The sequence below is a fragment of the Alosa alosa genome, chromosome 10 (assembly GCF_017589495.1).
Source record: "Alosa alosa isolate M-15738 ecotype Scorff River chromosome 10, AALO_Geno_1.1, whole genome shotgun sequence".
Classification (NCBI taxonomy): Eukaryota; Metazoa; Chordata; class Actinopteri; order Clupeiformes; family Clupeidae; genus Alosa; species Alosa alosa.
In genome coordinates, this window is record NC_063198.1 from 29,115,299 (window position 1) to 29,223,749 (window position 108,451).

Here is a 108,451-nt window from a genome sequence, read left to right on the forward strand (position 1 = left end):
ACCAAGCAGGATAACATCTATTTCTGACATTTCAGAGGTCGGTTAACTGCGTTTACTTGTGTTTAGCCTCCACTACATCCCTGATCACCTATGTATGTGGGAATTGGCTGATTTGCTCTTGAAAACACTACTTTTGTTTACATACCCCGACTAGTCTTGCAGAAATAGCATGCCTGACACGCCTAGCAACAGTGACATGGCGCAACATCTCTAGCAGCGTCACCTCGCGTGGGGGCTTTTTAGCTTCATTCAAAAACATTCTCAAGAACAGATGAAAACATGAGGCCCCTCCTCCCTTGAAGTATGCCCCAGATGCTGTTCCACCAAATGTCTCATTTGAGTGGCTTTGCCCATTTACATGTTCAGACACCCTAACCACAGTCATGTAGAGGGTGGAGGCGCCCAACCCTCCCAGGGCCAAGCTAAACATAAAAAGAAAAAAGCAGGACAACAGAGATCAGTGTTTAAATTTGGCATGACATTTACTATTTTATTGCATTATTGTATACATTATACTAATGTTATGTAATTTAAATCTTCGAGCCACAACTTTACTATTTGAATGTTGCTGGTAGAAATATAATCATTAAAGTCAAGCTATTGTGGCAACAGTAGGAATTATTCAAAAACTTGTTTGTTTAAAGGGGTGCGCACACTGGCGCCGACATGAGAGCGGTGCACTCCGCTTTCGTCATTCGATTACTTAGATCCCATTATTCTCAATACAACCTCGCACACCAGCATCAAACTCTGAGGCCACTTCCTTGTATGTCTATTTTTGTTGGCACCACTCAAGAAAATCCATGTCGGTGCCAATGTATGCACACCTTGTGTAGCAGAATCACAACCTTAATTGATAGATAGATAGATAGATAGATAGATAGATAGATAGATACTTTATTGATCCTCAAGGGGAAATTCAAGGGTCTCAGTAGCATACAGACATAACACACAACATGCACTTACAGCAGAAATGGTAAATATAAGTATAAGTATAAACATATAACTCCACTGTACAATAAGACAGTAGAAGATGAGACAGATAAGAAAACTAACAAAACTAAATACTAAATACACTATATAAGTTAAATTAAGAAAGTCCAATGTGCTTGAGGGTGATCAAGGATAAGACGCTTGTAGTGACAGGGCCAGGACTGGTGAGGTGCTAAAAGGAGTGAGTGTCATGGTGAAGATGCAAACAGTAGTCCAACCATAGTCCTTAGTTATGTGTGCCTGGCAAGGTGCTCAAGAGAGTGAGTGTCATGGTGAAGGTGCAAAAAGTAGTCCAACATTAGTCCAACAGTGCAACAGTGCAAGAGTAAGGTCTAGAGACCAGCATAAATAATATAGACAAATAGGAGAGTAAAGTGTAATGTAGACAAGGTAAAATAAAAGACTATTTCAGTGCAAGAACAGGTTGAGGTAATAGGGTTATAGCCATTCATTCATTCAGTATTGTATCGGAAGCCTGACCGCAGCCATTGATCATTGATCATTGATCATGTGTGCTAATATAGCATGAAAAACAGTGTAGCAGTAAAACAGTAGTGAAAACATTAGGCTGTGTACAATAGTAAAACAGTAGTAAGCAGTAGTGGGCAGTCAGTACTCAAAAAACATGGACATGGAGAGGGTGGAGAGGCAGACAGACTAAGCAGAGAAGTCTATCTCTCCTCTTCCCTTTAGTGAGGCATTGAACAGTTCAATGGCCCTAGGAACAAATGACTTCCTCAGCCTTTCAGTTGTGCATGGCAGTGAGCGAAGTCTCCAGCTGATCAAGCTCTTTTGGTTTTTGATAGTGCTGTAGAGCGGATGGCATTCATTGTCCAAGATGTTGATCAGTTTGTTTAGGGTCCTTTTGTCAGATATTGAAGTGATGCACTCCAGTTCAGCTCCCACTACAGAGCCATATCCTCCACAGCATACCACTGCATAGAAGAGGGCGCTGGCCACAACAGACTGATAGAACATCCTGAGGAGCTTGCTGCACACATTGAAGGACCGCAGCCTCCTCAGGAAGTATAGCCTGCTCTGTCCTTGTAGAGTGCATCAGTGTTGGCTGACCAGTCCAGTTTATTGTCCAGGTGGAGACCCAGATACTTGTAGGTGCTTACCACCTCCACATTGACCCCATCAATGGAGACTGGTAGCAGAGCGGGCTTAGACCTTCGGAAATCCACCACCATCTCCTTGGTCTTTGAAGTGTTAAGTTGAAGGTGATTGAGTTTGCACCACTGCACAAAGTCCTCCACCAGGCTCCTGTACTCCTCGTCTTGCTCGTCCCTGATACACCCCACAATTGCAGTATCATCAGAAAACTTCTGCATGTGGCATGACTCGGTGTTGTAGCAGAAGTCACATGTGTACAGGGTGAACAGGACTGGAGAGAGCACAGTTCCCTGTGGCGCTCCGGTGCTGCTGATCAGTGTCAGAGAGGCAGTTCTTCAGTCTGACGAACTGTGGTCGCTCGGTCAGGTAATCTGTAATCCAGGTTACCAGGTGAGCGTCCACACCCATCTGCATGAGCTTGTCTCCCAGTCTTAGGGGTTGGATGGTGTTAAAAGCACTTGAGAAATCAAAGAACATGATTCTTACAGCACTTTTCCCCTTGTCTAGGTGAGAATGTGTCCTGTGTAGAAGATAAGTGATGGCATCGTCCACGCCCACTTTCTCCTGGTATGCAAACTGTAAAGGGTCTAGTGCATGGCGTACCTGGGGTCTGAGCATACCTAAGACCAGCTGCTCCATTGTTTTCATCACGTGATGTTAGAGCGACAGGCCTGAAGTCATTAAGCTCGCTGGGGTGTGGTTTCTTGGGAACGGGGTGAGACATGAGACGCTCCCCTTAGTTCAGCAGCACAGGCCTTGAGCAGCCTTGGACACAGTCTGTCAGGCCCGGCTGCCTTACGAGGATGGAGTTTTCTTAAAAGTTAACTTACTTGGTCCGCTGAAATGATGGGGGTGAGGGGAGTGGAGGGTGAGGAGGAGGAGGGGTGCTTCTGTGAGGGTTGTCTTGTGGCTAGAGACAGATGGCCATTGGCTGAAGCCATTGTTGTCGCACTGCTCATGGTCACCATGTGGGGGAGAGGTGCGATAGCCTGATCAGCAGTGATGATGGAGGGGGGGGAGGGAGGGGAGGGGGGCAGCATCTGAGGTCTGTGTGTCTGATGGCTGTTGACTGAGGTCGTTGTCACCTCTTTGTTCGTGGTAGCCATGTGGGGGAGGGGTGCAATATCCAGTGATGGTGGGGGTGAGTGTTGCACTGGTACTGAGGTGGGGTGAGGGCTGGGGGATGGGCAATCGAACCTGTTGTAAAAGTGGTTTAGCTGGTTCGCCATGTCCAGGTCTCCCTCCACAGAGCTGCTGCTCTTCTTAAAGCCAGTGATAGATTTCATACAGTCCCACACCTCCTTCATGTTGTTGTCTTGCAGCTTCTGTTCCATTTTCCTTCTGTAGTCCTCCTTAGCCTCTTTCAGCTTAATCTTGAGTTCCCCCTGTACTCGCCTCAGCTCTGCCATGTCCCCCTCCTTAAACGCCATCTTTTTCCTATTGAGAAGGGTCTTGAGAAGGGAAGGTCATTAGTAACACCTGGGCCTGTCAAATATATTTCATGTCAAAATGGCTGCTGTGAAAAAGGTCCATTAAGGCACTGGCAGAATTGTAAAAGGTAGTGATACTATGGTAATGACCCACTATTGATTGACCCATTGATACCTGATACAATCATTTACATGTTCAGACACCATAATGGCCCACTATTGATGGGTAGATTGACCCCTCTAGTGATAGATAATATGTTAAATTTAAACAACAGTCATTTCTTACAATACTTTCTTCATGATGCAAAGATTTTGGTCATTGGTTCCTCTTTATTATTTGTCACATATTTGAGCTAGACCAAGCAGAAATGTATAGTATAGTATATGTACTTTTTGATCCCGTGAGGGAAATTTGGTCTCTGCATTTAACCCAATCGGTGAATTAGTGAAACACAAACAGCACACAGTGAGGTAAAGCACACACTAATCCCTGCGCAGTGAGCTGCCTGCTTCAACGGCGGCGCTTGGGGAGCAGTGAGGGGTTAGGTGCCTTGCTCAAGGGAACTTCTGGTCGGGGCTTGAACCGGCAACCCGACGGTTACAAGTCCAGAGTGCTAACCAGTGGGCCACGGCTGCCCTGTTGTTCTCTGAAATGTTCTCATCACTCATAGTCGTTCCTCTTTTCTCACGCCATATACAGTACTGTAGTCTGCACAGTAAGCAAACAGTCCCTTGATCATTCATCTATAGGTCATCGTGTAAAGGAACTGTTATGTGATGAAAGTAATGATGAAAAGACAGATGGCATTGTTATTGAGGTAGAATAGCATTATGTAAAAATTGGATTAAATGTTAAATAATGTAAATAATACATACATACATATAAACAATTATGATGTACCATGTCTTGTCTGCAGAGACAGTTTATCTGTATGTAAAATATAAGGCCAGATTTGGTACAAATCATTTTATAAGACTGAAATTAGACTTAACAGACAATTCTCATTCTTTCCCATGCAAATGTGGAGGTTATTTTGCCATGACTGTGAATGCTGCTCTAGTATATAACCCAACAACCCTGTTTCCCACAGAGCATGTGCAGTTGAGGACATTATCTGTCATTATCCAATTTAAGGGTAATGAAGGCACAGCAGTTACGGTATTTCAAAATATTTACTAAAACTTGGGAGTGTTAACCTCTTAATGTCGTTAACTCCATCAAAAGTGATAAAGTGATAGAAAAGTCAATTTTTAAATCAGTACCTTAAGATTAAAGTTCACTTTATTTGTCATTTCTCTACTCACGTACACAGAAGAAACAAAATATTGTTTCTCGTCAGTTTCAGGCAGTGCGTTTAAAAAGACAGTAATAAATAGGTACTTAGAAACTAACAAACTCACAGACACACACACACACACTCATTTCCTGCTAGCACACTCACACACAACAAAGTGCAATGCTTGTGAAGTGCTTGGGGGTTTTTTAAGTTCAGTATGGAGTCAGTAGATCTTGTATGTATGTGTGTGTGTGTGTGTGTGTGTGCATGCATGTGCTTGTTTATGGGGAGGGGGCGCAGTCCGTTCACAAGCCTAACTGCTTGATGGAATGTTCAACATCCTGCTGGTCTTCCAGCTGATGTTTCGGTACCTCTTCCTGGCATGAAAGAAAAGACATGTGAGGGGTGGTTGAGGTCCTTGATGATGGCAGTGGTTCTATGGACACAGCGCTGGTGGTAGATCTCCCCCAGGATGGGGAAGGGGAAACACACAATCTTGCTTGCTGTCTTCACTATCCTGGGGCACGTTTCCCAAAACCATAGTTGCTAACTAAGTTGTTGGTTGCAATGCTATTTCCCATTGCCAACCAACTAAGTTGCTAACAGGTTAGCAACTGGTTTTAGGAAACTGTTCAGATGATGCCCCTGTTCAGATGATTTTTCTCCTGTGCACTACAGCCCCCAAACCAGGAAGTGAAGCCGTAGCTCAGGACACCTTCGATGGTGCCCCTGTAGAATGTGTGGTGAGATGAGTAGTATTGTATAGACCAGAGCCATATAAAGGTAGAGTTGCGACAACTCCATTGACGCTAATGTTCCATTTTTTTTCCAACAATGGCAGCTAATGGAAGCCTCAAATAGTTCCTGGAAGTTAACAATAAATAATAGCCTAGCAGCAGTGCAGTTACAGCAGTATAGACTGTTTGTAGCCAACATTTCAGACTCAGATTTACATTCCTTTGCCGAATAATAATAATAATAACAGTAGTTGAGACACTTTTTGCCCACCCAAAATCAAACAAAAAATAGATACTGAAAAGAAGTGATTTTCCACACAATATTCCACATGCCATTTCCTTAGCTTGTAGACTAAAATATTATAAATCAATAATACCCATAAGTAGTTTATATTTTCCACAATTGGCTCAAAACATAAGGTGCATTTTTTGTCTTGACTGTGTCTCAACTGTACCCTATAGAGTACAGTTGAGACACCTACCTGCAGTTGAGACACCCATCTTTAATTATGTATAGTTAACTAACCATTAGTTGGAAAGTTGAATAAATAAAACATAGCAATTGCAAAGTGTTTGTAGTTCAAATTCATTCATTTTATTTAAATTAGCGTTGGTTAAAAGGAATACATCATGAACAAAATGTGACACAGGAACAGATAGCGAACAGTAGCCTACAAATGGAATGTTCAAGTAGCCTAACACAATCCAATGTGTGTCTCAATTGTCCCCCGCTGACCACCTCACACATTTCTCTAGATTTTGCAACGACCTTACATGACACAATGTCATAAAATATGCCAGTTTTTAGGACACAGAATAATGTTTGTAATGATACCAGTTACGTTTAACAGTAACATAAGTGTAATGAGCTATTCATTGTCGAAGGTGCATGGTGAAGTGAAATTCTTACTTTGGAAAAAAAACATTGCCGATATCCTTAGATGGGAGATACCTAGATGCGCAATGCTCATCTAGGCTATGGATTTAAGTGGCTTAAAGGAACCATATGTAAGATTGTGGCCAAAACTGGTACTGCAATCAGTTTCAAATTACTGTAGAGCGGCGTATCCCTTCCCCCTCCCCGCTGACTCGAGATTGCCAACCCGGATGGCGAAACACTACTGACTTTGTGATTACTAGATAGGTGGAGGGTAGTGCGTCAGGCCAAAACACAACATGACATGACAAAACACAACATCAACATCAGTTGAGGGCTGCAACTTCACTTTTTAAATGACAATATTTTGGCCAGACTACTGTTGTCAGTGATATAAGTATTTGAAATGAACATGATTTCTTAATGTCTAGTGACATATCAGGGCCATTTTATGATTAATTGAAATACATTTCTTACATACGGTTCCTTTAAAGGCAGCAAAAGTGGGATATAGTGCAACTGCTTCCCCAAAACAATTCCTCCATAACTGTGTATTTAATCGTTTGATATGTGGATAACTTTCAGTGGACTAAATCACAAGGCTAGCTGGTTCGTATGGTGAAGCATATAGCCAACTTCGTTTGCAGCAGTGAAGCTGAGTTTGTTGTTAACACTGTTGGTAACTGTCAGGGAATTTAACCCCAACAAATACAAGAGCCACAACACGTAGTATGGCTTTGCCCACAAACTCCAGTACTAAGAGGAGAGCCTGCTAATGTAAGGAAAAATTCCTCACACCATCAGTCTCTGACTGTCACAGCCACACCAAGCTCTCCATCAACCACGCCCACTCTTGACTCTACTGAAAACACTGCTTCCCGCTCACTCTCCCCTGTCTACTAACAGGCCACACCTGCCCTCGTTGTCCCTTGTTTGTCCTAATTGCCAGCACTATGTAAACCCCTTTGTTTGTTCACTCATTGTCTGGCTTCACACTGAGCTACACGGACTTCAGCTCCTTGCCTCTTGAATCTTGCAGAGAAGAAGCCCACCAGTTAAGTTGACTTTTGTGCTTGCCTTTTGGACATTTGCATTTCTGTGAAATCGTTGGACTCTTGCCTTGTTTCCCTTTGAATTGATCCAGTAACTCCTATGTTTGAAACTACTCCTTCCAAGTGTGTCCTCTGAGAATTGAAGAGTCCTGTTTTCCATTTCTATGTTTGAATTCATGCAAACCAACAAGTAAAATCTCAGAACTTGACTTCTCTGTGCCTTGAGTCTGTGTCTCGTAACAGAAAGCCAGACCAGGCAATGGATCAGCCTACAATCAATCCAACCCCAGACCACTTTCAAAACCAACCACTCACAGCAGCAACAGCTGCTACTCCGCCGCCTCCTCAGCAGATCCTGCAGCCCCAGCAGATCCAGCAGATGCCACAGGCCCAGCAGATGGCTCCAACAGCTCCGGTGATTGCCCACACTTGCATGTGGTGAACCCTACACCTTATTCAGGGGACCCTGAAGGCTGCAAGGGGTTTTTGCTCCAGTGCTCCTTGGCAATAGAGATGCACCCTCACCGGTTCCCAACTGAACGCTCACGCATAGCCTACATCATCTCAATGCTGACTGGCCGTGCCCTCCAGTGGGCAGAAAGCGTATGGAACAACCCCGGAGAGGTCACTATCTCTTGAGAACTTTATCGCTCACTTCAAGGACGTGTTTGGGATTCCAGAGAGGGATTCTACCATCCAGACCAAACTCTACAACCTGAAGCAAGGTAGAAGCTCAATCACACAATATGCACTGCGTTTCCGGATACTAGCTGCATCTAGTGGCTGGAATGAAGCGGCTTTGATAACCACCTTCCACCAAGGGCTAGAACCTTCTCTCCGCCTGCACCTGTCTTCCTATGATGACTCCATTGGATTAGAATGATTCATCCAGCTCGCTATCAGAGTCGCCCATCGCCGTGAGGCCTGCATGCAAGATGCCAATGTGCTAGTACCAACCCCCAACCACATGCCGAAGGGTGATGAACCAGAACCCATGCAGGTGGACACCACAAAGCTCAGTCCCACAGAGCGCAGCCGTCGGATGTCACAAGGACTCTGTCTGTACTGTGGATCAGAAGGACACATCATGCTTCATCCAGAACTACAACATGCTCACTGCCCCATTGACATCCCTCCTTCGTAACAAACCCAAATCCCTGGCTTGGAACTCAGAAGCCACCCAGGCCTTCAATCAACTCAAGACAGCCTTCACCACAGCACCCATCCTCTGCCATCCGAACCATGAGAAATCATTTATGGTGGAAGTTGATGCCTCTACAACTGGAATTGGAGCCATACTGTCCCAGGTTCAAAAGGACTCTCCTCGCCTCCACCCTTGTGCCTACTTCTCCAAGAAGCTCATGGCTGCAGAGCGCAACTATGACATCGGAGATAGAGAGCTGCTCGCCATTAAGCTTGCCTTGGAGGAGTGGCGTCACTGGCTTGAGGGGGCCAAGCATCCCTTCACTGTTCTCACTGACCACAAAAACCTGGAATACCTCTGTCAGGCCAAGAGATTGAATCCCAGACAAGCAAGGTGGGCCCTCTTTTTCACATACTTCCACTTCACAATCACCCATCGCGCCGGTTCCAAAAATGTACGAGCAGATGCCCTTTCCCGTCTCTATAACCCTGAGGAAGAAACCGATCCCCCTGAGCCTGTGCTACCCCCAGAGATCATTGTGAGCCCCGTTCAGTGGGCGATTGATGCCCAGATTCTAGCCGCTGCCGAAACTGACCCTGCTCCATCCAATGCTCCAGCTTCCCATGTCTATGTTCCCAGAAGTCTGCGCACTCCACTCCTTACGGCTGCCCACTCTTCTTTTGGGACTGGACACCCTGGTGCCAATGCCACTCTCTCCCTTCTCCAGAATCGCTATTGGTGGCCTGGAATGGCAAAGGATGTCCGCCAATTCATCGCCCGCTGCTCAGAATGTGCAATGACCAAGACTCCACGCCACTTGCCAGCTGGCAAACTCCTCCCATTACCCATTCCACAAAGGCCCTGGTCACACCTAGGCGTAGATTTTATCACCGATCTCCATCCTTCCAATGGCAACACCTGCGTTCTTGTCATCGTAGACAGGTTCTCTAAGGCCTGCAAGCTGATTCCAATGAAGAGCCTCCCAACAGCAGCAGAAACAGCTGATGCATTATTCACACACGTTTTCCGGAACTTCGGCCTTCCAGAGGATATTGTGTCAGATCGTGGGCCCCTAGTTCATCTCTCGATTCTGGCAGGCCTTCCTGCAGGAAATTGGTCGCTTCCTGCGCACATTCTGCCATGACCGCCAAAACAGCTGGGACCAGTTCCTCCCCTGGGCCGAATATGCACAAAACTCCCTGCGCCAACCCTCCACTGGCCTTACCCCTTTCCAGTGCATGCTCGGTTACCAACCACCACTCTTCCCTTGGTCTGGGGAATCATCCAATGTCCCAGCCGTTGACTCATGGCACCGTGAAAGCGAGAGAGTTTGGAACAAAGCGCACCACCACCTGCAGAGGGCCGTCCGCCGTCAGAAGCAACATGCTGACATCCACAGATCCATTCCGCCTGAGTACGCGGTTGGGCAGAAGGTGTGGCTGTCGACCCGAGACATCCGGATGCATCTCCCCTGTAAAAAGTCAGGGGAGTCTAAGTCCCAGATATATTGGCCCCTTCACTATCACACAGAAGATAAATCCAGTCACCTTCAAGCTGCAGTTGCCTCCTAGTTACGAGATTCATCCAACTTTTCATGTCTCGCTTCTCAAACCCTATCATTCACCTCTCTCTTCTCCCACAGAGCCTGGTGTGATTGCGGATTCTCCACTGCCACTCCTCCTGGACGAGGGTCCCGTCTATGCGGTGAAGACCATCCTTGACTCTCGGCGCCGCAGGGGTCGTCTAGAGTATCTGGTTGACTGGGAAGGTTATGGGCCCGAAGATCAATCGTGGGTCCCCCGAGTTGACATCTTGGACCCCACCATGCTCGCCGACTTCCATAAAACCCATCCCAGCCAACCAGCCCCTCGTGGTAGGGGTTGACCGCGTTGCCGTGGCCCCTCGTCCTTCGGGAGTGCCCCCTGGAGGGTGTAATGTCACAGCCACACCAAGCTCTCCATCAACCACGCCCACTCTTGACTCTACTGAAAACACTGCTTCCCGCTCACTCTCCCCTGTCTACTAACAGGCCACACCTGCCCTCGGTGTCCCTCGTTTGTCCTAATTGCCAGCACTATGTAAACCCCTTTGTTTGCTCACTCATTGTCTGGCTTCACACTGAGCTACACGGACTTCAGCTCCTTGCCTCTTGAATCTTGCAGAGAAGAAGCCCACCAGTTAAGTTGACTTTTGTGCTTGCCTTTTGGACATTTGCATTTCTGTGAAAAAGTTGGACTCTTGCCTTGTTTCCCTTTGAATTGATACAGTAACTCCTGTTTGAAACTACTCCTTCCAAGTGTGTCCTCTGAGAATTGAAGAGTCCTGTTTTCCGTTTCTATGTATGAATTCATGCAAACCAACAAGTAAAATCTCAGAACTTGACTTCTCTGTGCCTTGAGTCTGTCTCGTAACACTGACTCTGCAGCCCAGCTGTGTCTTTTATTGTACACATGCACACACAAAATAGGAAGCAAGACATAGCGACTTTATTGTGACATACTCTATCTCACCCATACACACACACAGACAGGGTGCAGTTCCTGTCTGTCTGGGTGCACACTTGTACTCTCTGTTTTTAGAACTCAGCACAACAACATTTAACTTGAACTCTCTGTTCTTAGAACTCAGCACAACAATATTTCTGCTTACACAAATGGTTATACAATGATAATAATAATTTCCTTACAGTAACGTAAACGTTTCTTCAGTTAGGAGCAGTAGCCTACTGTTTTTTTTATGTTGCATTCATTTTCATTGGCAAAAGCTAGCCTAATATGCATGAAGACATATATATATATATATATATATATATATATATTTTTTTTTTTTTTTTTTTTTTTTTATTATGAATTAACATTGGTACATCAACAAACACAGAACACGTTAAAAAATCACGATGGTACCATGAAAGATTCAACATTACATAGATAAAGACAAAAAAACATGTATGCAATTCAGACGCTAGGGAAGGTTATAAGAGATCACAAAGCTTATCCAAAACAAAATGAACAGGCTACTACTGTAACAGTTTGTATTGCTTTAGGGTTATGACAGAATTTAAGTTGATTAATGTACTGTTTAAGCTCATTCTTATAGGCCATAAAAGAGGGCTTGCTACCAATAAACTTACATTTATGAATGTGAAATTTAGCTAAGAGAATAGATTAGATTAATTATGCATGTGTGTGCATTTTCTTTGGAATCAACTTCTGACAAGCCAAACATTATACATTTCCAAAACAGCACAACATTTTCACCAATATTTTCTGAAATAAAAAATCCTGCCAGAATTTGCGGGTGAAGGGGCAGTGCCAAAATAAATGTACAGAACTTCCGGACAGGTGTGACAGAAGCTACAATTCATATCTAGTTTGTATCTCTTTACAATATACGACTTAGCTGGGTAAATTCTATGAATGAGTTTAAATGAGACTTCCTTAACCTTATTCGTAATACAGTATTTATTAGGAAGAACCCAAACCCTCCTCCACCTAACCCCATCCACAAGCTGATTCCAACACAACATTGCAGAAGGAGCAGCAGCCACATCTCTCATGACTAGAGCTCTCATTAGTCTGCTGACACCAAATTCATTTGACAAACATGCTCTGCCCACTGCAGTGTGTGTTGGAGAGAGTAAGATAATTTTTTCATAACTAATTCTTGGTTGGGACCTAAATAGCATACACACACCAGATATAGATGTGAGGGAGCTGCAGTATAGCATCAGCACGGTCATATTACCCCAGCAGGCACTAGTCCAGTGAAGGATTGTGTAAACCCCATCCCTGAGTTTCCGTAGGAGGTACAGGCGGCGCTGAGCTTTCTTCGCCAGTGATGCAGTGTTGGTGGTCCAGGAGAGGTCTTCACTGATGTGCACCCCCAGGAATTTGGTGCTGCTCACTCTCTCCACCACAGCACCGTCGATGGTCAGTGGCAGGTGTTGGGTGTGACCTCTCCGGAAGTCAACAACAATCTCCTTGGTCTTGCTGACGTTCAGCAGGAGGTTGTTGTCCCTGCACCACGTGGTCAGAAGGTCGACCTCCATCCTGTATTGAGTCTCGTCGCCCTTGGTGATGAGACCCACCAGAGTTGTGTCGTCAGCCAATTTCACTATGTGGTTGTTGCTGTAGGTTGCAGTGCAGTCATGCGTCAGCAGGGTGAAGAGCAGCGGACTGAGCATGCAGCCTTGGGGGGCCCCCGTACTCAGTGTGATGCTGCTTGAGATATTGTTGCCAACACGTACTACTTCAGGCCTCTGACAGAGGAAGTCCAGTAGCCAGTTGCAGAGGTAGGTACTGAGTCCCAGTTTGTCAAGTTTGCAGATGAGTTGTTGTGGTATTATGGAGTTGAATGCAGAACTGAAGTCTATAAACAGCAATCTCACATATGAGTCTCTTTTTTCCAAGTGGGTGAGGGCTGGGTGGAGGGCAGAGCAGATTGCATCCTCTGTGGACCGTTTGGCTCGGTATGCAAACTGGAAGGGGTCCAGGGTGGGGGGGAATGGATTTGATGTGTGACATGACAAGCCGCTCAAAGCACTTCATGATGATGGGTGTCAGTGCCACGGGGCGGTAGTCATTGAAGCAGGATGGAGCAGTTTTCTTCGGCACAGGTATAATGGTGGCAGCTTTGAAACATGATGGGACGATGGCTTGCTTCAGGGAAGTGTTAAAGATGTCTGTGAAGACATCCTTAAGCTCCTCAGCGCAGTCCTTCAGCGCATCGACCTGGGATGTTGTCTGGGCCTGCTGCTTTATTTAAGGTTGATAGCAGCAAGTGTCCTCTTCTCGCTGTCGGCAGAGAGGCACAGGGGCTGCCGTGGTGGTGGAGGGGAGGGGTCTTCTGTGGGCAAGTGCTGTTTTGTGCTTCCAAAGCGAAAAGAAGCCAGGGTTCAGATTGTTGAGCAGAGGGATGTTGCTCACAGCTCTGTGGCGCGGGCTTGTAGTCCGTGAGGGCCTGAATGCCCTGCCATAGGCTTTGTGCATTCCTGCTGTCTTTGAAGTGGGTGGTAATCTTGTGAGTGTATTCCTTTTTTGCTTCCTTGATGCCACGGGACAGGTTGGCTCTCGCTTCCAGTTAGCCCGAGTGATGATGTCTTTTGTGTGGGGCACATCATCCATGCACTTGTGCCATGGTGATGTAAGAGGTTACAGTGTCTGTATACTCCTCTATGTCTGTCTGGTTGTTGTAAGTGGCTGCCTGCTTAAACATTTCCCAGTCTGTTGTGTCAAAGCAGTCTTGAAGAGCATCAGAGGCTCCCTCACTTTTACCACACTTTTACCTGCTTGCGAACCGGTTTGTTTGCTTTCACTCTTTGTCTGTATGCGGGCATTAGCATAACCGTGATATGGTCAGAAAGTCCAATGTGGGGGAGGGGTGGCTTTGTATGCTCCTTTGTGTGTAGTGTAGACCAGGTCCAGGATGTTGTCTCCTCTAGTTGGAAAATCAACATGCTGGTGTAGCTTTGGAAGAACAGTTTTAATATCTGCATGGTTAAAATCTCCAGCGAAGATGGTGAAACCGTCTGGGTGTGCCGTCTGTTGTTCACTGACAGCCTGGTACAGTTCACTAAGAGCCGCGTTCTTATCGCTGTTGTTGTTGGTAGGCGGGATGTATACTGCGACTAGCAGAATCGCAGTAATTTCCCTTGGCAGGTAAAAAGGATGGCACTTTATGATCATAAACTCCACCAGTGGTGAGCAGTGTTTGCATACTACTGCAGTGTCCCGGCACCATTCGTCACGGATGTAAACACAGATTCCTCCTCCTTGTGATTTTCCTCTCTTTACAATGGCCCTGTCTGCTCGATACAGCAGAGTCCGGAATGTTGTCATTTAACCAAGTTTCAGTGAAGACGAGCACACAGCAGTTACTCACTGTCCGGTTCGTTGATCTCAGCAGTCGTATGTAATCCATTTTGTTGTCCAGTGATTGTACATTTGCCAGGAGAATGGATGGTATGGCTGGGCGAGTTGGGTTGGCCGTTAGCCTGGCCCGGACGCCTCCGCGCTTTCCCCTCTTCTGCTTCCTCGCACACCGCTTCCGGACGCTTTCTTTCCGGGAGGAGTAGCAGGCGAGTCCGGGTGTTGTTGTTGCAGGCGGAGTAGTCCGAGTTCCTTTTAGCGTCTCTGTTGCAAAGTCCAGAACGCTGCAAAACTTGCTTTTGCAGATGTCCAGTAGAAACTGCCTGCTGTACTTGTAGTACGACGTAGTAAGATGAGACGAACACGTAAAACATTCGGACAAACACTTTTTAAACGAACAAAACACTGTTCGGTTGGGACAGAGAGAGGTCGCTGCGTGTGCACGCGCCGCCATCTTGGACGTCAAGAGTCCAAGAGTCCATCTTGGACGTCAGTTAACATGGGTGCCAGTTGCCATGTAACACCGGTAACAGTGTCGTTGCACTTTACTGCATTGACTATCAAAGGGTCGCTCACAGTTTGTCGTACCATTTTATTCTTAACCAGTCGTTGTCTTGGGGCCCCTGGCCAGCTCGGGGCCCCAAGCAATGCTTGGTTTGCTTGCCTTCTAGCGACGGGCCTGAATATAGGCCTACATTTAATAAGTGTTTAAAATCAATCTATGGGATTGGGGTTGGTTGGAGCAGCCAAGCTCGTCCAGGGCGGGCACAGATGACTTCCAGGACGGGCCTGGCCCCCCAAAGCCCCCCCATGCCGCCGGGACTGGCTACGCTTGGTTTTGTACAGAAATTAATATTAAGTGACACATACGTAAAAGGGAGAAAAAAAGGTCACCTTCCGATATTTAGCAGGCTATGGTCTGGAATTTAATTTAATATTGTTGTAATGGTTGGGTAACTACACAATTTACATAATAATTACACTGCGTTATAAATATTGTATTGTAAAGGAGTCGACACTATGGGGAGACATAGGTTTAATCCTCGTAACTTGCTCGCATGTCAGTTTAAAGCGTAGACAGTAAAAGATAGGTTTAAAGTTACACACCAGTCGCGCCACTCAACGTCATCAGAACACGACACAATAAACAGTACACAACAACTCAACAGATAAAAGCGCAGGCTGTGACTGCAGCAATACCATACAAGTGAACACGTAATGGCTGGCTGTGAATTACAACGTGGTGCCCCTACACTAGAGGGAGAGCAGATAGCTAACAAACATTCAGAAAAAGTCCTGTTGGCAAATTTGAAGAAAAGTCGGTAAAGGGGCTATTTCACACAATTTGAGGGTGCTGAATTCAAATATTTTGTTTACCAAGCGCAATTTTGAGTTTGAGTTTTAAGCTTGCTAATTAGCATAATTTCCATAATTCACATACTTTTTGGTTTTGCCATCAGATATCATAGGAATTGCAAAAAATAAGGCATTAATATACTCTTTATGTATCAGATATGTTGTGGGGCAGGACAGGAATTACCCCAATGACCCTCAAGTAGCAAATGAAAATAAGCTAAAATTCAAATATAAATTGAAATAATAGCTAAAATTCAGTATAACGTTTAGAAGCAAAATAGATTCCTTGATAATAAATTGATAGAATAGTAGGTGACTGCTCATTTTTCTGTAGAAAGTATTTTGTCACTAACTAGGCTATTATGAACAGTTGTCAGTATTTACAGAGGATTACTGTATTTTTTTTTTACTGTAAACATCTCACTGATGCTCTTTCCTATCATTCAAATCCCAGCCATGCAAAAAAATGGAAGTGTGTGCATGTTTAAGGGTTGCTGAAGAGTGCTATATAGTTTGCATTATTTGCAACAAATTTAGACAAGATATCCTTTATAATGCAACAAAAAGAAACATTCTCCAGTGCATCATTACTGCATATGATGCTGAAAGGGAAGTGGACCTAGGACTCCTCAGCTATGAACTGATTAATGTCCCTGTACTGTACCTATTGCAGATAGCGATGGTTATTTGTGAAGTGGAAATAAGTCATCCTCACTCAAGTGCTGTCTAGCAATGTGGAATGTCCAGTAGTGATCACTGCAAAAACTGCTCATTCAACACTGGTAATAGATGCTCAAGATCTAGTTATGTCTTTAGGGCACCCATCTGACTGCAGCACATTTAAGAAGTATGCAGTAAAGTTTGTAAGAAACTTTTGTATTGTTATTTGGTATTTGTTATGTGGTAGCAAATGATGTTGACTATCAAAGAAATAGACCTAATGTAGGAATGCACACAGATATTGCAACAGATACGCTCAGGCCAATCCAAACTTTTATCATCTGTTGTTCCTCGTTGGTGGAACACACTGCCAGTTCCTACAAGGGCAGGATCATCCCTCTCCATTTTCAAAAAACTCCTGAAGACCCAGCTCTTTAGAGAACATATCCTCTCATAGCACCACTTACAACAAGTCTTGCTGATCCTAGCACTTACCACCCGTCTTGAACTGACACTCAACTGTTTAAAAATAGCACTCACTGATGCACTTATTCTTACTGTACTCTACCGTTTTTAAATTGTCCTAACATTGTTGAGAGAATTGCTTTAAAACTTAACTGTTACCATGTTGTTAGCCAAATGTAATGTAATGTAATGTAATAATGGTGTAGGCCTATCTGATTAAGACCCAGAGTGGTTGAAACGTACTTATTAAATTACACTGGGAGCAAAGAAGACTATCTTCACTTTTTTCCCTTTGCAACTGTCAAAGAAATCCCATAAACACAGGAAGGCCTAGGGTAGCCTACATCAGATGGCCTAAAGACCTTGATCAAGCCTACTTTGGCTATTTAAAGGTAATTTATTGCCAAAACATCACACAATATAAATGAGCTATAACAAACAATAAAGGACTTAATCACACACAAACTACTATTTTACTGACTACAAAAATAATAATTATGTAGGAAGTTTAGAAGTTTGAAACCCAGAATTGACCAAAAGTGCACCAAATTAAACACAAATGACTTAATACACTTGGAGGAGGCCTGCGTCCTTTCCAGATATTTTAGGATTTGGATATCGCTTCAGTATCGAGTATCAAGATATTTATGGCAGGTATTGTATCAAAGTCATAATTTTGGTATCGTGACAACACTATGCCAGAGCCACTCTGTTTTCTAGATGTCGAGGATCGGAGGCTCTACCACCAACAAGTGATGCTGCTCAATGGCATATTAGAAGAGCACATTATCAAGCTCTAGTATGGAGGCAAGCACACATACCAAATCCAGTGTTACTAGAAGTAAAATGTTTTTTACTTGTCGGTTGGTGCTGACGGTAGATGCAGTTCTGCATTAGGCTTATTCCCACTATCTAAGTTCATATGTACTGTAGGATATAAATGCTGATTATGCGGCTTAGAACTCAGAATTGAGCTTGGTAAACAACATATTCAGAATCAGCACCCTCAAATTAGGTAAGGGTGGTTTACCAACTTTTCCTCAAATTTGCCGTCAGAAGTTCTCTTCTGTGAAGCTGCTCTCCAACTACACATGCCCCCCCAAGTTTATCCAGTGAGGTGGGCGCAGTGCTCGGCCAAACTTGCTCTGGTCATCAGGCACTGGGGCCGCAGGAACAGGAAGTTCAGGGTTCGTTGACTGTGGAAGCGCAGTAGATGGAGGACGGCCCCGCCGTGGGGGCTGGGCAACCACCACCGGAGAGTCCAAGTCCAAGTGAGCGGGTTTAAGGCGGTCGGTCCACTGACACCCGGTTCTCGCTTGCCCCCGATTTCGTGGGACAAAAATTTGTCCCCCGTTTCCAGCACCCGGAACAGGTCATCATAGGGTGGACGCAAGGAGCTGCGGTGAGCATCATGACGAATAAACACATATGCCGCGTCCTGCAATCCTGGCAAGAGCTGTGAACGTGGCATGCCGTGCTGAAAGGTGGGCACTGGCGCAAAAACCTGGGCACCATGGATGTGCGCCTACCGCTGCTCACCAGCAGACCATGATGGGTGGGTAACATCAGGCAAGAACTCACCAGGCACCCACAGAGGCTGTCCATAGACCAGCTCGGCCGCGGATAAAGAGAGATCCTCTTTGGGAGCAGCAAGCAGACCCAACATCACCCAAGGCAAACGATCCACCCAGCTGACGTCACGGAGGCTCGCCGGCAAACGCGGCTTTCAGTGAGCGGTGAAAACGCTCACACAGTCCATTGGCTTGCGGGTGATAAGCTGTGGTGCGGTGCACTCGCGCTCTAAGGCTGTTGGCGACGGCCATCCATAATTCCGATGTGAACTGCGAGCTGCGGTCCGATGTGATGTCAGAAGGGACACCGAAACGGGCGACCCACGTGCCTAGGAATGCCCGCGCGACATCTGCAGTGGAGATGGATTGCAGTGGAATGGCCTCAGGCCAACGAGTGGTGCGGTCAACCACGCTGAGCAGGTAAGCAAAACCGTGGGAGGGCGGCAAAGGTCCCACTAGGTCCACATGCACGTGGTCGAAACTTTTCTCAGGGACGTGAAAAGTTTCCAGAGGGGCTTTGGAGTGACGGTGCACCTTGGCCCGCTGACATTCAAGGCAGGCAGCGGCCCAGTCACGGACATCCTTTTTGAGGCCATGCCGAACAAATTTTGCTGCCACCAGCTTCTGTGACGCTCTCCTACCGGGGTGAGAAAGGCCATGAACAGCATCAAAGACCTGCTTGCGCCAACTGCTAGGGACAACACCCCGCCGCTGAAAGGAACGTCCGCCAAACGCAGTCCACTGATGGCAGTCCTGTACGCCTGAACGTCAGCGTCATGGACCTGGTCCGCTGCCATACATTCATAATCCAGTCTGCCACATGATTGTCCTTTTAGTCTGTGACAGTCTGCCACATGATTGTCCTTTCCTGCCACATGACGAATATCCATTGTGAACTCTGAAATAAAAGAAAGCTGACGCAGCTGCTGGGCAGACCATGGCTCCGAAACCTTGGCCGTGACAAAGGTTAAAGGCTTGTGGTCCACAAAGGCAGTGAACGATCGGCCTTCCAGCAGGAAACGGAAGTGTCGTATGGCCAGGAAAAGGCCTAGCAGCTCCCGGTCAAACGTGCTGTACTTCCTCTCCGTTGGGCGCAACTGCCGGCTGAAAAAGGCCAGCGGCTGCCAAGCACCATCAACTAGCTGCTCGTGGACGGCACTTACCGCATAGTCAGAGGCGTCAGTTGTGATGGCAATGGGTGCATCTGAGAATGGGTGGGCAAGCATGGTGGCATTGGCCAAGGCCGCTTTGGTGTCCATGAACGCCTGAGTCCTTTCCCCTGTCCAGTCGATGGTGTGTTTAGCAGCCTTACCCTTAAGTGCCTCGTAGAGGGGACGCATGAGGTGAGCTGCATGTGGAACGAAGCAGTGGTAGTCACCATGCCTAGAAATTCCTGTAGGGCCCTGACCGTGGCTGGTCGGGGAACTGGCCAATGGCCTTCACCTTAGTTGCTAGCGGAGCCGCCCCCTCGGTCGTGACATGGTGGCCAAGGAAGTCAATGGCAGATAAACCGAAATGGCACTTCGCTGTATTGATGATCAGTCCGTTCACAGCCTCCAAGACGGGACCTGGTTTATCCTGTTGAATGTCCAAGTCTGTAGCAGGCAAAACACTTACCTGCGCACCTATGTCACAGAGGAAATGACGTCCGGAAACAGCATCTGTGACGAACAGCAAACCGCCTGTATGGCCGACACTCATTGCTGTAAATGAGCGCCGGCCCTCCCGTTTCCCGATGCTTTGAAACGGCAGGGTGGGCGGCACTTCGTAGCCTTAGGTCCGAAATGAGCATGGTAGAAACACTGGCCTTGCTTCCCCTGCTGTGCTACAGTGACGAGAGCTCCCTCTGGTGGCGATGATTCAGCAGTGCAGTGGTGCACTGCTGCCCTGCAGTGCTGCATGACAGAAAAAAACTTATCTGCCTCTTTAGCCAGGTCGCGGAAGTCCTTGATGTGAGAACCAGCATGTGGTCCATTAGTTCCAATGGTTTTGCGTCACCTAAGCCGCTCAATGAAAGCAAACGGTGGGCACGTTCGGAATCGTTCAGCTCGAAAGTCCCCAGCAAAAGCTCTTTAAGGCAGTCATATTTATCCTCATCCGGAGGATTTTGCAGCAAACTCACCACTCTGACAGCGATTGAGCTACCCAGGGCCGCGACCACATAATAATATTTCGTAGCATCGTCGGTTATCCTTCTGATCGCGAATTGAGCCTCTGCCTGAGCAAACCACACTGCCGCATGTCCTTCCCAAAACTCCGGTAGCTTAAGTGCAACGGCGTTAGTAGTCATGTTGAAAACTCTCAGGATTACCGTCCAAAAAGTCGTCGGGGTCACCAGTGTAAAGGAGTCGACACTATGGGGAGACACGGACACAGCGAATAGGTTTAAAAGCCCGAACTCAGGGAAAACTTTAATCCTCGTAACTTGTTCGCATGTCAGTTTAAAGTAACACACCAGTCGCGCCACTCAACGTCATCAGAACACGACACAATAAACAGTACACAACAACTCAACAGATAAAAGCGCAGGCTGTGACTGCAGCAATACCATACAAGTGAACACGTAATGGCCGGCTGTGAATTATGTACAACGTGGTGCCCCTACAGTATATCAATGCATTTATTGTCTGTCAATTAGCCAAAATTGTGGCTCTGTCTCTCATTGAACAGTAGCTTATTTAATGCATTCTAATCCATTGTCAATCACTTCCGGGAACTTTTTGAAGTTTACATGAACCACGTGACCTTAACGAATTTTGAACACCCATTGTCGCAACTCTACCTATCAAGAGAGTTCCATTATCAGCATCATAGTTGGCCCCACAAGACTTCCTTTTTAACATTCCATATGTTATCTTAATGCAGAGGAAGTAGATTGGGAACCAAATAGAATGTTCAAGCATTGTTTTTGTTTTTATTGTTGAAAGGGTCTATAGTAAAGTGGGGAGACCTGCTTTTCTCAGTCTCCGGAGGCAATGGAGCCGCTGCTGGGCTTTCTTAATGGCTGCTGTGGTATTGATGGTCGAGGATACGAGGATAGTTCATCAGCTAAGTGGAGTCCCAGGAATCTCACACTTCTGACCCTCTCCTCAGCGCTCCCATCCATAAGCAGTGGTGCATGTGGGTGTTTGCTTGCCCTCCTGAAATCTATCACCATCTCCTTGGTCTGGTCCACATTGGGAGGGAGGTTATAGGACCTGCACCAGTCTGTCAGCTGCTTCAACTCCATCCTCTATGCAGACTCGCTGTTGTTGTTGATGAGGCCTATCACGGTCATGTCATCAGCAACATCATTGGGGCAGCTGTGGCCTACTGGTTAGCGCTTCGGACTTGTAACGGAGGGTTGCCGGTTTGAACCCCGACCAGTAGGCTGAAGTGCCCTTGAGCAAGGCACCTAACCCCTCACTGCTCCCCGAGCGCCGCTGTTGTTGAAGGCAGGTCACTGCGCCGGGATTAGTGTGTGCTTCACCTCACTGTGTGCTGAGTGTGTTTCACTAATTCACGGATTGGGATAAATGCAGAGACTAAATTTCCTTCACAGGATCAAAAGAGTATATATACTTATACTATACATCAGCAAACTTAATGATGTGGTAATTGCTGGCCGTGTGGCAGTGCAGTCATGGGTGAGCAGGCTGAAGAGCAAGGGGCTGAGAACGCAGCCTTGGGGGGAGCCCCTGACCACTGTGATGGCACTTGATGTTCTGCTGTTCACCCTGACTATGTGCTGCCGCTGCGTCAGGAAGTTGAGGACCCAGTTGCAGATGTCAGTGTGACACTTGCAGCTTCTCCACCGGCTGCCAAGGGATACTAGTGTTGAAGGCTAGAGCTAAAGTCTATAAAGAGAACCCTGACACAGGTGCTCTTCTGCTCCAGGTGAGACAGCGTGTGATGGAGTGTGCTGGACATAGCATCCTCTGTTGAGCGGTTGGTTTGATAAGCAAACTGGAATGGGTCCAAGTCCGCCGGGAGGCAGTTGTTGATGTGCCGCATGACCAACCATTCAAAGCAGTTCAAAGCATATTGTGGATGTGAGGGCAACGGGATGAAAGTCATTTAGGCAGGTTGGCGTTGGTTTCTTCAGGACAGGAATAATGGTAGCACTTTTGAGGCATGTGGTCAAAAGCGAGATGTTAAAAATGTCTGTAAGAACATCGTTCAGCTGCTCAGCACAGTCTGAACTCGTCCAGGACATCAGCTGTGGGCAGTTGAAGCGGCCCCGCAGCCTCCCGACGGTCGGGTCGGGTTCGACAAATATTTAGAAAAGGGTTGACGTCGGACACTGGGGCGCAGGGCCTTATTATTTGACATCAGTCTGTGGGCAGTTTTGAAGAGTTTGTCCATTCACTGTAGAGTTTGTGGCATTTAGGCATGACCCTGAAATGCCCGACGGTACCGACTACATAAAAAGGTTATGCACATCGAACATATGCACATAAGCACAGTCTTGGGTGACGTTAAAAAAAAGTTGTTAGCCTATCAGGAAATTTTAAGATTAAAATTGCATAGACAGTTGCATACTGTGGTAAAGACGGCTACCGGTAGGCTATAAGGTCGTCTCGTTCAACTGGATGAGGATTTCCTGGAGTTGCCCCAATTAACGTCGATGCGGCATATGGATCAGTGACAGAGGCACTGTAGTTTCAACAACTGTTGCAGTTCATTTTTAAGACTTTTCGTCAATGGTAAGACAAGAATTCTATTTAGGCTATGCTTGCTTGGGCCTCTTGTGTTAATGTGCGCTGTGTGTGACCTGCGTGCGTGCACGCTCATCTGATTCTGTAGACAATTTGTTGTGTGTTCCGTTTAATGGGCTAAAAAGACACGCTATCCACAAACGTGAACGTTTCACTAGCATGGGAGGCATCATCTGCGTCGGGCTCGGGTCGGGTTCGGACATAAAAATGAAAATGCCTGTCGGGTTCGTGTCGGGTTCGAACGCAACTCTGTCGGACGCGGGCCGGGTTCGAACAGAAATTTGCGGCTAATTCACTGGTAGCTTGTGTCTGTGCCTGTGTGGTGTTATTTGCCTCAAAGCACCTGAGTAGTACAGTAGCCTACTATGTTTAAATTCACAGTTCTGTTGTTGTAATTGATCATTCCCTGCAAGTGTTAAACTGATGCTGCCAAGTGCCTGAATCCAAAATATCTTCAGTCAATGTTTATTTGCATAAAACCTTCCGTTTGGTAACTTCCTGGTTCTTTATAAATGTTTAACATGTCCAGTTGTGCCTTTCCAATCTAATAGCTCTCAAAATTGCATATGCTGCTGTGGTATCCAAACTACCATTTCCTCTTTTCAGAGGAGAGTTTGCAAGCATGCATTGTCAAGCCAAATCTGGCCAGGTCTTAATTTGAGTGCACCTTTTGATCAGTGAGGATTGGTCTTTCACCTTCAGACCTCCCTGGCCAAAGGGAAAATATATAAAGGACAGTCGTGCTTGCAGGCTATTCTTTTTGGATTTAAGACAGACGTTAAACTGACAGGTAAGTTGAACATTTAACCCTGGATAAACCTCTCTGATGAGTTAATAATGCACTGCCTCTGGTAACTGTTATGATGAGACTTGCCGTTAACTTTTCCGTCAGGTTAAGTTTCAAGCTCTCCTGAAATATGTAAATATGAAAGACTGTTATCGATGTGCAAACCATATATATGTGCAAACTATATACCAAAAATGTATTTTTCAATGCTTATTGCATAGGCTACACATTTATATTATCCTAGATTTATGTATTTTGTTTGTGTGCATGTGTGTGTGTGTTTGACTGCTGGATAAAATTATGTTTAGATGCTTCAATAGCCGAAGATGTGTGTGTGTTTGTGTATGATGGTGTGTGCTTGCTTCAGTGTAAAAGTTAAGAGCTGCTTTGTCAGTTGTGTTTGCGTGCGTCTACTGAGGACAGAGCTCTGGTGGTTTCCTCCTGTCTGTACGAGCTTAGCACAGCGGTCTGTGGTTGTTCTCTCGACACTGTTTCAGTCTTGTCAGCTTCTAGTTTCTTCACAAGTTGCAAAAGCATTTGACAAAGCAGAGGTAATGACATGTTCACATGAGATCAGGCAGTCATAATTCATTGGAGGACTTTAATTGCAGGTTATAGTATATTTATTTTATCAGCATTTTAGCAATTGTGTGAGTACAATGTCAGTCTTGAATTATTAATTGTGTCTGCTCTTGTATCCTCTTTCTAAAGTCTGATCTCATGATAAGCACAGTTTTGTTAACAAAAGGTGTCCCTGTGTTCATTCAAACAGTCACAATGAAAGTGGCATCTTTTAACGTCAGACGACTGGGTTTGACCAAAATCTCTGATGACAATGTTGTCAGATACCTGATCAAGGTCAGTCATTTCTAATATTTTCAGTGACCCATTGTGAATGAAATTTTGAATACCTTACTTTAATGTACCTCATATGTGATTGTTGGTTGTCAACCTATGCCATATATTAATAGTGTTGACATGACAATTCCTAATCCTTTCCTCATGCTTTTACAGCAGGGGGCATACTAAGTCATAGAGATAGAATGTTCCAATGAAAATATATTGTATTTCTAAAACACACAGATCACCCAAGATCTGCTGTCTTAATTGATTTGCTTTTCTTTTGTAGATTGTGTCCCGCTACAGTATAATCGTGATACTTGAGGTGGTGGACAAATCAGGCAAAGCCATGGAAAAGTTCTTGAGGGAGCTGAACGGTACAAGGTCAGTCACCTATCCCCTGTTGTCTATCCCACAGTCAGCCTGTCCATGAGTGTATCAGAGACAGTTGAGAAATGTTCTAAATGATCTTTGAGTGTGTGATGAATGTGGATGTGAAAAACATGACATTAAGTCTAGAAAATAAATGGAATAATTGTTAAGATGGTCTTTTTTCATTGCTATTGATCATGCATAACTTCTCTTGATTAGAGGTAGCTGTTCTATCATTTTAAAAAAGTTGAACAATTAAATTTGTCGTCTGAGCCAACAAGATACAGGGACACTGGTCATAGTCCGTGATAAGTGTCCTCTAGTGATGCCTGGATGAGTGCCGAACATAACGCATCACAGTTCAAAATTCAAATAGCTTGACTTCCTCTAACCCAACTATTTCAACAATCCCAAAACATACTTAGCTATTATCATGTTAAGATGTACCCAGGACTTGTGTGTAGTGTTGTCCTCATATATGTCATGGGATTAGTAACATTCCACAACCTACAACGCACAAGACCTGCTCATCAGACTGTGGCCTACGAGGCCTAGTGTGCACCCACTGGTTAATAACAGTGTCGGAATTGAATGATGCAGTGCTTCTCACCACTTCACAGCCTCTTATCGAAGGGTATAGCAAACAAACAGACATCTTTACTGATTAATCTGGAGCACACATTCCTAATCACATGCTTTTCTTTCTATTCAGTAGTAGTATAGTATAGTGTAGTGTATATACTCTTTTGATCCCGTGAGGGAAATTTGGTCTCTGCATTTATCCCAATCCGTGAATTAGTGAAACACACTCAGCACACAGTGAGGTGAAGCACACACTAATCCCGACGCAGTGAGCTGCCTGCAATAACAGTAGCGCTCGGGGAGCAGTGAGGGGTTAGGTGCCTTGCTCAAGGGCACTTCAGCTGTGCCTACTGGTCGGGGTTCGAACCGGCAACCCCATCCTGTTACAAGTCCGAAGTGCTAACCAATAGGCCACGGCTGCCCAAAGGCCACAGTCGCCCTTCATGGGGTATTCATGGGTTTCATCAGGTCCCTTTCCACAGGTGTATAAAATCAAGCACCTTGATTATGAACCTGGATTTTTACTACTCTTATAATGTTACTGCTATTACACTGCACATATCTACATGTTGTTCATACTACAAATCTAATCTAATCTAATCTAATCTAAGGAAAGGGACCTGATGAAACCCAGAAATATGCTGTAATAACTGTGACAATGTGTCTGTGTCTGTGTTGTGACAGTGCAAACAAGAAGCACCCTTACACCATGGTGGTGAGCGCCTCCTTGGGCCGCTCGCACTACAAGGAGCAGGTTGTCTGTCTCTACAGGTGGGTCTCTCTCAGATTCAGGTTTGCCGCATACATCTGTGGAGATATGAGAAGTACTGTGTGTGCTTAAGCTGTAATCATGACCACCCAGGTGTCCTATTAAAAACCCCTTAAACCTTCCCCAGTCACAGAAAAGAGAAGTTAGAGTATCAATTTCAGAGCAGCTGTAGATGAGAGGCAGCAACAGCGGCTTTATGCAAAGACCTTAGGTTCAAAAAAAAAAAAAAAACACTTTTTAATAGCCTATATTTTTTGTGTCTAACCATAGACAGGGAAAACTGTTCTCAATACTGACCTGTAATATTCAAATAAATTAGTATAGAGCATTCAGAGTCATACACCTTAGATGCTGGGTGTGATGCAAAATGATGTTAGTGCAGCTCTGGCCCACGGAATAATACATTTAAAAAGCAGCCAGAATCATAATGCCAGAGGCTCTTGTGGCTTAGACAAAACCAGGTTTTTATATTGATGAAATAACTATTTGCATACAGCGATACAGCACTGAACCAGCTAATAATTTGAATAGTTTGCCTAGTCGAGAACTGCCAAATAGCCATGTAAGAACAGGTCTTTTATAGTTGTTCACTTGTCTTGCATATCAGACAGTGTAATAATCTCCCTTTTAACAACATCATGTTTGAATTACTTTGCCTTATGGCCAGTCTTCCAGTATAGGCTGCTTTTGTGTGAGCTGGCATCCTTGTGCCTGCCTGGACTTGCCTGACTTGCCTGCTTCTGGGAGGCCTGTCTATCTGACAGTCAGCTATGATTAAGTATCTGTGTGGAATTTCTCTTGGGCAACCTTATAAGATACAAGTTTCAGAGAAAATGATTAATATTTCTGAACAATAGCTTAAAGGGGAACTTGGCAACTATTTAAACGTAATAAACCCGTTTAGAAATCATTTGGATGGTTAAATGACCTGTTCCGGTGAAAATGGTGATTTCCCCGCTGTGCCTAGCGTCCCCAGGCGGAAAACCAACCTTGCAACATTGAGACTACCGTCCCGGAAAGAGAAGTGAGAAACAAGAAACTCGTTTTAAATCGTGTTTCTTACCTTGTAACATCCACATAGTTCTGCCAAACTTATGCTAACCGTTCGCTAGCTTGTAAACAAATCCATGTGCTTTATCGTTACCTTTTCCCACAGTTTGAAATAGCATAATGCACAATTTCTCCAGCAGAGGGGGAAATCCTGCCAAGTTTCCCTAATGTGAAATTATTCTTGGGGATACTTTAATATGACACTTATGTTATGTTATGAATTATGTTATGTTATGTTGTGTAATTTCCTGAGAAGGAAATTGGACCACAGCAGCCATTTTGACATGAAATATATGACAGGCCCAGGTGTTAACTATGACATTAATTCTGATTCTGCTACACTTAAACTGAACAGAGACTTAAAGGGGTGGTTCAGGATTTTGGACATAGGACCTCATTTCCAAGTAAGCAAGTGTGATATTTATCAGTGGAGACCGTTTTCAACACGTTTCATCCAGTCCTAATTGCAGAGTTTGCAGGTGCTAGGCTAGCGCAAGTCAACGGTATGTGCTAGCCTGCCACTAAAAACAGTCTTACCCACTCCAAAGTACACCCAAGGCAAATACATTATAACGCCAGACTATCGATGTAAATGTCTCTATTGATAGTTTTATTTCTAACATTATCCTATCCTTGCATTTCAACAATCGCATTACATTTTGAGGGACTAGTGTCTTAGCAGCGGCGGAATTATACTTGCTCCAGTTAGTAGTACTGCGCCAAAAAGTAAACAGTAAAGCGCACTCCAATGGGGATACCTAGTAGTAGCCTTGGTAATATCAGTCCGCCGCTGAGATGCAAAATGACTACTACCAACTTCAGGGAACAAAGTATAACTATTGCAACGCGATGCGAGGGTAGTTGTATTTCTTACACTGTTCTATCAACACAGACATTTACATCGATTGTCTGGAATTTGCCTCGAGTGTCCTTTGGAGTAGGTAAGACTGTTTTTAGTGGCAGGCTAGCACATACCGTTGACTTGCGCTAGCCTAGCACCTGCGAACTCTGCAATGAGAACGACTGGATGAAACGTGTTGAAAACGGTCTCCACTGATAAATCTCACACTTGCTTACTTGGAAATGAGGTCCTATGTCCAAAATCCTGAACCACCCCTTTAATCTATTTCGTATGTGCTTGTCCTACTATTAATGTCAAAATGGCTGCTGTGAAAAAGTAGCCTAGAAATCTAGACACGCTGCCAGGGTTAGTCTAGCAACTCTCCGTTGGCTTGTGAGCTCCAGAAATCGAAACTTAATCAGGCCTTTGAAATCGTGTAGAGTCGTTTGGTGGGCTTAACATAATGATTGATGGCAGAGTTGCAACGGTTTGGCTTGAATTCCCTGCTACTTGAAAACAAATATCCTATTGCTTCCTATTACGTGCAGAGGGAATTTGAAAGACAACTGATTATCCCGCCCCTCGGACTGAGCACTGCGAACGGTGAGTGCCCAGACCCTACATTTTAATTTGGGTCTGGCTCGCCAGGCTAGTGAAAAAGGTCTATGGGTCTCCATTACTACGTTAGATCCCTGGCTCAGGGGGAAACAACACGACTACACATCAAGCAAAACTTCAGAGAGGGGGTGACAGAGGGTTGTGGCTGGTTGAGTGGTAGGCATAAACACAGAATGCCCCCAGGTGAGACTTAAGATGATCTGATAATCAGACATGGTTGTGGCTTAAGGTTTACCTTCGCCGCCGGCATAATGCAGGCACCAAGAGACGCGTCGAGATGAGGGGTAAAATATTCTGCCATGAAAACTGTGTGTGTAAAGGCACCTGAGACAGAGGCAAGCAGCAACACCAGGCCACAAATGCCTGTCCCGTTACACACACACTATTAGAAATGACCCCCTGTGTGTGTGTGTGGTAAAGGGACAGATAAACTAGATAAACTATTCAAATTATTAGCTGCTTCAGTGCTGTATCGCTGTATGCAAATAGTTATTTTAGTGTGTGTGTGTGTGTGTGCTGAAGAGAGGATCAAGTGCAGTTGAGGGACACCTACCAGTATGAGGACAACCAGGTGGGCGATGAGGATGCCTTTTCCCGAGAGCCTTTCATTCTGCGCTTCTCATCTCCTCACACAGGTACAATCACAGGTTCTACCGCATCTCTATGGGGCGATCACTCCCTTCTTCCTCAGAAAAGTTGATAAGTGTTTCTAGCTCATTCTGATCAGCAGTTGTTTTTTTTGGGACATTTAATGTCCCAAACCAACACCATACCAATACTAATACTTATACAGTCTATGCAAACTAAATGTACAAACTGATTATATTCCATAGTCAGTTCATCTCTTATTTCATAATCAAATTATAACATCAAAGACGTAATATAAAACATATTGTGAGCATGTTCTGTCCAAGAACTGTGGCTTTAACGGGATGACATTGGTTCTCTCAAAACACACTCACACACACACACTCTGGATAACTTACGGCAATGTCCTGGTCCCATGTCAGTAAATGTTTTCATGCTGGCAGGGTGTAGTGTATGGATGGGGTAATGGCCTGCATGTCTGTCTTTAAGGCTAACAATAACAAGTACAGGGTCTACAAAAGGTCAATAAAAGTTGATTTGCCATTCAGAAATGACTAATTGTCCATTCCTGAACATCATGCAAGAAACTTTTTTTATAGATAATATTTCTAATGTTTTCTGACTTTTATATAGTCAGTCCCGCTAATCTGTGTGGACTAAATGAAAGCCTTGTTTTGCTCGTTATCCCCAGTGCTGCAGGACTTTGTGCTGATCCCCGTTCACACCAAGCCTGATGACTCAGAGAAGGAGCTGGATGAGCTCTATGACGTCTTCCTGCACATGAAGAAGAAGTGGGAGACAGACGTGAGTGAAGAATGAGCTGGATTTGACAAAGTACATCGAATTAGAATTGTTGAAGTAGAACAGTAGAAATCTGTGTGTGTGTGTGTGTGTGTCTCTCACTCTCTCTCTTTTTCAGAATGTCATGATTCTTGGGGACTTCAATGCAGATGGTGCCTATGTGTCCAAGAGGAAAATGAAACGGATCAGAATCCGTAGCGACCCAGATTTCCACTGGCTTATTGGGGATGACGTGGACACAACTGCAAGCACATCAAATGACAACACCTATGACAGGTGTGGTTTAGTAACACAGCCATTACACAAGTAAGGGATAATGTATTGTCTGCCGGTAATTATCAGAAAATAAGTCCCGACAGGGAGAACAGAACCCCGACGCCAAGCAGCGAGGGTTTTGCTTTCACCTGAAGGGACTTATTTTCTGATAATTACCGGGCGGACAATACATTATCCCGCTTTTATTACACGGCTACTTGCCAAAACGAGAAAAGAAACCTAACACAATGAATCTTTAAAAATGATTTTGCTACCGTTTCTTGTCTTCCGCTGACAAAACAAATAGTTCGCCACACAGATAGAACTTGACAGTTTCAGGTGTTGCGAGGCAACGTCTTACTAGCTTACTTTCCCTTTCAATGAAATTCCATTGCAATAAGCGAACGGACGTCTTGCGGAGGGATATGAAAGACGTTAATCAACCCGTTGCCATTGACAGCGGTGATTATATACAGGAGCAGAACGTTGTAACAGCAGACATGGGGGAACAAATACATGTCTCATGACTCGTGTTTACACTCTCATAATGTTTTCATTAGTCTCCAAATATACCACTGAGTCAGGCTTTGCTCAAGTGTACCTGACAAAGAACATACACCAAAGTATTGCTTCTTTTCCTTTTTAATTCTGCAAGCTAAAAGACTACATGTGTAGGACCAACCCTTGCCTCATGTTAGACATATCTTGAAAAAGTATCTTACGGTGCAGATGACAGCCCTGTTTGCTTTGTGTCCCCATATAGGATTGTGGTTTACCAGAAGGACATGCTAGCTGCTGTAGTTCCAGGCTCAGCCAAAGCTTTTAACTTCCACCAGGCCTACAGCCTCTCCGAGGAGATGGTAGCTGCCTGCCCCCACCCCACCCACCCACCCATTATTAAATCAGTTTTTAATAATAATTGACTTGGCTAGTATGAAAAGTTTGTGATGTGTTGCAAGACAATGTATTGCCATTTATTACATCTATCCCAGAAATTAGTCCTCTTACTGATCAAGGTCTAAAAATGCTTGCAATTGGTGAGCTGTGACCTGGTATATATAGCCTAGTTTTTACCTCACTTGAATCAAGTGACATTTTGACATTAAATCAGTTGAGATGATTTGGGAGAATATTTATTTACATAATAGAGACTTGGTCTTTTCTAAAATGGCACTTGAAAGTGTGTTTGTCTGTGTGTCTGCACATGTGTGTGTGTGTGTGTGTGTGTGTGTGCACACGCAGCCAGTCTCACATTGCATTTCTCTCTCTATATGTTGTCAGGCTCTGTCCATCAGTGATCACTATCCAGTGGAGGTGACTCTACGTCCTGCTGCCTCCAAAACCAGGGCCCGCAAGAGGAGAAGGACATAATTACACACACAATATGAGTCAGAAGCACTGCATTTAATCTAAGCCAGTGTTTACTTGACCACTTAACTAATAAAAAAAAATCATTCATCATCATCATCAAAACAGTAGACCTACTTCAACAGTATATTACACAATAGGCCCACTCACTGAACCACCTTACTTGTTGTCTTTGCACCTTGCTTATTATGTCAGAGGATTCATATGATTTAAAGTGGCATAGCTTACATAGGCAGTGTTGCAGAAGAACTGTTTGAATTTACAAACAAGTTGGTTCAATATTGCAAACAATTCATCTATATTATATTTTACCACGTCTGCTCGCGGACCACACTTTGAGAGGCACTGATCTAAGCCAATTCATTGTTTTAAAATGTATGTTTTTTCTGTTATGTCAACTCAGGAATACTGCCATTACAGGGTTCATCTTTAACTTTTTCACAAAGCCTGTAAGTTGTTTTAAGAATGTCAAATGGAACATATGGGATATGTGTGAATTTAAATGCAAAACAAATACATTCTAACCTCCCTGTATTGTTATTCTTATTTGGCTTTCAATGACTAAGTTCAGTTTAAAAGCAGTTTAGCATAACTTTATTCTGGATCTTCGAGTCCCCGTAGGCATGTCTTACAATCCCTGCTTTACCCAGCAGGGGACAGTCTTCCCCTTACTGAAAACTTTTGAAGAAAAACTTGTTTGTAGGACACTGAGATATAGAAATCAAACCTAATTGAGCTGATTTGTCCTAAACATGGGCGGTCAAACAATAATAATAAAAAAAAAAAAAACAATTATAGTTTTGCTTTTGTAGTTATGTGATTAATTGTGATGATTCATTTCTTTCTAATAGTGAAGCATTTAATTATTTAGATTTTGAAAGCACTAATACCATATGGAGAAAATGGTTGAACAGTTTTTAGATCAAAACTGAAATTGACTGTTATGGACTGGTCCTAAACAGTCATGAGCCACATGCATTACAGGTCAGGGTTGTGGTCATTCTATGGTCTGTGGGTAGTTTTATAGTTTCCCATTCTAGCTGAATGCATAGGCTAGTTAGAATTCCAACGCACACCACTCCATCTTAGGCAGTCAACTACTGGTCAAGACAGTTGACGCAAGACCATCTAACCCATGCACTGGAGACCAGGTATATGTACCCAGCTCTCTCACAGAAAATTACTAACTTTTTCTTCAAAATAAGACACACTTACTTAAAGGAGCAGTTAGTGATCGTACTAGATTTCAAACCCATAACATTTTTTGTCACATTCAGCAATCATTTCCTCACAATACGCTAGCTGCCCATACTGTAAAAAATCTGGTCTCTGTAGGCAGCCCAGGCTCCAAAAACTGGAAACAACCAAAGTGGGGGCAGCCTATCCCCCAAACAAAAACTAAACACGGTGTGGAGTTTCTCTAGGAATATTGACGGGAGGGGCGAGCTACCTCTTTAGTGTATTTCATTTGGTCCTTGTTTAAAATGTAATGTACATTGTTCTGGATAAAAGTGTCTGCTAATAAATTTAAATATAGCCTAAGCATAAACATAAACAAACACAACTTCCTGTGCAATTGCTGACTGCACCTTTAAGCAAACATTCATAATGTAAAATTCACAATGTATAGCTGATTTCCATTGAACCTGAGGTAAACAGGTACAGTCATCATCTTCATGGAAACTCTTACACTACTTTAACAATATCACTGTGGAACTGGCAGTGTCATCAATCATCGAAGTAGAATTACTTGCCCAATAAGTCTCTTGTAATTGCTAGATGTCACACACTGAATTAGCCCCTGCTCACTCTTCAAAGACAGTTACCACGTCACTACCAATGGAAACATAGCAGACATTTTTTACATGTTCTTGTTGTGCATTGCATGGCAATTCTATTTTGTTGGACCTTGTATAGCTACATATTATCTGAGAGCATACTATGCTCTTGCATAATAGCGTGTTTAATCAGCATTGTCATGTCTAGTATCCCAAATAAAGTGAGGTGGAAACAGAGAGGTTGGAGGCAGACAGGAACAGAAGAAGGAAGTGCCACATGCATTGGATACCTTTGCAAAACCTGTTCTCAGCTGGTGGCATGCCAGGGAGAATATTATATATTTTATAAGTTTAAAAAGGAGGGGGGCCCTATGCCAGTCTGGTTATTCCTTGGGCCGCGGCACTTGAGCAAGGCACCTAACCCCTCACTGCTGCCCGAGCGCCGCCGTTGTAGCAGGCAGCTCACTGCGCCGGTATTAGTGTGTGCTTCACCTCACTGTGTGTTCACTGTGTGCTGTTTGTGTTAGGTTAAATGCAGAGACCAAATTTCCTTCACGGGATCAAAAAAGTATATACTTATACTTATGAGCATTAAAATCTCCACACCATATTTCTTTATGGCCTCTCTTATTAATACTTCTAATAAAATCATGTGTTATTGCGTTACATATAATAATTAATGACAGTACATTTTTCTTTGTCTCCATTAAAGATTTCAGTAACTACATTTTCATGTTCAGTTACTGTGTTAAAGAAGCCCTATGCAAGTCTGGTTATTCCTTCGCTGTTTCTGGGTTTTCGCCTGATTTGGGCTTGCATTTTTCACGACATAGCTCCCCCTGCAGCTTCGGTAGCAAGTGACTGCTACGCTAAACCCCCACTAGCTAGCGAGCTAGCCATCATGAAACCAAGCTAAACACATACAGGGCTCACAATAAAACGGTCGAGCAAACACATTGTTCAAGAGGCTATCAAACCTCATTACAAAAACGAAGTTCACCCAAGGGTAGGCTGCTTACAATTTCAACAGCAACAAAGCCAAGTCGAGTCCATTTTGCAGTCTTCTTAGAAACGGTTTTATATATATTTTACAATCTGACTACATTTTCAGTGGCCTTGACACAGAAGAGTTGCGGTTTCAACATGGTTTATTTGTTCATGTTCATGTTTTTATGATTTCACAACGTAAGCAGTTGAGCCGTATGTTTCCTTCAGAGAGGACAGAGTAGGAAACCACTAAAAGTGTTGTAATTAGAACCATCATCAATGAGCCTGCGGCCTACAGGGAGTCGCAGGTTAACTACATCTCCCATATTCAGCTGCAGGGTTACGCCACTGGAGAGATAGTGGTATTGTGCATCTGTATCATACCTTCCCAAATACATGATCCGCTCTCCATTCCTAAACATTTTGATTTGCATGAGGTGTGATTGTAGGATATCTGTGGCAGTGAATCTAAAGTAGTAGACTCCCCTGGCTGGAGTTGTGAAGAAGCCTGTTGTGCTGCTGTAGGCCTGTCCAACATTGGTGAAGATTCTAGTATAGACCAAGTTCAACTCTGCATTTCCAGCTGCTATGTTTCCACCTAGAGCTGCTGAGAATGCTACTTTGGGTTGCTCTGAAATCTTGTTCTCCAGATTCACTACATCAGTCTCAGTGGCTGCCAGTCTGCTCTTCATTGCTATCAGCTCTGTCTCTTGTGCTGCATTCACCTTTTCTAGAGCCTCCCCTTTAGTCTCACTGGCCACCAGTCTTTCTTTCATCCCTGCATTCTCCATCTTCAAAGTCTCTACCTCAAACTCCATTTCAGCGGTGGTGTTCTGTAACTCATTCTGCAGAGCTGCCAACTCTCACACATTGAGAGTGAGATTCATTCATTTGATTGGCTTAACACGCTTTTACACCAATCAAATGTGTGAGGGTTGGCAGCTCTGCATTCTGGGTCACTCTCAGCTCCACCACCATGCCTCTGAGTTCCCGGAGCTCTACATAGATGTCCAGCTGGGTAGTGTCTACATCAGCAGCCCTAGTGCTCTGGCTCTCTGTCTGAACTTCAGTCTGGGTGCTCTGAGTCTGAGCTCCACACATGGAGAACAGCAGCACCAGCAGTGAGAAGACAGCCCTCATCTTTAACAATACTCTTACTCTTATATGTTAGTAGTAATGGTAGTTGTTGTAAGAGTTGTGTCTGTGAGTCTGTGAACACTTTTTTTTATACCTTGACATAAACTGAAGTCCAAGGGCACTAATAAAATGTAGACGATTGGGTGTTCTATTTTCCAGGACATATCTGTTTATTCAGTTATCAGTGTTGTGGGAAAGTACAAACCTGTTCCTCATCATGTGGGACAGGGGAACCTTCATGTCTTTAGGTCTCCCCTTCATATTCATCTAGTTTTAGCTGCTGCTTTAAGAACCATTGTTCCCTTTCTTGTTTCAATAGGGGGTGAATATGCACTGTATATTAATGATGAGAATTCCAGATAAACTGATTATTTGATTTGACCAAATATGTTTTTATAATATCGATACTGATTTTTTCCCTTTGCTGTTTCTACTGTTGATAGCCTGTGTACTAATATCACATCCAAATAAGTTGTATCTGTAATTGTGTGAACAAATAATTATTCAGTGTCTGCAATATGTGTGAGACTGTTATCAGACAAAAACACTTGGTCACTTTCTGCAACAGATTCTGTTTTTTCATGTATTTCATTTAATTCATCTATACAATATTCATTACATTTATCCCAGTTTGCTTTCTTAAAACATCATCTATGCTGAGCATACATTTCATCAATCTTAAAATCAATATCTATTTTACATAGTATTGGAAAATGATCACTTCCAATACTGGTGCTATGAGCAACTTCCCATTCGCACCTGCTGGCTATTTTCCTATCAATTAAAGTGAGGTCAATGTATCATTCTTGTAAATATTTATTCTTGTCATTAGCCTACCATTATTCAAGCATACTAGCATCCTGTCATTTATCATTTCTTCTAATTCTTCCCCATTTAAATCTGTATATTTAATTCCCCATAAACATATTGGGCAGCCGCGGCCCACTGGTTAGCACTCTGGACTTGTAACCGGAGGGTTGCCGGTTGCCCCGACCAGTGGGCCGCGGCACTTGAGCAAGGCACCTAACCCCTCACTGCTGCCCGACCGCTGCCGTTGTAGCAGGCAGCTCACTGCGCCGGTATTAGTGTGTGCTTCACCTCACTGTGTGTTCACTGTGTGCTGTTTGTGTTAGGTTAAATGCAGAGACCAAATTTCCTTCACGGGATCAAAAAAAGTATATACTTATACTTATGAGCATTAAAATCTCCACACCATATCCACACCATATTTCTTCTCTTATTAATACTTCTAATAAAATCATGTGTTATTGCGTTACATATAATAATTAAAGGAACCATATTTAAGATTGTGGCCAAAACTGGTACTGCAATCACTTCCAAAATACTGAAGAGCGGTGTATCCCCTCCCCCCTGACTCGAGGTTGCCAACCCTGATGGCGAAACACTACTGACTTCGTGATTAGTATATAGGTGGAGGGTGGCGCATCAGGCCAAAACACAACATGACATGACAAAACACAACATCAACATCAGTTGAGGGATGCAACTTCACTTTTTAAATGACAATATCCTGGCCCGGACTACTGTTGTCAGTGATATAAGTATTTGAAATGAACATGATTTCTTAATGTCTAGTGACATATCAGGGCCATTTTATGATTAATTGAAATATTTTTCTTAAATACGGTTCCTTTAATGACAGTACATTTTTCTTTGTCTCCATTAAAGATTTCAGTAACTACATTTTCATGTTCAGTTACTGTGTTAAAGAAGCCCTATGCAAGTCTGGTTATTCCTTCGCTGTTTCTGGGTTTTCTGATTTGGGCTCGCGATTTTTCACGACATATCTCCCCTGCAGCTTCGTAGCAAGTGACTGCTACGCTAAACCCCCACTAGCTAGCGAAGAAGCCATCGACAAACCAAGCTAAACACATAGGCTACAGGGCTCACAATAAAACAAAACACATTGTTCAAGAGAACAAACCACATTACAAAAATAGGTTCACCCAAGGGTAGGCTACTTACAATTTCAAAAACAAAGCCAAGTCGGAGTCCGCTTTTGCAGTCTTCTTAGAAACACATTGTTCAAGTCACATCTGGATTTCTTCGGTCCAGGACCAGAAAGTTCCGACCCGCTGAAGCACTAGGGGTGTTGAAGAACCAAATCAGAACCATCAGAACGACTCTCAACCTGCATAATTATGACCGCTAGTGAAGCGGTCATATAGGGATTGTCAAAGTTTTTTTTTTCGCCATCTACTTCCTGAATTTTTGGTCAACGATACCGGGACACCTAACCACCGGGCACATGAAATTTGGTGGGTATGTAGCCCCACCAGACTTTTATGGAAAAAATTTTGTTTCGGCCCCCAGGGCCACCCCTGCTGGGGCTCCCTCAACCGCAAAAAGCAGTTTTTCCTAAATAATTACCTGAACCGCGGGTAACTGAGGATGAAGAATCTTTTATGGTATGTTGGTCTCAAGGGCCCACATCAATCTGGCCCATAATCACTCATTTGTGATTTGCACCCTCGAAAAAATGAAAATGCAATATTATTCTGCTTTAATCGCCTCTATCTTCAGTTAAGATGTTCAGAACTGCACCAAATTTTATGTGTATGATTCACCTGGCATTCTCTTGGGGTATGCCAAGTTTCGTAGAATTTTATCCATGGGGGGGTCTAAAAAAAATTAGGTTATGTGTACATTTAGTGACTGTACACTCATTGGCCTGTAGATGGCGGTGCACACATATACACATGCACACACACACACAGGCACCCACACCACAGGCATACATACTATCGGTATTAGAACGGCTGATACATAATTACAAATTCAGTAGGATTAAAATAAAGCCTAAATAAATATTCATCATCATCATCATGGCTGCATTTCCAGTATTGGCGATAAGTAGTCGTTTGTCCACTAGATGGCGATCGCTGCAGTGAGACGTAATTTTGTTGGAAGTTAAAAGTGGGTTGAAAACAATGGACGCTTCCTACAAGGACTGTAGTTTACCGCAGAGAACGTCTAATAAGGATAGGATGATGTTCATATGAAATGTAATTCCCATTTCTTCTTGAAGCCGAAATAAATCTGAGGATGTTTATCGGACATGCTTGGTTTTTATTGCAGGTAACGTTAATGTTATAAAATCAATAAGGACCTTACCATTAGCGTTGGTTGAGTGATGGAGGCCAATTTGATGGATTGCATTTGTAAAAAACTATAAATGCGGTTATACCAAGCAAATTGATAGCAACACTGTAATTGTATCTTTCGACTGTCATTTGTTGCACGTGCTACAAAAATCATTCTGTGCAATGGAAGATTTACCAACTTTACACCGGTCTGATACAGTTTTGCCTATACATCGTTGAGACTGAGACGCCTGTTTATTTTGTTTTAAGTGCGTGCAGGGTGTGAGAGGGGAATCGATGTGCTTTGATTCCAGCTTGGTAGTTGTAGTCTGTGAAATTAAAAAGCACGTGTGTGTGAAGTATCCAAACAATGACACCTTCATTTCATTATGGCTGCTTTAGCAGCACACCTTAAGCTTCTGTGTAGTGGGTCCCATTTAGAAGTGGCTACTTCATTCGCGCTTTCCTTGACTCATGGAGCTGCGTGAATTTTATTACAACTTTTCGCGATATGGCAGTTTAAGTCCGCTTTTGATACTGTAAGGCGAAGCCATTGGTTTCCAAAGGAGATTTTATTTGTGTCGCCAGCATTGCCTATATTTATGTTGTAAATAGGCCTACCTTATAAGCCTACCTGTAGCTTAGGGAAGCTAACAGCTTTCTATTAGGATCTAGTTTGTTAGTTACAGTTTTGTCATAACTCCCTGATGCATTTTTGCATTTAGAATAGCCAGAGCTTGGATATCTCAATCGGAAAATTAAACATTATCGGGTGCCTATGGACTAGGCTGGGTGAACCCAGCCTGATCTGACCGCTATTTATTTTTTGATTTCTTAAAAGATTGAGCTTGGTCTGGTGAAAGCCAGACTAGCCATGGACCTCAGTTACACAATGCAAGGGAACATGAATCAGCCTATATTTGCAAGAACAATAACGGACAACAGCTCTTCAACTTTGGCCCGTTAAAATGTGTACACTCTAAAAAATGTTGGGTTAAAAATAACCCAAATATAACCCAGCCGCTGGTTAACTATTGGACCAACACCACATTGAGTTATCCTAACCCAATGGTCTGGGTACATTATTAAACCCAGCAGATTGGGTATGATTCTAACCCAAAACACTGGGTTATATCAACACAACGTTAGTTAAATTGGCACAATAGACTGGGTAAAGGTAACCAATGTGCTGGGTTATAACTATATAAATGTTGAGTAAAATTCACACAGTATATTGGGTATAGATTCAACCCAAACCACTGGGTTATATCAACAGAACTGCTAGTTAAAATAACCAGTTGTCGGGTTTTCTAAACCCAGTATTTGGGTTGCATTGAGAGAAAATGGGCAACATATAGCCATGCAATGAAATAAAACAGTTCGACATAATTATTTATTTGACAGTTTACTTTATTTTTGAATGGATAGCCTACTCTAAAAGCAGCATCAGCATGTGATAAGTTACTTCCATGAAGACAGCTAGATTCCACGGTCCATTTGGGGTCAGCCCTGTCAATCAAAGAAAGAAAAAAGAGTAAATGAATCACTGCTATTGACAGAACTTTTTAGATCAAGACTTTCACGAACCATGATCAGTGAATGATGTTGACAAACATTAAAAATTCGGAGACAAAAATATTAGCTAACACACTCGGAAACCATGACCACCTCATGGAGTTGTTTAACAGCAGACTGACAAACATACGCTCAGCATTATTAACGCTAGTGGCAGTGATAGTTCTACCGTTAGCTAGCTCATGTTAACACATTCAGTTAGTTAAATTCAAGTTGTCTGTAACGTTAATGTTACCACCAAAACCACCCAGTAAGTTACATGGCTATAATATGAAGCTACCCTGAATGAATTAATATGTTGTTTGGCATGATGATTACCGTGACGTAAAGAGACTACTTCGACTGTATACATTAGCTGACACACATGCTGCACTAACACGAAGCATTTGTTAGAGTTAGAGCTAGCATACCAACCGCCTGCTAACGCTAACCTAGCCAGCTGTTGGTATGCTAATTTTAGTTCTTTGTAAAAGATTGTTGTGTTTCTGTTCAGCAGTTCATACCCAGTCAACACAGAACTATGTTTTTAAGAGTCTGTCTTTGTGTAGATTTAACATTAACATGAGCAGTAATTGTAAGACTGTAAATTAATGTTAGCTAACTTTAGCTGGCTTGAATGTCACAATTCTTAACCTGCTTAGGCTGAACGAAATTGGCAGGCAGAATATCCATTTATATCACGAAGGTATCTCTGGGTGTAGGCTACTTTTAAAATCCGTCTGAATAATAATAATAAAAAAGTTAAAGGCAGATACATACCTTCCAAAATCGCCTGATTTCCACTGCATGTTGAAAGCTGCTGGACTGCATGGACTGTTGAAAGAATAACGATTTTCCCCGAACTCTCAAATAACTATGCAGCTGTGTTAAAGTTACCCTGGTGCTGAGTAGTGTGCTCACGTCAGGTGGGGGAGAGGAGGGGCGCTGTCCTAAACTATCAACCCAACAAGCTGGGTTACAGAAAATAACCCAACATGAGTAAAATCAACCCCACACAATGACCCAACAGTTTTAACTCAGCGTTTGGGTTGAGAAAATAACCCAGCATTTTTTAGAGTGTATGAACAGTCTAGCGACGCATTTCATCAAGGCCCATTTGGACATGTCAGTTATTTGCACCACTGGTTAGATGTAAAACAGCATTTCGTTTCAGACTACTGTTACTTAATTTGTGCATTAACAATAACGTTTCGGTCTGTTACTTAATTTGTGCATTGACAATAAAGTATTACATGAACTAAAGATGACTAAAATCTTATGTAGAAGAAGAAACATTCACAAAAAATCCATCCAAAAATGACCTTTGTTTTTGATAGCTGTTTAAAACGGCATGGAACTGACAAAGATGATTTTGTTTATAAATAAATAAATAAATAAATAAATAAATATTATGCTGATACCTTTTGCTTTTCCCAAATACAATGTAGCCTACAGGTGTAAGTGACCTTTCATCAATCCAATTGCAATGGATGAACTGTGATGAACTGCCCTACTTGTGATTGTTTAGAGATTTTAAAGGTTTTATAACAATGCTACATCTTCTTTGGCTATTCTACAATCTATTCACCTTTTCAGCACCAGTAGGCTACTTTCTGTGCAGCCGCACACACACACACACTCAGGCATGACAAACAAGCATACACAAAAGTTTCAAGAGTGGGGGATGGAGTAAAATATGGAGACAAATTGAAGTGTGATTTATTTTCGCGGAACGGATGTACAGGACTGAGCGGCGGTCATATTTTGTACCGCTACGCGGTACATCTAGTTAAGGTCATTTTTGCTAAAATTGTTGCATAGGGCTTCTTTAACAGCTGTGGTTAACTTGCAGCAATGTCATATGCAAATTAGGTTTGTCACCAGAAGTTCACTGGAAGTTTGCCATTATTGTCTAGGTTTGATGGCAAATCACTGGCAAACACATTTGCCACTAGTGGCAAACTTCTCATTATTGCCTGAACTTTTCTGGAAGTTTGCATCTAGCGGCCATTGGCGAACGTCTGGCAATATTTACTAGTGAACTCATTTATTTCCCACAAATCACCCAACAATTTTGCTGCAAATCTGCTGCAAACATTTCACTTTTGTAAGGGATATGTTTTCTCTTTTAAATAGTGTCTATAGTAACATAGCCCTGTCCATTCCCTTTTCAAACTAATGACATTGAGGATGAATAAATTACAACCGTAACTATAATGATATAAACAAAAATATGTGCACCATTAGTCCAGATATTGTGGCCAAAGGTTTGCCAAAGATTATTGTATTTTTGGACATGCAATAATTGCATGTTTGCTCTGCTAGGTCTATGTGTGGGCAGATTCAATGTGATGATGTAAATAGTATTGAAACCATAACAATTGCACCCTAGACTTTTTAACTGGATATGTCCTTATCTTGTCCTTAACAATGCCATGTTCTCTCTCTCTCTCTCGGCTACTCTAAATGCACAAGAGTGAAAATATTTGAAACATTACCAGTAAAAAGGTATCTTGCAAATTCAGAAATGGACAACTAGCCATTTTTTTTTTATCTGAATCTGAAATCAAGAAAAACTGACTAATCTCTTGAAGGCCCTGTACATTGTGTTTTGCCTTGCTTTCACCAAAAATTTTTGTTTTTTCTTCATGCAATTACTGACACATTTGGCAGAATATTTTTTGTTAACCTTTAAGACAGACATGTAGGGTATTACCCCAGCCACATACCACACACTGCCTGCATGAAAACATTTACTGATGTGGGACATGTCACATGTTAGGATTCGTTAATGTAACCATCAACATAACTAACCCACACATGAACATTTACAGTTGGCCTTGTGTTATTCATTGCATGAAGACAAAACAAACAATTTTGGTGAAAGCAAGTCAATGATGAGCACATGATGAGGCCAACTGGGCAGGGATAGAAGGTGGCATGATTGAATCTTGGGTGCAATTGTTATTAGACACTCTTTTAAAAAGAAAACATAGGCTATATAAACATCCATTTGTTCATGAACTTGGGGCATTTGGTATGGCCTTGTTAACAACTGTTAAGTTTAGTTTGTGACTACATCAGCAAGTGATTGTTCCAGACAGCGGTGAGTGATTGTTATGCTACAATTGCCTATCTTAATATTGGGTGGGACATGTCCCAACGTTCTATTTGGGCCCCAATCTACTTCCTCTGCATTAAGATAACATATGGAATGTTAAAACGGAAGTCTTGTGGGGCCAACTATGATGCTGATAATGGAACTCTCTTGAAAGGGTCCATATTGTGATTATGGCTTTGACAGAGTCTCGCTGTGTGTGTTTCAGGCTTTATTGGATGGTTATTGGTTCAAAGACCCTAACAGAAATGTCAGGTTTTTGGCGAACAGTTGTGGCAAAGTGATATTTTCACATGCAAATTAGGTTTCTGGCAAACAGTTATGGTTAACTTTTGGCAATGTTGCAACAAATTTGCAGCAATGGAATATGCAAATTAGGTTTGTCACCAGAAGTGCCATTATTGGCTAAGTTTGCTGGCAAATCACTGGCGAACACATTTGCCACTAGTGGCAAACTTCTCATTATTGCCAGAACTTTGCTGGAAGTTTTCCTCTAGCGGCCAACATTGGAAAACTTCTGGCAATATTTTCTAGTGAACTCATTTGTTTCCCACAAATCACCCACAATTTTGCTGCAAATCTACCGCAAACATTTTATTTTTGTGAGGGGACTCTCACAGTTAGTCTGAAGAACGAATGTAGCCTAACCTTTACAATTTGAGATATGTGTTTGTGTGTGTGTGTGTGTGTAATTGTGATAGATGATGAGTATGTCCAACCTGTTTCCCCACCTGAGGATTCCTCCTCCCTCCTAATAAGATCAGCCCAATCAGATGCTTTGCCAAGCCCCCCCCCCCTCTCTCACACACACACACACCTGCTCGAGGAGCCCTCTATTCTCCTGCAGATCCTCTCATCCAGCCATCAGCCGCTCCTCATCTCCTCTGCTCTCTCTATCTCTCTGGGAGCCCTGTGTTGTTTGCCTTCTCTGAGTCCATCTTTCTGCCTCCATCCATCCATCTCTCTCTCTCTCTCTCTCTCTCTCTCTCTCTGTCGTTACTGTTACCCCAGTGTCGGAACCATGAGTCTGCGTAAGAAGCGCTTCAGCTCCAGCTCGGTGCGGAGCAGCACTGGGAAGCTGGGGGGCTACGCTGGGACCGGCTTCAGCGGGGCGTCTCTGGGCGCTGCCCCGTCCTCCTACCTGGGCTCTCCCATCAGCTCCGTGTCCGTCAACAAGAACCTGCTGGCCCCTCTCAAACTGGAGCTCGACCCCAACATCCAGGCTGTGCGCAACCTGGAGAAGGAGCAGATCAAGTCCCTCAACAACCGCTTTGCCTCCTTCATTGACAAAGTAAGGCTGTCGCACACACCCTTTACACTCAGACACTGTATGGAACCTTAAGTAACTTTGAATAATACCCTGAAAGATATTATTACAGTACGCATGATTGTCTCTAAATATCTCTAAATAAAATAGGTCATTGTCAATGTACCACCCCCCCTTTGAGAGAAAGAAACTTTTTTAACATTATTATTAGCAAGATCTATTTTTCTTAAGTGCATCCGTGTCTATTTAAAGATGGCTGATGTTGCATGCCATTGCACATCTCATAAACAAGCTGAGCCTGAAAGCCCAAGGCTCACAAAGGTGCTATTGTGCAACTCTCACTACACGTAGTCAAAAGCCTGTCTCTCAACAGGTGTGCAGGCATGTAGGATGTTCAGATGAGTTCAGGATGGAAAATAAACACTCTCTTAATCTGCCACCCTCTTACCACAGTGGGATTTTGTTGTGGTATAGTTTGAAACCCTCAATCTCTTCATTAGAGTGTAGTGTTTGCGACAGTGGGTGATTGACACAGCACAACCAGCAGGGGGCGTCGGTATGGGCTGGGGTCCAGGCTTGGGACCAGGCAGGCACAGGCTGCTGTAGGAGGGGGATCGGTTGACAGCCCGTGCCCCAGTTCTCGGTCCCTTGCGCTGTAACCTGATGAGAGGGCCAGGTCGGTCCCCAGAGCGCCCTGAACAGGGCTTTTGTGTCAGGGCAGGCCTGGGACAATGGCAACCCAATCCGCTGGCCTCCAGCCCCAAGCACAGTCACAGTCTCAGGAGCTCTCATCACAACCAGGCTCCTGTTAGTGCCCTCTCCTCCCTCCCTTCCTGCCCTCCTTCTCTCTCTCTCTATCTCTCTCTCTCTTCTCCTTACTCTATATCTCTCTTTCCCTTTCTTGATTCCCCCCCTTCCCTCTCACTTTCCCACTTTATCTCTCTCTCTCTCTCTCCTCCATCCTCCATCTCTCTCTCTCTCTCTCTCTCTATCCCTCCATTGCTCCCATGCACAACATTGCAGCACACAGCTGATACTGTTTAAAGCCCCCTGGCTTGTACAGGTGGGGAGAGAAAAACATGAGAACGAGAGAGAGACTTAGAGCAAGAGAGAGAGAGAAAGAGATGAAAGACAGAGGGCGCTGTGCTTTTTTCTTTCTTGCTGCTTGTTGTTGCGGTTGATCTTAGAGTGATGCCATGGAGATGTTGCATAAAACTACAAATAAATCTGTCAAATGAATGAATGGAATGCTGGGTGTGTGGTTAACTTTTGCCAATGTTACAACAAATTTGCAGCAATGGAATATGCAAATTAGGTTTGTCACCAGAAGTTTGCCATTATTAGCTAAGTTTGCTGGCAAATCACTGGCAAACACATCCATGCTGGAATGCTTAGACAGGGTCAACAAAGGTGACCTGATTATCACAACATTAGATTATGTTGGACAGATACTGTATATCTCTGTGAGACAGATACACTTTAGATTATATTGGACAGATAGATAAGCAGATAACACAGACTGGTTGGGTGATTTTCGATGCAGATAACATCTTCACCATGCTGAATGCAAACTGTGATCTCTGAGGTAGTTGCTCATTAAAGGTCTCCAAAGGCTTCCAGGCATCACATTCCACTCAATACTGTTGAGTTATTAAAAGATTATCATGAAGTAAGTTACCAAACAGGTCGGAGGGGAAGTCTGTCTCTGATACAATCATTTGGGATGACAGTCAAACACTATTACTGAATTCAACCAAAGATATTTTGCATTTAGATGGATGACACTCTAAACAAGAACCCATAGGGTCTGTCTGAAGTCAGAGTAAAACCAGACTTATGATGACTTCTTCATTCCCCTGTATCAGGCATGGTGGTGCAGTGGTGGTGTGGCTGTTGCTGCTGAAGTCTGTCTTGCTTCAGATTAAAGGGCCTGCCATGTACCAGTCGCTTTGCTCTTACTTTAACTTTATCTACCCTCTCTATCTCTCTATCTAATGCTTTGCTCCTCATTTACATTCATACCTGTCTCACCTTTTCCATCTCCACCTCTTTGTCCCTCAGGTGCGCTACCTGGAGCAGCAGAACAAGATGCTGGAGACCAAGTGGGAGCTGCTGGATGGACAGAGGCCCGAGCGCTCCAACGTTGAGCCCATGTTCGAGGCCTACATGGCCAACCTGCGCCGGCAGCTGGACGTGGTCAACCACGACAAGATCAAGCTGGATGGAGAACTGAGGAACATGCAGAGCCTGGTGGAGGACTTCAAGCACAAGTGGGTGGCCAATCGAACAAACCGGCACTCTATCACTGCAGCCATACACTTAGCTCATAGACATATCCTGTTAAAATGAAAAGGAATTAAGCTATTTGGATTAGAATGTTTTTTTCTCCAATAATTTAATACATATTTAAGTCCCAGTTAGTAAACTGTTGCCCTAAATTCTCCCTTTTGTCCTGGATTTCTTCCTTCTAAAGTGAGTAACCATGAATGTACTTTTACTCTAACATGTAAAGAACTTTTGCCTCAACTTTCCCATTGACACTGAAAGTAAGAGGATACTAAGAGTGCCCTAAGGAGCTGTTCAAATAGGCCCCAAGTAAGAGCCCGCCTACACCCATCCTCTCAGGGCATGAAACTCAGTGGAGGTCCCCTCTGCATGGCTCATTCTCACAGATTCTCAAGCCTGAGGGGGACAGGCATGTAATGTTTTACTGAATGTAAACAGAACTGGCCACACAAGACAAGTCTGCATAAGCCTGGGGGAAGAGAAACCTTTTCCTGAATGTAAAATGGCATGATGGGACTATGTGGTCACACAAGCTTTAATGAATGACCCCTTTTGTTCCCTCTGACATAGGTACGAGGAGGAGATCAACAAGAGGAACAATCTAGAGAACGACTTTGTGATCCTGAAAAAGGTGAGAGAGAGAGAGAGAGAGAACAGTATCTCCTGTGAGCCTAGGAAACAATAACAGCATTACCTCACACAGGCAACAGCCAGGTAAGCATTAGTAAAGGGCATCAGGGGAAAAAAATAAAAAGGGAGAGAAAAAATGGCCACTGAACAGGAACTTAGAGCAAAGAGGAGTGTGAGAGAAGGCCCCACCTCTATACACTCACTTGTAATAGATTTGTCTGCAGGTATCACTTCTCCTCTCACAAAGATGGGTGGGGACACTGAATATGGATTACAAGCATGATACATTACACCCACTGGAGACTGTCACTTTAACTCATACACCTCTGTAGAATAGGTCACTGGGTGTCCTGGTAACCCAACCAACTGGGAATATGCCATACAGGATCTTTTCAGAAGATGCGCTGCACACCTTTAATTTATACCAAATAGGGGGAGCTGAGGTGTAAGTTCCGGATCATAATCGGGTCCAAGCACCCACAGGGACTCGTGGTCATTTCCCAAAAACACACTTAAAAAAAGGAATAAATTATGTCAACTACACCACTAGGCAGTTGATAAATGAGGAAATAGTCTCACAAAGGGAATCATTGCAATCGTTTGCAGTCCTGACATTTAATTATTATTCCCATTCAATTCCTTAATTACTCCTTTAAGCACTTCTACACTATTCATAATACTACAATATAAATATTATCTTCCTAATAAGACATTTAGGGAACATTTACTAGATTATTTAGTTTGTAATGAATCAGGTAGTGTAAAGTGAATCACTACCCTGTGCCTTTGATCAGGATGTGGACTCTGCCTACCTGGTGAAGGCTGATCTGGAGGATAAAGTAGGAGCTCTCACAGACGAGATCAACTTCCTACGCAGCATCTATGAGGAGGTGAATTTTACACACACACACACACACAGTCACACACACACAGTCACACACACACACACACACACACAGCTAGAATCAGATGAACTCACTGTGGTCGCCTTTGCCTCAGGAGTTGCGTGAGCTTCAGGCCAGCCTGAGGGAGACCTCGGTCGTCGTGCAGATGGACAACTCCCGCCACCTCGACATGGACGGCATTGTGGCCGAGGTCAAGTCCCAGTATGAGGACATCGCAGCCCGGAGTCGAGATGAGGCCGAGTCCTGGTACAAGAGTAAGGTGAGAGCTGTTTTACGTACAGTAAGACCCATGGAACCGCATAGAGTTTACAAACTGTCATCAAACATTGCATCTGCGGATGTACATACTGCAATTTTGAGTCCATTTTCTATTGCTGTGTACTCAACCTTAATAAATGGTTTAGTTTTTGGTTTTCGAGAGACACACACACACACACACACTCAGATGTTCCTGTGATGATTCTGTGATGCTGAATTGTGTCTTCTGCAAATGTGGTCCTTCTAAACTACAAGTGTTGATATCTGTTTTCAGGTGGACATGATGTCCAAACAAGCCCAGCAGTATGGAGATGATCTGCGTAACACTAAGGGAGAGATCGCTGAGCTGAACCGTGTTATCGGACGTGTACGAAGTGAGATTGAGACTGTCAAAGGCCAGGTAAGGACTCTGCCTTCTCATACACAGTATAGCATTGTAGGCATAATAGCAGTATATAATAGGCCTAAAGGTGAAAAAAGAAATCATATTTATATGTGATTAGAATGTTGCCAATTAAAGGTTCCATTTGATACTGTCATAATGAACGCAAGCAACCAAATTGAATGGCAGTTATTGTAAGTTCTAGATCTTCACAGTAGAATTCTGGAATGAATAAAAATATTTTACTCCTCAAAAGATGTGTAGGCTATATTCATCACCCATTCATTTTTTATGTCAAGTCCTACCAGAACATCTAATAAGTTTCTGACCCTTGGTCATCTCAGTCCCATCCCCAAAACACCTCCAACAGTCATGCAAGTCATGTCCCATAGGAGGCTGGGTAAATGAATACCAGCTATTACAGTTTCCTGATGATAGCCCTGACACTGCCCTCTCACTGCCCTCTCTACTAGCGTGCCAACCTGGAGAACCAGATAGCGGAGGCAGAGGAACGAGGCGAGCTGGCTGTGAGGGATGCCAAGGGACGCATCAGAGACCTGGAGGACGCCCTGCAGCGCGCCAAGCAGGACATGGCACTCCAGGTGCGCGAGTACCAGGAGCTCATGAACGTCAAGCTGGCGATGGACATCGAGATTGCCACCTACAGGAAGCTGCTGGAAGGAGAGGAGAGCAGGTGAGCATGTTTTCCCATGCCTGAAACAATCACTGAAAATATAAACCAAGATAGCATTTGAAGAGTTTGGTTCCAAAACGATAAGTCACGTTGTTTAATTAAGTATTTCAGGTAATATCAATACAATTGCAGTTCTGTTTTAATTCATTAAAGATGAATCAAATAAAAATACCCAATCACATTTCCACTGAAATTACTTGAAAAAAAAAAATGATTTCTGAAAATTCATTGATATGGAGGATATAGCGTTTTGGAACCAAACTCTTAATTTGTACACGGCATAGAAATATTCATGGGTTTCATCTGGTCCCTTTACACAGGTGTATTAATTAAGCCCCATGCAGTCTGCATTCATAATCTAGGTGCTTGATTTTATACACCTGTGGAAAGGGACCTGATGAAACCCATGAATAAACAACAGCTAGAAAGCAGTAAACACACAGGCCCAGCATTAGGCTACTGAAGGAAAAGAAGGCAGCATACTCATTTGAAGTGCTCATGTTACACTATCAGGTTTACACTAACATCTTTATCACTTTAGCTGTTGACAGAATAGTGAGCCACAGATTTCCCTCTGGAATGAAGGAAGGACATGTTTTGTCGTCAATGTCTGGAGACACAAATTCATTTCTGCCTCTCGTTATCTGCAGAATTGGCCACAATCCTATCCTGAGCATCCATTCTTTCCCCAACACAAATCACAGTGAGTATGACACTGTCTGTGCCTGTGGTGGTGCAACAGACTTATGTTTTAATTCTATCAGGTGTAAAGATGTCAAAAAATTCATAGTTGAATTTGTATTGCTGTTAACATTTCTTGTTCCCATCAGATGCCAAAGCTGTGAATGGAAGCAGCTCTTCAACTCCAAAACTCCTGATTAAGACCACGGAACATCGCGACCTCACCAGATACACCAGCTACTGATGTCGCCACTTCAGCACACAGACACCCACTGTGGTCCTGCCCCTGCAGTCCCTCTCGGGAAACCCTTCCTCTTGGCCTCCTCAATCCCAGCATCCTCTGAGCTAGACTGCGATCATTCACCTCAGATTCTTTATATGGCAGTTTTGACAGTCTGCTGCTATGGTTTGGCGTAAATAGAAAACATGCATATATTATACAGCCCCATGGATACTTATTTCAGACCACTGATCAGCAATGGTGTATTGAATGGTAAAATAAATGTTCTGTAGTTGTCACCATAGTGACCAGTGGTATAGGATGCGTTATGGTGCTGGGAGGATCTGTTCTTATCTTAAATGCCTTTACTGCAGCTTGTGCTATTGACATCTATGTTCTGTAACCTGACTAACAGAATGGCCTGTAGGAGTTTTATTGGCCCATCTTTCTCCAACTTTTATGGCAAAAGGCTGAAGATACCAAATCTATATGACTAATTTCATTTGTGAGTTCAATAAATATATCTGAAAAGCATATTACTTTTTTGTTATTCTGTTGAAATTACTGAAACACGTCCAAAGTATTAGTTTCAGTTTAGCAGAAATGGGATCCAGTTATTTCGCTCAACCACTGAGACCATCCACACTATTCTGTTTCTCATTCACTTGAACAGTCAGTCCCACACCAACACCAACACAGAGCGCCTTGGCTAATTGTCCATTGCAGAGCTCCTCAGAAAAGGTCAAACTGAGCCAAGATTCTTTCGGCACCGAGGTTCTAGAACAGTGGTCCCCAAACTTTTTCTTCCGAGGGCCAGCTCACTATGCCTGGCTCTAAGAGAGGGCCTTAGTTGAATATTCCATTACATTTAATCATAGGCTACTGCAATTTAATACCATTGTTAGCTGTGTTTATGTTGCCATCATGCCATATCAGTGTAAAAGTATAGCTCACATGAAATAATACTAATAAAAAGACCCTGAACTCTGTTTCTTTGCATACATAGCTCAAGTTGTGAACAAGCAATATCCTACAAATAATTTAAAGTTATCAAACTATAGAAGTTTTATGAAGTGCTGGCAAAAACATCTGAAATGACCATTCTAACTTTCACTCACCTGAAGAGAACTTTGTGAACTCTGTATGAACATTTGAACGATTTAATAAAAAATAGAAATAATTATCCCAGAAAGTCCCAGAAATATGACTTGAATAGAAGTTAGTTAGTTATTAACAATTAATTGATAAACTTTTAGAATACTTTGAGCACTGATGCAGTCAGCATAGGCCTCTTTGGCCTACATTTCATTCCGTTTTCGATGGCAAATGCGAAACAGCGCCAAAACAACCACCAGTGGACAAAAAAGAGTATGACATGTCTACTGTTAAGACTCGCCATAGAGAATGAATGGGGGAAATTATGGAGGTTATAGTTTGACGATGTCATACTCCCATGCAGGCCAGATGCTATATACCACGGACATGTTTTGGGGGGCCACTTAAAATGAGGTGGCGGGCCATAGTTTGGGGACCACTGTTCTAGAATGTTCCCTGAGTGTTGGACAAAGCAAAAGAGCCCTGTTCACCAAATCTATTCGGATGCAAACTCAACACAGCACTGGAAGGAGAGTAAAAATATCAATATATCTATATTTTAATGGTTTTTATATATATATATATATATCAATATTTTAAAGGTTTAATCAAAAGTATCAAAGTGTCATATTTAAGGTCCAGTATGTTAAGTCCCACAATTATTCCCCAAATCCTCCCCTTTTCATGCTTCATAATTCCAAAGCTAAAACACATGGGCTAATACTTTACCAATCTCCTCCAGTGACTTGGCATTACCCCCACATCCTGTTTTGGCCCACAGGATTGAAGGAGCTGAAGAAACCCAAGACATGCCTTTCTGCATCACCTGTGTGTGGAGGCTTTGTCTGTGCTATCCCATATCCTCTGGGAGTAATCTCAGGGAGAGGGGAGCGTTGTGTTGCCACGCAGGGTGTGGTGGGAAGGAGCCAGCATCTGATTTCCCCTGGCCCAGATCTTACTCCTGTGTGTGTGTGTGTGCGTGTGTGTGTGAATGAAAGTACTGCGGAGCAGGGCTTGATAGCTCACACAGAAAGACGTTCAAAAAATTACTGATTAAAGATCAGATAAATAAACAATAATATGAAACAAAGACACTAACAAAGAAGACATTTCAAGCTCACTGACTACTGTTAATTTAATTTGATATATTAATGTATCTAGATTTTTTAAAAAAGCATGACAGTAATAGACACAGATAGTGACAAACAGTATAGCAGTGCCTGGGTCTGTGCATAAAATGTAAACTAAGCTTTTTCTTGACACCTTGCCACAATTAGTATAGTACCATGCAAAGGTTGTGAGAAATTTGTGAGAAAATGCTGTAATGTGAGGATGCTTTCAAAACAGAGACTTCAATAGTCAGATAGACAAATCAATAGTTTATGCACAGTGCATTAAAACAATAAAAAAACTAAGATTCAAATCCAATATTTGATGTGAACTGTGAACTTGCCACAGTTCTTCTGTGGATTTACCAGTCTAAATTATTTCTGTCTGTTTCTTCATGTAATCCCAAATTAGACCAATTTCTGCCAGTTCTGTGTGATGGTTATTTATCTATCAATCTAAAATGTGATCTGTTACTTTACTTTCCTTTCCTTCTTCAATGGTATTTCTCACTGGAAGACTTCACGGTCTTCAGATTGAATTTGGATAGTTCTTAGTAATGCCAGAAACTAAGATGGCAAAGAACTTTCCATTCTCCAGTGGTACCAACAAAAAAAATAAAAATAATAATGAACCTCTTATTCCAACTAATAATTAGTGGTCATTAAATCGACATTCTTACAAAAAATGTCAATCTTTTCTTAGTTTTCAGTCCCTTGTGATTTAAAACAAGGTATTTTGACAGGACAGGACCATACACTGTATAAAGGACACCTTTATTTATGGTTCTTCATATTGACAGAGCCTCTGCAGGGGTGTGTTTCCCAAAACCATAGTTGCTAATTAAGTTAGCAACTTTGTTGGTTGCAATGCAAATTCCCATTTCCAACCAACTAAGTTCCTAACAGGTTAGCAACTATGGTTTTGGGAAACATACCCCAGAGCCGTATATGGCTGTTGATACTTACATCATACTGCCACCTTTTGGTTAGTTTGTTAAATTACATTTTTACTAAATGGAGCTAAACCAATTCCATAGGTCATGTAAAAAAACATATGTATGCACTGTAAATATATCTAAATTGTTAAATCTGTTAATGAGCTAATAATGATGTCTTCGCTGAGACATTCTTCTTGTCCTGTCATAAGCTCTTGTTTTCCCTCTGTGCGTTTTCTGAAGAGAAGCAGCTTTCGATCCCAGCTAGTGCTCCCAAAGCTCTGCACCAGCTCCATGCCACAGTTCCTCTCCAGGTGTTCCCGTGCGTTCTCCGCCATGTCGCCGCGGATCTCCAACGTCTTGAAGTGCTCGAAGTCGGCACGGCCCAGCTTACGCAGTCTGCGGGCGGCGGAGCGGTAGCACTTCCATGGCTGCGCCTCCAGCAGCAGGTGGTCGCTGACCGCGGCCAGACGTGATAGAAATCCCAGCAGCCCCGCGTCTCCATGGTTGAGGTGCACCCACATGGTAACCGCCAGACACGCGATCAGGTGGAATGTGCGGCGGCCGAATGTCCGCAGGTAGGCGTCCAGCTGAGTGCGGCTGGCCTCGTCCTGCGTGATGTCCAGGGGAATGAAGGAGATGTTTCCAGGGAAAGGGTTGGTGCTCTGAGCCCGCTCTATCAGCGTCTCATCCAGGTCAAAGCCAAGCAGGTGAAGCCTTCCCTCTGTTCCAGGCCCTGCTGATGGGCTCTCCTGCTGAAGATGCTTATATAACGCCACACTTAAGTCCTGCAGATACACATAGAAAACGTTCAAAGCAGTGAACTTGACATGTTCAGAAAAAATATGGAGAAGAGAGATACATTTTACTTCCATGAGTGGAACGTCATACAGATTTGGGGTCCCAAATGAGGTGGAATTAAAACTTGACTTGACACAGATGATCGTTTTGAGCAGTGACATATACTTGAACATTTTGTCACGTCTGTTGCATAGACAAATGTTAGGTCATATCTTCAGTGGACATAAGCAGTCGACAAAATAAATATTTCTGGCACATATGGAACGTCATATTTTACGGCGCTCAAGAAATGTCACTGAAAGGCTTTATTTGTATATTAGGAGAATGTGTGTGCGTTTTACTAAATAATGTGCTCATTTTACTAAATTTTGTTCTCATTTTACAAGATTATTGTGTGCACAATTTAGTAAATCTTGCACTTGTTTTAGTACAATTAACACACAATTCAGTTAACGAGCCCACAATTTAGGAACATGAGCACACAAATCTTGCAATGACACCTCTGGGGTTCCGTAGCATTTACTATTTAGGCCAGGGCTGCACAATTTGGGGCCTGTTTTTTTTTTGTGGCCCACACTCTGGTCAGAATTTCATTGTCAAAGTTCTATCGACTCAAAAACTGGTTGCAGTTCACTATCTGGCCACAGTTTAACATTGTTTTATATGGGGCGGTAGGGGGGCGCTTCTGTCAGCGCAGATCCATAGTCGTGATGATGACAAGGGTGAGGAAGGCTGAGGAGAAGCGAGTCAGGGGCGCCTGCAGGAATGAATGCTATGGTATGCACACCCATCTAGTTTTGTTCTAGTTTACCATTGTGTATGGCTTTAAACGGTGTGTGAGCTTTAACATTAGAAACATTCATTCAGTATAATTCAGCTGTAATGCTAACGTTTTGACACCAGTTTGCCTACCTGGGGGCAGCTGTGGCCTACTGGTTAGTGCTTCGGCTTGTAGCCGGAGGGTTGCCGGTTCGAACCCCGACCAGTAGGCACGGCTGAAGTGCCCTTGAGCAAGGCACCTAACCCCTCACTGCTCCCAGAGCGCTGTTGTTGTTGCAGGCAGCTCACTGTGCCGGGATTAGTGTGTGCTTCACCTCACTGTGTAGAGTGTGTTTCACTAGTTCACGGATTGGGATAAATGACCCTCACAGGATCAAAAGAGTATATATACTTATACTTACTATACCTTGTTCAAACACCTTGTGCCTACCTTGTTCTTGCCCATCTGAAATAACTCTAGCTTTGCTGCATCCTTTCTGTTTTCATTGTTTACAAAAACGTTTTATATCCATGATGGCCTTGAAGTCTTGAGTCATTTTTGGCCCTTGACCCCCACATACACACATCTCAGACCTCCTTTCCCCCTACTCTAATGTTAGGTCCCTTAGATCGGCCACGCAGCGGTTACTGATGGAGCTAAATGCCAATCTCAAGCACAGGGGCTACCGTGCCCCCAAACTGGAACAGCATCCCTACCCCCGAATCCAACCTCCGTGCTTGAATTTCCCCTGGGGATCAATAAAGTAGCTATCTATCTAGCTATCTATCTCTATCTACCTCCATCAGATTCGCCCCTTCAGCTGACTCTTTTAAATCCCAGCTCAAAACATACCTTTTCTCTCTAGCGTTTCCCGATTTATCTTGACCGGAGCCCTGCTTGTACTGTTGTCTCTATCTTGTACTCTGTCTCTATCGTGTATTTGTATGGTCTGCTTTATGATGTGTTTTTGTATGGTCTGCCTCTGTTTTATTTGTTATATGTTAGCTTCCCACCGGTCTCTGTAAAGCGGTTGATGCAAGTCATGTTTACAGTTTTTTTTCAGTCGCTAACAAGCGTTTGTCCAACCAGTTGTCACATTTTCAAAACTCTAAATACAAATAGCACAACATCTGTCTTTTGTGGCCATACCATTCACACATTTCATGTCGTTTTCACACGATATGCAGTCAGTGAACACATTTCCACAATGCTTACATTTTCTTAACAGACAAGCTATACCTCCCAACAAACTTATGTATTGTTTTTGCAGTATTTACAAATGATAACACACAACATCCCACAATAGCAAAAACAATATTCCAAACCTTAGATACAGTATAAAAACCTCTGCTTCTGCAATGATATCAGTTCAAAAACAATATATCTCAGCTGATAATAAACAAACAATTGAATAATTGAGACACAACTGATTTATGTTGGGTAAATTGGGCCAACCACAGCTGATTCCAGTCTGGCTTAGACTCAGTGGCATGGGTTATTTTTTTCTATTACATTGACACTTCTACAGTAAAAGAAGGACTTTGAGGAGTGCTGTTTTTAGAAACTGAAACAGAAAAAGACAAACACTGTAATGTCTGGACGAGGAAGAGTAAGAGCAAGGGGCCCATAAGAGCAGGTCCAGTGAGAGATTTGTGCTACTTTGATTGACTGCATGTACCTTGTGAAGTGAAAACAAGAGTTATTCTTTGACAGAATAATTTCATTTTGCAGTGTTTTGATTAAGTTAGTGTGTGCAGAGAAAGATGTGTTAGTAATATATTTAACAAAATGTGTTTGAGAAGAAAATTATCCATTTAGCCAATTGTGTTTTTGTAGGTGTGCGTCAGTGTTAAGAGTTTAGAAAAAGTATCTGAAGTATGGGTAAGCGCTTGTTAGCGATTGATAAAAAACTGTAAATGTGCTATATAAATTAATCTGATTGATTGATTGATTGGTTGGTTGATTGACTATGTTCCACTTATGTTTTGGCTATTACCACACAACCCTAAATCTATATGCCTACTAGTCAAGTGTCATTGTTTCTTCACCAGATGTCCATAAAGCGTAAACTAACGTGAAGGTACTCACTCCTGAGTTGCATCCTACGTCCAATATCACAACTGTTTCACTGGCACTATATCCGAGATCCTGGAGCAGGTTAGGGGGTATTAGGCTCAGACGGTTTTCTGGTGGATTAAACGTATAATAGTTCATAAAGTTCCCATAAGGTGCAGCTCCAGGATCTTCATTTTCAGACGAGACATCTTTCACTTGACAACACACATGGGTCTCCATTTCTGTCCACCGCTGAAATAAGTCCGTATGGATGGCTGACTTTCACAAGAAAAGAGTCCTACACACTCATAAAGAGAAAATATAAAATTAGTCAGTTGTAATGGAGATTATCTCTACTGAGTTGGACTTTTCTGTTTTTTCTTGAAAAAACGATACGAGTTTTGTCTATTCCTTTATGAACAAAACGACACGAGTTTCTCATTTCAGAAACGAACCAACGCTTATCTTTTTGTCCCTTCGCGAGGCACGTACATATGGTGCGCAGATCTTTCTATCGCGCAGATGCGGTAGTAAGACTTTACAAAACATCACACCAACGCTGACATTGAGAGGGCTGCAGATATCTATATCGACGTTGTCTTTAGAAAGGTAAAACATGTTAACTAATTAATTTAATTAAATTTGCCAACAATTACTGAAGTTATACTACAACTACAATCAGGGGAAGGGACGGTGCTTGACGTTTGCGAACAAGATATTCTTAGCAAGTTCTATCCTGGTAGCATGGCTCAGTGACATCAAGTGTTAAGAGTTGGCAAGTCGACGTGAATGATTTATTCCAGTTATGAGAACTCGTGAGATTCTTCGATAGCCCGATAACTTGATAACGTTAGTCATTGCCTATTTTATAATGAAACCTTGGCCAGCTCAGTCCACTGAAATGGCAAGCAGACAGCAACATGTAATGTTAACGTTTTATGTTTTAAAAGATCTCGTGACTAACAAGAAATTGGACATAACATCACGATAAAGTTTAGGATGTGCATGTCATTGCGGTTCTGACAGACTAAACTGGACTGTAGCAGAAAGAATGGACTTGACTCTTCAAAACGTGTTTATTTATCTCCTCTCAGGCATTCACCATGCTATCAGCAAAACGCATCGCAGATGCAGGATACAGGGTGTTCTCCGGCTCCATGATGCTGTTAACATTATACGGAGGATACCTATGCACCGTGCGAGCACAGCGCTTTTTGGAGAAACAGAAACAAATTGAAGCCGCGGCGCAGGATCAGACAGAGCCAGAGTTAAAGGACTGACGGACATTCCTACTTCAAATGGATGTCATTCCAGGAGAGTGAACTCTATATTTCTACGCATGGTCATCGCAATCATGTTGCTATGTTGTGGCCTAAGGGAGGAAGAACTCACCTCAAGACTAGTCTTTCTTTATTGCATGCTAAGATGTGACCCTTGTTTTAGGCCAGGCTGTGATCGGATGCTATTCATAATTTTGAGTGATTGTGGAATATATTAAACATGGTTCCATGTCTCCTGTAAGTCATTGGTTGGTTACTCTGGGTCTTCATCTAAATCCATGTCACAAAACTAATCCAGAAATATCTGGACTTGAGTTTAGTTCAACAGAGGGAGGTGATGCAAGAAAGCACCTGTTCCTCTGTTTGTAAACATGATACAGGGCGGTTCCGATCAGCAACATGTGGAAATGTCTAATATTAATGATTGCTATTAAAGGGATTTACACCTTTTCCACACTCATACATTTTGATGAGCGCTTATTGTATTTTAGGTCATATTTATGCATTATATTTATATTAAGCCACATTTTCTAGAACCACTGTGGATTTTGGGTGTGGATCTCCCCTAAGCAGGAAGGATGAGCCCAAGTAAACTAACTGACAAACATGAATACTTTTGTTTCACACTGTGCAGGTAATCAATGTCATTTTAATAAACGTATTTTATCTCTACATAAAAATTCAGTAAAACAAAAGCAGAATAGACCAGAAAAACTAACAGAAATAGAACCATGAAATATTCATATTTAAAAAAAAAAAAAAAAAAAAAACAAGTCAAGTACAGCCAAACAGTAAAACTGGAAGTAGATATTGTATTTCTCCTGACCTTCAGTAAAACGTGAAGGCATAGAAGCAGTGAGAAGTAGAACACAGTTTACGCCTGTAACGTCAGAACGCGAAAAAATCTGGTTTTAATCTCTTTTCATCTCCTTTTCATTCAACCTTCATCCCTCCCTAGTTCTGTGTTTTCTTTTTTTTTGGTATGCACAAAGTATACACACATACATCTCTTTAATGTCCATATACCCATGCCTGTGTTAGCGGTCCTTCAGTGCCAGTCTGTGAGTAGAGGAGAAGAGAGTGGTCAGACACAGGTGCGGGAGTCCACAGCAGGACAGTTGGTCAGGAAGAGAGGAGGGGAGGGAGGGATGGGCACGAGTCAGGGAGGAGTAGTCACTGAGCAGGCAGAATTCATGAGGAGGGGAAGCCCTGTCCACCCCTGGTGGTGGTGATAGTCATCACGGTCACTAGCTGTTGTGGTTTTGGGCCCAAGCTTTAGTGCCGGTCAAGTGGCCATTGGTGCCGTTCTCGCTCTTAGGCGATGAGGTGTTGCGTCGGGCGGAGCTCGTCTCATCATCAGAGCTGCTCTCGATGTCGCTGCGCACGTCCTTTGCAACCTGACGGGAGAAGGTCACCAAGTCAGCAGAGTGAGGGAAAACACTTTGGTTGAGAAGCTTGAGCCACTAACATAAGAAAAACATAATGCGTGTCTTCTATGACTTACTGACACCTCTTAAAATGACGCACGATTTGTTAAGCATCCTCTGAGGCATCTTCACATTCTCACTGAACAAGTATGCATTCTAACCAGCATTCCATGATAGAACAGAATAACTGTGATGCAACAACCTGGTAATCACATTTCCTGGCAGAAAGAGCTGAATAACAAACCACACTACACCCACATGGCCACAAGGGGGAGTCAGAGACACAAGAGCGCAATCGGTCAAGAATTATGTAACAGGTCAGTGGGTCCCATGACTTGCTTAGGGACTGGCATTAGAGATTATAAATATGTACTATTATTATCTGTGTAATGGAAGCAAGTGAACGCTGCTAAAATGGCTTACACACGCACAGAGTGGAAATTAATTCAACTTCAGCTTTATGATACGTAACTGGTTTTGCTATGGTTTGAATGGTCCAATCTGGTCTCTATGCATCTCACACTTCTACAGGCTTCTATGTCTCATCCAAAGTGCCTTGAGAATTCAGAACTGCTTGCAGTTGAGATGAGAGGTCAGAGGTCAGAGAAAAAGGGGAGAGCGAGGAAGGGAAGTGTGAGTGACAGTTGCACAGGTCCAGTGAGCACGGAGGCTGCGGACAGACAGGAACAGAGGACGGCAGAGAGAGAGGGGGGACAGACAGAGACAGGATCTTCTGTCCACCAAGGAGGAAAGGGCAGGCATGAGGCCTTTCTGTTGAAAGGAGAGAAAAAAAAAGAGACAGAGAGAGAAAAGAGGGAAAATTATGGTAGAGAATAACTGGGTTGGTAGGGACTCGAGTGGGCACAGCACAGCCTACAGATACTAGCAGTCTAAGGATTATCGCAAATGCAGTTTAACATCCTGATATCCCAATATGTGAAAACTGAGCACACATTGCTTAAAATGTGAGTTAGCCTCAACTAAAATGTCATGAATCCGTTGTCTAAAGGTAAAGTTATGCTGTGGCCCAAACCTTCAGACCTACACAGAAACCCAACACACTGGTCTGAATCCCTCCCTCATAAACTGGGGGCTTACAAAGGGTATCACGATGACCCAAACTTTCAGACTTAAGGAGATTTCTATACTTTTTCAAAATGTCTATACTTTCTGGAAAACAGTATTTCACAATTCCAGACTCCTGAACACTACAATATTGATCTGGAAAAAATGTAATTTTTTTCTCCTGCACTAGATTGAGCTCCCTCTCTCTGTAACAACAATCAATCACCACCAGCATTGTTGTGTGGCAGTAAAGCATGTATCTATTACACACGACACAGGAACCGAAACTGGTGGCATCTCCAACAAAAGGTGAGCGGACACAGGCACACCCACCTTGCCACGCATGATGGCTTTGAGGGCGATGCGGGCGATCAGGTACGACCAGATGACATGCAGCACCTGCAGCACCATCAGCAGGGAGCAGAAGAGCCACCAGGACGGGTACGGCCCGATGATCTCCCAGCTCTCAAACACCGTCGACTTAATGCTCCTACACACGAGCAGGAAGAGCAAACCATGTCAGTTATGCACTCACACATTCACACATATTTAATGGAACATGATATTAGTTAACAAGGAGTCAAACATTCAGAACAGTGTTAAGTCACACTCTTTCCTTGTGTTTTTTCAAACTGATGTATTTAAAATTCAGTTCAGTTTTAATTCAGATTAATAATATAAGAACTATTATTCCTTCTCATTTTTAAAGTACAACCAGAGTGTGTAAATTGTGTTTTATACATAAAACTTGCTTTGCCTTCATACTCTCAACTTAACCACATGCAGTAACGTAGAACATCTCAGCCACATGACAATGCAGCATTGCCTATAATGCCCCAAAATTAAGTCTAAGGGAGTGTTTGTATGATTGTGTGCGACACAATGAGGATATTTGGGGGTCTGTGCTGCATTTCTTGGGCTATTAAGCCATATCTGTGTCTAGTAAAACTCCACACGTTTCCTATGTGCGGAGGTGCATAGTGAACTCATGTCATTGTAATCTATCTGGTTAAAAAAAAACACACACACACACACACACACACACACAGTATGGATTTCAGGCGCCTGTAACAGCATCATCTCTTCAGCAGCTCCCCGACACTGAATATAGGCACTCAGGTTACAGCATTAGCTGACAGTCAGTCTCACTCATTCATCTCCAGGATTCTAAACACACACACACACACACACACACACACACACAGGCACACGCACAGGGACACACACAGGCACACAGAGAAACCACAGATGTAGACACACATGTATTCCCAGACACAGACATCCCCTACAAATATACTAACCAGAGTGGGTAGATGACGAGTCTTGTTCCGAAAAAGCATATTGCAAACACCACAAACAGGATGTCGCAAATCCGCTGATATTTGGCATAGTTGGCCAGTTTGGCAGCCTGTCACACACACACACACACACACACACACACACACACACATTCACACACACAGATAAAGACCACATCTCTAAAACAGGTCATAATCACATCTTGCCTCTTAACAACAGCATCTCAGCTGCTCATCTTGAGTGATCCCAATGGAGTATAATTCTTTGATTGAATGTAGTATATGAAGTATTGAACATAGCAACATTTGTTAAAAAAAAAATTCCACTAAGTATATTTCCAATGAGACTATTCACATGAATTGTATTAACTCAGGAAATCCACACATATAAAGAAATCCAAACATCAAAGTCCAAGTAAAGTTGTGTAATACAGTGGGATGACACAGGAAAAAAGTATTGAACACGCTAAGAAAAAGCAGTACATCAAGGTTAGGAAAGGCTACCTAGACCTTCTTTCAGGGAGATAGTCTGGAACCATAAGATAAGATAATCCTTTAATTGTCTAATTGAGAAGTTTGCATTGTTACAGCGTCCAAGACAGCACCCCCCCCCAGGACCACTCAGAGAAAGCTCAAGAAAGACTAAGAAGACTTAGAGGTAGAAGGTACAATCGTTACAGAGAAAACCATAGGCAATGCACTCCACCACCATGGCCTCTAATGCACACTCACCCCGGAAGGCATCATTAGTGTAGCATCACTAAAGGAAAACACAAAGCTTGTAGAAGCTTGTTTAAAGTTTGCTACAAAACACTTGGACAAGCCTATGAAATACTATGATAGAATAGAAATAGAATGAGAGAATGTAGTCTGGTCAGACGAGAGCAAAACTGAACTTTTTGGCAGTCATACTACACACCATGTTTGGAGGAGAAATGGCACTGTGCATCACCCTACAAATAATATACCAGCATTAGGTGGGTTTACATGGATTAAACTATTCCAACTGAAAAATGTGTGCTGTCTGTTTACATGGGGTAAGTTCTATTCCTATAGAGGTGGACGCATCACAAGCTGCTTTCAGACCTGTGTAAGTCTGCATGTTCTGCGGATGTGTAAGTGGTCGAGCCATATATCTGAACAACATAACCGCATTGTCCTTCCAGCAGGACAACGATCCAAAGCATACAGCAACGGAAATCCTCAATTGGTGTTGGAGAAAGAACCCCCCACTCTGGAATCTTCAATATTTAAAGTCTCTTTAGAAGAATGGACCAAAATCGGACCTAAACACAGTTTCTTCGTACAGGAAAATGTCTTGAAGCGGTCATTATAGACAAAGGCTTTTCCACAAAGCAACACCAAAGCATTTTTCCTCTGTCGCACACACGGTATTTGTTTATCCAGCACTGGCTTTGCAAATAACGATGTCCAAAGGCAAGGTGTAGTATGTTGCATGATTTTATAAAAAGTATGGTGTATTGTGACATCAGAAGCAAGTAAAATTTGTAGTTTCTTATGTCTCATTCCATCGAACTACAGATCCGCTACCCGATCTGGCAAACTTACATAGTGCGGTTATAGCCGATAGAGGGCCGCAAAGCGAATGCAGAAAGTGCCGTTCAACCTGTTATGAGTTGATGAACCACTGAAACGATTTTGGAAACATTATTTTAAGGTACAAAAAAACTCTTCGGTGTTGTTTTAAGAAGTTTCAGTTGGCGGGTTTTCCTGTGTCATTCCACTTTATTACACATTATATTATTTATGGACTTTAATGTTTGGATTTCTTTACATGTATGGATTTCCTAAGTTAAAGCTGCAGTTGGCAAGTCTGACAGATTGAGGGGACTTGGCCAAAATGTTGCATGTTTACAACTCTCATGCCCCTCCCCCACTACCACCGAGCACCCTCTTATTGAGTTTGTGCTCGTCAGTGCGCACCAGACTGCACTAGACTGTGATTGACAGTCAGATCTCACACAGCCCTGCTCTGATTGGACCAGAAGAACTGGGAGCTGTGGATTTTTGCAAAAAAAATAACAGGCTCTAGGTGGAGGTAGAAGTGCGGGTTTTTTTCTAAAACCGGCTGATTTATGTTGTTCTGTCGGAGCATAGTGTTGGTTTCAGTGAATATGATCAAAACAATCTTGCCAACTGCAGCTTAAATACTAATGTCTGGTGAACATTTCATGTGAATAGCCTCAATGGAAATATACTTACTGAAAACAATGTTGATGCGTTCAATACTTATTTCCCCCACTGTATGTGTGTGCACATGTGTGAGCTTATACAGTGTGTTCTCACCGACAGCAGGAAGTCAGAGGCCCTAGTCCCAGCCAACCCCAGGTGTGTGTGTGTGTGTGTGTGTGTGTGTGTGTGTGTGTGTACGCTCACCTCTAACAGGAAGTCGGAGGAGTCGTGTATCGCCATGGTCAGGCTGCCTACCCGCACCATGTTGGTGACGTAGGAGAAGCTGATGAGGGAGATGGTGGCCAGGTGGTGCACAAACATGATGAGGAAGTCCTGCAGGCGAGCCCAACATACACACACAGGTCAATACACTCAGACCACACACACACACACACACACACAGGTCAATACACTCAGACCAACACACACACACACACACACAGGTCAATACACTCAGACCAACACACACACACACAGGTCAATACACTCAGACCAACACACACAGGTCAAAATACTCAGATCAGCACACACACACACACGTCAATATACTTAGACCAGTGCGCACACACACACACACACACACACACACACACAGGTCAATACAGTCAGACCTGCATACACACACACCCAGACCAGCACACACACACACACACACACACACACAGACCTATTTCATACCAGTCCCTCAACCAGGGTTCAATCCTGGTAAATTCACTCACACCAGTGGCCCAAGCCCATTCAGCTAAATTCACTTGAACATGTCTCACACATATTCATTTCAGTGTAAGTCGAGTGGTACCCAACCAATAAATCAAATCAGTTCTGAAGGATGTAAATTCTGGCACGGTGAACCGGTAGCACTGCAAACGCACTTGTGTGTGACTGAAACCAGCATATGGGACACAGACGTCTTGACACCAAAGCTGGTAGCTGATGTTACCAAGCAGGCTAAAGCTCACCCACCTTATACGCGTCATCCTGGCTAACTGGCTAAAGCCAGAGCCCTGATTGGGCCGAGACTAGGGAAGACTGGGCCGAAACACCAGTGTAGAGTGTCTATTGTGGCCAGCTGATAATATACAAGCATATGCCACCAGCAGCTGCCACCAACACTCCTCTCTGCTCTCCTCTCACTCTTTCTTCTCTTTATCTCATTCTGCCTCTCTCTCTCTCTCTCTCAGACACAAACACATCCACAGGCACTGTACTTACAAGAAATCTCTCTCTCTCCCTCTCACAGACACAAACACATCCACTCACATAAACACAGGCACTGTAATGGAACAGACCGTTTTCCATAATATCAGTAGGCAAGGAAGCAAACATTCAGGGCAGCATTAAGCCTCACTCTACACAAGCACTGCTCTTGGCGTGGAGTAATTCTATTAGGAGAAAACCCGAATCAAAGAGCCTGAAGCCTGAGAGCCTGAAGCCTTTAGGCCAGACACAGGAAGCCTCTGAACGACTCGCTGAACCAATTAAAGTGACAGAGCAATACAAATGTATCTGAAAATGTTTTTTATTCATAAGCCTTCCCCCCACACACACACACACACAATTATAATGAACAGTGCACTCCCCTTTCCCTCGTAAAGACCCCCAATTATTCTATTAGCGCTAATGTTCCTGTACCACATGACAATCACAGACAAGGGCTTGTGGCTAATTCAGTGACCTGAGCCTTTCGTAGAGGCATGTAAATACTATTTAAGCGCACGCACACACATACACATGCACACACACACACACACTGACAGAGGTGTTTTAGCCAAAGGGCAGAGAAGTTCACTGAAGTATTTCACCCATCCCCCAAAACCACTCTGTGTGTGTGTGTGTGTGTGTGTGTGTGTGTGTTGTGGTGTGTGTGTGTGCAATGCTGTGGCACACAAGTGTTCCTTTTGTCTCTCTCTCGATCTACTGTGCCTCACCCCACCATTTCGGAAACAACAGACAACAACAAAAGTGCATCCACTGAACACAATTCCTGCCATTTCCTCCCCCCCAAGTCATTACATAATAATGAGTAATCAAATCAAATCAAATCAAATTAATAACCAGCAGATGGGACAACAAAAAGCAACACCAAGAAGATCTGTTCCCATCTTCTGCTTAACATAATATAACTGCATTTCTTACACACACACATACATACACACACACACAACCACACACTCTTGCTCACCTTCCTCTGGATGTCAGTGAATTGGGAGAACATGAGGGACCAGTAGAAGGCCAGCTCGATCACATAGTAGCGATACATTTCAGAAGTGAGCACCTGCAGGACAAACAACGCAGGAGGGCAGGGGTTACCGTTACAACCAACAGCAATAATGAGGAATATGTGAAACACACACACACTCACACAGTTTCATATTTACCCATTTCATTATAAATCCATGCCCACAGGACATCTGTTACAGTTACATGTGCAGTGAAAGTAGATTATTTATATATATATATATATATATATATATATATATATATATATATATATATATATATATATATATGTATATGTACCCCAACTGCTGTCCTGCGATGGCTTCCCTCAGCCATCCTCTCCAGTGAATATCTATTGACATTTTATATCTTTGACCTAACATCTACTTGTGCATGCATAATCTAGACAAGGTCAAGAGAACACATGTTCCATGTCGACAGAGAGCCCATTTTCAGTACTTTTGGGAAAGGGTATGTACAGGAAGTGAAGATCACTGCTGGATCTGGTCTGACCAGCTAGCCCTCCCTCAGTGCTGCTGTATGGTGGCATACACACCAGTCTGGAGTCTGCCTAAGAGGGATTATGTCTAGACCTGGTGGGGCTCCATTGTTAACATATTTAGCCAGCAAAGCTCAGCAGAGGAACTCAGCCTGCAGAGAAAAAATAAATCCCATTTCACTCTCAGTAGTGCTCAGTAGTGGTGCTTATGTTTAAAAACCACTGCTTCCGAGTTTGACCATGATCCCAAGTTAAAGCAGGTGAAGCATGGATAATGAATGACTGATAAGGAGCTCAGAGAAACCAAATGGGCAGAGTTTCATACTGCCCCTCACAAACATATGCCCTCTTAAAGTTTAGGTTCTAGCCATAGCAGCTACAGGCCAGTACTGTTAGTAAGAATATTCAACCCTGAACAGGAAAAAAAGCCTTTGTGTGCTGAACACGAATCTCCAGTTCATCTATGTTGTATTTTAGGGGTTGCCTGGACGTTGTAGAATTCTAGGTTGTAGCGGTTTCCAAGATGGCATCACACATCCATTGGAGGATAAACACTGGAACCAGAAGCTGGGATAAGACAATATCCCTTCGGCTTTGGCCTCCAGAGGGCAACATCATTAACAACCCCAACGACGGTCTACACTCGCCATCATCTAAAAATAAACCCTAGGTTGCTGTTAGACAAGTTCAACTAGGAAGAAATATAAACATTCATCTACAAGATATAAAGAGGAAATACAAAAAAAGTGTAGTAAGGCAAGCTATTCAGGTAATAGTTTAAGCCTACTTTGAAGAGTAAAGATAATAGGCTATTAAATACATCATGTCAACATGTCAGCTGTTAGATTTCAATGTTAAGATTTTTCAAGCAGACTAAACGGAACAACCCAGCTCTGGGTAAAATAAAGCAATGCTATTTGCGAGCACTATACCACTTGCCTACATGCATTATTTACAGAATACCACAGCTAGATTACACCTCTGAACAGCAGACAGATAGTGTGGCCAGAAGCTGTGGGTTACGTCCACTTCCTAGCGGAGGTGGCACCTGGGAGGTTGGCACAGCCCGTCTGAATCATGCCAGTTCAGATTTCACCATGGGGCATTAGACCACAGACACTTTACCAGGAATGAACCAAACCTGGTGCTTTGGAGACTGCATCATAGATTAGAGTGGAACGTTCTAGAAACCTTCCTATCACTTACTGGGGCTTAGGTGATGGGGTGAAAATATTGATTTGACTCACAAAGGTGTGCGGTTAAAATGGAAATAACCCAGGTGATTTCAATCATCAGTGGATACATGTAGAGGTTTTATCATACGTTGGAGCAAAAGAATCCATTTAGCCAGAAGTTGCATCATAGATGACTGCATTGAAACCTGAGAATGCACTAAAGGCTTTTCTCCAGGGAGATGTTTTCTGTGGTTCGGCTCCCCGATGCTTTAAATCCCGAGCAGGGCTTAACCTGCCATCGCAAGGCTACATGACGCAAGCTCAGTTGGGATGTTGGGAGCTGCTCCATTGGCTCTTTATGTTCATGCTCTCTTTCTACTCTCAGGGCTGATTCAGACCGGATGCGTGGAGTGAGTGTGTCATTTCGGCTCCCATGCTAACAGGTTAGAGCTTGCACACTGCCTGTGTGACACGCACGTCTCAGGCGTGACTCGAGAAATGGGGCCGACGCCTATTTTTTCACGCGACACGCAAGTGTAATGTAGGCGTTTTAATAGGCAATGTTTTAAGAGGCAGAGAGACCGCTAAAGCGCAGTGTCAGACACGTTTCTGGTGTATCAAAGACAGAAAATGCCACACAGCCGCCACGCAACAGACACGCCACGTTCACACCACGCAGGCAGTCTGAATCAGCCCTTATGGGTGTGCTGCGGTAGTGTCGCTGCCTGGTGATTGGTCAGCTTGGGTTTGATGCCCAAATCCACAGTGCAAATTTCTGGATACACTTTGAATAAAATAAATATCACCTTACATGGCTTGGCTTTGGCCCATGCAAATGCCATTAGCCCTTAACTAACACCAATGCTCATGAAGGGTTTCTATTTGGTGGCAGTGCAAGCTAGCTAACACAGCCAAAACAGTCTCTTGCAAACCACATTCAAAGTTGGAATAAAATGCCCTTCATTAAACTCTCTAGGATGGCTGGATGACCCTGCTTGAATTGGCTGGTTTATGATGGCTTAAGATGAACCTGCACCAATCCAGCTGAATAGATGTGCAAGCTAGCACTGCCGGCCCCAAGTTTAACTGCAAATCTGCTAGCCTGCCAGATAGGCTGTGCTAAATCTCCTTAACGGTAGAATTAAAGATTCTGTTCGGCCCCTTTTTTTGGCTCCTATGAATTGCTAGTAGTGAATCATGTGTCACACATCAGCCTTTAGGCATTTTTTTTGGTTACATGTAGATGTAAAAAAGGACAAGGAAGCACTTTCACACAATAAAAAGACAATTGAGAGCGACTGAATGTTGAATGGAGGGCGTGGTTTTCACGTGGTGTAGTAGGACACCACGCGGCCTGTCTCTCCAATCAGAGCAATGACTGCTGTGGTGCGACAGCATTATTACGCTTTACAAGGGGACTTTGGATGATCTTAAAATTAGGCTCACCTGATAGGGGTAGTTCATCCAGCATTGTCGAGTGTTCCATATCCAAGAAGACTATAATAGCAAACACACACACACACACACAGTTTAACATGGTTTGAACAGGATAAATGTTGTGTCCACACCCTACCCATCAACCAGAAAGGCTGTTGCTCACCTGCCATATAACACTCATCCCATAAGTAAATATGCACAGATAAAAGACGAACCTCCACCTACACACCAAATCACAGGCAAGAACAAGAGAAGAGGTCAGAAGCAGACAGTGATTACATTGCACACTCTGATATACACACACACAAATACACAGGTGAAAACACAAAAACGCATGCGTGTATATGTGCACACACACACACACACACTCAGTGGTCCTTTGCTGTTGAACTTCTAAATCACTATTTGCACTTTCATCTCAGTGAATTATCACACAGTCAATCTTTATGACACACACACACACACACACACACACACAGTTATCTCTGCCATCTCCTGTGGCAGCAGCCGCTGGGACATACAGTACAAGGTCATTCCAGACCCATGAACGAGTCCTAATATAGAGTGTGTATGTGTATGACTGAACCCAACTGTGTGTGTGTGTGTGTGTGTGTGTGTGTGTGTGTGTGAGTGTGTGTGTGAGTGTGTCCGATGCAGCTTACATGCTCTCACAAAACTTGGTGTGTGTGCTGGGTTTGTCCTGGTTCCTACGCTGCCGGAACCATCGCTGGACCTTCCGAACCTCCCAGTCCAGTTGCTTGGACAGTCCATCCAGGTGCCGCGAGTCTGGACTCTATAAGTGGACACAGAACATTTAGGTGCTTAAACAATCAGACTGTTATCAACAGTTTATACACAAGTTATACAAATGATACCGGTCTCTTCATTACAACTGAACTACCAGCATTAGTTTCATTATTCAACAGCCACACTTTGCATGTCCACATGCTCTTTAATTATGCATGCATGTTATACCATAGTGCAGGTAAGTAATCAGGTGTGACTTATTGGAAGGGTGTGTGCAAAACATTTATGGTGTAGATCTTTCCAGTGAGCATGTTAGATGAATCTACTTATTTTTGCTGGCTATGCATTAGACAGCAAGCCTATGAAACAATAACATTATACTGAAGGAGATAGCATAGCATGACCGGTCAACAATTCGCTACACACTATGCTAGCTATGTTCTGCACTGAGGGTATTGTCATGGAAACTACACTTCACAGATCTGCAACACACTCACTCCTCAAAGGCAATTCTCCACATTGTGTGTGTAACACGTGTTTATTAATCCATTCAAATCCATGTTTGGCGTGAGCAGGTCTGCTGTCCCTGGTGGGTGAGTTTAGGAGAAACAAGGCCACCAAAGGGGGAAGAGAGGAGAGAGAGAGAGAGAGAGAGAGAGAGAGAGAGAGAGAGAGAGAGAGAGAGAGAGAGAGAGAGAGAGAGAGAGAGAGAGAGAGAGAGAGAGAGAGAGAAAGAAAGGTATAGCCACATTCTGGGTGACAATCACAGGTCCTGGGCCAGAGCTGGTGGGCCAGAGGGCGGTGGCTGCTGTTCTGTTCTGTACCTTTGTGATGGATGTAAACACTTTCTCCAGGACAGCATTGGGCGTGGCCCTCCGACTCTTCTCCACCTGGATATGCAGCGCTGCCGCACATGGGCCTGCTATGAACCTGACACACACACACACACACACACACACAAGGAGAGAAGAATTGGTTAATATCAACACACACACAAAAAACTCTCATATAGGAAGGATTGGAGTTTGACATTAGAATGCACTTCTGCAAATGTGCCACAGTCTGCGCCACCTCCTACTGGTCTGGTGTGGTCAGGTGGGGGGAAAAGTCAACACATAAAGCAATTTGCTGAGCAGGTGTTTAGCAGAGAGTGGGCCTTGTGTGTGTGTGTGTGTGTCTGTCTGTGTGTCTGTGTGAGGCCCTAGTAAAAAAGAGAAGAATGGGTGAAGCATACACAATGAGTGAAATGTAGGAAGACAAACCTGTGTAATTAAACCAAACCAGGTGACAAAGTAAAAACGTGTTTGTATGAAACTTAACCGCATTTATTCCTGAATCACGATGGTGCATCAATGAGGACACAAACTACAGGAGTAGGCTCCAGCCATCCATCTGTACCTCACTCATTCACTTACTCACTCTCTTTCTCTCTCTCTCTCTCTCACACACACTCAATCCACCTCTAACTCACAAATACACAATCCTCTTCCAAACATGTTGGAAGGATTAAAAAAAACAAACAAAAAAAAAACAACACACATCACAGATTTGTTCCTTACTGTGTGTGACAACAGCCAAATGTTTGTGTGTGTGTGTGTGTAAAACCCTGGAGCTGGATGTGGTTAAACAGTCACCCAGGCCCGGGGCATGTGAGGTGGGGTGGAAAGCTGTGGAATTTGGCATAGGCTGGAAGTAGAGTTAAACAATCCCAGGGTCCTGGCCCTCACTCATTAGAGCCTGCAGGTTAAAAACGCCAGCGTGCGTTCTACTTGCAGAGGGTCCAGTTTTTCCTCACTCTGAGAGACATAGTTTAAAAATACCAATGTGCTTGCCTGACCAGCCACTCACCCAGCCCACTATCTCTCTGCCCAGTCTCCCTCATAGAGAGAGGCTTAGAAACGCCAGCACGCATGCCAGGCCGCACGCCTACCCAGCCATTCACCCAAACATGCCCTCCCTGCACGTTCCACTCACAATGATACTTATTAAGCTACATTCGGTCATAAACCAGAACACCACAACAATAGACATAGGCCTACTGAATGATTAAATAAGCAGAGGATCCATTCTCTCCCGCTCATTAGAAGCAGAGGGAGGTTTAAAAACATTAGCATGCCTGACTGCATGCCTGCTGAGAATAATGAGCCATATACCCTCTGATCTGTTTCAATTACAATTATGCATTCATAAACAATAACACCAACAACAGCAAACTAACAAATGGAATGACTGATTACACAATCAGGAAGTCCAGTCTTGATTCAGGTGGTTAAAAGCACCAGTACCTACGGCCCATGAGAAGCCCGTCTCTGCCGTGGATTAATATGGCAGTGAATTACAACACCTGCAGACTGAAAAGCACAACTGCAGCTCCAACAAAACGGAATGCATTATTAAACATTCTGGTCCCAATCTGTATGTCACCATGAATCTAATTCTCCCCTTTATGTCTGTACTCTAATCCTCTCTTTTTAGTGTTCTTGGCTCCAGTTAAGGCCGCCCTGGTCTGTGATGAAGTCAGTCGCTGTGGGCCCACTTTCCTGAAGTTCAAGTCAAACAGCTAGTTCCGGCTCGGCAGCTAACAGGGCAGCATGCCTTTGCTAAATAATGCGTATACGTGTGCCAGTGACACCTCAAGGCTGACGAGATGATGTATGGAACGCTCTGGAAGCAATCCAGGTTAACGAGGGCTGCCAGGGAAGTGTGCGTTTCTCCTAGGGCTGCACAATTAATCGAATTCTAATCACGATCACCATTTTGGCTTCCCACGATCAAATTTGCGTGATCGAGCAATATTAAAAATGCGTGCTCTACCCATTGAACCAACCTGGCAACCCATAGAACACCACTACAAAACAATGTGCCTGCATGCATCCATGAAACCACACATGCCTTTTTATCACTTTTAGTCCTTGTTTCCTTGTTGTTGTCCTTGCTTCCTCCGATATAGCCTATAATAAGAGTTGAGCTAACGACGGGATCCGTTATATTCATGTATTTTATAAGCTACATGTGCAACCTACAACGCATATGCGTTTCAAGACACAGCCTACTCAAAACGAGTGAACAATAATGAAATTGTAGCCTACACGTCAGTGTTTTACATATCAACGAATGACTAAACCAGGGGTGTCCAAATTGCAGCCCGCCATACACTTTAATCCGGCCCGCCGAGCATTTATTAGTTTATCATAGATCCGGCCACACTTTAATCCGGCCTGCCAAGCATATAATTAGGTTATCATAAGCTATTTTTTTCCAACAATAGACGACGTTGTGGTTAACTTCAGGCTACTGCAAACTGCTTTACACTCATCCTAAAGAACGTTTACAATGTCAATGTCAAAACAGCTTGTTACATCGAGATACATAGTATCTCCATTGCAGCAGATCTACTCCATTTAATTGGGAAGGCATTTGAGCGTGCACGAGAGAGAGCGCAATGGCAACAGTTCCCATTACTGACCATTTACAAACTGAGTGGGCACAGCACTAGCCATAGGCTATTTGAGTGGATCTGGCAAAGGGTCTTAAAGTGACAGTGCACCATTTATAAATGAATTAAAAAGCATCAAATTAACAGTATTTCTCAATACTTTGTTGTAATTACTGCGTTGCCATTAACGTTTCCCCAAATATTAACAAAGTAGCAAGCTGGAAGTTTGAAAGTCGCACTCAATCTATATTTGCAGTAATTTTGAGGAGTAAATGTGAGGGGAAGAATTTGGGTGAGCCAGATAGCAAGTCCAATATGTTTAAGGGAAAAAATATTTTTGTCACTAAAATGAATTAATAATCGTGATCTCAATATTGATCAAAATAATCGTGATTTATCATTTTGGCCATAATCGTGCAGCCCTAGTTTCTCCCGCAGGTGTGATGAGGGAGCGAGTGTTTACACTTATATTTCACCTGGTGTGGTCAAAGGCAAAGTGGAGAGGAACAGGAGACAAGGCAGAGCTGCAGCCTGTGTGCATGTGTACAGCCTGCAGGTGTACGTCCGTACGCACTGTGCGTACCATCAGGCTACTCAACAGCGAGAGAAAATTTACCTTGTGTGTGTGTGTGTATATTCACCATGGCCGGATCTAGAATAGGGCTGGGAGGGGCAATGCCCCCCCAAATATTTCTTCTGCCCCACCTAATTGGTCAATTTTAATTGACAGCTATTGAATCTGCCAATCACACTTTTCTAATTTGTCCCGTCTGAATTTCGAGGGTGCTGATTTGCTGGTTGGATAGTATAAATACCAGAGCAGCAGCGTTCCCCTACCATTCCACACTGTGTGCATCACTTGCTGTTTCATACTTCAGTAGAGAGGGCTTAGCTATATTTCCATAAAGGTTATAGGCTACTATGTAATATAGATTCTTGTTGCTGGTTTAAATAAAGACCTTTAACTGTAGTGTTAGTATTATTCTCGTTTTGAATAAGGTTTGTTTTTTAGCTAATGTGCATGTTAGCTTTCTAAGGTGATCTAGCCAGTTAGTTTGTTAACATTGGTCATTCCTTAACTGTGTTATAAGCAGGGTGGGATTTTTACGGCGGCCACGTCGTTGTCCCTTGCGTTGACCGTGATGTCCCTTTGAAAATCGGAGGTTCACAGGCCACCCTTGGTGCCCCTTTCTTTCTATATTCTGCTTTGCACTAGCCATTTTTATTTAGCCTATGGCCTGTCAAATTAAGCTTAGCATTTACAACGCAAATTAATTTAGCCTGTCTTTTACGCAGTGGAGAATGTGACAGCGCACGGCAAGAAAGAAAGTGCATCCAAATTCACCCATTCTTTGCCGCAAGTTGTTGTGGTAAACGGTTCGCGAGAAAAGTAACTTTAATTTATTCATGTTACATTCTGCGCCCACCTCCCTACCCATTCATCTCGGTGGAATACTTCACGAATTATTCCCGAACACATGACAAACCATATATCAGAAGAAACAGCAGACCTTACCGAATACAAAGGTGTAAAGCATTCCCCTGTACAGTTAGCCATTGCAGAGTAATCCGGTTTTACATTTGCAGCAATGTCTAAATGCATGTCTCCAACTTTGGGCTTCAGGTTTCACAGTGTGTTTAAATTGTTCAATACATGATTTCATAACAGGCCAAATACAAAATAAATGTTACAAATATAGCCTAGATAGCTGTAAATATTAAAATCAGTTCTATGATTAACAGTTCTATGTAATATGTCATGTTTGCTATTAAATAAGGGTTTTGAGGTGAAAAGTAAGGCATTTGTAGGTGAAACTGAGCGGTTTTGTTGTTGTTGCGTAGTGTAAATCTTGTGTGTGTGTGTGTGTGTGTGTGTGTCATGGGGGGTATTCATTGTGCCCACGCCAAATTTCTATTTGCCCCCCCCCCCACCCCGACACACAAACATTTACACTACGCAACAACAACAAAACCGCTCAGTTTCACCTACAGTACAAACGCCTTACTTTACTTACTGCATGCCATCAGGCTATTTACCATTTTCTATTACGTAAAGTTAGTGAACACGTTTTCAAAAATTAAAATTAACGTGCACACATTTTGTTTGAGCAGGAGAGAGAATACGCACGCAGGGACGCAATAGGCTACTTGTTGTTTTCTTTTACTCGGCTATCTATATATGGTTATCAGCACACAATGTTGAGCTAATTCACTAACTCAATACTCATCATGGATATCACAAGTTTTAAACAACGAAAACAGAAAGGATGGGGGCGGTGCGTACCATAGCATTAATTCCTGCAGGCGCCCCTGCATGTGTATGTTAGATAATTAGATAACAATGAGGTAATGTGCAAAGTGGTTGAGAAGCTCAGAGCGTGCAAATTGTGGTTGGGAAGCTCAAGAACAACGGAACAGAAAAAGTGTGTGTGTGTGTGTGTGAGAGAAAGAGAGAGAGGAGAGAGAGAGAGAGAGAGAGAGAGAGAGTCGGACAGCGAAGAGACTACATTTTCAAAGTGTGTGGTACAGCGGAGTTCTGCGAAACCTGAACCCAATATTGCTGACAACAGTTCTGGGAACACAGTTCTACTAACTACTAACTGGAGAGGCTACACATAGAACTCCACAGTTTCTAGAGCTTTTTTCCCGTTTGCATTCGCACACACTAGGAACTCTGAGATGACTTCACACATTAGTAGCCCAATGATTACATGGCGATAAAGTAATGAAATGGACAGCAATGCTATTTAGTTACTAGGTACTGAAGTTTATTGACAAACTAGAAGCTCATGGTATCAAAAAGCATTTAAAAAAAGAATCAGCATTGTTAATAACATTTCTTCTCATCTGTCCAGAAGGCATTTGTTGCATGACAGTAGGCAGTCTGCAGCCTTCCCATGCAGGTTTTATGTTTTGCAAATTTAAACAGAAGCTAAATTATCTTTTTAGCTAATATGCTTCTGTTGCCTTTGCATGCAAATCAGCCATGGTTCCTATGCACAGAGAAAAGACCCTACCCCAAAGTAGGAGCCTAAATCGTTACAGGAACTGCGGTCAGAGGAACTCTTTAATCCCCAGTTCCATGTTGTCCAAGCGTGTGGACTGGGTTAGCTGGAAATGAATTGCGCTTCTGGGATTCTGCTTGTCTGAATTGAACTGAAATGAACTGTACTCAGCCTCACACTGACTCCTCCAAGCAGAGAAAGGACGTACTAAAACTAATAGTGAGGTAGCCTACTGAGTGGAGTTTAGCAACAATTGAAGGTTCTAAAATTCTATGTTGAATTCAATGAACCCAGATATTCTTTAGAACGTTCAGTTCCCAACATTCCCGTCACACCGGTATGACGGTACTCCTTTAAGGGTTAACCTTCTCCTTTTTATTTCAGCTGATCTACTTCAGCCATACTTTAGCTGCATTGCTCAAATGGGGAAGAGCAGGGAGCCACAGGAATAACTTTTACTGAGATCACCGGACACAGCACAGGTCTACCGCAGACCAATAAGCCTAAACCTGGACCAGGACGAGCTCATGGAGGATGCACGCACACACAAAAGTTTTTATAGTTTTTTTTAGTATATTTTTTGGTCTTTTTATGCCTTTAAATCAGACAGGACAGTGGAGAATGACAGGAAGTGAGTGGGAGAGAGAGTGGGGGTGGGATCTGGAAAGGATCTGGAAAGGATCGAACCCGGGTCGCCAGCGTACGGTGCATTTGCCCCAGCCAGTCGCGCCACAGCCGGAGCCATAGTTTTTACATTAGTTTATTATTTTTGTTCAGTCTTTCAGTTTGTTCAGTTCAGTTTTTGATCTCAGTTGAGTTTTAGTGAATTTGCAGGTCATTTTATTTTTAACCTTTTTTTTAGCAATTGATTAGAAATATTGTCAACAGAGGCAATCAACGAGCCATTCTTGTGTGTGGCTTTAAACACCATATTCTATTGTCATTTATCATGTATAGAGACCTTACTGCCCTGTAACTGACCCTAGGCAGATGGGTCAGGCTCTTGAGTCGTGGATCTGCTCGAGGTTTCTTCTTATATTATAGGGAGTTTTTCCTCTCCCCTGTTACTAATGGGCTCTCTCTCTGAATGTTTTAACACTCTGTAAAGCGCCATGAGACGTGTAATGTTTTGGCGCTCTATAAGTAAAATTTATTTGAATTGAAATTGAATCAATCTATTCTAATTGTGCTAATTGTCAAACATATAAAAGTTAGCATGTGGCAGTTCCTAAATGTTGGGGACCCATACTTAACATGTTTGAGATAAAAGTTTGGGGTACTCAACATTTCCAGGTCTACCTTGCTAACAAGTTGACTATGAAGATATAGTGCAGATGTCCAAAGTATTCAATGATTCACACGCACTGGGCCTGGGGTCTGAGTCACAGCCTCTTATAGGGAACCATGTGGAAGTTAGAGGACTTTTTACAGCCTGGTCATTCTGACTAACAGCAACTTGTTCCAACTTTCACTTCCAAAGGTCTCCATTTCTGCCTATTAGGGGGTTTTCCATATCACTATGTGCATACGCAAGGCATTTGTTAAGAGTTCTGAGTTCTACGGTAATTAGGGTTGCAAAGGGGCGGAAAATTTCCGGTAATTTTCCGAAAACTTACTGAAAACTTTCGATGGTAAGTTAAAGCGATGGTTCGGAGTAATTTCACCCTAGGGTCCTTTGCACCATGACCCCGAGCCAAACACCCTCCCAGAACCTTTTTTCCCCTCGGTCGAACCCTGGTCGAGTAGCGCTGTCAGAAACTAATGATGTTCTACAGTCATAATGGAACCAACTTTTATCTCGTAAATTACCATACTAATAATGCCCTGAATGGTACGAAACTTCTACAGTGGTACAACTATGACCTTTAGTCCAATAACGAGGCATTAGAAAGTTTGTAAGTGCACCAGGAGTTTTAAGGAGTTTATTTAAATAACACTTGCCTCTGCATCTGCTACTATACCGCTGCGTCGACATTTCTTACGTGATTTGGGAAAAGCCCGTAAAAGTCAACACTAATAAAATGATGCTTACATGCTATCTATCTTTAGATAATATATTGATTGACTATACCAAGGTGTTCCATCCTGGTCTTCAGAACTAATTGGTGGTTTGTCTGGATGGCTAGTGTGAACAACGTGTTTTAGGCTCCTTCACATTACATAGCCTACCATCAAAATGAATTTGAAGACAGTACAAAAAGTAAACTGGTTTTCCTTAAATAAAATTGTTGCCTGATGTTGTTTTAAATGTTTCAGAGCTGAAGTTGTGCGCAGAGCTCCGCATGAACACACTAACAGGCAACCATGACTAAAAGGAGACTTCTCCTACTCGTTCCAGTGGTTTCATCATATCAGCGGCCACACAGGAACACCACAAAAGCATTCTCACACCACTCAGATTTTAGGCCAACACACACACAGACACAATATTTAGTTTCACACCAACATAGACACAATATTGAGCTGAAAAACAACAAAAGCCAGCACTTCTTTCCACCAAGAGCCTGAATTCTCTCATCGTCCAAGAATGCAGCCATCACTGCAGATTCCAGCATCACTATCCTCAATGCAAGCATGGCAACACCAGAGGAGCACTATTGTCTCTCTTGGTTTTATTTCATCTTCAGTAATTTATATAGTACCAGTGTCTCAAAGCATTTACTGATCTGACTTCCCCCTTCCAAACACATCGGTGCCTGAGTGATAAATACACTGAGTGATAGACCCCCCCCCCCCCCCCCCCACGTGATAACCATTGCTGCGAGGCATGATCTGAACTATTAACTATTCTGTACCCGTGGGCCTGTTGACACATGGTCCAATGGGCGTGGCCCTGCTCTCCTGACGATAGTGGCGATGATGATGACACGGTAGAGCGTGCTCAATGGGTTGATGCCTCTGCAGGTTTCTGCAGGTACGGCATGTTGTCCGCCACCCGCTACACTCACACTGCTGTTGCTGCTGACGATAAAGCAGGGTTCCTAGACAGCAGTGTACACAAAACACACACGCACAGAGAGAGAGAGAGAAAGACAGAGAGAGCGCTCCTGAGACAGGGGTGAGGTGGCAACATTAGCTGTGGGGTCTGAGGCTGATAAATATATGAATGAGAATGGCAGAAAAACTGTGTGTGTGTGTGTGTGTGAGACACCACAGGTCTCCAAATAAAGGTGCCGCGCCTATGTTGTTTGAGTCCATGCTGCTGGAACCAGAGAGCCTTAGGAGCCAGTGCTGTGACTGCCGGACAGCATTGTTAAAAAAAAAAAAAGTTATCAGATGTAGGGATGGATTTTTCATTCAAATAAGGAGTCCCTTTTAGAATGATTACATAAAACTTCTCACCATACCGATCCTACTGTCTGCTTGTTTTATGAAGGCATGACAGATAAGTGCATGGGTGTGAGAGGTGGAGAAGCCGGTCTTTCTCGAAACTTTCTTCCATCACTCTGCAGGTCTATATGTAACACAAAAGGACCCATTTAAACCTATGTGCCAAGGACCGGTTGCACCAGATACAGGCTCTTTGTAGTCTAAAACTTTGAACAAACCAAATGCAAATAAACCAAAGGTAGTTTCCCTTAAAAGGAACAGAGGAGACCGCACACACACTGCATCAAAACACAGTCGGCCTATCATAACTGTGGATTATACGGGACCTGATCAACATTATGTATCCTTGTCCAGGAGAAATGCACTATTGAACGCTGTAAAACATATGCTTTAAATGAACACTAAAATGTCTATGGTGACATTGTAAAATGTAAGGTGAAGTGGAGTGAAACAGTGTTATCCTTCCCTTAGTCACTGTAAATAGCATGCATACCCTTAAACCAAAACAAAAAGATGATATGAACGGACAGTAACCTTTCACACAACGGTTGGACAGTTGTGGCTTAAGCTACTATATTCAATCTATGTTAGCAACATCAACCCATGTCAAAATCAAGGAGGCTGCTTTTAGTCCCAGCCTTCATCAATAGTCCCGTAATCAACAGGTCTAGTTTGTGGTGGCCCCAGTGAGAAAATGTGGAATGGGAAATCATTTAGAATGTCTGTCGAGCACGAGAGATCCCTTGCACAGAAAACGGCCAACAACGGTGGCGTGCGGAATCACAAGACAACGATTTTACAATGATGTGTTTCATTCAAAAGGTATCTTACTTAAAGTAGGAAGAAAACAGTGACACTGGTTGAGCAACACAACATAGTTATCACATGTTTAACTTAGTTGTCAGTCAGGTGACAGCCAAGAAGAGGGAAGCGTGCTAGGAATGACTGCACAGCATGCTAAGCCTTTCAGAAGACGGTTTATGACAATGAGGTGATGGGGAGAATGCCAGGGGCTTCGTAAAACAAAGATGCCCTTTACGGGACAGAAAAACTGGTCATAAAGTGTTCACAGTCAGCTTAGGTTAACTTCATTGACAATGTTTCTTTGATGTAGGAAGGGTCACAATGGACATTCACAAATAACTGTTAACGTTAGCTACTTACTCCGAACTAGCTGAATAAACTTAAACTAAGATACTGCTGAAAATACAAAAACAAACTGGTGTGATTTTAAACTAACCAATCAGTCAGAGTTCAGAGACACCTAGTTCATGTTGAAATAGTTAGCACATTTATAAAATCTCCTCGATGGTAGCATGCCCATGTGTAGTGTAATGGCAATTTTGAAATGCCTTTGATGTCTAAACACTCAACCTAGCTAACGTTAGCTAGCTTAGCGTGGGATGACACTCGCAGCCACTGAATAGACAAAGTTACCTCTCGAAAAGTATCCTGACAGCGAAGATTCCCAGGGCCAGGGGCAGAGCAGAGAGCAAATGTCCGGCTTTGGGATACTCCACTCCTGGCGCTGGATCCGCCAAATCCGCCCAAGTCACATTATGTGGAAGCCAAAACCTTTCGTTCCAAAACCAGGCTGAAATAGCAGCCATGTTAGGAAGAATTGAACGTTGAGAGAAGGAAGGGGAGTAGCTACCTAAAGAAAAACGAGGGGGGAAAAATAATCGCCGCCCCTTTCCTTGGTTGCAAACTGATGGGATGAGTTGACGTGTTTCCATCAAGGTTGCCAGATGTGAGGAGTCAGTATGTAAAATTAAACCATGTTGCTCAACACAGGTTTATATATTAACCTATGTGTTCATGTCACTGATTCATTTTCATAAAGACAGCCTTCCCCAAAACTGGTTCTCATGATTTCCTCTCACAAAATGACTGTTGTTATCAAGAGACACACTCTGATGAAAGTCATGATACCCCATGTGACCAACCCATGTGATTTGCATTATACAGAATCATTATAAAGCAGCAGACACAGGCTGCTACAGCACACAGAGGACACACACAGTGTCAAGATTCAACACTGTGATCCTGATTCCAATGTACCAACTATGTATTGTTGATGAAGCAGATGATAACGTAAAGCATGTCCTGACAATTGCATCAATAGATGCTGCAGGAGAACTTTAAAAGCAGATTAGATGACTGAGCCTCAAATATGCATGGAAACTCCCCAATGCAGGGACGTGCAGTTTGCTGTTAATAATGACCAACAGTCAGTTCATGTGCGATTTGAACAAAGCCATCATTAAAGCCTATGTAGGCTACTGCATAATAGGCTACTGTATATGTTTAAATAGATAGACAGAAAGATAGATAGATATATTATAGATAGATAGATAGATAGATAGATAGAGTTAATAGTCGTTTGATCAGAAAAGAGTATGTTGTTAATGGGGTATTTGAATATAATGGAGGGGGCACAGGCACAGTAGACTGTATCCATACAATGAAAGCTATCTCTGAATATAGAGATTAAAATATTTAACATACACTTAAAAATGTGAATGGTGCAGCCATTGTGTCTAGATGACTAAGAAAGTAAAAAATTTTTGTTCCTACCTAAAGCCAAACTTAATGTAAAACAAAAAAGGGAATAGGTCAGATCTGGCAACCTTGCCCGGGATGGAGTAGGGATGAGGAAGTGGACAGCCACACCTCCCGCCAAATACCAGAAAATATTTGGGGCGGGTGAATGCGAACTGTCATTCAAAGAGGGCTTGAGTTATTTGACAGTTGTGCGTTTACTGAGATATCCAAGATTAGAATAATCATCCAATCAGATATCTACAAGTCTCAGTTAGACCCCATGAGTTGCCTAATAGGCCTTCAACATCCATCCGGTAGAATTTCAATGATATAGGCCTAGTCTTTTTTTTTCTTTACAAATAGGATCACAATTATGGATTAGCCTACAAGTAAGGATACAATGTAAATCATAGCGGAGAAAAACGCAACATCTTGAAATGAAAACATTGAGAGTATAAAGCCAAGGGCGCCATCTATCGTTCTGAATGGCAACTTTTCTATATTTATCTCCACCTTTGGCCTATGAGAAGTGATATTATTAGAATCCCTATAAAGGCTGACTGGCTTAAAAACTATTCAGAGGATTTTATACAGAGTGGTACTGTTAAACTGCCTGAATGCATGAGAGTGCACCCAGCTGCTTATAAATTATAACAAAAATCAGAAATAACTATCCATTCTAATTCTCTCCATTAGAACTATATTAGCTATATTACTGAACTACCAGACCGAGGAACCTTGTTCTTAAAAAAGAAAAAAAAGACTTCACTGAAAACAGCACCAAGATGAAATGAAATACAATTTGAATGTGATTGAATAGTAGCTAAATACCAGTGATCACTGTAACGGCCAGCGGTTCTCAGCAACCCTTTAATGTTATAATTTTGCTCCTATGAGAAGGAGATGAAGATTGGTGCCGTGTCCTCATTGAGAAGGTCAGAGGTTGTTATCTGACCAAAATGGTAAAGGTGAGAGGTTTTGGATGGCAGACCATAGACGGGGCCCTAATAAAGGTCACGGCGCAGCTTGTGTGTGGCTGAAGAATCCGACTGGAGAAATGAATGAGGCCTTGCCTTGCCTCTACCTCAGCTAACAGAAAAAGTGAAGGGACACTAAATCCTGAGTTTTCTAAAATAAAAAATGCCATGCATAAAATCAAACTAAAACAAACAAACAAACAAAATACATTAAAAACCCACCATACAGTTAGACAAAAGCTAGACCAAAACACAAGCATTTAATTTACACTTTTTTTTTAATTTACTGTATTTATGACCAGTTTCCCTTCAGTTCAGTTTCCCTTTAATAATATGCATGGTACTCAATACAGTATATGTATATAAAACACATCCAGGTGCAACCCTCTGATGACCTGACATGCAGAGAGAGTAATAAAGACAAACACTTCAGAGCTAACAAGAGTCCAATTGAACAGAGGACAAAGTCCCATGCAGACAATGATAGACACTTCAGACAGAGATAGACAGAGTCGTAAGGCACTTTTTTTCCCTTTACTATTCTCAAAGATGGCCAGACTTTGGTTACGATTATGTAACAGTTGGTATAGAGTGGGGCAATGAACCTCTTCTTCAAGTTAAGAGTTACTTAAGACAAGCATTTACATTTCATTTCCTTAAGAAAATAGATCACTATACAACAGTAATTAAAAACCACAGCTGTGGTATCCAAAAATAGTAAACCTCATCATTCAGTACTAGCAGCATTTTGGTTCAGATAGACTGCTGAGAACTTGATACAGGACTGAATGGACAGAAGCACTTTGTGGGCTGAGGAGGGTAACTCTTCTCCCCACTTTTTGTTTTGGGATGCATAGGGTACAAAAACACAGGCACAATGACCAATCTCAATCCTAACTCCTTTCCTCTTCCCATCTGACTACGTTCCCAACACCTCCCCACTCTACTTGAGACAGGGTACCTATCAGTTACATGTGCTCTGGGTGGTTCTGCAGGCAGGTAACAAACTCTTTCACAGGGTGTTTCTCGAAGCAGATCTGATAGACAGCATTGAAGAGTGGGAACCTGAGGGAGGAAATAAGTGCATTAGTTATCAATGACAAATGGCATCACTGTCAAGCAGATTATATCACATTCCTAAAAAGTCTACAAACAATTAAACATACTATTTTAAATGACATATAAACATATTGAACTCCATGAATATAGCTATATCAACATGGATATATCCATATATTCATATTCACCAACTGCACAAGTAATTGTGTGTTTTGTCTTGTTTGGGTTGCTTCACCACAGGGAGATATGTCCACCATCGTTTTGCCTTTAAACTTACTTGTCGACTAGCTTTTTGCCTTTGAGGATGCGGTGGACCTCTGCAGCAGTAGCTGGACCTTGCAGTTTCTGACCATTCAGCATCTCTTTCTCCAGCTCCTCAATGGTCTAGGGAGAGGGACAGGGCCACAGCTAACATTAGGCCACAGACTGAAGATGGTTCTGAGCATAGCTCTTCAGGTCACCAACATTGTCTTGACCCACCTTCCCTGTTTTGGCAAAAGCTTCACCAATCTTGCGGTTGCGGCCACCGTAGCATGTGGTGATGAGATCGGCCACACCACAGCTCTCCAGGAAAGTGGTGGGGGAGACGGGCCCTGCTGTGCAGAAAAACCGTGCGAAGGCAATCATCTCCATCAGGCCTAGACGGATCACCGCAGCTTTGGTATTGTCACCACAGCCCAGCCCATCACAGAAGCCAGCTCCCACAGCAACAATGTTCTAGAAGGCAAAGTTCTAAAATGTGAGACAACTTCAAAGTGCTAAATACAAATCAGAGAAGTGATGTGTTCATTATGTTCATGTTTAACAACATTCAACCTGCATAAAAACACAGCGGAAAATACATTTTTTATTTTAAGTATTTCATCTTTGATCAATATTGGGAGTAATAATTAGTAATCCTTACCTTAAGAGCTCCACAAATCTCTACAACATCAGCCTCTTCCACCACAGTTACCCTGAAGTTTGTTGTCTGCATCATTTCTTTCAGAATGGGTCCAATCGTTTTGCATTTACAACCTTTATTACAAATATTTTTGAAAAAAAAACATTTTAAAATTGAGACTGCTCTGATGCAACATTTCAGTGATATTGATTTGCTACATTCTATGTTTGAGAAGTGACGAAATGGTTGCTTTAATATCCAGGCACATCTTAATGACGTAATGGATAATAAGGTTTTAAGTTAACCAGTACTTTATAGGCCTGGATGTTTTCTCACCGATTGTCGTCTCACAGAACTTCTCGTCTGCAACCTCATTGGCCAGATTGGCCCCCATTAGAACTGTCATGGTGATGCCCAGATTCTCTCGAATCACTTCAGAGATCAGCTTCAGGCCATCTGGGCCCTCATCAACACCCTATACCACACACACACACACACACACACACACACACACACACACACACACACACACACACACACACACACACACACACACACACACAATAAAAACTTAAATGTGCTCTGGAATACTTTTTGTTTATCTATCTAATAAAGGGTTAAAATCTAAAAAACAGAAAAAAACTGAGTAATAGAGCTGATGAAGATACACACCTTGATGAGTGACATCCCCACTGCGTCTGGTTTGATGTGGCCCTTGATGGTGTCACAAACCCTCTTGATGAACTGGTGCGGGATGACGAAGATGAGGATGTCTGCTCCTTTCACAGACTCCAGAAGGTCAGGAACAGCTACCTGAGAGGGAGACAGTCCCTGTGATCAGGGCTTCTCAGTCTTGGTTTTAAGCACTCTCCTTACACTTCATCGGTTAGGTTTGACTTGTGTGTGTGTGTGTGTGTGTGTGTGTGTGTGTGTGTGTGTGTGTTTGTCCCTGCACGTCTGTTCTGTTTTAACCATGGGATCTTAATTAGCTAAGCAGACCTGAGTGTTCTTGAAGAGATGTGAGTGTCAGGGGGGTTCTTATAGTACGACTGGGAGCTTGTGGAGTCATGTGGTACACCTGCCCAGGATGGCTGCTTAAGTACGAATGGGAGCCTTTACATCCATAAATAACAATAGCATGATGAGAATATTCCAGTATACTTCCATTAAAACCATTCACGTCACTTTAAATATCAATATGGTGAGCCTAACACTGACAATATTCACAATATTCTCGACATCATGTCCCCCAATACCAAACACATAACAAGCTCTAGTTTACATGTAAGAAATCCTGTATCTGGAGGTGGAAAGTTGATTCTCATTAGCACAACTCTTCAGCCAGTTAGATCAGCTAATTAGTGAAACCACCAGTAAGAAGTGCATAGGTTCAGGTAGACCCAATACATGTAGGACTTTTACTTTCTGAGGCCAGGTGTTATCCACCTCTGGTTCCAGGTTTCTCCATGCCCCTTTACCGTGCCCCTACGTACCACATTGGGGGGCAGCTTGTGTCCAGGGAGGTACTTGACATTCTCGTGTTCCGTGTTGATGATCTCTGTGAGCTTGCGCCCGTTCACCATCTCCTCAAACACCCACATGTTCACGGTGGTGTCGAACGTGGAGTGCTTCTCTGCATTGGCACCCACGATCTTGGCAATGGCAGAGCCCCTATGGGGACAAAGACACATTAGTTTAGATAGCAAGACATCGGGTCGCTTTTGGTTTAAATTGAAATGGATTCTGAAGCAGCGCAGAGAAAACAGTTGAGAAATGTGCCAATAAGGCCACAGCTTTGTGTTTGAGCTCAGGTTGAGAAAGGGAGAGACAGCGACTCAGAGATCCTGCTTAGTTTTCCCCTTGACCACAGGTGACAGGAATGGACCCAGCCATGACATGAACCGGACTTTTCCCCAACTCCATCGTGTGTCACTATTTTATTTAACCATATATTTTATATCTCTATTTATTATTGACACTAGTATCATATGTAAACTGTTTCTAGTAAGCTGTGCCACATCACAATCTGCTTTAAATAACAAAGCATTTAAGTCTTGATCTTTACCTCACACCCCTCCGACAGTCCCATCACACCCATTAGACATACGTAAGGTGATTAGTGACAAGAGCTGTAATAATGCCACAGCACTAATCCATATCATAGTAACAACAACAGTAATAACACATCATCGTAAACCCCCCATCAGAAATGAAACTTTAAATCCCAGCGATAAGACGAAGGAGACGTCTTAACATTGGGTGTAGAGACCATATCACACACTCACACCTGTAGAGTAGAGACCATATCACACACTCACACCTGTAGAGTAGAGACCATATCACACACTCACACCTGTAGAGTAATCAGGGGACTGGAGAGAGGATCGTCTGTCAATCAAAGTGGACAGCATACTCACAACAAACACAACAAATACACAACAAATAAACTGTGGCGTTTCTACACGTTCACAACACAGATCTCTCTTTGTTGGGTGATTTATCTGATCCATACATTTCCTAGCAAAGGCACAGCAAATGCTACAAAACATACAACACATTTTCAAACTACATTTCAAATATAGTTATAAATAAAATAGGCTAAATAAATAATGTGAGTGAACTAGTTACCACAGCAACAATAAAAAAAAGAACTAAGCAAGCCAACTTTTTCTAGGGTCAAACTAAAAATAGTTTAAATGCAGGAGAACCCTGGCACCACCTGATGATGTCATGAAGCAGGCTCCAGATGCCTAACAACTGATCTCATATAGACTGATTCCATGACCACAACCAAGGAATTGTATTAAGTAGGCTACATTAGCGTACCCTACAGGTAGCTCTCCGTTCCTGTGGTAGTTTTGGGTCGTTTAAGAGGGGTCTAAAGGCATTCCTATTCAACATGTAAGTTGTTTAAGCGCTTATGTGTTTTGGTTTGTATAATATTGTTTTATTTTCATTAGGCTGTTAATTAATTTGACATTATTGTTTATTATTGATATTATCCTTAATGTAGTCTTACCATGTCATTGTTTTTATATTATTGATTGAATAGACATTATTATATAATAAGTTTATTTTATATAGCGCCTTTCTCAAACCCAAGGTCGCTTTACATAGTAGGAAGGCAGGGAAACACAATAACAAACAAACAAAACAATGCAACAAAGACAAGTTATCTGTATGGAACTATGTGTTGGGTGTGGAGGAGAAGTGATCATTAAACAGAAAGGTCTTGAGATGTGCTTTGAAGAAAGGAAGAGAAGGACAGGCACGAAGAGATTGGGGGAGGGAGTTCCAGAGTTTGGGGGGCAAGACACTGAAGGACCTGCCACCCAGGGTGGAGAGTCTGGAGCGGGGGATAGCCAAGAGGTTTTGGCCAGAGGATCTGAGTGAGCGGGAAGGAGTGTAAGGGGTCAGGAGGTCGCAGATGTAGGGGGGAGCAAGGTTGTGGAGGGCTTTGAAGGTGAGTAGTAGTACTTTGTATTTGATCTGGGACGGAACTGGTAGCCAATGGAGTTGATGGAGAATGGGGGTGATGTGTGCTGATCGTCTGGTATGGGTGAGGAGCCTGGCTGCAGAGTTTTGAATATATTGTAGTCTTTGAAGGGTTTTAGTGGGGAGACCAAGGAAAAGTGAGTTGCAGTAATCTAAACAGGACATAATGAAAGAGTGAACCAAAGTCTGTGCATCACTAGCAGAGAGGAAGGGTCGGGGCGTGCAATGTTAATGTGAAAAAAAAAGCAATCTTAGTGAGTGATTGTATATGAGGATCAAAGCTAAGGGTGGAGTCAAGCTGAATGCCAAGGTTTTTAACAACAGGGGTGGATTTGAGGATGCTTTTAGGGCCAATCAGCAGAATTTCGGTTTTGTCTGTGTTGAGCTTGAGAAAATTGTTTTGCATCCATAATTTTAAGTCAGAGAGGCAGTCAGTGAGGGAGTGTGGTGGGGGGTCAGAGGGAGAGGTAAGATAGAGTTGGATGTCATCTGCATAGCAGTGGAAGTTGAGACCGTGGTTGCGAATAATCAGGCCAAGAGGGAGGGTGTAAATGAGAAAGAGGAAGAGGATTATTGTTTTATTATTGTCTTTCCCCTCATTTTCATTTCTTATTTTTATTAGGCTATTGATTGAATTGATATTATTGTTTATTATTACTATTCTCCTTATTATATTTGAACAACATTCTAATCTGTTCCCTGTTCAATTTTAAATATTATGTTGTTTTGTATTTATGTGTTGCTTTGGACAAAGGAGTCTGCCAAATCCATAACCATACAGGGCCAGTAATTGTCAAGCCTTGAAATGGGCTGAAATAGGTAGGTGTAGACCAAATTCACAAGATTGTAAAAGTGCACGTTGGATCGATCATATTTTACTGCTATTGATACTACACTATATTTGCTATGCACGCAGCTATTTCAACGATTATATGACAAGACATCACGTTTCAGGCAAACCACCTACAGTGTTCTCTCCTGCTAGTGCTATAGCCCAAAGGTATGATAATGCGGCAAGAAGTCCGACTTCACTCCACGCAGTCCCTCTGCTAGTAGCCATGGAAACAAAATCAACTACACATTAGTCTACATAGTAGACTAACTAAGCCATATTAAACCTGTGGAAAGTCTACTTGTTTTCCTTATTTGTAGTATATTTCAAAGTGTCATCATAGGCCTGTAAATGTAGAAGCAAATGAATACAAAAGTTTTGCGTAGCCTATTTATTGTGGATTATTATAGCCTACATGCATGCTACATAAAAGTGGCAGCCTATCTTTGCACCCCGGGTGGACCTTCAAAATAATAGCAGAAGAGATTATTTTGCGACTTTGGTGCTAGAATTCAGATCGACTGGATAAAAATGCACAGTCATGAGATCACGTCGTCCACTCAGGAGACACAGCATATTTCCCTCTCGCCAGAGGCGCACAAAACGCTTTATTCTAGGACACCCGCGTACAAATCACGGCATAGAACCGGTGACCGAACAGCGACTCACTTCGCAGTTTATAGAAGTCCTGAGCATCAAGGCGACAGCGCCCCGCCCCCCCATTTTTTTTTTTAAAGAGTAGCCTAATCTCCCCAGGATATTTACACTTTCCACAATCACACGACCAGGGCCAGTGCACATCTTAATCATCAACGTCCTCCAGCCTTACACAGCAAGCAACACACTCCAAGTTGGTTGGAAAACGCCACTGCGTGAAATATTACTTACCAGTTACCAGAACCAATAATGCAGATTTTTTTGGCTGCCATTGTCCAGAACCTCCCAGGCTGAGCTAAAGGAACTTGCGTCTGTTGGAGCGCTTGCACGGACCAGCTGCAGCTGAGTCAGTGAACCTTTATAACCGGGAGTAGTGCGATACCCTCAGGACTTGAGCACGCCTCCTCAACTCTATTGGCTCTTGCTGCCGGAAACCTAATATGCTGTACATTAGTACACCCATAACACAACAAATGCCTGTTAAGTAAGGCTTAATTCAATTCATTAGTGATTATGCCTCGACCTCAGAGTTTTATCCTGCTGTCCCAAGTACAGAAACGGGACTAACCCCACCACCTCAAATCACTGGCATCAACAAGAGCGTTTGGCATCAATACAAGTTTATCTTTAATTAGACAAAGGGATACAGAAATAATGACAAGTTTGGTCCATGAAAGAAAAAGGTTAACAGAGATCTCAAACCTGGATATACAGGCCATGCAATCTCCTAAGCCAAAAGGGGCGAAACAAAGTGTCAAAACAATGTAATGTCAAAGTAATGTAAATACAACAAATAATCATTACAAATAATTAAATGTGTATATATTTAACAAAAAAAAAAAATCGAAAATATAAAATGAAAATCGCCACTTCTATACATATTTTGAAGTAATGTAGAGGCTATGGTTCTACATCACTAGAGCAATGCATGATCCTCTCAGTAGCAACCAAACCGACAAACCCGTTTTATCCTTCACACTAGCTGCCTGCTACTGTGGAGCCTCTGCAGTATAGCAGGAGCCAGAGGGCTCAAGCTGAGTATACTGCAGAAACTAGGCTACAGGCAGCGGAGTCTAGTGTGGACCTGGCCTCAGATCAGAGCCAGATAAGAAACACATCTGGCCCAAAGTCAACTTTATGGGTAAGAATACTACAGCAGCTGAAGTATGTATCTGGGAGCATACTACATCAGGAAGAGAGGTTGAAGTATGCATCTGAGCAGCCAACAATAGGTACAGAGACCGACTTGAAAGTATACTACAGGTGCAGAGGCTGAAGTATGCATCTGGTGATGGTTTACTACAGCAAGTACACTAACTGGAGTATGCACCAGAGACCATGACCGCTAAACTGTTTGAGGAATATATTCTAATAGGGGAAAAAGAAGATCGGCCGCTGCAGTAGACTACCTGTGGTGTGGACCGGTGATCTAGCTGAGCCACTGGCTGCTGTGTTGTTTGTTGACTAATAGACTTTCTTCATGTTGCTAGCCCCTCCAATCATCTGCTTCTATTCGTATTTACAACCATAGCTACTTCCTCTAGAAATCTTCTATGCCTAATGTACAAGACTACTGTACTTATATATAGTTCATTAAATGAGAACACAAGTCCTACATGAAAAGCTAACCTTTTCACAAAAGATAATCATAAAAAGGCCCATTTACACTCAATCTAACAATCTGGCTTTAGGGAAGGGGGGAAAAAGATATTTTTTTTAGATTTGGTTAGCACACAGCTGGGGTAAGGCCAACACCTTTAAGAATACAATTCATAGTGTTTAGATATGAGTTAACTCACACGTCAACGAGATTAAATGGAAATGTTATTTGTTTTTCATAGTAATGTGGAATTAGTGTGTAGCTGAGGTCTTTTTTCCCCCCACTATGAAATGTTAAAGAATGTTCATCTCATGTGCCTCTTCAGCGCTAACACCCGAAAACACTCACACACTTACGTTATTTAAAATAACCTGCAACACACACTCGCACACACCGTTGTGGTTAAAATAGAAGGACATCATAACCCTCTTGCTAAAGTCTGAGAAGCCTCAGCATGGGTAGCAAAAGTCTTTACAGCACTGACACACACACACACACACACACATCATGGTGAAAATGATGAAATGTCTGAAGAGCCGTGGTATCCGTCTCAGACACTTCAGAGCAGGCCAGGGTGAATTATGGGCTGCTGCGCTGCAATGCAGCGAGCGCTCAGACCCCAAGACACCACTGGCCCGCCGGGGTCGGCGTTAAACATGGCGGCCAGCGCTGCGGGCGGGATGGGTGCGGGAGCTTTTATGTGTTCCTGATGCCCAGAGCCTGCTCCAGCTCCTGCCTCCTCTGCTGGACCTGCGGTGGGGAGACCAACAGATGGACATGTGAGAAGGGACGTGCCAGGCCGCATCCTTATCAAAATACTGGAAGAATTGTTCCCCGTGATAAGAACCTGCCATATCGTGATTTTAACGACACGTTTGCACATGTGCTGCAAGGTGGGCAGCTCACAAGTGGAATAAAAACAACCATGGCAGAAGGCGGAGTTCAAATGGAGTAGTTCATTGCTGCTGATGAACACTTGAAATGAGACTTTGAGTCGACTAAAACTTGACTAACAAAAATGATGTAAATGACTAGATATGACAAAAACTAATAAGGACATTTGAGACGAGACTAAGACTAAAAAAAAAATAGGTGACAAAATTCACGCTAGTGTGTGTGTTTCCATACCTTAGAGTAGAAGTAGCGGCACACAGCCTCTTGAGCCCAGGGCTGGAAGTAGAACTCGGCACGACGCTCCTCTTCTGGGTTCCCAACCACGTCAGTCATTGTCTGTCACACACACACACACACACACACACACACACACACACACACACACACACAGAGCAGGTTAGGACAGATGGAGCAGGTAGGCCCATCACAACTGGGGCCTTCAGCACAAAATTTGACATGGTTAAACAGTCTGCTCAAGGCAACACTATCTTGTGTGTCTGCCATTTAATCAAGAGTATTGGTTTATGTCAGTGCTGATGTTAGCCTGATACAAAACAACTAGTTCAGGGAACTCAGAGAGACACCTTCACACCAGTTCATACTGTTCGTTCAACCTAAAACCATGGCCCTACAGGCAGCTGATGGGCTTTAAAAACACCTGTTCTGTGAAATAGGGAAAAAGTTCAGCCTCTCTCATTAGAAGTCCAGTCAGAGTAAGTCCCTGCCAATAGGCAGCCACATAAACCGCTCACTTACAGAGAAATGCTGCGAGAGCAATAACATAAACAAACACTTACAGAGTTAAAGATAATACATCTAGTCTGACAAGTTAGAAAACACTTTAAAGACAATATGAATGTTTAGTATTCATATATGCATGTCTGTGAGCGAGACAAGCATGCGCCTGAATATATGTGTGTGTGTCACCTTGAGGTCTCTGCACTGAGACTGTAGCCAGTCGTTGATAAAGCCCTGTGGGTCTCTGGCGAAGCTCAGCATGAACTCTCTCTGGGTCTTCAGCTGATTGATGGTCTCAATGGTCTCATGGATCTACAAGAGAAGACATCTTAAAGAGTCAGAACACGGCCACACACACGCACTGGAAAGGCTTTTTAAACAACCCCTAACACTTTAAAACACTGCTTAACAAAAGCCCTCTTTTCTTAGTATAGCTGTTGTTATGGTTACTGCACCACCAACTTTTGAGTGGTGCTGCTGCAGTAGTCACTGAGAGAGAGCGAGAGAGAGACAGAGAGAGAGAGAGAGCAGAGAGAGAGAGAGAGAGAGAGAGAGAGACAGAGAGAGAGAGAGAGAGAGAGAGAGACAGAGAGAGAGAGAGAGAGAGAGAGAGAGAGAGAGAGAGAGAGAGAGAGAGAGAGAGAGAGAGAGAGAGAGAGACCGAGAGAGAGAGAGAGAGAGAGAGAGAGAGAGAGGAGAGAGAGAGAGAGAGAGAGAGAGAGAGAGAGAGAGAGAGAGAGAGAGAGAGAGAGAGAGAGAGAGAGAGAGAGAGAAGAAAAACAGGTTGCTTTCTCCATGGCCACTGTGCATTCAGGGACAGTGGAGGGAAAACAGCCCAGCCCAGGCGAGGTAGAGAGAGGACGCAGCCAGGCTTGCAACAACACAGCTACATAAACAGGAACACAGGAACAGGGTGTCCCACCAAACATCTAAAGGCCAGAGGACTACAAACCACCAGAACACACAAAGACACAAGGCTCCTGCACAATACTGGTGTGGGTGGTGAAAAATCAACACACACACACAGCCTCTGGGCCAGTGAGTGAGTTTCAGTCAGAATAGGAGACTAGACATCAGCACTGGAGTGTACACACACACACACACACACACCATGCCCACTGACATACACCAAGATAGGACATTCTTGAAATGACAAGCCCACTTGATTTCCTGATCCAAGCTGGTTTCCAATCTTCCTTTTAGCTGCAGTTCAGGTTCGACTGTAGAGGATGGGAATGTTTCGCATTTACTTCAATAGTAAAGCTGTGTGGTATTGGAGAAAATGCTGAGTCATCCTCAAGGGGTCACTCACTCTCCCCTTCCACAGCACACAGATACACATGCGGGAGGCGCCTTCACACACTCTGCTCACATGCACACAGAACCTACTTAAGCTTAGGTTGCAAGGTGGGTTCATCTACAGCTAATGATTACACAGAAGTGCGCATATGCGCGGACACACACACACAGTCTCTGCCCTCACTGATATCAGAGATGATAATACCGAACCATGACTTGAGTGGTTCTTCAGACTGACAATATCAATTTCTCTCACAAGTCCATAAAGACTTAAAGCACTACATATCTCAGCCCTTACACAAATCTACATTCCAGAAGCCATATATGTAATGAGCATTTCCTAGCCATGAAAGAAAAGCTAAATGTGCAGCCCTTCCCCTCCTCCTCGTACAGCTCTGGAGAAAATTAAGAGACCACTACACACTTTTCTGAGATCATCCTATGGTCGCCGAGTGGCATTCAAAGGAGTCGAGTCATATTCAAAATTGAGAGACCTCTGCAAATTTGAATATGACCCGTCAACTCATTCGAATGTCGCTCAGCAACCGTAGGATGACATCAGATTGAGTGATAGGCCTAATCATTGATCAGCTGCCAGTTTTATCAGTTCCCTCACACCTGATGATCAGCCAGCTCGAGCAGGCTGCCGCATCGCCAGAGGAAAGGGAGCGTGTCTGGAGATGTCTGGAGAAGATATGCTATCGCTACAGCACACACTGATGGAGCCTTTATCTGGGGGGATTCAGGCCAACTGGACCCTAGATCAGATAACTGGACCCACATTTCAGTATTTACATCCATTCAATTGGATCATAAGCAACAATCAAGGTGTGATTTTAAAACAAACTATTGTTGGGGAGGTCGAGATGATCTGCTTGGATAACTTGACTAAGTTGACTTAGCGTTGTTAGTAAGGTATACATGAAAATAAAATGGTTGTCCAAAACATCAATCTTCACATAACCTCAATTATGAGTAAAAGCTGTAAACAGTGTGACTTTGACATCAAAGTAAAATATTTTGACTAACAGTTAAATGCTAAAATCACATTGTAACAGATTTCAAAACATTGCCATAACACTAGTTTTCTTGGTACTGTATTTACCCTTAGTTCATTTATACACAGTACTGTGATGAAGTCTCAAATTTGTACAACTACTGTTTCCACTGTGTAAGTAGATCTTTACAGACTAGTGTAAACCTGCTGTGTCCACACAGCCTCATTTGTCTCTAATGGTCATGACACACAGTCTGAAGGTTGGTGATTTTGTGGGAGAAGTGCACTCTGAACAGTACGTGGGTAACTTTTAACAAGTGCAGTGTCTCATCCACATGAACAGGGCATGTGTGTCTACTGGGCAAATCCTCTTCCCTCACACACACCATCAGTGGCCCTGTTCATAAACACCAACACAACCACAACACTACCATGTGCAAAATGTCTGGTGTTGTCATCAAAATTGGATCATCTAGACTTCCATTGCCTAACTGACTTAGTTCTTCATTTTTGGATTATTTGACACAGAACAAGGATTTGTGGTAACCTGGGACTTTCATCTCTGGTCCTCACCTTGTTGTCCAGGCCAGCGATTTCCTGCTGGCTTGCAGTGGACAGCAGAAAAGAGTTCATCTGAGTCTTAAGGGTGTCGTCCACCTCAACGTCGATGTCATAGCAGGCGGTCTTCTTCTGGTCATTAGGGTCCACGCCACACACACACACACACACACAAAACATTATGATTGGCACCACCTGAAGCACTGGTGCTTGGCAAATGCGAGAACCGGTGCAATGGCAGAGTGGCTGTTGCCCATGGTTACCTTATGACATGGTTGATGATGATTGGCTCTGGGGGCATGAGCAGAGCGTGTAGACGCTGAGGAATCTCAGAGAACTTCATCCTCTGGGTCTCAAAGATCTGAAAACAGAGCAGACAGACACACAGCAATCATTTCTAACTATTTCAATCATTTAGAATGTAGTAATTACATTACATTACATTACATTTGGCTGACGCTTTTTAACCAAAGCGACTAACATGGTAAACAGTAAGTTTTAGAACAATTCTCACAATTTTAGGACAGTTTAAAAAAACAATGCATGCCTTGGCTGCTACACTCTGCTGTATAGATTTGACATTTGACACATTTCTGTCTTCTTATCGCATTCATTTATCAGAGCAGATGATCATTTATGAATATTCTAACTTTTTGGCCACTTAAGGCAGTTTTATCAGTGGGTGTAATGTGTGTGTGTACCTGCTGGAGGTATTTGTCACAATTGATGAACTCGCGCTCGTGCGGGTCCTGGAGCTTGTGGGTCTTGACGTACTGCCACAGGGCCTGGATGATGACCGGCCGGGTTTGGGTGTGGATCCCCAGCAGCCTGGCCAGCCGCGGGTCCAGCTTAAACTGGGGGGGCTAAAGAGAAGGGGAGTCAATATAGCTCAAAAGTCAATATACCTCAAGTTCTTGAGTTCTATGTTATATATATATATATATATATAACATATCAATATATAACATATATATTATATAAAACTAATTTAAAGAAAACAAGCTTATGTATGGAGAGCATTGCTCACAATTGTGAGGCACCAGAAAAGCCTCCTTTGAGTAATATAAGTCTACAATGACACCTAGTGGTGGAAACCTAATCTGCCACCTCTTCACCTACAGCTATGTAGCAAACACACAATAGCTGCATTCAGACCTACATCTAAGACCGGAGGTTCTGCGGATGCTAAATGGTGGGGCCGTATATCTGAACATCATGAACAGTCATTTGGAAGTCCGAACTTAGTCGGCTGTTCTACTGCTCCCCTCCTAGTGTTTCAGACGTTTATGTGAATGTTCTCGTGTTCATGAACCTGTTCAACCACACAGAGATTCTGGTTTAAGAACAACCTGTTCAACCACACAGAGATTCTGTTCACCACATCCAACCTGTTCAACCACGCGGACATTCTGTTAATGTGCGTTGGTGTCGTTCACACACATGACCGTGTAATGTCAGCATATTAACATCACATCTGAATCACCCGAAGGGTCGGACGTCCGTTTGACAAAGCTCCGCATATACTCTGGAGGTGATATCTGAAAGCAGCTAATGATGCCAGAGCAGGTTTTGCTCACCTGGTAGTCAAGCATGAGCAGGACTGTGCAGCGCACTCCAACATCTCCCGGCCTCTTCACCTGGAAACCATCCGTCTCCTGGGTGGTAGGGGTCCTGTGCCACTGAGGGGACACACACACACGAGAATGAGCTCATTCACTGTGAGGCTTGGCAAGACAACCAAGTCTTGCATTTTAGCGTCTAAGGTTAATTTACTGTGATAATGCAATTTTCCATTGTAACCACACATCCTTCCTCCACCAAGACAAGGCCCTTTTAAAAAGTGACCTTGGTGATAATTAAGGGCCCCACCTAATGCCTTCAAGAAGGCTGCAGAGTTAAATTAAGCCAAACCCAACAAGCAAAGCATAAAACAGTGTAAACAGTGTTTAGTCCTGCACCTCGACCAAATGATTATCCGGCCCATAGAGGTCCTTATCCAACTCGATGACCAGGGATTTGAAGAAGGAGGAGAACTTCCTCTTCTGCTTGGTGGCCTCATACTTGGACACGGCCTGCTGTGGGACAGAGAGAGAGAGGGGTTCACCTCAGGACTCCGACAGGGGCAGAACACCACACGCTAAAGCAGCAATCCAACTCTATTCCAGTCAGGCGACAATTATTAACAGACAGTCAAACGTTTCAGTCTGACAATTATTAACGACAGTCAAAAGTTAACCAAATTTACACAGTAAAACAGCTACTGCAAGTAATTATTAAAATGAAACTTGAAATGTGACAACATGTCCATCTATCTTTGCACACACAGGGCAGGATCTCCACTTACATCCTCTAGCAAGCGACCCTCGACACGGAGTTCCCATGATGCAACAGTGCCCTCCCCATCCTCTGCATCAGGTTTGGCGGGGTTGAAGGTGTTGGAGATAAAGATGCGCAGCTTTCTCTTTTGCTGTTGAACCATTGCAATTACATATGCAATCAGTTAATCAGGAATCACCATGTTGGAACAAAAGTCAGATACCTAAACAAGTCTCAACATACTGTAAGACAATAGAGAGCTCTTTAAAAGTAGCCCTATTCTATGCAAAAACTACTTCATGAAAGGTAATCTTTTTTAACTGGTAGGGCTTGGCGATCTAACCTGAACTCAAAATGTTACAGATTTACCCAAGCAATGATTAATTCACAAATTCCTCTGGTTTTTGTCATTTGGTCAGTAAGAGATCTGTTAGTGTTTGATTGAGTGCCCAGTCCATTGACTGTTCTAATAGGCTGGTCAATATGATCAGTCCCTGAGCTTTGACCTTGACCCCTACCTTGATAGGTCGTTTGAGAGCCTCCTGGATGTCCAGTCTCTTGCGCATGATGGTCTGATCGAGTTTCCTCTCAAAGGCCAGCAGGTCCATGTAGGCCTGAGACTCGGGCACTAGTTCTCTAATCTGGGGAGGGAGGACACTAGTCAGGCAATGAGCAAGTTGCTCTTTGAGGATCAACACATCACAATGTAAATATGGGCCAAAACTTTAAACACATTGTTCCTCCTAAAACCATCAAGGAAACATGACTTGAAAGTAATCAGGTTGAGAGAACATGTTTTGTTCGGGTAACCGTTGTGGGGGAAGTAAATCATGTCACTATCTTCCTCTAACAGTTACTTACCCTCTGAGGTAGAATCTTGTCAGCCATTTTCTTCTTTTTTGCACTGAAGACACAGAGAGAAAAAAAAAAAAAAAAGATAAAATAATAATAAATAAGACCAAAGATAGTTATGGCAGTTAGTTACGGTGAACTACAAAGCTTTGCCAGATATACAAGCGAGCAGTCAACATTAGGAGCAATCATCTCACTACAGTGGAGGTCAATGTACAAACAACTGTATCATATTTTCTTTTTTTCCCCCAGCCTCAGCCCCAAGGCTACATCTTAAATGTAACCAGGCATGGCAAAACCAGGCTCAAGTCAAAAGAGACGCAAGTAAGGCGAAAAAACGACTTAAGGTTTTTTTTTTCAAAATTAGTTATTTTCGTTTTTTTGCAGAATGTGCAAGTTGAAGTCCTAAAGAAGCAATTCCATGTTTCAGATAACAGCATTGGTTGCTTTAAAAGTGTATATTTTGTCTTTGAAGTTTCAGGAAGTAAACCAGCGTTTGAATTGGGCGTGACTATTAGTGCTCTTTTGTTTTGTCGCCAATCAGCTGTATGCTAGAAGTAACCTCATGGCTACTTACTAAACCAGCATGCTGTTTGTTTACAATTGGAATGGAGATGGACAAAGCACAGCGGATTGCAGATGACCTGAATCTGATGAAGGCGACTTCATTACATTGGAGAACATCCCTAATCTAGAGCTGACCTTAGCCGAAGATAATTACAATGAGGAAGAATCTCTCGGTCTGGCAGCAGAGGAACTAGATCGTAAGATATCAGATGCTATTTCCACAGTTACATTTGACAGGGATAAAGTTTGTGTGTTAGAAACTTTATCCATTGCTACTAGCTAACGTAGGCCTACTGTCGTTATCTATTGACATCATAGGCTACTAGCCAAAACCCATTACAGATAGTTTCGGTGGGCAATTAATTTGAATAATGCGAGAATGTCTTGTTTTGACTGATGGCAGGGTGCCTTATCGTGTGTGCATTCAAATTAACAGGGTTTGCAAACGTGATCTCATGTTTGTTTAGTTTGCGTTTTAGACTATTTTATCTATTGCTAAACCTGCTAAATCCATTGCCAACTTGGTGCCTTGCACTGGGTGTTCATTCAAAATAACATGGTTTGCAAATGTGATCTCATGTTTGTTTTAGACTACTTTATCCATTGCTACTAGCTGGTTCTGTAACCCATTAGAGATAGTTTCGATGGGTCACTAGCACTGCAGGCTGACAAATCAGTGACCTGGGAGACATGTGCCTGGTTTTGCCATGCCTGGTCACAAATGACTGTGCAGATTAACCCCATGTAGGCTAACAGAGGGCCCATGTGCAGGAGCGTGGCTTACTGCTGGTTGCGGTTCTGCTGCTGGACCTGTTGAATCTGCTGTGGAGCGGGCCTCTTGCGGGACGGATCCATGACGGGCATGCCAGGGCGGGACACTGGGCTGCCACCATACCCGGGAGGGCCCATGGAGGGGGGCCCCTGAGGAGTCATGCGACTGGAAGGGGGCATCCCAGGCCTCTGTGGGGTAAAAGAACATTAGAAAAATCTAATTTTTCAGTATTATAATATCATGTTTTGTTATGCTGTATTGATCCTCAATTTATATTGATGAACACTGCTTCAATAACAGTATAAAACACTCTATGGATAGTCACAAGGGTTTGTGGGACTGTTTCAGGTTGAAACTCCAAGGGTAAAATGTATCCTTAATAACTGTAAGTTGTTAAATAATATAACATGCATTTCCATCAATCTACTGCCCCATCAAATCAACGAATGTCCACATTAATTTGTCTACAGCCTTTGAAATCTGAAAGTAAACTTTCCTGAGCAACACGTATACAAAAGTTCAGTTAACTCATTCTGAGGCTGACATTTCATCAGCACCAAATAAAGGGGAGAGATGTCCTTGGGTATCATGTGACCTTTCCAAAGACTACAACACTGGTAGCCTATCAAAGGCGTCAAGCCACAAAATCAAGATATGTGACCTAATGGTACTTTGAGGGGCAAACAAATAAGCTCTGCTAGACATTTTTCAACGAATTTGGCCTCTTTGGCTAGGCACACAATTCAAGTATAAGGACAGATAGAATGTGTAGTTAGTTACACTAGTGCCATTGGAACTGCAGCTCTAAGGTAGGTATGGTAGTCCAAAAACAGTACTGGTATTCATTGACTTCAACATATTTCCACATTTTCACCTGGCAGTAGACCACACAGGACTAAACGCCGGGTAGTTTCTAGGTGCTGAATTCCTCGCCTTCACATGAAGTGTAAGAACTATATTTTCTCGAGTATGAGGGCCACTGCTATTTCCTGTGCTAGAGCAAATGCATCCTTCTCCCACAAAGTTGAACTTTGAAAATATGCAATTCCCCATATCAAAGTAAATGACTGCTGACTGTAAAGATAGTGAGTAGCTTAAATGCAGTGTACGGAGGTCAAGGGGCAGTGGTTCAAAAATGTGTAGTCTATATGGGTAATCAAGTGCAAAACACAACAAGTTAGTTAAGCTATACTATCACTTTAAGGCTTTACATATCAAACGTTAACGTTAGTGAAACAGATTACAGACTGTACCAGTAACGTTACGGACTGTCACCGAGATATGACTAGCATAGTAAACTGGACAACTGGCATACGGTGATAAGACCTTTGGGTAACGTTAACGTTAGATAGATTTTGGCTGTAGAGTCAACTATTTGTGAACAATACAAGTTATCAAGATAACTTATATCAATAAGTGGGGCTTCGGGATGTTACGTTGCACACCGTCTTGCATCGTCCACCGGTAACGTTAGTGACTAGCTAATAACGCTAGTTACATGCAACATTATGTAGCCAGGCAGCTAATCTCCCCTAAAATCGAGCGATAACATTAGAATAATTAACCAATGTAAATTGTTTTATTAGTTGCTATTTAACCATATTATGAAAGCTAGCTTGGTAATGTTAGCCCAGATTGCAGGGCCTCAACGCTCATGTCAAACTTTGCATTATACTTGCAACCTAAGCCATTAATGACTTGCATTAATGGCCAAAGATGATCCAATGCCTTGAAAAATATGCTTGCTAAGTAACGTTAGCTGACCAACGCTTAGTTAACCAGCTTATCCATGAGCGCCTCCCTTTCAATCTTCTTTGTTCTCAGCTAACGTTCGGTAGCTAACTAGCAAGCTAGCATAACTGTCTCTTACCGGGTATCCAGGTCCAGGCATCGGGGAGCGATAAAGATGATTTTGAGCACCTGGTGACGGTCCCATCCTACCCGAGGGTGTTCCTGGACCCATACCTGGACCTCCACCACCTACAGGAGGACCAGGCCCCATTCCGCCGCTTCCACCTCCAGCTGTGGATGTCTGAAAACCACCACGGTTCGCCATCTTCTCCACTAGTCTACAAGCAAATCACCACCGGTTAAGGGAAAATGCGCAACTCTCGCGAGAATTCAAATGCAGAAAGCAGGTGACATCACACGCTCACAATAAACTATCTGCTGCCCCCTAGGTGCATCTCTAACGTATGACTACATTACTATCGTCTTTTGTGCTATTTCACAAATAATATACTGTAGGCCTACATTTATAAATCAGCAATAGTTAAACGGTATTTATTGGCTGTGTATGTTTAAGGTGTTGTATACACTGTTACTGCTGCTCTCCGATTAGACACTTTAATTATCACACAGTCAGCATCTCAAATAACAAGGTTGAGAATGTAGCTATGCTGTTTCATTAAGTTTCTTTGACAAATCGACAAAAATCTGATGACGTTGAGTATCCACCAGATGTCGGTATATGCCCCTCTTTTAGACAGTTCTGAGATTAGTCCCACATGTTGATTGATCTAAGCACTCTTACTGGGCCGGGCCTTTATTCACTGAGAGGATTTGACAGGAGATTGGGTGGTTGCTGTAATCAGGAAAGTGCCTGTTGGTCTGTCTAGGTGTGTGTGTGGCCTACATAATAATCTATAGCCTTGTTAAAACATTTTTATTACCCAAATGGTACCCAAACATAAATGGTATGGTGATATGTAAAATGATTAATATTGGAGAGCACAATTGTTCCAAAAAAGGCAAAATCCTGGAAAACGCTTTCTTTGTTGTAACTGCTCCTCTGCAAGCTATTACATGGTATGCACTAACAGCTAAAAGCAAAATAGCATTTCAATCCACTGACCGGCTGTAATTAAAATCAGGATAGGGTCATTCCACGTCAATTCAACCAGGGCCCACGCACTTAGGTCTCAAAAAAATCTGAAAAAATTACCAGGTGTACCTATGTTACCCAGGAGACACACTGTAAAATTACTCTTATGTAAGATCAATACTTTCCAAGATACAGCCAGTTTTACAGGGGGAGGGGGGTGTCGATTTTGTTCGGCCTCTTTTTTTTGGAGGCTCAAATTTTGCATGCTGGTACATAAATAGGAATAGTATGTAGCAAAATAGTCACGTTTGGTCTGGATAATCCTGCATGGCCATAGCTGTCCCTCAAAGTTGATACAAATTTTATTGGAGTTTTTGGCTGGGCTCTGTTTAAGCCTTCAGAAGACATATTTGTACTCAACATAGGCTCTTGATTTATTTTCCTTACTGAGATAAGTAGAAACACTCTCACAAAAAACAATGAACAGAAAATAAATTCCTTCAAGGGTCTGAACAGCAGACTTTACAAGTCTAAAAAATCTTTTTGGTTCTCATTTTCAGAGCACCCAAACACCTTGTGGGAATATACAAAGATTTTTTTTTAATATTTTTTTCTTTATTCTCCATGATCTTTTCTTTTTTAAAACACCAATTTGACTTGTCTTATGCAAATCTTTCTTTTTCACTTTCCACCCTGAACATGGGCAAAATGCACCATTGACATCACACCATTGACATCACCCATTCATTCATTCTTTTCTTTACACGGATCCTGGTCCCTTTGCAGAAAAACAGCCCCAAAGCATGATGTTTTCACCCCCATGCTTCACAGTAGGTATGGTGTTCTTTGGATGAAACTCAGCATTCTTTCTCCTCCAAACACGACAAGATGAGCTTTTACCAGAAAGTTCCATTTTGGTTTCATCTTACCATATGACATTCTCCCAATCCTCTTCTGGATCATCCAAATGCTCTCTAGCAAACTTCAGACAGGCCTGTGTATACTGGCTTAAGCAGGGGGACACGTCTGGCACTGCAGGATTTGAGTCCCTGGCGGCGTAGTGTGTTACTGATGGTAGCCTTTGTTACTTTGGTCCCAGCTTTCTGCATGTCATTCACTAAGTGATCATTTGTCATTCACTAGGTGATCATTTTGACCCCACGGGGTGAGATCTTGCATGGAGCCCCAGATCGAGGGGGATTATCAGTGGTCTTATGTCTTCCATTTTCTAATAATTGCTCCCAGTTGATTCTTCACACCAAGCTACTTACCTATTGCATATTCAGGCTTCCCAGCCTGGTGCAAGTCTACAATTTTGTTTCTGGTGTCCTTGGACAGCTCTTTGGTCCTGGCCATAGTGGAGTTTGAAGTGTGACTGAGGTTGTGGACAGGTGTCCTTTATACTGATAACAAGTTCAAACAGGTGCCCCAGGTAACGAGTGGAGTTACCTGGGGCACCTGTTACAGGTCTGTGAGAGCCAGATATCTTGCTTGTTTGTAGGTGACCAAATACTTATTTTACAGAGGAATTTAGAGGGATTAGAAATCCTACAATGTGATTTCCTGGATTCTTTCCCCCCATTATATCTCTCATGGTTGAAGTGTACCTATGATGAAAATTACAGGACTCTCTCATCTTTTTAAGTGGGAGAACTTGCACAATTGGTGACTGACTAAATACTTGTTTGCCCCACTGAATGTGTGTGCTTGTGTGTGCGTGTGTATGTGTGTGTGTGCTTCTGACTGTGTGTGTGTGTGTGTGTGTGTGTATGTGTGTGTGCGTGTGTGTGTGTGCTTCTGACTGTGAGTGTGTGTATGTGTGTGTGCATGTGTACCTGTGTGAGTGATTGTGAATGTGTCCTCAGGCCTGTCCTCCCGGTGGTGGCAGCCCTCTGATTGCCCGTGCTTCTGATTAAGAGCGGCCAGAGCCGCTTCCCGCCGCCAGAGCGGTGAAGCCAAGGCCCATAACTCAGGCCACCGCGATGGCAGCTCATTCATCAGGCCGTGGCACTTGCCCCTCGCCTGCGTTCCTCACCGCCGCCATGATATCATTAAGCTCTTTACCCATTAGCTCGCTGGCAATTCAAAAATCAATTCGAGCAAGTCTCTCTTGTTCCGGTGAGAGAAAGCACCTGCTGGTAATAGCCATGTCTCGCCTGCAAGTGGGTGTTTATAGTGTGGTTGGCCGTGAGAAACGGACAGGTTCTCAAATAGATTGTACTCTGAAGACTCTTCAGCCAGGTCCCGTTGGCTCGGTGTGGTTGCATTTGGAAAGATGTCCTCCCTTACACTTATCTGTCTCCAGTTTCTCTTCGTAAAACTCTCTTCCTTTGAAATCGACCTCTATCTCCCTACCTTCGCAGTGAGCTGGACTGTAGATGGACTCTGTGTTTCTCTGTGGGTGTGCTGTGTCTAATGGCTCCCATTGGTGATAACAGCCCTGACCAGCCTCATTAATTCCCAAGCCATCCCATCATCATCGCTGCCATAACTTGTTTTTCTCAACACTGCAGACGCTTGCATGAGGCCTGTTTTTATGTTGGTAATGATTTTCATTACCGACGCAGTGCCTAAAAAAATGCTGACCATTTATCTGACTCCACATATCAGTGCGACGAGGTTGACGGGTTCTGTGGCTATCAATATTGATGGAAGGTAATTGAACTGCTTTTGTCTGGACACAGATAAGGCACGAGATGAAGCCTTTTCAAACTCCCTGTTTATCAGAGTCAAAATGGCAGAAAATGTCATGGGTTTTTTTGTATTTGTGTAGGCCTAGTTAAAAGATCAGTGCTGCTAACCTTACAAGTAAGCACCCCTTGCAGTGCCTACATAATGACCAGTAGAAAATCTTAAATCTTACTTAAAAAACGTAAATCTTTAGACATAATGATCATGATTGGCCTGTATTCAGCATTAATGTAGACATAACAAGGAACACATTTATGTGGCCCCAATATAAAATATTAATCAATGTATACACTGTTTAATGCATTTACATTCATTATTTTCCTTCTGACTTGAGAGAAATGTCCTTAATTTGTCCTTGAAAAGCATGATGTTAATTCCTGACAATTGTACAATGGATGGATCCATAGACTTCTAGATGGTAGAGGCAGACCTATGTACAACACAGTAAAATACTTGGGTCTAACCACAAGATAACATTTAAGGCAAAGTCTAATACATTAAACTTGTCAGAATACTGAAGTAATAAAACTTTTCATAAGCCTTGGTAAAGAGAATATTCAGGGAGAACACTCTAGACAGGCGAGAGCTGTGATAGTTTTACAGTGCCTCTGAGAAATCAGACTATAAATACCCTGGGTGTTAAAGTGCCCATGTGATGGATTCGAGTGTTCTGCTTCACTGTGTCCTCTCCATTATGACAGCTGGACAAGCAGGGACAGCCCAACAGCGGCCAGTCTCCCTGACACCGTCCGACCCTGGCTGCACGACTCTCTGAATAAACATTCAGCCTTCAAGACTCAAACGCAAGTGGGCAACCGAGCAAAATGTGGCAAGAGTTCCAGGACAAGCCGAGAGACCTCTGTCCACAGCAGCCTGAAGGACAAAAGAGAGAGACGAGGCGAAGAGTGCGGTGGA

General features: G+C 43.1%; 7 protein-coding genes across 10 annotated transcripts; 3 read left to right on the forward strand and 4 right to left on the reverse strand.

Moving 5' to 3' along the window:
* The first annotated feature begins 23,215 nt into the window (after positions 1 to 23,215).
* dnase1l4.2 (deoxyribonuclease 1 like 4, tandem duplicate 2) lies at positions 23,216 to 32,258 on the forward strand. 2 transcript variants are annotated; one of them, XM_048255135.1, is made up of 10 exons: positions 23,216 to 23,230; positions 23,945 to 24,032; positions 24,802 to 24,887; positions 25,159 to 25,253; positions 26,508 to 26,594; positions 29,624 to 29,736; positions 30,381 to 30,493; positions 30,609 to 30,766; positions 31,509 to 31,605; positions 32,027 to 32,258. In XM_048255135.1, the coding sequence occupies exons 1-10, from the start codon at positions 23,228 to 23,230 to the stop codon at positions 32,114 to 32,116; spliced, it is 930 nt and encodes a 309-aa protein (XP_048111092.1). In that variant the 5' UTR covers positions 23,216 to 23,227; the 3' UTR covers positions 32,117 to 32,258. The 2 variants fall into 2 exon arrangements, with proteins under 2 accessions (XP_048111092.1, XP_048111093.1); XM_048255136.1 differs by lacking the exons at positions 23,216 to 23,230; positions 23,945 to 24,032 and adding an exon at positions 24,315 to 24,640.
* Positions 32,259 to 44,647: 12,389 nt separating this feature from the next.
* On the forward strand, positions 44,648 to 51,648 carry si:dkey-222f2.1 (keratin, type II cytoskeletal 8). Its single transcript, XM_048254252.1, has 9 exons — positions 44,648 to 45,082; positions 47,120 to 47,328; positions 47,915 to 47,975; positions 48,769 to 48,864; positions 48,974 to 49,138; positions 49,412 to 49,537; positions 49,993 to 50,213; positions 50,864 to 50,916; positions 51,044 to 51,648. The coding sequence occupies exons 1-9, from the start codon at positions 44,813 to 44,815 to the stop codon at positions 51,136 to 51,138; spliced, it is 1,296 nt and encodes a 431-aa protein (XP_048110209.1). The 5' UTR covers positions 44,648 to 44,812; the 3' UTR covers positions 51,139 to 51,648.
* A 2,425-nt stretch (positions 51,649 to 54,073) lies between these two features.
* On the reverse strand, positions 54,074 to 58,314 carry LOC125301621 (pre-miRNA 5'-monophosphate methyltransferase). The gene is made up of 2 exons (XM_048254253.1): positions 57,903 to 58,314; positions 54,074 to 55,041 (listed from the first exon to the last, which is right to left on the reverse strand). The coding sequence occupies exons 1-2, from the start codon at positions 58,107 to 58,109 to the stop codon at positions 54,394 to 54,396; spliced, it is 855 nt and encodes a 284-aa protein (XP_048110210.1). The 5' UTR covers positions 58,110 to 58,314; the 3' UTR covers positions 54,074 to 54,393.
* Positions 58,315 to 58,371: 57 nt separating this feature from the next.
* Positions 58,372 to 59,390, forward strand: LOC125301624 (cytochrome c oxidase assembly protein COX14 homolog). Of its 2 annotated transcripts, none has more exons than XM_048254255.1 (2): positions 58,372 to 58,478; positions 58,964 to 59,390. In XM_048254255.1, the coding sequence occupies exon 2, from the start codon at positions 58,973 to 58,975 to the stop codon at positions 59,147 to 59,149; it is 177 nt and encodes a 58-aa protein (XP_048110212.1). In that variant the 5' UTR covers positions 58,372 to 58,478; positions 58,964 to 58,972; the 3' UTR covers positions 59,150 to 59,390. The 2 variants fall into 2 exon arrangements, with proteins under 2 accessions (XP_048110212.1, XP_048110213.1); XM_048254256.1 differs by lacking the exon at positions 58,372 to 58,478 and adding an exon at positions 58,503 to 58,672.
* A 388-nt stretch (positions 59,391 to 59,778) lies between these two features.
* cers5 (ceramide synthase 5) lies at positions 59,779 to 82,683 on the reverse strand. 2 transcript variants are annotated; one of them, XR_007194773.1, is made up of 11 exons: positions 82,419 to 82,683; positions 72,035 to 72,140; positions 71,126 to 71,256; positions 70,627 to 70,684; positions 70,473 to 70,523; positions 67,315 to 67,407; positions 65,337 to 65,465; positions 62,943 to 63,049; positions 61,975 to 62,131; positions 61,049 to 61,347; positions 60,411 to 60,546 (listed from the first exon to the last, which is right to left on the reverse strand). XR_007194773.1 is itself a non-coding variant. In XM_048254254.1 (10 exons), exons 1-10 carry the CDS (start codon positions 82,589 to 82,591, stop codon positions 60,397 to 60,399), a joined length of 1,155 nt encoding a protein of 384 aa, XP_048110211.1. In that variant the 5' UTR covers positions 82,592 to 82,680; the 3' UTR covers positions 59,779 to 60,396. The 2 variants fall into 2 exon arrangements, 1 of the variants encoding a protein (XP_048110211.1); XM_048254254.1 differs by lacking the exon at positions 61,049 to 61,347 and having other exon boundaries at positions 59,779 to 60,546; positions 82,419 to 82,680.
* A 2,078-nt stretch (positions 82,684 to 84,761) lies between these two features.
* gpd1b (glycerol-3-phosphate dehydrogenase 1b) lies at positions 84,762 to 91,790 on the reverse strand. The gene is made up of 8 exons (XM_048254816.1): positions 91,660 to 91,790; positions 87,938 to 88,115; positions 87,117 to 87,257; positions 86,781 to 86,919; positions 86,466 to 86,578; positions 86,042 to 86,278; positions 85,839 to 85,945; positions 84,762 to 85,567 (listed from the first exon to the last, which is right to left on the reverse strand). The coding sequence occupies exons 1-8, from the start codon at positions 91,698 to 91,700 to the stop codon at positions 85,471 to 85,473; spliced, it is 1,053 nt and encodes a 350-aa protein (XP_048110773.1). The 5' UTR covers positions 91,701 to 91,790; the 3' UTR covers positions 84,762 to 85,470.
* A 241-nt stretch (positions 91,791 to 92,031) lies between these two features.
* Positions 92,032 to 104,121, reverse strand: smarcd1 (SWI/SNF related, matrix associated, actin dependent regulator of chromatin, subfamily d, member 1). The gene is made up of 13 exons (XM_048254815.1): positions 103,892 to 104,121; positions 102,034 to 102,209; positions 100,692 to 100,734; positions 100,349 to 100,471; positions 99,859 to 99,981; positions 99,473 to 99,589; positions 99,092 to 99,193; positions 98,216 to 98,377; positions 97,778 to 97,875; positions 97,530 to 97,665; positions 94,850 to 94,972; positions 94,157 to 94,258; positions 92,032 to 93,778 (listed from the first exon to the last, which is right to left on the reverse strand). Exons 1-13 carry the CDS (start codon positions 104,075 to 104,077, stop codon positions 93,725 to 93,727), a joined length of 1,545 nt encoding a protein of 514 aa, XP_048110772.1. The 5' UTR covers positions 104,078 to 104,121; the 3' UTR covers positions 92,032 to 93,724.
* Between the last annotated feature and the right edge of the window lie 4,330 nt (positions 104,122 to 108,451).

Coding starts and splice junctions, on each gene's coding strand:
- dnase1l4.2 (XM_048255135.1), top strand. Junction 24,888..25,158: donor TTGTCAGATACCTGATCAAG/GTCAGTCATTTC, acceptor TTTCTTTTGTAG/ATTGTGTCCCGCTACAGTAT. Junction 25,254..26,507: donor AGGGAGCTGAACGGTACAAG/GTCAGTCACCTA, acceptor GTGTTGTGACAG/TGCAAACAAGAAGCACCCTT.
- si:dkey-222f2.1 (XM_048254252.1), top strand. CDS start 44,813: ATGAGTCTGCGTAAGAAGCGCTTCAGCTCCAGCTCGGTGCGGAGCAGC. Junction 47,976..48,768: donor ACTTTGTGATCCTGAAAAAG/GTGAGAGAGAGA, acceptor GCCTTTGATCAG/GATGTGGACTCTGCCTACCT. Junction 50,214..50,863: donor CTGGAAGGAGAGGAGAGCAG/GTGAGCATGTTT, acceptor CGTTATCTGCAG/AATTGGCCACAATCCTATCC.
- LOC125301621 (XM_048254253.1), bottom strand. CDS start 58,109: ATGGAGACCCATGTGTGTTGTCAAGTGAAAGATGTCTCGTCTGAAAAT. Junction 55,042..57,902: donor ACGTAGGATGCAACTCAGGA/GTGAGTACCTTC, acceptor GTGTATCTGCAG/GACTTAAGTGTGGCGTTATA.
- LOC125301624 (XM_048254255.1), top strand. CDS start 58,973: ATGCTATCAGCAAAACGCATCGCAGATGCAGGATACAGGGTGTTCTCC.
- cers5 (XM_048254254.1), bottom strand. CDS start 82,591: ATGGCTGCTATTTCAGCCTGGTTTTGGAACGAAAGGTTTTGGCTTCCA. Junction 70,524..70,626: donor GGATGAGTGTTATATGGCAG/GTGAGCAACAGC, acceptor TTGCTATTATAG/TCTTCTTGGATATGGAACAC. Junction 60,547..61,974: donor AAGCCATCATGCGTGGCAAG/GTGGGTGTGCCT, acceptor TTCTCCCGTCAG/GTTGCAAAGGACGTGCGCAG.
- gpd1b (XM_048254816.1), bottom strand. CDS start 91,700: ATGGCAGCCAAAAAAATCTGCATTATTGGTTCTGGTAACTG. Junction 86,920..87,116: donor TGGGGATGTCACTCATCAAG/GTGTGTATCTTC, acceptor TGTGTGGTATAG/GGTGTTGATGAGGGCCCAGA. Junction 86,279..86,465: donor AGATTTGTGGAGCTCTTAAG/GTAAGGATTACT, acceptor TTTGCCTTCTAG/AACATTGTTGCTGTGGGAGC.
- smarcd1 (XM_048254815.1), bottom strand. CDS start 104,077: ATGGCGAACCGTGGTGGTTTTCAGACATCCACAGCTGGAGGTGGAAGC. Junction 100,735..102,033: donor CAGCAGAACCGCAACCAGCA/GTAAGCCACGCT, acceptor CTGTGTCTTCAG/TGCAAAAAAGAAGAAAATGG. Junction 97,876..98,215: donor GTGACAAATACCTCCAGCAG/GTACACACACAC, acceptor CTCTGTTTTCAG/ATCTTTGAGACCCAGAGGAT.